At 54.5% G+C, this 114000-nt stretch overlaps 10 protein-coding genes across 24 annotated transcripts; 7 read left to right on the forward strand and 3 right to left on the reverse strand.

The window, feature by feature from the left end:
• Positions 1-4464: 4464 nt before the first annotated feature.
• POLR3K (RNA polymerase III subunit K) lies at positions 4465-7770 on the reverse strand. Its single transcript, XM_036827373.1, has 3 exons — positions 7599-7770; positions 6446-6533; positions 4465-5243 (listed from the first exon to the last, which is right to left on the reverse strand). Exons 1-3 carry the CDS (start codon positions 7707-7709, stop codon positions 5116-5118), a joined length of 327 nt encoding a protein of 108 aa, XP_036683268.1. The 5' UTR covers positions 7710-7770; the 3' UTR covers positions 4465-5115.
• Positions 7771-7932: 162 nt separating this feature from the next.
• Positions 7933-10766, forward strand: SNRNP25 (small nuclear ribonucleoprotein U11/U12 subunit 25). Its single transcript, XM_036827374.1, has 5 exons — positions 7933-8174; positions 8953-9043; positions 9269-9374; positions 9988-10062; positions 10495-10766. The coding sequence occupies exons 1-5, from the start codon at positions 8133-8135 to the stop codon at positions 10550-10552; spliced, it is 372 nt and encodes a 123-aa protein (XP_036683269.1). The 5' UTR covers positions 7933-8132; the 3' UTR covers positions 10553-10766.
• Positions 10767-11231: 465 nt separating this feature from the next.
• Positions 11232-27532, reverse strand: RHBDF1 (rhomboid 5 homolog 1). Of its 6 annotated transcripts, XM_036827356.1 has the most exons (19): positions 27430-27532; positions 18722-18862; positions 18522-18652; positions 18149-18253; positions 17359-17572; positions 16709-16918; positions 16513-16635; positions 16283-16440; positions 15515-15772; positions 15303-15414; positions 15108-15182; positions 14866-15027; positions 13675-13775; positions 13451-13514; positions 12971-13065; positions 12680-12755; positions 12507-12607; positions 12246-12399; positions 11232-12041 (listed from the first exon to the last, which is right to left on the reverse strand). In XM_036827356.1, exons 2-19 carry the CDS (start codon positions 18836-18838, stop codon positions 11622-11624), a joined length of 2676 nt encoding a protein of 891 aa, XP_036683251.1. In that variant the 5' UTR covers positions 18839-18862; positions 27430-27532; the 3' UTR covers positions 11232-11621. The 6 variants fall into 6 exon arrangements, with proteins under 6 accessions (XP_036683251.1, XP_036683250.1, XP_036683249.1 ...); XM_036827355.1 differs by lacking the exon at positions 27430-27532 and adding an exon at positions 20506-20655 and having other exon boundaries at positions 18522-18862; XM_036827354.1 differs by having other exon boundaries at positions 11233-12041; positions 18522-18862.
• A 97-nt stretch (positions 27533-27629) lies between these two features.
• On the forward strand, positions 27630-40640 carry MPG (N-methylpurine DNA glycosylase). Of its 4 annotated transcripts, none has more exons than XM_036827369.1 (4): positions 27630-27768; positions 34707-34940; positions 37596-37800; positions 40196-40640. In XM_036827369.1, the coding sequence occupies exons 2-4, from the start codon at positions 34719-34721 to the stop codon at positions 40600-40602; spliced, it is 834 nt and encodes a 277-aa protein (XP_036683264.1). In that variant the 5' UTR covers positions 27630-27768; positions 34707-34718; the 3' UTR covers positions 40603-40640. The 4 variants fall into 4 exon arrangements, with proteins under 4 accessions (XP_036683264.1, XP_036683266.1, XP_036683263.1 ...); XM_036827371.1 differs by lacking the exon at positions 27630-27768 and adding an exon at positions 32537-32714; XM_036827368.1 differs by lacking the exon at positions 27630-27768 and adding an exon at positions 32537-32698.
• On the reverse strand, positions 40634-75840 carry NPRL3 (NPR3 like, GATOR1 complex subunit). Of its 7 annotated transcripts, XM_036827362.1 has the most exons (14): positions 75488-75617; positions 71105-71174; positions 65746-65875; positions 63884-64013; positions 62920-62994; positions 58162-58315; positions 56905-56986; positions 49647-49784; positions 48567-48723; positions 45529-45635; positions 44964-45093; positions 42855-43044; positions 41971-42163; positions 40636-41427 (listed from the first exon to the last, which is right to left on the reverse strand). In XM_036827362.1, exons 2-14 carry the CDS (start codon positions 71130-71132, stop codon positions 41262-41264), a joined length of 1680 nt encoding a protein of 559 aa, XP_036683257.1. In that variant the 5' UTR covers positions 71133-71174; positions 75488-75617; the 3' UTR covers positions 40636-41261. The 7 variants fall into 7 exon arrangements, with proteins under 7 accessions (XP_036683258.1, XP_036683260.1, XP_036683255.1 ...); XM_036827360.1 differs by lacking the exon at positions 65746-65875 and having other exon boundaries at positions 40635-41427; positions 75488-75840; XM_036827363.1 differs by lacking the exons at positions 62920-62994; positions 65746-65875 and having other exon boundaries at positions 40634-41427; positions 75488-75840.
• A 10591-nt stretch (positions 75841-86431) lies between these two features.
• Positions 86432-87776, forward strand: HBZ (hemoglobin subunit zeta). Its single transcript, XM_036824126.1, has 3 exons — positions 86432-86526; positions 87344-87548; positions 87648-87776. The coding sequence occupies exons 1-3, from the start codon at positions 86432-86434 to the stop codon at positions 87774-87776; spliced, it is 429 nt and encodes a 142-aa protein (XP_036680021.1).
• A 696-nt stretch (positions 87777-88472) lies between these two features.
• On the forward strand, positions 88473-89259 carry HBM (hemoglobin subunit mu). Its single transcript, XM_036824125.1, has 3 exons — positions 88473-88602; positions 88758-88962; positions 89073-89259. The coding sequence occupies exons 1-3, from the start codon at positions 88511-88513 to the stop codon at positions 89199-89201; spliced, it is 426 nt and encodes a 141-aa protein (XP_036680020.1). The 5' UTR covers positions 88473-88510; the 3' UTR covers positions 89202-89259.
• Positions 89260-90926: 1667 nt separating this feature from the next.
• Positions 90927-91740, forward strand: LOC118880515 (hemoglobin subunit alpha). Its single transcript, XM_036824124.1, has 3 exons — positions 90927-91079; positions 91186-91390; positions 91516-91740. Exons 1-3 carry the CDS (start codon positions 90985-90987, stop codon positions 91642-91644), a joined length of 429 nt encoding a protein of 142 aa, XP_036680019.1. The 5' UTR covers positions 90927-90984; the 3' UTR covers positions 91645-91740.
• Positions 91741-93849: 2109 nt separating this feature from the next.
• Positions 93850-94663, forward strand: LOC118881234 (hemoglobin subunit alpha). The gene is made up of 3 exons (XM_036825917.1): positions 93850-94002; positions 94109-94313; positions 94439-94663. Exons 1-3 carry the CDS (start codon positions 93908-93910, stop codon positions 94565-94567), a joined length of 429 nt encoding a protein of 142 aa, XP_036681812.1. The 5' UTR covers positions 93850-93907; the 3' UTR covers positions 94568-94663.
• A 1884-nt stretch (positions 94664-96547) lies between these two features.
• On the forward strand, positions 96548-97250 carry HBQ1 (hemoglobin subunit theta 1). Its single transcript, XM_036825983.1, has 3 exons — positions 96548-96681; positions 96772-96976; positions 97077-97250. The coding sequence occupies exons 1-3, from the start codon at positions 96587-96589 to the stop codon at positions 97203-97205; spliced, it is 429 nt and encodes a 142-aa protein (XP_036681878.1). The 5' UTR covers positions 96548-96586; the 3' UTR covers positions 97206-97250.
• The last annotated feature ends 16750 nt before the right edge of the window (positions 97251-114000 follow it).

Genomic DNA, 114000 nt, shown 5'->3' on the forward strand with positions numbered 1-114000 from the left:
GAGGCGCCGCTCAGGCGATCCGGGAGCGCTGGGGTGGGTGGCGGGGGTGTTAAACATAGAAGTACTGCAGTCTCAGTTCAGGAAGGAAATAAAAAAATGGGAGTCCCCTTTGACCTCAGAGAGAAAGCCCCTGTAAGAAGTTAGGCACAAGTCCCTCCAGACCACGTCGAAGCTCCAACAAATGCACATTTAATGGCCTCGTTCCTCACTCCGAGCTTTGCGGCCTCCTCGCTGCTCTGGCTCTTTTCAAAATCTTTCTAGGGAAGTACGTAAAAACCTACCTCACGCCTTTACTGGTGGTACAGGCCATGGTTTAATAATCCTGTTGATGGACATTTGGATTGTTGCCTACATACGCTATTTCAATTTAATTGTCATATATATATAACTGACGTTATCATATTAGTTTCAGGTGTATATATGCTACATGCTATTTTAAATGAAGGTAGGAGCTTCCCTGGTGGTGCACTGGTTAAGAATCCGCCTGCCAATGCAGGGGACACGGGTTCGAGCTGTGGTCTGGGAGGATCCCACATGCCACAGAGCAACTAAGCCCATGCGCCACAACTACTGAGCCTGCGCTCTAGAGCCCATGAGCCACAACTACTGAGCCTGGGCGCCTAGAGCCCATGCTCCGCAACAAGAGAAGCCACTGCAATGAGAAGCCTGTGCACCGTAACGAGGAGTAGCCCCCACTCACTGCAACTAGAGAAAGCCGGCGTGCTGCAACGAAGGCCCAATGCAGCCAAAAATAAATAAATAAATTTATTTTTAAAAAAAAGGTTAGGTGTGGAACTGCTGTGTCTAAGGTTGACTGTTGTAAAATACTGATAGATATTGCCAAGTGGCCCCCCAAAAATGCACCAACTTCTACTCCCACCAGATGTGTAAGAATGCCTGTAGCCCTCACCAACTGTATACATTATCAGTCTTTTAAATCTTTGTCAATCTGATAGGCAAAGACATTTCAACGTTGTCTTAATTTGCACTTCCTTGATTATCAGTGAAGATAAGCATCTTTTCATATACTTATTGGCTATGTGTTCTTTGGGGTACCAAATAAGGTCACATTTCAGTGTGTCCCTGTGCCTACGTTTAGGTGTGAGTGTGCATGTCTGTATTCTGTGCATCAAAACATCTGAGGCAAGGTCTAGAGACCCCAGAGCTGGTTTCCAGTTTCTCTGGAGTCTGAGAAACCAGGACCCATGGAGAGATGGAATCAAAGGCTCAAGCCCGTGAAACACCTTAAGAATGACCAGGGACATAATCATACTTCTTTCTAATATTTAAATTTCAATTAGCTTGGCCCCTATCTTACCTATTATAAGCAGGTACTTTTATACTCACTGGCGCCATCCCTTCCCTAGTATCCTTATCAAAAGAGCTTCCTTCTCTCTGTCAGGCTAGAACTTACTACCTTGAGACCAGCAGACCACACACCACCCACACCACAACCCCCAAGGAGAGACCACCAAGGCTACAAAGGTGGGTTATCATGGACACTTAGATGCGGGAAGAAGACCAGTGCCACTTTGTCCAGGAAGTGTTCTGATAGCACAACCTGACACTCCACCCCCTCCCATAACAAATGGAGATAAACAGAAAAACAACATCCATAGATGGAGGGAAAAAGACCATACAACCAGAGTCACCAAACACCTGTTGAAACCCAGCCCCTTGAAAGAAAGGAACAGCCAATAACAAACACCATTAGTCAGACATGTCCTAAGGATGTTATATGTGAAGCTACATAAATCCTCACAACCCTATGAGGTAGACCAGAGGTTAGCAAACTACAGCCCACAGGCCAAATCCACCCCACCCTTTCAAAAAAACCTGTGAGCTAAAAATAGTTTATACGGAGAATTCCCTGGCAGTCCAGTGGTTAGGAATCTGTGGGCAGTCCAGTGGTTAAGGCTTTCACTGCCGTGGGCCCAGGTTCAATCCCTTGTGGGAGACGTCCCTGGCAGTCCAGTGGTTAAGACTTCGTCTTCCAATGCAGGAGGTACAGGTTCGATCCCTGGTCGGGGAGCTAAGATCCCACATGCCTTGCGGCCAAAAAACCAAAACATAAAACAGAAGCAATATTGTAACAAATTCAATAAAGACTTTAAAAATGGTCCACATTGGGCTTTCCTGGTAGCACAGTGGTTAAGAATCCGCCTGCCAAGGCAGGGGACACGGGTTTGAGCCCTGGTCCAGGAAGATCCCACATGCCCCAGAGTAACTAAGCCCGTGCGCCACAACTACTGAGCCTGCACTCTAGAGCCTGGGAGCCACAACTACTGAAGCCCGCGCGCCTAGAGCCCGTGCTCCACAACAAGAGAAGCCACTGCAATGAGAAGCCCACGCACTTCAATGAAGAGTAGCCCCTGCTTGCTGCAACTAAAGAAAGCCCGTGCACAGCAAAGAAGACCCAAAAATAAAAAAATAAAATAAATAAATTTATTTAAAAAAAAAAATGGTCCACATCAAAAAAATCTTAAAAAAATGAAAAATAAATAAAGTCCCAATCCCTGGTCGGGGAAATGAGACCCTGCAAGCCGCACCTCAGAAATTAATTAATTAATTAATTAAAAGAGTTTATACATTTTTAAATGGTTGGGGGGAAAAAGCTTAAAGAATTATACGACATGTGGAACTACTATGAAATTCAGATGTCAGCATCCAGCTTCACTGGAAGACAGCCACACCACCCACTCATTGTTGTCTGCAGCTGCTCTCATGCACTGACAGCGAAGTACTGGTGACAGGGCTTCCAGCCCTTGCTCTGCCGGCTCACAACTCAGCAGTGACCTTAACAGCGTTTCAAGGGCCACCATACGGTTGTATCCATTTTCTTTTTTTTTTTGCTTATTATGAGTGCACACCCAGCATGTCAAAATAAGAAAAGTGGGCACTGAACGTCATGTTTTTAAGGCACAGGGCAGTGCAGATTATCCTGTCAGCAAACTGGATCGCAGAGCAGTGTTTATCACGCAACGATACTGCAATGGTCGACGTTGCCAGACCGAGCACTCGTCACTGGCAAGAGTCTCAACACAAAACAGAATTCCTGGACTTCCCTGGTGGCGCAGTGGTTAAGAATCCGCCTGCCAATGCAGAGGACACGGGTTTAAGCCCTGGTCCGGGAAGATCCCACATGCCGCGAAGCAACTAAGCCTGTGAGCCACAGCTACTGAGCCTGCGCTCTAGAGCCTGGGAGCCACAACTACTGAAGCCCGCGCGACTAGAGCCCGTGCTCTGCAACAAGAGAAGCCACTGCAATGAGAAGCCCGAGCACCGCAACGAAGAGTAGCCCCCGCTCGCTGCAACTAGAGAAAGCCTGTGCGCAGCAACGCAACACAGCCAGAAATAAATTAATTAATTAAAAAAAAAAAAAAGAGAGAAAGTGCTCATGGCCTGTGAGTCTGCACTGCATTATTTACCTGCAAATATGCTGAGGAAAACATCTGCATCCCTCACCACACTGCATCTACTGAATCCATCAGCAATGTCAACAGTGAACTTCCTCTGCTCTCATGGCCTGAACCAGTATGAGATGCACGTTTGCAATGCTGATGACAAGGAACACTAACTCTGAACCTCAATTACGCAAAATGGTATCCATTCCTTTCATCAGTGGACTTGCATTACAAAATATTGTAGGATTATATTTTGAATTTCTTTATAAGACTTTGTTTTCTTGTGTTCTCCTAGATTTTGACTCTTGACCCACAAAACCCAAAATACTTACTATCTGGCACTTTACAGGAAAAGTTGTAAACCCCTGAAATAGACTATTATTATCTCCATTTTACACAGGAGGAAATGGACTTGACAGGCAGGCAGGCTGACTTCAGAGGGCGCGACCTTCGCCACTGATCCACCCTACCCTGCTTCCAACAACAACCCAAAATGAGAATAGGCATCTGAGGAAATGTAACTAACTAACGGCACAGAAAGAAGACACTGACGATAACAGCCACAGGATAAAACCACATTTGCAAATCCAGCACAAACTGCTCTCAAACAGAAAAAATTGGACACAGTGAGCTCAGGACCTGGTCAACCATCACATGAACGATACAGATTAATAGTTTCTTGGAAAGATACCAAGTTTCAAAAAAGTAAAAATCTGTATCAAAGGCATAAATTTAAGTCCCATCATTCCATAAGTGAGACTTCATTATGAAGAGAAGAGATACAGGGAACTATATTCAATATCCTGTAATAAACCATAATGGAAAAGAATGTGAAAAAGAATACATGTACGTATAACTGAATCACTTTGCTGTACACCAGAAATTAACACAGCGTGGTAAGTCAACTATACTTCAATAAACTAAAAAAAGAGAGAGATCTGAAAAAGCAATTAAGTCTGAGCAAGAAACCAATCCATCAATAACCAAGATCCTGTCCCCTGCTAGCCCAGGGTGTCCTTTTTCTCTTTAGAGTAGACAGATGGACACAGAAAGTATAAAGTGTAAAAAAAAAAACATACTACCTATTAAGTTTATTGCAATCCTAGGAAAAAAGAATACAAATCATAAAGAAATAGAAATCCATGTTATTCACAATTTTGTAACTAGTTTGGCCCTAAGTATAGTAGTCAGTTTTGGAATCCTGTTTTGGGGTTTGATGTCTACTTCTTCAGGCATTTAAAACACCGAGAAGGTGATATTAGACTTTTAACTTTAATTAAATATTCAGAATAAATTTTGATTAAATAAGTTTGCAATTAACAGTTAAATACTGAGGGACATCTAATGTACTAAACTACTAAGTTTTACTTTATTAGTTGTGCAAACAATGTAAATATTTAAGAGTGTCGGCTGATGGTGAGAGAATGTCAACTGCCCAATAAATGTAAAAGATGCAGAACAGGACCTTAAACAGGATGCACTTAGTTATGGATACTCCTATCCACACACACAGCCTCCTGGACATTAATGAGTTAATCCACTGACTGGGAGATGGGCTACATCTCCTCAGCCCCTGGCCAGCCACCCTAAATGGGTTTGCTTTCCACCACACCAGCCAAGACCCTCAGGACACAGAGTTCACACTCGCAGCTGGGAATTCACCCTGGGGAATACGGTAAGCAGACGCTGACACAGCTGGGCCAGCCTGGCCCTAGTCCCGCCAGCGATGTCCACACTGAGCATTGCAGCACTTGTAGAAGGTGGTCATGGGCTCGTCTGCAGAGCGGGTCTGAAGCTGCATGAAATAGGCACGAGGGTGTTCGCATTTGGGACACGGCTCTGGCAATGAGAAAAAACAAACAAGTGACCCACGTTTACTTAAAAAAATGATGCTTGTGACCAACACACTTGTTAGAAGTAGGTGTTACGTGAAAGACAGCTCATCTGGAATCCCTTGCCCAGGATGTCCTGCCCCACGATTTAAGGTTACCAACAGCGTTATCATTCCCACTGCGCTCTCACACTGAGGGAACGAGACCTGTGATCTTGGAAACAGTCCTCCTCTCCCTGGGTCCCTCTTCTTCAAGTCTGGCTGAAGACTGGCTAGAAACACCACGTGAAAGGTGACACGGCTGCCGCCGTGTGCATTACAGGGTCCATGCCCTGCAGATTCCCCTAAAAAGTGCATCTCCACCACCTGGTAATGGACAGGTCCTCTCACCTTCCCAAAGGAAATCCCAACGCACGACCAATCCACTTCCCCGTGAATTTAGAGATCCGTCTCGGCAGAAGTTGTCCAGGCTGTTCTTATCAAGATCTCAACATACATCCCACGCCTTTTCAAAGTGTCCCAAGGCACGTATTTACTTTCACTGAGATTTCAATTTGAGAACCTTGCTTTTGATGGAAATGCCTTCAAACACTCTCAAACACCATTTTGGTACGTAATTCATCTCCTAATGACAAATTCTGCCAGTGCTGGATTTTTAACATAGCAGATCTGGATGTTCTCCAGGGGGAAAAAGACAGCAGTGATCATGTGCTAGCCCTTCCTCCTCTCAATACAGGTAATGTCTAGGGCTCTCCTTCCTTCTTTGGTCACATCTATCTCTACCAGAAATGAATCAAGACTTGGAATAAATATTTATTTTACTGACTGTTTAGTGCAGTTTAATACTCTGTATCATTAACTTTTAGAAATCTGTATGAGAACAAAATCCTTAAACTGGTTTTTTATTACTCCAATCACACCTGCTAAGTGCCTGCTATATGCCAAACGCTCATTTGTGCTCTCACAATCTATGACTATGGATTAGCCCAGACAAATCAAGGACCCCCTGAGACTCTAACTCAGGTCTGAAGGACTCCAAAGCTTGTGCCAATATTGTTTGCGTAACAAATACATTATAAGAGGAGAAAACACTTTCTAGTTTTAGAAGCCCATTTCACACAAGTACATCACAGACTCTGCCGCAGAGTGGCACAGCCAGCAGCCTCATCCTTACCCACAGCTCTGGAACAGAAAAGGTTTTCCCTCTCACCTGCAGTAGAGTCAACATTCTCCCACGCAGCTGCTCCACCGAGCACATCATCCACTTCTTTCAGCTTTGGATACTTCCGATTTGTTACCTAATAAGCAACAGCAGGTCTTCAGACTCTACAAGTAAGTGAACGGTACAAACCTGGGTCATCAAACCATACCCGCCCTCAAGTTTCTCCCCAGCCTTCGCTTCCTTCCTTCAACACAGACTGGAGGAATACTAAATGAAAGCAGAGTTCTGCTGTCACAGAGCAGGATGCTCCGTCAGAATTTAGAGGATCCGCGATTGGGATGTCCCCAAAATAAGTGAGAAGACCTCTGCAAGGATTGGATGAAGCAACAGAGCAGGAGGAAAAAAATAGCTTAGGTGTGACCCTCTTCTTTTCTCACACCTCTAAGGTACTTGGTAATCCAAGATAAGAGAACCAAATACAATTGAAGCCAAAAAGGAGTCCAGCCACTCTCCCCAGGCAGAGAGTTTTCTGTTTTCCAAGTTTTACCAGACGTCCTTGAAATGTCACCCTTTGCATAGTTTCAGACTCTAAACTCCCACAACACAGCTATACGGTAGAATACTATACAAACATTAAGAATGAGGTAGTACCAACGTGCTCTACTTCTAAAAATTAAAGGTGTTCTAAAAAGGAAAGATGCATTACCGAGGGAGAGTAACAAGTTATAATAAAGTTTGCATCACTCACGTAATGAACATCCAATACATTCCAGTTGTTCAGACTAGAACATAAGAGGGAACAAAACTGAAAAATCCCTGCCCTCCTACAGCTTATGCCCTAGTATTAATAAACAAATCGCATTAGTAAATTGCAAGGCGTATTGGAAGGCAAATGAGTCTTACGGAAAAAATAAAATTAGGGGAAGGAACATAAAATTTAGAAAGAGGCTGCAATTTTAAATAATCCTTTAAGCAAAGACACGAGCAACGACTGACATGGGTACCTAGGGAGAAGAGCGACCCGGGCGGAAAAGTCGTGCACAGGCTACGGGAGTAGTGCCCGTGCCGGGCGGGAGCGCCTCCGAGAGGCTGGCGTCGCGGGCAGAAGGCCCGCTGGACCCGAAATCCGAGAAGAGGATGAGCGGGGAAGGTTAGGGTCGGCCTCCGCGCTGTGCGCGCCGCGCGGCCGGCCGGGGCCCACCTTGCGGGTGACGTTGTGCACGTAGGGGCAGGTGTTGCAGGCGAAGCGGTGGCAGCGCTGCCCCTCCTCCACGATCAGCCCGTTCCCGCAGCCCGGGCAGAAAAGCAGCATCGCGGCGACTAGCCCGGGTCTCCCGGCAGCTCTCGCGGCCGTTCGGCGCCGGCGCTCCGACGCTCCGAACTCCCATTGGTCCCGGCCGCCTCCCCGCCCCAACCAGGCCACCAATAGTCACGCCGACTTCGCGCTCCCAGGGAGCACTGCGGCAGGCCGGGTCCCAGTAACTCACTTCTCATTGGTCCTCGAGGTAGCCCCGCCCCTCGACTCCCCGAAGGAGAGGCTGCGGTTGCGGTCCCCGCGCGTGCGCGCCGCACCACGGTCGCGCGGAGCGACCGTGCGGGCGGAGCCCTCGGGAGGCTAGGCAGCCTGGAGGAGGCGGGGACCGCGGCGCGGCGGGAGCCGCAGGAGGACGAGGAGGACGAGGAGGAGGCGCTGCCGCACTCCGAGGCGGTGGACGTGTTCCAGGAGGGTCTGGCCATGGTGGTACAGGACCCGCTGCTCTGCGACCTTCCGATCCAGGTGCGCGCGGGCCGGGGGCCGTCGGGGCGCGGACGGACCCCGGAGTGTCGATGGGGGCTGCGGCCAGAGGCCTTGGGAAGGCGTCTCCGGGCGTAAACGAGGGTCTAGGCTCCGGCCCGGCCTGGGGGCGAGCGAGGCTGTGGCCTCTGGCGCGGAATTTAAAGGGGCGCCAAAAACCCCCACTAGTTAGCACACATGACTTTTCACCAGTGTTTTTAAAACTCAGTTGGTTTACAAAAGCCTACGGCAAACAAAATAATATCATGTTCCAATAAAAGATCACTGTTACCGGTTTTTCCTTTCTCTTCAATCTTCAGTAAGTTTTGGCACTGTCTTGTTTTAAAATCCTTGTTATTTTGCCCATCGTGGAATTTTTAAATTAACTTCTGTTGTGTTAACGGTTGTATTGACATGTTTATCTTTACCGTTTTTTGGTGCCCCAGCCTTGCCTGAGGCCCTGGATCCTGATGATCAGGGGCTCTCAGGCTGGACAGTGGGGCCCACTGTTCCTCCTCCCACCCAGCACCTGGCCCAGAGGAGCCAGGGGCTGTTCCTCAAGGCGATTCATTCTCCTTGCCTGTTTCTCCTGAGCGTCCATACACTTCATAGAAAACGTGGATGAGACATGAGATTAAAGTGCTGAAAAACCGGGAAATCCTAACATATATGCAAGAATCTCCCAAAAATGTGGCACCACTTTTTGAAGACTATCAGCTGTTTTTCTTTGTTGTTTGGGGTGGTGAAGAGAGCTCCCATCTCCAGCCTTGGTCTTTTCTAGGTTACTTTGGAAGAGGTCAATTCCCAAATAGCACTAGAATACGGCCAAGCAATGACAGTCCGAGTGTGCAAGATGGATGGAGAAGTTATGCGTAAGTGCTGCCCTCCCCGTCAGGCCGTGCGGTCTGAACCTTCACGGGAGAACATGTTAGCAGGGCTGGTCAGTGGAAACTCAGGGCCGTGCCCAGGGGTGTTGGGGCAGCCACAAGCTCCCCCTGCCCAGCCTTGAGCCTCAGGAAGAAGCTTCTGGGTTCCTCTCCTGCCATCTGAGGCTGTGGCTGTGGACTCCCACCACGGATCTTCTCCCATTTGTGCAGCTGTGGTTGTAGTCCAGAACGCCACGGTCCTGGACCTGAAGAAGGCCATCCAGAGATACGTGCAGCTCAGGCAGGAGCGCGAAGGGGGCATTCAGCACATCAGCTGGTGAGTGCAGCCACAGCTCCTCCTTGCAGCCCTTCCTAGGAGCTGGACTTCACAGGAGCACTTGCTGGACGTGAGCCGTTTCATCACTTGGGCTCTGCTCCAGAGTGCGGCCTGGAGCAGCGAGCTCCCTGTCCCAAGTCTCGGCCAGGGCAGGTGCTTCTGTGCCACGAGCCCTGCCTCAGCTGCTCTTCACTGACATCACCCCACCCAGGCAGCTGGGTATCTTCACGTGAGGACACCTTAGGGCACTTCCGGTGTGTCCGGAGGTGGTTTCCCTGGTTACAGATGGTGCAGCTGCCAGCTCCTCGCCTGGGTGCTCTCAGCTCTGTCTCCTTCGGGATCAAGTGTCCCATTAACTGTGTCTTGGTACAGCCACCCGTTTCATTAGCAACGTGGGTCTGGCCCCCAGCCACCCCATGCATCCCTTTGAGAGCAGTGCGTCCTTGAACCTGCCTCAGGCCTGGTACACACAAGGTACAGGGAAAGAGCCCAGGGAGGAGGCTGGCGGCCTCAGGCCCCGCAGAGCTGAGCGCCTTGAGCCCTCCTTATGCACAGCTGCATCCCAGCTGCCCTGCTCACCCTGCTCGTGGTTGACTGAATTCCCAACTTGCAGGTCCTATGTGTGGAGGACGTACCACCTGACTTCTGCAGGAGAGAAGCTCGCAGAAGACCAGAAGAAGCTCCGAGAGTAAGTTCAGGCTACGCCTTGAGCTGCAGGGAAGTATCTGGTCTGTGGCCCTCTGATTCCCCATGCCCTGCCATAGGGCTGGGGTCCTCTCCAGAGGCTCGTAAGGGAAGGAGGGAATGTGTGAGACCAGGAGAGTCCCTGTTTGGACTGAGGCCCTCCTGCAAGGAGCCCCCTGGAGGCCTCCCTGCCAGGAGGACGGAAGACAGAGGAGCAGTGGAAGGGGCCCTGCCGCTCCTCACCAGCAGCGGTTCAGGGCTGCATAGAGCCAAGAGGAGAGAATTAAGAGTGTGCATGGCCCTTGCCACCTCCTCACCTTCCCAGACACCATGCTCTTCCCACCTGGTCTCTGTTATCCCTCACAAGCCTCAGGTGAGGAGTCACAGATGTGCCCTTCTGTAGATCGGACACTCTGTGCCTTTCTTTCTTTCTCAGTTATGGTATCCGGAATCGGGATGAGGTGTCCTTCCTCAAAAAGCTGAGACAAAAGTGAATCTCCAGACATGGAAAACCCTCTGTGCTGGTGGCCGAGCTCTTCCCCGAGAGGAGGAAGCCTTGGCCACTGGGCCCTTTTCCCAGAAGAGTGTTGAGATAGCCTAACCCCAGCTGGACCCGCCTGGACTCTCAACGTGAACCCCGATCCCATGGTGGATCCCACAGGGCTGTGGGCCTGGCCCTGTATACAGAATAAACCTATTTGCTTCTGAGTTTGGAAAGTCAAGCCACTGTACGGGGGCAGGCGGGACTGGCGCTGCCCCTCACAGTGAGGAGGCGAGGGCAGGGAACGTGCAGGCATGTCACATGGTCTGAACGCTGCACCTGAGCCCTTGGCCACCCCATTCCCCAAGCCATACACACCTGTCCCTGTAATCTCTGCAGCGAGGAGGTGAAAGCTGAGCGGCTGGCTCTCTGTTTCTGCTTGTGGGGAAACAAAGGCCTGTGTCTGAGCCCAGCCATGGACAGGGCCTCCCGCTTCAGCCTAAGGGCTCACCTACAGCAGTGCCTTCACCAGCTCCTGGAAAGGGTGGTGGCCCGGGGCTGGAATTGGAGCTGCCAGCTGGGCAGGGAGGGCTGGGGTGGGGCGCCTCTCAGTGTGGGTGGGGAAGTGTGACTGTGCATTCATAGGTCCTTGTCCCTTTGTCGCCTACCACTCCTATAGAACGGGGACAGGGTGTGTGCACTTGGCTGAGGACTTCCCTGGGAGGTACATCTGACACTGAGTTCCCTGTTTTGGGGACTTGTGAGTGGGAGGCCTGGGCACTGAAGGACCTCCCTCCACAGCCTCCAGCCAGAACCCAGAAAGGAGGAGGCAGCTCTGGTCAAGTTAGTGGCAGCTAAAACGCTCCCGGTCCATTTATTGGCCACATGAGGTGGTCGTCGAGAGGCTAGTTAGAGGGTAATCTCGGGAACTACTGTGATAAATGCCCGGAAGTACGAGGGGTTCAACAGCAGTGAACACAGCACAAGGGGTCTGTGCAAGGGGAGCAGGGCTCGCAGGCGGAGTCCCGAGCCTCAGGCCTGGCCCCGGCCCACAGGGCACACGGCGCCAGCACCCCGCCAGCTCAGTGGAGCTGAGCGTCCAGCTCGTACTTCTCACAGAACTTGTCAGTGAAGGGGATGCAGGTGAGGAACTCGCACCACTCACAGCGCACAGGGTAGAAGTAGAAGAGGACCACCAGGCCAGCCAGGAGGCCCAGGAAGACCACCTGAAAGATGATGATCTGGCAGCGCTTGCGGTACAGGTCGAACTTGCCAAAGCTGATGTAGGGCAAGAAGGCAAAGGAGAGGAAGAGGCCGCTGACGAAGCCCGAGATGTGGGCGAAGTTGTCGATCCAGGGCAGCAGCCCGAAGGTGAAGAGGAAGAGCACCACAGCCAGCAGCTTGAAGAAGGCACGCCAGGGCCGTGCCAGGATCTGCCAGCTCTGGAAGAGCTCCACGAAGAGGCAGGCCAGGATGCCGAACTGCGAGCCGGCGGGGCCCACCTGGGGGCGTGTGGGTGCCCGTGAGCTGGTGGGCCTGAGCAGGTCGCCCCGTCCCACCTCCCTCCGCCCAGAGCGAATCGGGACAGGAGCCAAGTGGAGCTGCTCCCGGGCGGGGCACTGTAGCAACTCGACTCTGTGCTGGAACCAGTTCGTGCTGGGCAGCAGGTGCACGTAGGAGGGCCCCACCCTGGGGGGCAGCCTTACCTCTGCCCGGTATGGCAGGAAAATGGCACTGGCCAGGTTACCAGTGACGCCACTCAGCAGGTAGATGATGGCTATGCGGTGCCAGCCTGCCAGCTTCTCCAGGTCCCGCAGGACAGTCATCTGGAAGCAGACGGACACCAGGCAGTGCAGGATCCTGTGGGGAGGGGGGCCATTCAGCAGGGAAGGCTCAGCAGCTACTCCTGGGGTCCCTGGGACCACCCACTCCACCCAACCCCGCTCAGCCCACATGGTGTCACTTGCCCAGCGTGCAAGAATAGGGACAGCCACAGGCGGTAGAACTGGTCGGGCACCTCGGGGTTGAGGAAGGGCAAGAGCCCACACACGTCGTCCATGCAGTGCACCTGTGCAGAGTGGCCTGTCAGCACCCGCCGTGGCTGCGGGGACGGGGAGGGACCCTCACCCCGGAGGCCTACCTGAGAGCAGAGTGTGGCCTCCTCGTGGAAGTAGCCCCTCATGAAGTCACAGTACTCCCGGGAGGTGATCTCACACCTGGAAGGTCAGGCCAGGGTTGGGAGGGCTTCCAGGCCCAGGTTTCGGCCCCACTTGCCCACCTTTGTTGGCCCTGGATAGGTCCAGCCCCTTCCTCACCCCACGCCCCTTGGTATCTTGGGTTATTTTGGGACTGGGGAGGGGAGGAGGGCACAGCCCCAGGGCAACACTTTGTGCCCAGGACCAGCTGCACATGCCCACACAGGCAGCCCTACCTGCCCTTGGTGCCAATGCAGCAGGGCCGGCCCGTGATGACACAGTCCATGTGCGGGTGGTTGGTGTGGTTCCCAGCGCTGTTTTTGGTGCAGATCTGTGTCACAAATGGGGGTGAGTTGGGTCAGGGTCTCCCCTAACCTTGGGCCCCACACTATGCTTGGTTGGGGCAAAGATGGACAGGCTCCTAGGGTGGGAAATAGGCTTCCCTTGACTTCAAGCAGGTTCTACACCCTAAGCCTCAGTTTGACCATCTATCAAATTGGAATAATGTCATTTGACCTCCCAAGGCTCCACGTGGGGTTCTGCTCAGAGAGGTCGGCTGTGGTGGACGGACAGGCTGGCTAACAGCCAGGGCCGAGCATCTGGAAGCACAGGGTGGTCCCACAATGGGGACCTCTGGCATCACTGATGGATGAGGTGTGGATGCCTCCCCCACACGATAAGGGCGACTCCCAAACAACCCCTCCACCCCGGCTCACCGGCCACTTGGTGATGTCATCTGGCCACTCATGAGGGTCCTCGGAGGAAGGCTCATCACACACCCTGCACGAGCCCAGGATGTGGTCAGTCCTTGCTTTGTGCCCTTGGCTTAGCCCCCTCCTGCCCGACTGGACAACAAGGAGAGCTATTATACCTCTCTCCACCCGCACTCCCAAGGGAGACGTGGACAAAGGAAGGTAAGGGAGGGGCCAGCAGGACTGACCTGGGGTCCTGGTGGCAGACAGAGCCAAACTGCCTCTTGTGGCCAGCAAGGTCTGGGGCGCTGGGATGGAAGGGCCACTTCACCCACACTGCCAGCGTGGACTGTGGGAGGACACGGGCTCAGCCCTGGTCAGAGCCCACCCTGTCCCGGTGCAGTTTCCAGATGGCGGGAATCAGAAGCACTGATTCTGAGCTCCTCCCTCTGGTTCTACACCGCCACCGCTCTGAACTTACACTCTGGAAATTGCTCGCATGTTGGGAGATGGTTATAAGGAATTCAACAGCATAGTTCCTATTAGCTTAAAAATAGAAACCACCAGTGTCCAAAATCAGAGAACTGGTACAAACTATGGCACCTCCACATAAGATGATAAAAACTTGGATAACGTTTTTAAAATTCAGGGACTTCCCTGGTGGTCCAGTGGTAATGAATCCGCCTTCCAATGCAGGGGACATGGGTTCAATCTCTGGTCGGGGAACTGGGATCCCACATGCCGCAGGGCAACTGAGCCCTCGCGCCATAACTACTGAGCTCGTGCTCCTCAATGAGAGAGCCCACGTGCCATAAACTCCAGAGCCCATGCACTCTGGAGCCCGTGCACCACGACTGGAGAAGAGAAAAAACCCACATTCCACAACTAGAGAGAAGCCCACTCGCCGCAACAAAGATCCCGCCTGCCGCAAATAAGACCCGATGCAGCCAAATAAATAAATATTCAAAAAAAGATTTTTTTTTAATTTAGTGGGAAAAGGCAATGCCATTTATAGAAACTTAAGACACGTGCACAAAAACAAGATGGACACGTGTGGGAAGAGCACACCCAAATTAAGGACACGTGTAATTCCCTGGCGGTCCAGTGGTTAGGACTTGGCGCTTTCAATGCCGGGCCTGGGTTCGATCCCTGGTCGGGGAACTAGGATCCCGCAAGCCTTGCAGCATGGCCATAAAAAAAAAAAAAAAAAAAAAAAAAAAATTAAGGACACAGGGTCTACAGGGTGAGCAGCAGGAGATGGAGGAGGTGTGGGATAAAAAGGAAAGAATGTGATGCAAGGGGCCTGGCACAGACGGACGGCATAATGTGCTGAGAACTAGGGGTTTAGGATAACCAACCGGCTCTATCTGAAGTCCCAAGATAACCACAAACACAAGGTGCAGACAAGGGTGCGAGCTGAGCTGCGGGCGGGCACTCACCGAGCACTCCTCTTCCGAGGTCTGCACGCAGCCAGACCGGTCGTTACGCACACAGCAGGCCGAGTGCTTCTCACGCTCGCGCGCAGCGTGGATGAAACTATGCACCTGCGGATCCTGGCGCATGCAGGGCGAGAACTTGGCACCCAGGTGAATGAGAGCCTCCTGTGGGGAAGAGGATGTGCAGCTGCGGCCGGGCCCTCCACCAGCCCAGGGGCCCCGCCCCCACCAGGCCCCGCCCTCACCGAGCTGGGCCCGATCCAGAAGTTCTCCTGCTGAACATACTTGACATTCTCATAGACCCCTCGGTTGCGCAGCACCTGGGAGGTTGGGGAGAAAGATCAGACGGATCTCAGCTGAGCCCTCTCCTCGGGTGGGAGGAGAATGGGTGGGAGGGAGCCCAGAGCCCAGGGTTCGCCAGGGAGGGCGCCAAGGCTCACCGAGTCTACGGTCTCGTGCTGTGAGAAGCCTACGGGCGCCACGCCATAGATGCACACGGCTAGAATGGTGACGAGCGAGTGCACAAAGGTGAGCCAGTAGGTGAAGAAGGGCCTGCGGGGCAAAGCGTCAGCAGAGGTGGCATCCCCAACCCGGAGCCCCCACGCCCACCTGGAGCCTTGCCTTCCCGAAGCCGCATCCCCTCCACGCCTACCTGTGGTCGTCCATGTCCTCAATCTGGCGTTTGACGTAGCTGTCGATTCGCTTGCGGTAAGTGCGGTTGGTTAGCCGGCCCACCATGCCCAGCCCATATGGCCGCTTCTCCCTGGCGAAGAACTTGCGCACCGGCATCGCGATGCGCTGGCCCCGCCGCTGACCCGCGGCGCTCACCACCTCCTGCCGCAGCCGCACCTTGGGCTGCGGGGCCGCTGCACCGCCCTCCTTCTGCTTGCGCCAGCCACGTTCCAGGGGCCTGGGGGAAGGGGTGCCATCACTCCCAGCCCCAGACCTCCCACCTGCCGCAGTCCATCCCCGGCGGGACACGGGCGAACACGGGCGACCCTCCTTGTCTGTCCTGCTCCCAACTAGCGGTGAAGACACTGTGTGGCAGGCTAATGTCAGCCCCCTCCTTACCAGTAAAAGCGTGATCCCCAGCCACTCCTGGCATGGCAGGGAGGTGGGTTCGGACCTACAGGAGGGTCCCTGCTAATCTGCGAGTGTTAACTACGTCACCTCCTCCTTCCCCCGAGATTCTCTCCAGCCTGTGGGCTCTGGGACTGTGATCCTGTTCCAGGCGTGGGCAGCCCAGACTCGAATGGTGCCCACCCCTGGGTTCCCCAAACACAGTTGCCAAGCTGGGTTCCCAGTCCACAAGATGACCCCCTCCCGGGGCCCTCTAGGGTCGTGCCTTTGGGGCCAGCTGCTCCTGAGAGCCGCAGGACCTGCCCCCCGGCCCCCTCGGAGCGCGCCGGGAGGCACTCACAACATCAGGTGGCTGCGCTCCAGCTCGCTGCGGGCCAGGGCCCCACCCGTGAGGTCCGCCTGCTCCGGGGCCCTCTCCCAGTCCTTGAGCGCTGCCTCCGACGGGGACTCGAACACCTCATCTGGGTACGTGGACAGCTCCTCGTGGAGGACACCTTCCTGAGCAAACACGCACGGTCAGCGTGGGAAGCATAGGCACCGGGGTCACGGGTGATGGTGCCAGGCTCTTACCCGGGCAAAGAAGGATGTGTCCAGCTCGTCGGGGAAGTCAGCCGTGTCCTCCTCCAGGAAGCTGGCAGGAGTGAAGCTTCGGCGCTGGAGCCGGCGCAGTGTGCCATCCCTAACCGAGCGGCCCTGCCAGCGAGGGGGTGAGGACGCAGCGTGGTGCTGGCTCAGCCCCTGCCCCCACCCCGGCCCCTGCACCCACCTTCACCAGCGCAGCGGCTGCCCGGAAGCTCATCTTGGCCACCGACTCGCGCTTGCGCCGCCGCGGGAGCCGGTTGAAACCCGAACGGGAGCTGGAGAAGGAGCAGAGGGAGGCGGCACCCGGCGTGACTGGCGTGTGCGGGGCACTCAGGCCGTCGGCGGCATCATCCGCCAAGCGGAAGGCCCGGCCCCGGGCCAGGGGATCTATGATCTGGAGGAGGGGAGGAGATGCAGGAGTCGGGGGCTGGGTCATTGCCAAGGGGGCTTCTTCCCCACCCCAGACCCCACCGTGGAGAACACAGCTGCTGCTCGTCCCACTCCCCAGTGGGTCCCTGGACAGCTGAGTGGGTACCACCCCACCCCACTGCACCAGAGGTGTCCCGTTCTCCGCCTGTATTTCCTTTACGCTGCTGTTCATCCTGGGATGCTCTCCCACGCATAGGCTGGCATGTGGTACAATCCCAGGACCCTGTCCTCTCCCCCAAGCCCCCCTTCCCAGAGAGTATCTTAGGTGCCTTTACGGGACCATCGACCACCCTCCCAGACCGTGAGCTCCAAGCAACCTCCTGTGCTTAGACTGGCTGTGTCCCCAGCCCCAGCTCAGGGCAGCAGAGCGAGGGAACTGTGGGAGGCAGCAGCGGGAGAGCATACCTTCTGCATGCCCAGCTGGCATGGCCCCACGTACAGAGGAGGGGGCGTCTCAGTGCTGGTCAGCGACACATTGTCCTGGCTGGGCAGGTCTAGCTCCCGGATGACCTGGGGCTTCAGCTTCCCGTAGCGCTGGCTGCAGTGACGGATGCTCTTGCGCTGCCACTTCTGGGTGCTGTCACTATCCTTGCTCACTCCAAACCAGTCAGCAGTGCCCCTGCCAGGGGAGGGACTCAGCAAGGGGAGGCCAGCTGTCCCCTCTCCCCAGCAGGGGCCTCAGAGGCACTCCACCTGGGCAGCATGCCCGCCCCAGGCCTCCGGACACTCCAGGGTCTGGGGTCCAGGTGGGCTGGGTCTGATTAAGAGGATAAGTGGGTTTCGGCCCTGGCCACCCTCTAAACAATTAGCCAGCTCCAAACTGCCACCAGCACCAGAGATGGCAGGCCTTGGTGAAATAGGTGAGTATTTCACACAGGCCCTCACGCCATCCCTGAGACGGGTATTTGTCGGGAGACACTGAGTCTGGAGACAGAGGTCAGAGTTCAGCCCTTAGCTCAGCCAGAGAAAGCGTGGCCCTGGGCAGCAGCTTGACCTTGGACACCACAGAACTCAGGCAGTGGGTGCCACACACCCAGGCAGGCTGCCCACAGTCCTTGGACGCGCACGCAAAAACACTGCCAGCACCTGCCGTCAGGAGCCCCGGGGGACACCAACCACGCTGGCAGCTCCCGGGAGGTCACAAGCCATGCACACACCAGCTGACGCCAACACACTCATGCCCTGCCCAAGGTACCTGAGCAGGGACCGAGAGAGAGACGAGCGCTGTGTGAGGGCCCTGCGGGCAGCAGGGGGGCCCAACAGGGGCAGAGTGTGGACACGCCCAAAGCGCACCTGTCGGCTGTTCGGGGGGGACCAGAGCATTGGGTGGGGGGGTGGGGAGAGAGAGAGGAGAGAGCAAGCGCTGGGCGGGGGGGCAGAGAAAGGCAGTAGGTGACAGCAGTCAGTCCCCAGAGCAGGAGGAGGACAGGGTGATGTGGGGACGGGATGGAGGAGAAAGCCCTTGCCCCACTCCCAGCCCCAGTGCCCGAAGGGGACCCTGTATGCCTGCCTCTGGCCCACTGGCCCAGCCCCCAGCCCGCCGCGGAGCAGCCAGGACAGCGAAGTACCTGCGGATGGTCTGTGTGATGGACATCTGGCGCTGCAGCCCCAGCCGCCGGGGCTCCTGGTGGGGTGAGGGAACGCGGGCGGGCTCGGCCGGCATGCTCACGCTCCGCAGGAACGCCTGGCGTCTCAGGGGCTGGGCAACGGGGACCCAGTGAGGCGGCTGGATGGGCTGCACCTGCAGCCCCCGCTGGCCAGGGCCTACCTGCAGGAAGCTGGACTCCTCTGCTGCCGGGGGCACCACGGCCGGGATATCCAGCTTCAGCCACGGCGGCTTCTTGCGCTGCAGGCTGCTGGTGCTGTCCCTGCGGGCCTCACCCATGGTTCCAGGCAGAGCTAGGGGGGCCTAGGGGGCGTGGTGTGTTATTCAATAACAGCGCTGACAGGCACTTCCCTGGCGGCCCAGTGGTTAGGACTCCACACTTTCACTGCCGGGGGCCCGGGTTCAATCCCTGGTCAGGGAACTAAGATGCTGCAAGCCGCACGGCACAGCCAAAAAACAGCACTGGCAGATCTCTGAGGGTTCACGCGGCCCAGACCCAGGAGGAGGAAGAAGCAGGGATAGCCTAACAGGCATGGGCACGGCTCCACTGCCAGAGTCCCAGCACGGGCTCAGCACCCACGCGCTCGGTTCCTGCCTCTGTTGTCCCGAAAGACACGGCTGGGCACGCACTAGGTCCTCAGACGACATGCATTCATGTGATGAATAGTTGAGGACCTACTATTAGCCACTCCTAGGTGCTTGGGACATCTTGGTGGAGAAGCAGGGAAACAGAAACACAAAAATCCCTGCACTCCTCAAGCTTAGAGTCCAGACAAACAATAAGCTTACACGTAGATACACTGTGCTAAAGGCTGCAACGTGTGACAGGGATAAAACAGCCCATTAGGACTTCCCTGGTGGCACAGTGGTTAAGAATCCGCCTGCCAATGCAGGGGACATGGGTTCGATCCCTGGTCCGGGAAGATTCCACATGCCACGGAGCAACTAAGCCCGTGTGCCACAACTACTGAGCCTGCGTGCCACAACTACTGAAGCCCGCACACCTAGAGCCCATGCTCCGCAATGAGAGAAGCCACCACAATGAGAGGCCCGCGCACAACGAAGAGTAGCCCCCACTCGCTGCAACCAGAGAAAGCCCGCGCACAGCAACGAAGACCCAACGCAACCAAAAATAAATTTTTTTTAAAAAGTTAATTTGAAAAAACCCAGAAAACAGCTCATTACAGTTGCCAGAGGAGCGATGCCTCTCTGTGCGGTGACATCTGAGCAAAGGCTTTCGATTTGATCTAGTGAGCAAGGTTAGGTGGCAGGGTGTTCCCCACACAGGGAATGGCCAGTGCAGAGGTATGAATAAGCACGAGGGCAGAAGCAAGCTGAGGGGCTGACCCAGTCTGTACACGGGGCAAATCTCAAGCCTATTGGACACAGACCTCAGTTTCTTAACCACCATGACAGCTGCTCCAGAGACAGAGGGCTCACTATGCCCACGACAGGGTGCGTGGTCCCTCCATCTCTCAGATGAGGGACCACCTGGCTTCCCAGGGGCCAAGGGCTCCTATAGCCAAGGGACCTCCTGGAAACCACCTGGTGAAAAGGCCTCTGTGACCACAAGGGGGCGCCACAGGCCCAGAAACAGCAGCAAAGCCCCACAGTGCTTGGAGACGCCTTGCTCCGTGCCACCTTAAGCATCTGAGACCCAGAGCAGAGAGGCCAGGGCTTGATTTGGGCCACCCCAGCCTGGCCATGTGACCATGAGGCAGTGGCCACATAAGCATGGCTCCTTGGCACTTAATTCCCCCTTTACAAAATGGCAGTTTCAGGGCATATCTGCTTCCCCGCCCCAGAGAAGGATCACAAGGCTTGGAAACAGGATATCCAAGACTAGAAGGGTTCCTAGCACAACGGGGACAAGGACAGCAGGAGCATGGTGGAGACTCCAAAATTCCTCAGCCTCTCAAAGAGCTTCAGACTCTGAAGATTCTGACCTGCGGGGTCTGTGACCCATCCACTGAGGTCGCTAGAAACAGCTTCTACTTTGGAGCCTCCCTCTCAACTGCCTGGAGAGATACAGAGAAAATACTTTACAAATAGGGAAACTGAGGCCTAGAAAGAGAGGCTTGTCTTGCCCAAGGCCACATATTCAGGCGGCATAACTAAGGACACAGTTGCTACTGGCCCTTTACAGATCAGGGAAGGTCCAGGGGTCCAGAACCCTGCTCAGTGCCACCCCACAGCTCCCTATGGACCTGGGAACGGCCAGGGATGTCGCTCATCCCCCCCCCACCCCCGGCCCCCCGACACAGACGCGGGATGGCTCAGAACACTGCTGTGCTGCTCACAAAACACGGAGAGCCCAGGATGCTGCTCCCAGCTCCTAGCGGCCCTCTGCCACCCAGGGATAGGCCCAGGACAACACTCACAGCTTCTATTGGCCCTATGACAATCGGGGACCGGCCCAGGACCCAGCACACAGGTCCTACTGGCCCTATATTGACCGGAGACCAGGCCAGGATGCAGCTGGCAGCTCCTACTGGTCCTGTACCAAATGGGGCTGAGCCTGAACACTAATCACGGTTCCCACTGGCCCTACCCCAACCAGGAACAGGCCCAGAAGGAGGCAGTCCTTCGGGGATGCCTTCTGACTCTTGGCCCATCCCTCACATTCCGACCTTTTCCCTGAGCTGACTATGCACCCAGGAGTCTTTCCATCAACACAGCTCCCAGGGCCAAGCCTCTCTCCCCTGCCCTCACCTGCTCTGGTCTCAGGAAAAGGGCTGAGGGCAGCATTTGTTCCCACATCCCTGGGAATCCCTTCCTGGCCCCGCCTACACTGAGCCCCACAAGCTGTGGTCAGATGGAGAGTCCCTGGAGGGGATGGAGGCAGCGTCTGACATGAGGGCATCCTGACTGAGAACTGGGTCCCTCTGGGACCTGAACCAGGAGACCAGCACTCAGCATCCAACTCGCACCACAACCCAGCCCAGCCCTGCACAGCTGTGGCTGACCAGGCCACAGGTCAGCATCCTGGGAGGGCAGCGTCTTCCTTGTCATCCACCAGCCCTCCCTTCACAGACCAAGGTGATTGTAAGCTCTCCCTGCTGGTAAGGAAATGACTGGGCAGGACAGCTCCGGGTCTCAAGCACTAATGGTGGAACCTCAGACAGCGTTAGGCGTATCGAGAAGGCAGAAGGTGCTGAGAGGCGCGCCCAGAACCTGCAGGGCTGGGACAGCACCCTGGGTGCACCCTCTGAGCCACGGCGGGCCGGGCCTGCCAGGTGGAGATCTGGGCGATCGGACCCCTCAGATGGTGCTGTGCCCATGGGGCCTTGTCAGGAAGGGGCCAGACAGGATGGGGACCCCCTTAGCATTTCAGATGGGAGAGGCTATGGTACCTTAAGTCTGTCCCTGCCACCCGACCACCCCATGCCTCACAGAGTTTCATACGCTCCTGGTGAAGCTATTGTGAGGTCCAGAGAGGCCAAGTGTGGACCCGGGATCACTGCTGGTACCAGGCAGGCTGGGTGCCAGGGACGAGCCCCTACAGGAGCCTCCCCACGCACGCCCAGCACCTCTAGGTGACAGAAGCTGGTTCTCCACTCAAGAGTGCCAGGAAGGGACTTCCCTGGTGGTCCAGTGGGTAGGGCTCCATGCTCCCAATGCAGGGGGCTCGGGTGCGTTCCCTGGTCAGGGAACTAGATCCCACATGCCGCAACTAAGATCCGCATGCTGCAACTAAGAAGTCTGCATGTCACAACTAAAGATCCTGCACAGCCTAAATAAATAAATAAATATTAAAAAAAAAAAAAAAGAGTGCCAGGAACCTTTGCCAGCTGACTGGCTCAGCACCACACACACACCTGCGACCCTCCCTGGCTCCCACTGTGCTCCCACAGCCTCTCCTCACACCTGGCTCTCCCAGTACACGCATTCTGCCCATGTGTTCAAGGACCCCCCGCCTCAGTCAGGCAGCCCCTCCCTGACAGGCCCTGGATTCCCCTGGCACGGCCGGGAGCACACCCACGTGTGTGCTGTCCGGTCCTGTCATGCCAGGTCCACAGTGCCTAGGACAGGCCTGCTCCAGAGCCACTGCTGAATGATCACTGGGCATTTCAGAGCACGAGCTAGCAGGGGCCCGTCCCCATGAAGTGGGGTGATGGCAAGTTCCCAAAGATGCCCCTTCACTTGGGTCTGGGAGGAGGAGCTACCACATGACCGGGTGGGAACAGAAAGAGCACAAGCAAGGAGGTGGGAAGGGGGTGGTGAGCACACACAGGAACCAGACACCCCCCCGACCCCCGCTGGCCTGGGCCCACCAGACACAGGAGCCGCTCCCCTCACGAGGGAGGCACCAGCTCCCTGCCTGGACACACAGACCTCCCAGTGGCCCTCACCCCACCAGATCCCTCCTGTGTTTGGGGCAGAAGCTGGAGGGTGCCCCATAACCCACACAGCTCCCTGCCCTCAGTGCTATGGGTTCCCGGCCTGACCCGCCCCTGTGTGCCCAATCCCCCAGCGCCCCCGCGGCAATCTGGGCATCAAGTGGGTGGGATTCACAAGCAGGGTCGGGGGTGGCTCCACAGTGGACCCTGAGGGTGTGGGGGAGGGTCGGGCCCAGACCGGACAAAGAGTCTGGGCCGGGAAGGGGCACAGCGCCCGCCCAGAGGAGACAGTGGCTCAGTGTCTGGGTCTCCCCCAGGGCGCACAGTGGGCTCTTGTTCCTAGACGGTCCCTGAGGGGGAATCCCAACAGCATCTCTGCTCTGCTGCCCCTCAGTGCAGGGAGAGACCACAGCCCAGGGAGGGCCTGCCTGCCGTCTGAGTCACTCTGGTGACATTCATGGCTGCCCACCCGGGGCCCAGACCCACCAGGAGACACCCAAACAGGCAACTAGAAGCGCAGCAGGGAGGCTGATGAAGCAAAAGCTAACTGTGAGGACGGAGCTCTGAGCAGCTCAGGAGTGTGGGGTGAGGCTGGAGGGGATGCAGAGGGAGGGCCCGCAGGGTACCGGGACCACCAGGGCTGCTTCAAGCGGGAGCGAGGGGAGTGGGAGCCGCTGCAGCCAGCAGGGTGGAGGGCTGTGGGGCAGCCCTGAGAAGCAGCCACGCCTGCTCTGGGGATGACAGGGGACCCTGGGCAGGGGTCCAGGAGGGTCCAGAAGCAGGAGCCAGTGCAGGCAGGCCAGTGTCGGGGAGCCTGGCCTGAGACACTGTGCACTGACCCAGCTCCCCTCTACCACCTGCAACCCTGAGAGAGCCTGAATTTTCCCCTCTGAAAATCAGGGGCCACAGCAGTGCTGGGCACACAGTAGGTGCTCGAGAAGCGGCAGCTGAATCAAAAAAAAAAAACAGGCTGGACCTAAAACGAATATAATATTGTAAGTCACCTATACTTCAACTAAAAAGAAAGAAACAAACAAACGAGCAGGCTGGTGCTGCCTACCGGCTGTGGGGAGCTCCCCAAGGAGGGCCCGGGAGCGCGTTCAACCAGAGCACAAGGTGTGGGAGGACCCAGGCGACACCCTTTGGGGAGGCCCAGTTTGGGAAGGTGTGGCCAAGAGGCAGGAGGAGACCGGGGAGAAGTTCTGGCCCACCCAGGCCTGGACAGGCTGTGGCCGGGATTAAGCTGGACCCTCTATTTCTGCACTTAGGCCTGCCCTGCACACTTGAGGGACAACACGGACCAGGGGCAGCTGGAGGTCAAGCAAGCGGCCCGGCCCCAGGACCAGACCCACCAAGCCTGGGGCCTAACCTGCCCAGGGGACCGCCGGCCACCCATGTCAGCTGGAGCAATTGGGCCCACCCCAGGACACCTGCCCAGACGTGTGCCCAGCTCACCTGAGCATGGTCCCGGGAGGCGCCAGCTCCTCTGACCTCCCCACGTGAGCCCTGACCTCTGACCCTCAGTGTCCTGTCTGACCCCTAGTCTGATGCCCGGCCCCAGGTCTCCCTTGGAAGGGGGGATCGCCAGCTGTCTGGCAGCCTAGAATTCAGTCCTCCACTACGTGCTACTATGTGGCAAAGCGAAAGTGAGCTGGCTGCCCTGTGCCTCTTGACCTCATCATCAGTAACCGGCACCTTGTCGGGAATGATCCTGGCCAGGCCCTCACCCTGCCCAGAGACCCCTCCACTTTTCTGTGGAAGATATGAGGTTCAGAAGGGAGCAGGGCAGACCTGACACCTGGCCAGTGGCTTGCTGGGTGCCCCGTGCTGTCCCCAAGAGGACACATCAGATCCCTACCCCCGCAAGGCGCCCATCACCAGCTGTCACCCCAGATGATAGGGATGCAGGGATCCAACAACAGAACCACAGGAGGCTCTCTGCACAGGAGGCCCTGAAGGTAACTGCCCTGGGAGGGTGGTGCAGGAAAGGGGGCACTGGCCCTGTGGACTGGGAGCTGCCCAAAGGCTCGGCAGACTATGACCCAGAGGGTCACTGGCCACCAGAATTAAAGCCTATGACCCGGCTGGGTCTGGCAGGGTGGATGCACCCTGGGGTCGGGGAGCCCCAGGCTCAGAAAGGTCAGAGGACCCATCCGTGCCACACAGCCAGCAGTGGGGTAGGGCAGGGGCTCAGCTATAGCAGCTTCTGGGTGGGACAATCTGGAATCTAGCTGGACCTTGGGAGGTAGGTGCAAGCCTGTCTCAAGCTACACAGTGGAAAGACCCACATCCCATCAACAGGCCTGGACAGAAGGCAGATGAGCAGCCTAATCACCAGTTAGAGGCCCCACAAGTGCCCCTGACCAACCCCCCACCCCCACACGAGCTCCCGGTGCCCACATACCCTCTGGCTTAGCAACCCTTCTCAGGACACATCAGCTGCTGGATAGTATCTGCAAGGCCGCGGGAGGGGACACCAAGCCCCTGAAGTCGATTATCGGAGCAGAAATGGCTTCAGTCAGCAGAAGCCTGGCACACCTGCCTCAAACCTGACTCTGGCTAGCCCCACTGACCTGTCACAACCCCTGCAGGGGTCCTCTGTGTCCATCTTACAGATCAGGAAACTGAGGCTCAGAGAGGCCAGTCACCACCTGTGGTCACCAAGCCTCCAGGGGGGTTCAAAGCCTGGGGCCATGTCTGCTCAGGAGCCGGGGAGGTAGCCACAGCCCCCCAGGGGAGGGGTAGACCATCTGGGCTCCTCAGGCTGGGGAGGGCTAACAGGCCCCTCTGGGCCACCACTCCACCCCACCTCCACCCAGAGCATCTCAGCTCAGGGAGGAAGGAGTCACCCTCAAACGCACCTAACCCAGAAAACAGGCAGAAGCTAAGGAATCTGATCCTTGGGCTGAAAGTCGATCCTGTCACAGACACCGATGACATGGAGGGACTGGAGCTGGGGAGGTGCGGGCGGGGGGAGCCCCTCACATCTGGGGAGAGGAGCTACAGGAGGTGCCCTGAGCAGCAGCTTGAGTCTGGAGGCCCTGAGGGTGGGCCCAGGAAGGCAGGCAAGGCCTGCGTGACTCCCTCTGAACCAAGGGCTCCCCTAGAATTCAAGCTCCCAAGGGCAGTGGTTTGCCGGCCGGCCCACTGACGCTGGACGGGGATGCTGTCACTGCAGTGCTCCAGCTCTGGTGCTCTCAGTCAGCTCTCTGTGCAATGGGCGGAGGTTGCTTGGAGGGTTTGGGAAGCAGCCTGGGGCCTAGCACATTCCATCCAGGGCCACTCAACTCTTATGCCCCACTAGTAGCCCCTGCTAGTAGCCCCTGCTTTTCTCAAGGAAAAGGACCCAGCTTGCCCAGAATAACCCCTGGTTGCAGGGAACTCAGCCTCAGGGACTCCTTGGGCCCCCGCCATCTGCTGGGTGGCCCAGCTTCCTCCCAACCTCTGGGTGGGGGCTAAGGGGGCTGGGGCTGGCTCCACAGGGGTGGGGAGAACCCAGCATCTGGCTGGGCCAAACCTGAAAAGCCAGTTTCATCCTTGAATCTTCTCTGCCAGGAAGTCCCCAGGTGGGGGTGGGGGGGCCTTTCCCAGCACAGGGCTAGGGCCTCCAGACCCAGACCTCACCCACCCACACAGACACACTGCACACGCCACCCCAAACCGCACACACAGAAGAAGGAACTCTGCTCAGGACCATCTGGCTCCCCTGCCCATTTCCCACCCAGCCCCACAGACATGCCCCCGGCAGGGCAGACAGCCAGGCCCTCCTCCAGTGCCCTGAGCACCTGGGGTCCAGCAATCTCCCCAGCAGGCCTGCTTTGAGGCACCGTGTAGTGGCCACAGGCTCAGCCCTGGCCTGCTCCTCTTGGCCACTGAGCACAGGGTAGGGAAAGTGCCCGGCAGCTTCCAGTGTTTAAAGCCGGGGAGATTGGGTTGTGAAGCGGAAGGTGGGGTCACTCCCTCCTCGCACCGCCCGCCCCCCAGCTCCACAGCTACTGCTATTATTGCTGAAATTATTCCCATCCCCAGGGAACACGGCTGGGACAGGGATGATCCGGAGAAGTCCCACCCTCTGAGCTGGAGTTTCGACTTGGAGACACCACCCACTGGTGGTGGCCGGGAAGGAAAGCGTAAGGGGGGGAGGGTACAGCTCAGAGGCGCCTGGGGACACCCCGGACTCCGAGCCCTCCCGCTCCCAGGACCCTCAGCTGTCGGGCGGGGGATGGAGCCGAGACGTCCGGCCGGGTCAGGCCGCCGGGGCGCGCTAATCCGGCCACGGGCTATTTTTGCGGCGCGCCGGGTTAGGAATCCGGGGCTGGGCCGCCTCCTCGGGCGGCTCGGGAAACTCCGGGAAGGAAAGTCCGGCCGCCTCGGGCGGAGAGTCGCCCGAAGCCGGGACGCAGCCAGACTCCGGCCGCTCCGAGCGGCTTCGGCCGTGGAGGGGTGGGGACGAGCCCCGCGCGCGGCGGACGCAGCCCCGGAACCCACCCGGCCCGCGCTCCGCGCCCCCCACCCCGCGCGCTCACTCACCGCCGCCGCCGGCACCGGGGCCTCGGGGGTCCTGAGGGCTTCGGGGAGGGGCTGCCGCCGCCGGCCCGAGGGCACCCGCGCCGAGTCCCCGCCCGCCCGCCCGGGAATGCCATGGAGCGAGGGGCGTGCGCGCCGGGGGCGGGCCCGGCCGGAGGGGGCGGCCGCGCTGACTCAAGGCTCAGGAATGCGCGCGGCCCGCCCGGCCCGAGTCACCTCCTCCGGGAGGGCGGCGGGGACACCTGCGGCTGGGGGTCGAAAGCGCCTTGGTCGGGGAGGGAGGACCTGGTGGCCCAGCTGGACCGAACCTGATGGTCAGCCTCAGCCACTCCCGAACTCCGAGTGAGTCCTGACCTTTTTCTGCCTTGACTTGTGCTTGAAAAGTGGGCGGGGGGCGCTGTGGCGGAGGGGGAGGGGTGAGGCGGCCCTGGATCTACCGTAAACCGAACCGCCAGCCTCCTCCGAAGGCCGCGCTGCCCAGTCTCTCACCCTAAGCCGCACGGCAGCCTCACTCGCACACACATGCCCCTGCGTTCATGCACTTACACACACGCTCTGTACCCACTCACACTCATGCTCGCCCACGTGTTCCTTTACCCACACCTGTTTACACAGACTCAAATACACACACCTCCGCATACACACACTGTAACACTTCCATGCTCACTCTCACCCATTTACACACGTGCACACAACCACTGATGCACACTCAGTCGCACTCACACCAAAAGCAGGATCAGAGCAGTGACCTCCTCCCGGGGCCCCTGTGCTCCCCACCCGCTGAAGCCCTGCTCCCCCAACAGGCACTCCCAGGCCAGGCTGGAACCCCTGGAGCAGAGGCGCAGAGGCGGCAGCACCATTTCCGGCGACCACTCTGTGCTCCTCCCTCTTTCAGGGCTCACCCACCAGCCCTGTGGGCCCATCCCTGCACTCCCTGAGTCGAACACAAAATGGCCCATCTGCTCTAGGCTGAGGCTGCTGGCGGGAGTTTTCCAGCATTCCTCTCCCTCTCTCCTGACATTGCAGGAGTCAGTGGGGCACAATCACCAGAGAAAGACCCGGGAATGGGGGAGGGGGTGCCAATAGCAGGGCAGGGCTGACCAGGAGCTGTGAGTGGTGGAGGGGCACAGACTTCCCCCGCAGGGAGCAGAACTGGGACCATGGGTGTCTTAAGGACACTTCCGCTGGGAGCCAGAATACTGAGGCACATGAGGCCCAGCCCCTCCAGCTTTGGAGGGCCCACAAGTGTGTCTTCACAGGCCCTTTGCTGGTCTGGGACCAGGAGGGAGTGGTCCTCTCTGAACAGAGGTGCTGCCACGGTCAGGTCAGCAAGCTATGCCCAGGGTACGACCGCAGACAAAGCCCTGGTCCTTGGCTACACAGAAAGTAGACAACTTGAGGTGGCAGCCAACTCACAGTTGGCCTTGGAGCCTGGGAAAGGGACAGAATCCTCCGACTGTCTCCTCGTCCACACCACAGGACAGAGTGGTGCCTGCACACTCTGGGTCATTTACGAACTCAGGTGTATCAACACAATTCCTAGGTAGAGGGAGACAATGGAAGCTTTGGAGGGGCTACAAGAGGACTCCTTCACTGGGGGTTGGGGTGGTGACTACAAGTGCCTTGGGGACACAAGGCAAGAAGAAGGCTGAAGGCTGCACAGTGCCGATGCTCAGGGCTCCGGCTGCCTGCACTGCCACCCCTCCCATGCCAGGCTCTCACCCACAGAAAGGACAGTCTCTCCATGCCTGGCATTCTCGACCCCCCCCCCCAGGAATAAGCATGCCCCGTCCACCTGGACGCTCAGCCTGGGCCGGCAGGGCCAGCGGCAGTGGTGTCATCTCTGGAGTCCAGGGCCTGGGCTCACCTCCAAAGCTTGCCATGGCCAGGCATCCAGTGCTGCCAGGTCTCGTGCAGTGGGTGCTGCGGGGTACCCAGGCCCCCTCCATGACCCAGACACTCATTCCCAGCTGCCAGGAGCACAGCCATAGCTGGCTCACAGCTGAGAAAGGTGCCCATCCCCCAGTCCCCCCACCTCAACCCCCGCCCCACCAGGAGTCACCTTCAGTGAATGAGAGCTGCCTTGCCCCAAGTAACACCCCCTCCCCAGAGAGGGTGGTCTATGTGTCCAGTCACAGCTATGTGGCTTCCCCCTGGTTCATTCGTTCGGGTTACCTCCAAAGGACCCTCTCAGCTCCAGTGGGACCCCCAGCAGCCTCTGTTGCAAACCCTTGCCCCTCACAGATGTGGCTCCCAAGTACACCCTGGCAGGCAAACCCAGGAATCCCCAGGTTCTCAGCCCACCGAGCCTCCTGAGCGAGGACCCGGGTATCAGAAGGACAGTATGAGCAGAGGCCTGGACCCAGTCCACAGGGACACGTGTGTGCACACACATGTGCTGTGCCTCACACCTGGCCCACTGCCCTGTGTTCTGGTGGAGGAGGCCCTGACATGGAAACCCAGCTCCCTGCCCCTCTTTTTCCTTTTCCCAGGCCCTGGAAATAGAAATCAGCTGCAATTGCCCAGTATGTGTGCAGGTGACTGGGGATGGGCAAGTGTCTGGAGCACCCCCTGACTACACTTCACTCTAGGACCTGAGGGGGTGGCAGTCCTGACCACTGAGAGGAATCCCCACCAGCCACTCTGGAATCAGCTCAGCAAGCCAGCCTGAGCTTTGGGGGGCCTGAATGGGCCCGGGACCAGCCCCTGGCTATTTGGGGAAGAGGTAGAAGTGGGCCAGACCAGCCAGGGCCTGAAGTCACTGTCTATTTGAGGCAGCTGCCCCTCCCCACGTCTTGGGGCCTGGCAAGGGGGCCCTTAAGTACCTGGCCCCAGGGCCCGGCAGCACTGGCAGCACAGCCCCGGGAAGGGAAGATGCAGCCCACAGCTGCTCGCTCTGCCCAAGGAGCCTCCGAGCCCCCAGGACCCATCAGCTGCGCAGGGCCCCAGAGGCCGCCCTGCTGAGATGGCACCCCCCAGAAGGTGCTGCCCCTTTCACGGTGTTAGCTGCCCCTACATAGAGAGAAGAACAGTGAACAGTGTGCTGGGTAGGAACAGTGCTGGCCTCTGTGGCTGCTGGAGCCGTCGTCCTTTCTCTCAAGGCTCCAGGGTCTGACGGCTCCTCCGGGGGCCATGGCTGGCCTGGCAGGGCACAGAGCAACTCACCCCAGTACTGGCCCCTTTCAAAGCATTGAGGGTGTCCTCACCTTCATCCTCCACTGACATCCTCCAAAGAGCCTCTCCCAGCCCAGAAGCAGGGCACTCTGGGGATGAGAAGAGAAGGCCCCAGGCCCCTCCTCCCACCGAGACCACCTTCTTACCCCCAGCCTGCCTGCCCTGTAGGCCACAGTGGGAATGCTCAGCCCACCACCTCCAGCCTGTGGTGGAGCCTCAGACCACAAACCAGGAAGTGGGGGGGTGGGGGGAAGGGGGGCAGAGGTTGTGCAAGGCCCTGCACTCAGGCTGGAACATCTGGAGAAGGGGTTGCTGGCTCCAGCCCTGCCTCCTCCTCCTGGGCTGTCCTCCAAGCCTCTCTTTCCTCATCTTCAAGTTGGGAAAAAGACGCCCCTCTGGGAATGCGTGGACTCCCCATGATTTCTACAAGGACCATGCACTATTTGTGAAATCAAAATGAAAATGAATACAAAACCGCACCCACCCTGCCCCTGCCCCCACCAGGGGGACTGGCCCAACTGTAGCCTCAGTTTCCCTCCCAGAGCGGGGAGAGGGGGAAGGGAGGAGGGAAGGGAGGCTGGGCACACAGGAAGGCAGGAGGGGGAGTCATTGTTCAGGCAGAATGGCTGCAGTGGGTAAGGAGGAAAGAAAGGGGTGAGAGTCACATCCAGGCCCGCCTCACAAGCACTCATTGACGACACACTGCCCACCCCCGGAAGGAAGCGGCACAAAGTGCCACAGACAGCTGGGTGGCTTCCAGCAGGCGGCTGAAAGGCTGCTGCTCCTCCCTCCGCAGGAAGTCCTGGTTGGGGCCCTGGGGGGAGCGGGGAGTACAGCTGGGCCTGGGCCTGGGCTGGAGTTGAGCTCCTGGGCTGGTCCACGGAGGAGGAGGAGGAGTTGGAGACCAGGATTCTCCCAGCTGGACTTGCCCTGAGACCAGGTGCCACACTCGCTCATCCCAGGGCCCCAGTCACGTGGCCCGTCCAGCACCTCCCCCCGCACACACACACCATCCTTTGCCCAACTGTTCTCCAAGGCCCCACGGGTACCCCTCACAGGGCCAGGGTGACACAAGTCAGACAGCTCAGGACATGGTCCAGGGCAGGGGCGTTCCCCCTGCTGCCCCAAAGGGCAGTGGCATACCTCACACTGCCCCCAGCCACTGCCCTGCAGGAGGGGTGTTCGCGGGTCCCCACAGCCCTCCTGCTGGCCTCAGCCTCTTCAGGAGGCTGGCCATGCTCCAGCAGGCCCACCCCCGGACTTGGGCGGGCTCCTCTCAGCATCCTTCTGTGGTGGGAAGGGTGGGGGCCCCACTGCAGACACAGAATCCCAGGACCCATCCATATTGTGATGGCAGTGGTGGTGCTTCCAGAAAGGCCTGGGTCCAATTCCAGGACAAAGTCTTCCTGGCCCACTCCCCCGCCCTATCTGTCCCCTCCACCCAAATGCTCGGCAGGTATGGAGCAAGTAATGCCCCTCCGCAGTCCCAAGGACCAGGGGCTCCGACACCACCTCCCTCACGCACGCTCCACGCGCACCCCACCGAACCATCTGGTGCACCCCCAAACCACTACACCCCCAGCCAGAGCCCCTCTAGGGCCCAGTCAAGGTTCACAGGGACCAAGCCTCTTTCTTGGTGGTCTGACCACCAGCTGGAGGTCACCAGGTGGAGTGAGCGCTGCGGCTGCGGCGGGACCAGGATGCAAGTGGGGCGGGGGGCATGTCACTGGGAGGGGCGCGGAGCGGAGGGCTCCCCTCCACCCCAGTTGCCTGCTCCCCCTCCTCACACCACAACTGCCCCAGCAGCCCCGGGCCTTTGTCCCGGATGGGAGGTAGGGCGCCGGGCAGAGGCGATGGCGGGGAACTCCGGTCGCTAGCCCGGCCCCTCCCCCGGGGCGGATCCGCGCCTGCGCCCGCCCCCTCCCCCCGCCGGGCTTCCGTCCTTCTCAGCGCAGGCGCCGGCTCCAGCCCCGGGCCGGGCGGCGCTTCCGGGTGGGCGCGTGGGTGTGCTCCGTGCCGGGCTGGGCTCCGAGCAGGCGGGTACCAGCTTCGAGAGCCCTGACGGAACCGCCGGCTACCCGCGCGCCGCGGGGCCCAGGTGAGTGCGCGCCCAGGTGAGCGTGCTCCTCGCCGGGCGCACGGCCTTAGGACTGGCTCGGGGGCGGACCCCCCCGGAGTCGCACCGCCACCGCAGTGAGCCCTGAGTGGGAGCCAGTAATGTGCGCACGGGCCGCCCCTCGGCGTCTGCAGTTCCCAGCCGAGCGCCTGACGGCGGGGTTGGGCCGGCTTGGCTGCTCCACTTGCCAAAAACAAAGCCGAGGCCCGGCCCGAGGTCGCCAGTGAGGTCTGGGAGGAGCGCCCGCCACCGGTTTCCTGGTTACGTGCTGGGCGCTCGGCCTGGCTCAGATGCCCCCTGCCCCGAGCCCGCCTGCCGCAGAAATGACCATAGGGTTGGCTCGAGGGGCCACTTCCCCACACTCCTCCCTTCAGTGTCTGTCCCAGACGGATAAACGCTCTCCCTTTATTTACTAACTCATTGTTTGCCCAGGTTTTGATGGAGGGCTGGCGGGTCCCTTGGGTGCCCCCATCTAGGCTGCTGTTTTCTGCCCTCCACTGGCTGGGCCCAGCCTGGGAAGAGACCCTTGTCCCCAGGTTTTGCGTTTCTTCCTAACACTGGGGAGCGCTCGCTGTACCCAGACAAGTGCTTACCCGGCTTCTCATTTTATTCTCAGAACCATCTTGTGTGACAATGTTGGTTCCCTTTCTGCAGATGAAACAGAGGCACAGACACCTTAGGTCACTTTCTGGGGCAGCGGTCACTCTTGGGTGCAACGGCAGGGTCACCCCACTCTTCAGCCTGAGGCTCTGAGGCAGGTTCAAATCCTAGGTCTGCAGAGGGGGAGCCAAGGCCTCTCTGAGCCTCAGTCCCAGGGCATCTGCATGAGCCCCCCCTACCGCGCAGGGTGGGTCAGGGCAGAGACCCAGCGCCACCCCAGAGCCTCGGGGCAGGCCGGGGGCCAAATTTGGGCGGAGAACAGGGGCCGCAGCGTCCTGGAGTCAGCCTGTGGTGGGTGTTGGCAGATGCGCCTGGCTGCAGACAGGGTCATATCAACATCCATTCTCAGCAGGCTCCGGCTCCGGACAGCATAGAATGTCAGCACTTACGTTAAAAATAATGGGTCTGTCACATGCCAGGGAGGTACGGGAATCAGCCCCTGAGGAGGGTGTTTCCAGGCCCCAGTGCTCCCCTGCTGCTCCTTTCCTTGGAGAGCAGCTGGTCCCAGAACGGCCAAGCGCATGTGGTCAGGTTTCCCAGGCCCTGTGGCAGCAGGTGGGAGGCAGACAGTGCTCCGGTCTTGGCAGATCCTCCTCATTCCTCGCACCTCACTTTTGCCTCACTTTTCCTTATTCTGACATCCTGGGTCATGAGACAGAGGATAGCTGGGGACTCATTGGGGGTCACACCCTGAGCGCTTGGGATGGGGCCAAGTAGACGATCTGCCTGGTGCTCACCCATGTGCATGTGCCAGGCCTTCTGGGCCATTCTAGGAGGGGTCTGGCACAGTGGGAGCCCTGCCAGCATTGGGGAGGGGTGTGGATGACACAGTGACCCACAATCCGTTCCTCGACCAGGCCCCACTGAGGTCACAGGTGTTTTAAAATTCCTGGTTAGGGGCAGGTGCAAAGGGCAGGGTTCCAGAAAGAAGCTCAGAAGTTCATTTGGAGACCACGTGATGAGTGGCAATCAGAGGGTAGTAGCCCTCCTGTCCCAGGCTTGGGTGCCACTGTCCCCTCCCCAGGCCCCTGCAGCCCTTTGCCACTCCTGCTTGTGGATGGCACGTGCAGCAGAGTGGCTACCTTGTCACTGCCGCCACCAGCCTGCCTTCACGTGCCGTCATTTCCCAAGTCCTCCTGGGTCCCAGCGCAGGGCTGAGCATGCCAGGTATGGCTCAGGTATGGCATTCTGTTTGCACAGGCTGGTTGCCCCTTTTTTGCACATGAGGAGATAGGCAGGCAGTTGAATGAGTCCTTGAGCTCCTGACTTCACTGCACAACCATCTATCCTCTCCTTTTCAGACCCTTTATCTTGTCCTTTCCCATTTCAGCTTTCCTGAAGAATGGGGCAAAAAAAGCAGCGACTGTTGGAGGCCAAGCGGCATCAGAGCCCGCCAGGTGCGACCCGGACAGCTTCCCCCAAGGAGCCCCGCTTGGGGCCACCCATGACCCTCGGCCCCCAGCGCAGCATCTATTTCTCAAGCCTAAAGGGCCGCCCTGCTCGCCTGGGATCAGAGTTTTTCGACCAGCCCGCAGTCCCCCTGGCACGGGCATTTCTGGGACAGGTAATGGAAATGTAGCGGCGTGGCCTCTGCTGAAGGGTCATCACTGTGCAGTGTCTGTGGGCCCAGCCCTCTCCCCACTGGGCTCACGTCCCTGACTTGGCTCTGCGTGGCCTCATGCAGGCAGCCGCTTTGCCCACATTTGCTCCTGGGTAGCTTCACCTCAGTCATCTGGGGCAGCGTCTGGGTCCGGGGTCAGCTGGGAAGAATGCCGAGGTTGTTAGGGGTGCCTGCCTGCTCTGGGCAGTGAGGACGGGGCAGCTACAACATTAGCCTTCCCCCTGGGGCTGTGGGAGCATTACCCCTGGTTCACCTGGGATTGCCCTCAGGGCAAGTTTCTTACAAGGACCACGGTCAGTGCTGGCCCCTCTGTCTGTGAGGGGCTGCTTTTGCCTGCCCCGTCCCCTGACACAGTCAGTGCCCCTGCTGGAGCTTGTCTATGTGTGTAGCAGCTTTAGACACATGGCAGCTGAGGCCATGGCCTACGGGCTGCCCAGCATCAGGATTGTCTAGATGAAGGACAGCCTCCTTCTCCCCACAGTGGCTCACAGTGCCAGAGCTGGCTTCCCAGCAGCCCCTGCAGCTCCAAGTTCTGGGGTGGGAAACAGGACCGCCCAGGGCCCTTGGGGGTGGAGCCCGTCACCATGCGGTGTGTACATGGCATGTGCTGCAGCAGCAGAGTTTTGGCCACATCCGTCTGGAGTACCATCTGGCTAGGCCTGGCTTTCTGGTCTTCCTGGAGGTTCCATGGCTACCCTGGGTCCTTTAGTGAGCCTACTTTTAGGTTAAAGTGGCCAAGGAGAGTCAGTTTCTGTGGCTAATACAAAATTGGTGCCAGGAACAGATCCTAAAATGTGAGCTAGTGGAGTGTGACCTAAAGTGTGACCTCATCGAGAAGGGACCAAAGTCTGTTCCCATGAGGATGCTTTCAGCTGCAAGGGCCAGAAGGTCCTTGTAAAAGCACCTTAAGTCAGGAGAGGTTATGATCTCACGTAAAAGGGCACATGGGGCAGGTGGGCCCAGCATCAGGTCGAGGGCCTAAGGGCCTCAGTGTGTCACCGTCTCCCCCTAGGCTCCCCTAGGCTCGCATCACGCCTGTTTGAGCCTGAGGGTAGACAGGGCGATGACCAGCAGAGAAGGGAGGGTCTCACCCTGTATGTGCCTTTGGTTAGGGAGGAGAGCCTTTTTCATTACCTCCCAGTGGATGTCCTCACAGACCTCTTGACCAGACTTGGGTCATGCACTCATCCTTAAGCAGGTCACTGCAAGGAGCAATGAGTTGCCATGACAACCCAGACCACTCTTGTGTCACCCTCTCGGCTGAGAAGGGTCTTGCCTCTCTCGGGACCCTCCACCAGCAAGGAGGAGATGCTTATGATGGGGGTGAGGGGCAGCCACCATCTGCTATCTGGAAATGATATCAGTGAAATTCAGGACAGGAAAGAAGACAGTGAGGAAAGGGCTGTGGGAGGCTCCTCCCCAGGCCCCATGGAGGTGTCAGGCTGACAGGGAATGCTCCCTCTCATCCCCTGGGAAGGTGGGAGGGAGGCCTCACCTGAGGTGCTCTGGCCAAGCCCACCTGTGCACACATACGGGGATTTATGGGCTTTGTCTCCAGGAAGGCCTCCTCTAACCCTTACCCCCGAGTCCAGCCTCCAGCACACCCCTCCCTGCCCCCACGACACTGACCCTGGCCGCAGACACATTGAGCTCCGTGGGCTAAGGCATGGTGGCCTGGCCATCCAACTGGCCTAAGGCTCTGGCCTAAGGACAAGGCAGGTGCTAGGGACAGCCCTGGTGAGGTGGCTGGCCCTGGAAACTCCACAGTGAACCCTGGTTGAGTCAGACCTGGGGCTCCGGACACGGGCATGACTGCTGGCCATTCCTGGGGCCGTACCATGGTGACGCGTGGCGAAGGGCAGAGGGGCTCCAGGCGGGGGAGGACTCAGCTCCTGGGGTACTCAGTGCTCCGCAGGCCCTGCCTGGCTTTCCTGTGGCCTACTCTGTTCTCCTAGGTGCTCTGCTGGCCTGAGAGCACCCACCCCTCTGGGGACAGCCCCTGACAACTGCCCCCTGCCCTGTCCTCGGCTGGCCCCTCTGTCCCCTCCTGGACCCACCCTGCCCAGGGTGCTGTCCGAGGCAACCGTCGCCAGGCTCGCCTTCCTGGCCTGCTGCCTGTGCTGACCCACTCCTTGTGGAGCTCGTTACCCCCAGGCCAGGCCTGGGGCACTGCGGGGCAGCTGGTCCTGCTGCTTTCAGAGTTGGCTGGGTGGGGGCTGAGTGTGATGGTCCTTTGCAGTTAGTCCAGGGGGAGGGGGCTCCACAGGCTCTGGAATCCCAGGCGGGCCCTGTGCCCTTCACACTGCTCGGCCCCAGGCTAAGCTTTAAGTCCAAGGGAACCCTGCTGAGAGGAAGTGCAAGAATTCACTAGTGCTGGTGCCCAGCCCAGCCCTGCCCGGCCTGAGATGGCTGCACGCTGTGGACAGGGCACTTGGTGAGCAGGGCCTGTGGTCCAGTGGTCCAGCAGGATGGAGGGGATGGTGGGGAAGAGCCGGCTGTACCTGGGTGTCCTATACCTATACACCCTGAGCTGGGAGATGAGTCCAGGCTGTGGACTGTCAGGGTGGAGTGAACCCAGCTCCTTCCTACGCTGAGCAGGTCTTGGTCCGACGGCTGGATGATGGCACAGAGCTCCGTGGCCGCGTCGTGGAGACTGAGGCATACTTGGGGCCAGAGGATGAAGCTGCCCATTCGAGGGGTGGCCGACAGACCCCCCGCAACCGCAGCATGTTCATGAAGCCAGGGACGCTGTATGTGTACCTCATCTATGGCATGTACTTCTGCATGAATGTCTCCAGCCAAGGTGAGTGGTGCTGGGGCTTGGGGAAGCAGGAGGCCTGGGCAGAGCCCCCTCAGCTGGCAGACCCTGGGAGGACCAGGTTGGCTAGGTGATTGAGCAAGGGGTTCCCTTGCTAGGCTAGGCGGGGGTTTCAGGAGCTTTGGCTGCACGGATGGTGGTTAGAGGTGCCAGGGGCCCCACAGAATAGAGGTCACGGGTTGACTTGAACACAGAGCACGTGGGTTCACGAGCCCACCGCTGGCCCCAGAGCTCAGTGCTGGTGTCACTGCCGGCCCAGAGAGGACTCGGGAGGGGCTGATGTGGGGAAACAAGAGTGAGATTGATTTGGGGTGAGCTGGGCTCAGGCAGGAGCCTCGCCAGGCAGCCAGTTATGGGGTCTGGGTCAGTTCTCAACTGGGGATGATACTGCCACCCTGGGGAACATTAGGCAATGTCTGGAGACGTTTTTGGTCATCACATCTGTGGGGATCTCCTGGCCTCTAGTGGGTGGAGGCCAGGGAGGATGCTCAACAGTTCACAATGCACAGGATGGCCAACTCCACAAATCATGGCCCCAAAGGTCAGTGGTGCCGATGGGAGAGATGCTGGTCTAAAGCTCCCGGGAGGGTCCATGCACCTTGGGGGACCCACTGGGTCTTCCGTGGGTAGGCAGCTGTGTTTTCTGAGTGGTCTCTGCTGGGAAGGAAGCGCCCAGCACCGTCTTGCCAGAGCCGCCGCTGAGCAGTAGTGGCGGGGGTGAGGGGTGGGTGGTGGTCTGCCCAACCCACTCTGGCTAGCCAGTGCTAGCGTCCATCTGCCGAGCCTCCCGCCGCCGTCGCAAGATGAATGAAGGCTCGAGGACAGTAAGGGGCTGCCGGTCACACACGTGGAAGGATTCCACTGACGTGTGAGTTGTGATTGCCCAGAATGGACAGCTGGGGATGCCTGATGCCAGAGCCACAGGGCCAGAGGACACAGGGAATCCACGACTGGCCTTGTGCCCAGCAGAAGGCAGGTGCTGTGTGAAACTGAGTGACAGGGACTGCCCCTGAGGGCCCTGTTACCAGGCGCAGAGCTTATTCCGGTCGCTGAGCTTTTCTTTGGCGTTAGAACCAACCCCTCACGTGAGAGGAGACTGCACTTGGACAAGGGGCTGCAGTCAGTGAGGAAAGGGAGGAGCCCAAGTTTCTGCAGGTACAGTGGACAGAGCAGATGTGGGAGGTGGTGTGTTACTTTCTGGTTACATGACCAGGATGCCCCAGGGACGTCGAGGTTAGGGGAGCAGAAAACCACATGGGTACAGACAGGGCCAAGGGTCATCCAGGTGGAGTGAGGGAGAGGGGCAGCCGAGACCGTCCTTGCCTGTGGGGTGGAGGCCGTGCAGAGACCAGACTTGGGACTGCGCGGTTGGTGCAGGCAGACGGGGTTGGCGAGGGGTGATGGGGAGGCCTGGTGCGACGAGGTGGGGATGTCCTGCTTGTCAGGAGTCTGGACTCAGGTGCGTCCCAGGAGATGGGTCAGCTACTCCTCCAGACCTGTCTGCAGGTGGTACCCAACTACGCTCAGGATGGAACCAGAGGGAGCTTTGAGGCCAGTGAGGGGAGTGGCCCAGGAATCACAGAGGGACTAAAACTCAAGGCTTTAGGTGCCCTTGGGCACATCCTGAAGTGCTTTGAAAGCTGGCTGGTTAAGGGGCATCTGGTCGCACACCCCCCCACACTTGCTGGCTGTGCAAGAGGCCAGCTCCTGGGTGCTGATGGGAAGGCCTGTGTGGCTGAGGCCTGAGAGAGGGACTGGCCTGGCCACACCTCAGGCTGAGCCCCTCAAGACACCCAGCTAGCGGGTGGGCTGAGAGGGGAGCAGGTGTCCCAGGACAGTGGCCTTGCTGGAGGGTCAGGGCGCCTCTGTCCAGGGCGCAGGAAGTAATCACTGTCTCAGCCAGGAATCCAAGGGGGTCTGGACAGATGTGTCTTCTCGAGGGAATCCCTGGGCCTGGGTGTCTGTTTGCCGTCCCACAAGTGGCCTGGTTGGGGAGGGGACCCCACAGAGGTGGGGGGCTATATCCAGTACCTCCTGCTCTGTCAGTTTCCGCACTGGGTCCTGGGGTGGGGCTCACCTGCGTCCTGTGCACACTGGTGGCTGCTCCAAGCCAGGCTTCCAGCTTCCCCAACAGCCAGTGGGGGAGATGGTTGGGGGACCCTGGGGTTTTCTTTGCTGACCTCACAGAGGGAGCCAGGGAGCTCCATGTGTCCCCAGCTGGTGCCCATAGGAGGCACAGGTGCCTTGTGGGTGCAGGTGTGCAGGAGGGGGAGGCAGGCAGAGGGTCTGGACGGTGAGTGAGCACAGGTGTCACCCAAGCAGCTTTGGTCGGGTCTTGGGTAGCGGGGCAACAGCTTGGGAGGCTCCATCTCTTCCACAGGGGACGGGGCGTGTGTCCTGCTACGAGCGGTGGAGCCCCTGGGGGGCCTGGAGGCCATGCGGCAGCTTCGCCACACCCTCCGCAAAGGCGCTGCCGGACGAGCCCTCAAAGACCTTGAGCTCTGCAATGGTCCCTCCAAGCTATGCCAGGCCCTGGCCATCGACAAGAGCTTCGACCAGCGGGACCTGGCCACAGACGAGGCTGTGTGGCTGGAGCGGGGCCCCCTGGGGCCCAGTGAGCCAGCTGTGGTGGCAGCAGCCCGAGTGGGCATAGGCCACGCAGGAGAGTGGGCCCTGAAGCCCCTGCGCTTCTATGTGCAGGGCAGCCCCTGGGTCAGTGTGGTAGACAGAGCGGCCGAGCGGGACGCACAGGCCAGAGCAAAGGCCAGCCGGGATGAGGATTTTTAATTGTTTAAAAATGAAATAAATGCTGTGTTTATAGAAAACAGTGTCACTTGTGTCTTGGCCAGAGTCCCCATCGGTGGCCAGCTCGTCTCTGTGGGAGGACCCGGGGCCAGCAGGTAGACTTCCTCCTCAGGCCTGAGGCAACCGTGTGTGGGGAGCACCGGTGCACCAGACACCCCCCCAAGGGAAAGCTAAGACAGCTGCAGGACACCATTAGCCCAGGTCCTCGTGCCTCAGATGGCACGGGGGTGACCACTTGGCCATGGCCTCCTGGTGGCTAACACAGGACTGTGGTGGGGGGAGGGGCTGGGCCAGGCACCGGCAAGCTGGGGGAAGGGTGCCTGCTGGTGGCCGGTGCTGGCCATACAGTCCAGGCCAGGCCCTCGGACCTGAAGCTCTGGACGGCCCAGGCCTGGGGAACACGGGAGGCGGGGCGGGGCTCTGAGAGAAACACAACACGGGCCGAGTTGGTGTGGGCAGCCTGCAAGCCTCACTCATAGAGGCAAGAGTCCTGGACGCTCTCCCAGCTCGAGCCTCACCTTCTCAGCTCAGAGCCCCTGAGGCTGTTTCCAGGACTGGAGGCGGGTGAGGATGTGGAGAGCAGGGGCCCCGTGGGGAGGGAAGGAGCCTGGGGTGGGGGAGGCTCCTTCCGGTGCCCCAGCTCAGGTGAGCAGGGCCTGGAAGACAGTGATGACTGGATCCTCGTGGGTGGTCACCACCAGGACACTGCGGAACTTGTCCACGAGCGCGAGCAGCTGGGAGCGCCGCGTGTTCTCGTTGTACATGATCTCCTCCAGGTGGTGGCGGCCGCGGAAGTAGTGCAGGAGCCTGGGGGGTGGGGGGAGGGTATGAGCACAACTACGGAGCTGGCGGGGGGGGGGGGGGTCCTCGGGCCCCTGCCCCGAGCAGTGCCCTGGACCCGCTGCCCACCGTGGCCCCTGAAATATCACCCTGCTTCAGTGCCCTGACGGAGGTGAGGGCAGTGCAGGGTCAGCTGGCAGCTTCTCTGCTTCATGCTGCTGTGGCTCTTGGGGCACCTCGGCTGGGGGCTCAGTCCCTGACAACCTGACGCTCCCAGAACACCATACACCCAGCGCACCCAACTCAGGGTTGGGTGTGACAAGTCTGTGTCACCTATGGTGTGGAGACCAAGGGCCCCACCCGATCCCCATGAGGACAAGAACTTGCTGCTGCTTCCCAAGACGTGACAAGAAACACCCAGGAAGTACAGGAGAGACCCCTACATGCAGGTGCCAGGTGGGGACGGCTGTGTACTGCAGATGCCACCTCAACCAGTGAGGGCTGTTTGCCATCGGGATTTAAGCTGAGATCCACTTTCTGTCCTGACCCTAGATGTGGCCCCTGCTCCACCTGGCAAACATGCGGAGGTCCTCGGGGTTCTGTGCCGCGGGCACGCTGAGGATGGCTGCCCGTTCATGCTCGGACAGGCTGGCCAGCAGGTTCTCCGTCATCCTCCTGTTGAGTGGCGAGTCCCCACTGGGGAGCAGCTCTGCACTGGAGTTGTCCATGCTGGGGCTGGTGAGGGTCATGTCATCACTGCTGGCTGAGGACGGGCACAGTCAGGGAGCGGCTACCCCTAGCCCGAGTCACCTGCGCCCACCTGGGAATTAACTGCTGTGCCCTTGGGGAGCAGCCCCTCACCCCAAGGCCAGCCTAGTCATCCAACCCCTCCCACCCACTCAGAGGACAGGAGCCCTGGGCAGGCAGGTCCCGCACTGAGCCTGACGTCCAAGGCCCCGCCTTAGCCTGGGGAGGTGCCTCCCCCTAAGCCTTCCAGCCCCTCGTCTTCCCCAAGCCAGGGACCTGGGGCTCGGGGCTGCCGCCTTAGGGGGCACACCGTGGCCAAAACAGCTCCTTCAAAAAGGGACTATGACAGTCACTGTCTCCTCATAGGCCCTGAGCACGGAGGTTTCAGCCGTCCTCCGAGGGATGGGGTGCGGTCTGCTCTGACCCCAGGCTGGGCCAGGATGCTCCTGACTCAGCAAGGTAGAGCCTCGTCCTCAGGGAGGCGGGCGAGGGGGCCAGGGAGAGCTGCCCAGCTGGGCGAAGTGACATCCTCGGGGACACAGCTCCCCACGGGCACTGTGTGTGCACGTTTTCGAGTGCAGCCCTGTGAAGGTGCCGTGGTCATTCCCTGCGGTGCCCAAATTGGGCCTCCTGGCCGCCTGCCTCTTCCAAGGGCGCCCAACGTGCTCACCCCCCACCAGACAGATGCCCTGGGCAGGGGGTCCTACTTGGGGAGCCAAAGCTGAGGGCGTTGGGCGTGCTGAGGCTGCGGCCACCAACCCTGGTGGTGAGGGGCACGTCATCCTCCCGGGGGCGGGGCTCGTCCTCACTGGGCGAGGCCATCAGGCAAACGTAGGTGTGCAGCTGGACCAGGAGCCTGTGCTGCAGCATCCACACCACCATCTGGATGAGCTGCGTCTGCAGGACGGGCAGGCCTGAGACATGACCCCCAGGTCACCCCGGAGGGTCAGGGTGAGGCCCCACACCTCAAGAGAGGGAGCGCCCAGCTGCCACCCGCTCTGCAACCCCAACTCCCGTCCAGGGGAGGCAGCGGGGCCACACCTGCCCTTGCTCCATCACATGCCCGGGCTGCCCACGGCTGTCCTTTCTTGCCCAGAGCTGAGGAGCAGGACCTGTGACACGGAGGACCTGCTCTGCCTCCTCTTCCCCAGCCCACTGGCCTCTGTGAGGACCCTGGACACTGTTCAGAAAGAGGCTGCTGGCAGCTGCCCTGACAGCAGAAAAGTCCTCCCCTTGGGTCAACCTGAAAGCCTGCCCGGGGACAGGGAAGCCTGTGCAGGTGGTGCTCCAGCAGCCGTAAGTGGGGGCGTGTGTGCACATGGTGCCCACGTCCTCAGACCCACACACCCGCCTGCTCATCCCTGGGGGTCCCTTGCTGGGAGGGGCTGGCTGACCGGGCATGGAAATAGGGGCATATGTGACCCAGTCACACCAAAGAAAATTGAAAAGGATTGTAAAATAATTAAATTATAAGGGACTTCCCTGGTGGTCCACTGGTTAAGACTCCTTGCTCCCAATGCAGGGGGCCCGGGTTCGATCCCTGGTCAGGGAACTAAGATCCTACATGCCACAACTAAGCCTGCGCGCCACAACAAAGACCCAGCGCACCCAAAATAAATAAATAAATAAATTTAAATAAATAAATAAATAAAAACTATATTAAATTAAGAGACTTCATCAGCACTTGAGCACATTCTGGGCCTGAAATAGTAGGTATGGAAGGCAGGTGGCCTCACCCTGGGACTGAGCAGAACCAGAACTGGCTCTATCTGGGCCCCTCGGGCTCGGCCTAGAAAAGCCACCCGCCATCCGGACCATCGGGAAGTTTCCGCTGGGGAGGGGAGAGGGTGAACATGCAAAGTGTGTCTTTTATTCAGCTGGCACGACCTGGCACAGTTCCTGGAAACCAAAGGTGCCGTGAAAGACGGCATTCAGAACAGTCACGCTTGGCATCTAAATGAGCGAACCAACAGGGTCTCCTCCTCATTCACAACTTGAGTTTGCTTAAGCTTTTAAGGACTGTTTTTGCCTAACAGACCTGGCACTTATTAAAACAAATACTTTACTTTTGAAGACAAAGCCTTGAGAACACCCAGACCCATCTCCAACACCTGTCCCACCTGGCCCTGCCCAGAGCCCCAGAGCCCCAGAGCCCCAGGTTTGCAGTGGAGGGGAGGAGGCAAAGCCTCTCGGATCCAGGCTACACTCAACCCTGCCACAAACGCAGAACTCACCAGTTCGCTCCACACGTCTCACCCCTCCCTGGTGGCCAGCCCACCACACCCAGCACCCCTGCCTGCCTCTCGCCCTGACCAAGACCCAGGACCCCTTGGATGAGGAGATTCTGGGGACCAGTGAGCCCAGGACTTATACCCACAGACCCTGTGGCTACCTGGACCATGGCAGGCAGGGGAGGGAGTAGGAGTGTAGGGACCAGGCTCAGTGAAAGCAAAATCCCCTCTGCGTCCCCCAACTATGGGATCCCCAGGCCCAGAAGGGGGCACCAAGTGGCTCTGTCCTCCCAGGAGAGGTCACCGATCTCCTGCCAATTGGGCCTCTTAACGGCGTTCTAACCCTAAGAAGTGCCCACCATGGGCAGGGGGGCTCCATGGGGGGAGGGACTTGCAATGCCCAAGTGTCTGCAGGCGGCCTAGCCAGGGACCCGGCTTCTGGTCACCCTGGCAGGGCAGGTACCACCTACACAGCAAGCACCTCCCCACAAACCAAGGCTAAAAGCACGGCAGCACTGAGAGCCTGGGATCAGGGACTGACGCCAGGTGGGTGGTTCCTGGGCTCCCTGAGCTCCTGAGACTCACCTCCTGCACAGCGGGGGCCAAGGGGTTCCTAAATTCTGACAAGGAGACTGGCAAGGAGAACTTAGCGAGGACAGATGGCAGGTCGTGAGATGGAAACTGGCGTGAGAACTGCTCAGCCAGCGGAGAGTACCTGGGGACAGGGGATGAGGGTCCGTGAGCTCAGCAGACTTCCCCACCATTCAGGCGTCTGCACCCTTACCATGAGCCTGTGGTGGGCAGGAGGGGGCGCAGCCTGGTGGGTGGGCCAGGATGGGTGCAATGATAGAACCCAGATGCTTTCCCCACACCACAGCCCCTATGAGCCCCCAGGTCAAGGCCAAGGCTCCCAACCTCCCACCAGGTGCCCCATGCAGCACCCACTGGCCGGCAGGTACGGGCAGGCGCAGACCCTTCCTGGAGGCCATAGGTGCTGGAAGAGCACAGGCCAGGGGTGCCATGCAGGGCTGGACCAGGCCAGAACTGGAACGTGGGCCCAGCTGACCTGGGGAGCACCACCTGGCCGGCCCTGCCAGCCACACCCCTGCCCACTCGGGGGCCCTGGGCTCTGGCAGCCAGGGGGACTCACAGACACACACTGGCGTTGGGAGAAAGCATGTAGACGTTGTTCTCACACAGCGGGTAGATGATGATGGCCTTGCCCCAGTACACCAGGTGCGCCGCAAGCTGGAAAACCTGTGGGCAGAGGGCCGGGAGAGCAGTGCTGGGGAGGCCAACCCACGCAGCCCCCTGGCTCATGGCCTCAAGCCTCTCCATCACTGGTCCCTGAGCCGTTCTGGCTGGCACCAGCACAGGGACGCTGGGGCACCCGAGATGAGGCCAGTCCAGCTGATCAAGGGGCCTGGCTGCACATCCCAGCAGAGGCCAGCCCACAGCCCAACAGGCGCCCAGCACGGGGACGGGGCTCCACGTGACAGTGGATGTGGGTCACTGCACCTGCCCCCACTCCACACACTCATCCCTGGAGAACATCCCACTGTCCTGCTGCCCTGGACTCTCAAGACATCAGGATGGGCCACACACAGACCATGATGCCAGGACAGGGAGCCAGGGTGAGACCACGGCAACGGGCACCGCTCATCCTGCAGCACCACGGCCAAGTGCCTCTGAGGGTGCATGCATACCTGTGACAGTGCCGGGGACACCTCTACCTCGTCTCGGCAAACAGGGCCTCCAGTGCCACAGCCAACTCGAACACAGAGGAAATTTCAGTTCCATCGCTGACCCTCTTCTTTCTCAGCCCAAGTCCCAGTGCTGATGGCTCTAAAGGACACAGGCCCCCTTCCCTCCATCTCTGCCACCACCCTCGCCCAATGGGCTCCACCTCCCACCTCTCCCTGCAGCCAGAGCGCCCTCTGCAGGCCACAAGTCTGAAATCAGGATCACCCGGCTGGAGTCAAGCTGTCGGCTGGGAGACTCTGTTCTTTGCTTCCAAGCTGCTGTGACCACACGTCTCATCTCTGCCTCATGGTCACATCCGAGCCTCCCTCTAACAAGGGCCCACCCAGGTCATCCAGGATCATCACCCTGTCTCAAGGGCGTTATTCCCATCTGCAAAGTCCCACATAAGGAAGGTCACACTCACAGGTCCCAGGGATTAGGTCCACGGGGCCACTGCTCACCCAATCACAAGTAAGGTGTGATCCTAATTTTGTTATTCAAAGATTATGTGTTAATATGTATATAAAAAGCTTGGGGCTTCCCTGGTGGCGCAGTGGTTGAGAGTCTGCCTGCTAATGCAGGAGACACGGGTTCGCGCCCTGGCCTGGGAGGATCCCACATGCCGCGGAGCGGCTGGGCCCGTAAGCCACAACTGCTGAGCCTGCGCGTCTGGAGCCTGTGCTCCGCAACAAGAGAGGCCGCGATGGTGAGAGGCCCGTGCACCGCGATGAGGAGTGGCCCCCGCTTGCCACAGCTAGAGGGAGCCCTAGCACAGAAACGAAGACCCAACATAGCAATCAATCAATCAATAAATAAATCTTTAAAAAAAAAAAAAAAAAAGCTTGGAGGAATCTAGGTTACCACTAGGATATGGGATTATGGGGACTTTCTCTTTTTCTGTTTATAATTTGTATGATATTTGAATTTTTATAAGAATATATTAATTTCATCATGACAAAAAACCCTCAAAATACTTGTAGAGCTTTTTTGCCTAGAATGGAACATGAGTGATTTTAAATCATCTGGTGACATTCACACCTGCGCTCGAGGTTCCAGCTGGGCTCGCTGGCCTGCCTCCCCACGGTGCCTCCGCTAGGTGGTTTGCGGCAGGAAGCAGCAGTCCCAGAGGCTGGTAAGGTCCACCACCAGGGCTGGGCCCCAGGGGGCATCTGCACGACCACACCAGCGGCAAACCCTGATTTGCACCGGGTTCAGTGGGGAGGGGCATGGAAGGAAACAGCAAGGGGACCCCATGGCAAGGCCGGGGAGAGGCGAAGGGGACATCATCAGAGCTTTGTCTGTGTCTTGGGGAACTGTGAGGCACAGCGTCCAAACAGGCTCCATGATGGGCAGCCTCAGGGGACAGTGAGGGTCACCCCCTCAGAGCTGCACACCCACAGGCATCTGCTGATCAGCCAGTACTGGTCAGAACACAAACTCCGCGGTACACACACAACAGCTAGCGCGTTAAATGTTCTGTGTCTCGTGGGTGCTAAGAAGGCAGTCCAGGAGCCCATGTGAAACACCAAGGCAGAGTCCGATAAACACTTTCAGACGGGGTGGACAAAGTCATGGGGTAGAGACAGGGGAAGGGCTTATTCTGGACGACAGAATCCAGAAAGGCTGCTTCGGGGAAAAATGGCCTGAGAGTCAGGCCTGGTAGACAAGCTCCCCTAACGTGCTAAGCAGCAAAGGCCAAGGGCTCCCTGGAGGTGCCTCGCAGAGGCCTAGGTGGGCCTGCCTCATGGTGCTCCACCCTTGGCCTTTGTAGGAGCCGCTGGTCCCTGGGCCAGGCCCTGCTGCCCCCTGGCGGTCACACAGTGCCCCGTTCCAGACCCTGAGTCCACCCTCAGGCTGTTGCTTGGAAGGCCCCCTGCCCCTGGCCTCCAACTTCTCCCTGTGCTCTTCCTTGGCCCCAGCCCCTGCCCAGGTTCAAACCAGATCCACGGGCAGGGCGGAGGGGCCCTCATCTGATCAGAAAGGGCAGCTCATGAGCACGTGGCTCAGCAAGGAGGTGGCACCGTGCACAGAACACAGGCCTGTGTGCCCGCGGGGCGTGGCGGGGGGAATCAAGGCCACTGGGTTTGGTGCTGGCTCTGCATGGCTCCCACATGGGCTAAGGCACCCTGCGTGCCCCTGCTTCAACCCTGCAAGTCCCCAGCCCTGGCTCTGGTCCTGTGCAGCCCCATCACCTGGCACCACGACGGCCTCACTCTTCTGCCGCAGTTTCACTGCTCCCTCCCTCCACAGAGGAGGAAGTCAATCCCGAGGCCCTGATACCAGGTCGGACTCCAGATCCACCCATCACCACAGCAGGCCATGCAGCAGCCCTCGGCGGGACAGAGGCCCTCAGGAGGCGGCTTGAGGTGCCAGCTGTGATGCGTCCAGCCCCTCCCTGCTGCCCATCCTGCCCACCCAGGGTGTCTCCCCAAGCCCCCAGGGTACCTGCAGCAAGGCCAGGTCTGCGTCCTGGGCCAGCTGCTGCAGGTTCTTCACAGCAGACGTGGTCTTGATCACACGCACCAGGGCTGGGGAGCAGTCGATCGGGAGCTCGCCCAGCAGGGACTTCTCGTCGCTGAGCAGCAGCAGGGCGTGGTACGGGCTGTGGGGCAGAGACACGGGTCAGCACAACCAGCGAGCCCCAGGCCCCTGCCCTGGGTGTGCACCTGCAGAGAAGAGGCCGGGGAGGAAGCGGAAGACAGCGCTCTGCCCTGAGGCCTTTAAAAACCTGCAAGGATCACCCACAGCAAAATCTAAGGAAGGCCTAACGGGTGACCTGGCCCCATCCCACCACCTCTGGGATTGCCCAGCAAACGTTCGTTCAAAAACCAGTGAATCTTTCCTAAGGAAAAAGTCCCAAATACAGGAAAAGCAAAATCCCCACTGCAGACTATGAACAGAACTACCTAGAAATACGCTTAGCAAGGAAGCCCGGGGCGGCGCACAGGCCTGGGGAGGAAGGAGGGACCAGGCAGTGCTTTGCTTTCTGTTGTCTCAACATTTTCTGTTATGTACCCAGATTTCTTTTTCTGGTTAAAAAACATTTAAGGAAACAAAGGACTTGGTGGAGGAGGGGGAGGCAGAAGATTGGGCTCAGCGCTTTCCTTGAAGGAAATCAGTGACATGAAGAAACAGATCTCACAAGTTCTGATCTGAGCAGGAGGTCCGGTGAGTACCACCATGAAGACACAACGCCTCCGGTGGTCGGCTCCCGGGCCCCGCCATGATGCTCAGCCCCCCAGCCCTGCCCAGGCCCTCGTCTGGGACCGCAGCACAGCGCCCCGCTTGGCCAGGCAGTGGGGGCCCGTGAGAGCCCTGAGAGGGCCCGTGGGGAACCTGGGGTGGTCATCCCTAGACAAAACTGGACACAAAAGCGTGTGTTTTTACTCTGTAAACAGCAGCGTCCTACCTGCCAATTTCTGTGGCAGGAAGGGGAAAAGACGATTCTTGGAACCAAGTACTTGGTAAACCTCAGGACACAGGAGAGCAGGGCCCCGGCAGGGTGTGCGTGGGGCTGGCACTCACCGGATGGCCTTCAGGCTCCGCTCGATGGCCTCGGGGGGGATGAGGCTCGTGGCCGCGTAGTGGATCTTATGGGGCAGGCAGAAGCTCACCTCCAGCCAGCTGTTGACGTGGAGCCGCACCACGCCAGATGTGCACAGGCTGCAGAGAGCGGGCCATCAGCCACCCACACAGCAGCTCCCAGCCGTGCACACAAGCCACACAGACCCCCCTGAGGGCGTCTCCTCCCGGCACACGGAGTAAACTGCAGGGGGAGACTTCCAGAGCAAGAAAGCATCTTGTCCCAGACCTCAGTATGTGTAAGAGAAGAAAAAGTATTAGGAACACCCACAGAAACTGTATTCCTGGCCAGCCCTGGAATCTGTAGTCCAGCCAGAGGGCCAGGGCTCCCGTCTCGGTCCCACAGGTTCAATGCGCTAGGAGTATCCTGAGGCTGCCTCTGCACACCTGATGGAAGGCTCCATCACAGTGGGCTGCCAAGCAGGGCAGGGCCTGTCACCAAAAGGGAGAGGTGAGCGGGAGAGGACGGTCCTGCCAGGGAGGGGCCCATCCCCCTGCAGACACCAGCAGCCCCAGGGGCTCCACGGCCACCGCCCACGCCAGCCTCAGCTCAAACCTTCGGCTTCCCTCGTCTCCGTGATGGAACTTTGGTTCTTTCAAGCCCTGGCCTTGCTCAGGCCAGACATGGCAACTCTTGTGTCTGACCCTCATTTCTCACGTCCCACCTCAAACCATCTGTCAATCCTATCTGCTTCATGGCAGGGACAAAGTCCAGACCTTCTCCGCTCCGGCCCCCTCTGTCCGCCCTCCCCACTCAGACCCCCAGGGCTCCCACGTAAGCAGTCCCAACCAAGACCCCAGAGTGCCAGAGCCCTGTGGGACCTGCCCATTCTTCTCCGACCCTGTCTCCTCCCCGCCTCCCATGGGTCCAGCAGAATAGGCTGCCCTGCGGCTCTCCAGGCCCGTGTAATTGCCCTGGGCCACACACTCTCCCCCAGGTGCCCCGGGGTTCCTTTCCCCCTTTTCAGATCTCAGCTCAAGCGCCACCTTCTCAGTGGGTCAACCATGACAGGCCCCACAGGCCGCTCACAGTTCCCGTGTCCTGTGCACCGGACAGCAGCACGACCTGCCGTCTGCTGGTCAGTGTTGCTTCCCAACCAGAATTCAGTCACAGGGTGCACTGCTCACCGCACAGCCGGTAATGGTGGGGTACGCGGGGGCACTGAGGGCATTTCCTGAATGGAGGAAGGAAAAGGCCCGAGGAACATTTGTCCGCTCTGGGGGGACCACCTCTCTGGAAGCCCCTGCCAGGAGAACAGTCTCTTAGTGGCGCCGTGCAGGGGGACCACACACAAAGCTGGGGCCACGGCTCCGTGGCATGGCACCTGGTGTGGACGCGGGGGGAGCGACTGCTGGAGCAGAGGGCAAGGGGGTCTGTGCCCAGCCGAGGTCCGCCTGCCCTGCCCGGGGTGCCCTCCCCGTCACACTCCAGCCCCACTCTGCTGGCCCTGCTGGCGCCCAGGTCTCAGGGCTCTCAGGCACACAGATGCAGGGTGCTGGGAGGCGGCCCCGTGGCCCCCGCCCTGCGCCCACAGGCCGTTCTTACAGTCTCTCCCCACAGCTCCGCCCAGACAGACGGCAGAATCCATGGTCTGCAGTTTCAAATGTAAAAATAAGCCTTCATTGTCTCCAGCAGGGAATGGGCAACGGGCAGAGGACCGTGGGAAGAACAAAGAGCACGTCTGTGACCTCAACTGCCCCAGGACTCCTGCCAACACCAGCGTCTGCTCCCTCTGTCTGTCCTGCCACCAGGGCGTCAGGAGAACCAGGCCCCCAGGAGCCCCCCTCAAGGGATGGTCTTAGGCTCTGAGCTGCAGGGGTGGGGCTGCAGGCTGTGGCTGAGTCTGGAGGGCAAAGGTTTGGCCATTGCTGATGCCACAGCCCCTCAGGGTGAAACCCTGGCACGAGTTTGGTGACTGTCACGATTTGGGGAAGAGACCCCGGGTCCTTCCCCAGGTCCCAGTGGAGAACACCGCTCTTGGCTTCTTCCAGAAGGAAGCAAGTACACCTGAGCAGACGGAGACTCCTAGAGCCTCCCCACTCCTTGGCCAAGGGCCTTTGTGGGCTGGACGGCTCACGTCAAACCCTGACAAACAGCATCTTCCGGGATCAAAAGTCACACGAAGAGACTCGCCCAGGGGACCCAGGGTAGTGGCTCCACTTGACTGGGCAACATTTATGCTCTCAGCATCTGTGTATGAGGGAAGCAGGCAGGGGAAACCGGGCGCCAGCTCCTCCTCCATTCACTTCACCCCTGCTCGGAAAGGCTGGTGGATTCAAAATCAAGGCCTTCCTGTCTCTGAGCTCCCCTCTAGGACACGGCTCAAAGTGCCTGCTGGAATGAATGCCACAGAGTCAGAAGTAAACACTGAGAGGCCTCTCATTTCAGAGGTAGCCGTGTGGGCTCCTCCAGGAGTCCAGGGATGCCGCGTGCAGGTCGCCGAGCCACGTGGCACGTGCAGAGGCCCCAAGCACTGGTTTGGGCTCCTGGGGCACAATTTACAGCCCTGCACTTGGGGGCTCCCACTCAGCGGTGCCAAGAAAGACATGGGGAATCGTAAGCAAACTGTGTGAACACGAGAAGCTGGAGAGAGCGGTAAGAAAAGGATGGGGGGAGGGTGCAGGGGTGTGTACGGGCTGGGAGGGTCTCAGGACAGGCCTCATGGAGACTCAGCTGCAAGTGCCGAATCTGGGTACCAGGGAAACGAACAGTCAAGGCCTGTGCAGCCTCTCCACCATGTCACTGTCCCCAGAGCCCTGGCCACACAGTCTGAGCACACGCTGGCATGGGGTCCTCTTCTCTGGGGGGAGACATGCCCTCTCTGGGCCCCTAGTTTCCACGTGGACTTTACTCCGTGTTCCCAACACTGGCGACCTCCTCCCGTGGGGCACTTGGCACTGAGGCTGGTGCCTCTTTACAAACAAACGGAGCTCTGTAGCGTGCAGACCCTAAGCGCCACCTCCAGCAACACCCGAGGGCCAGCAGCAGGCCCAGGCGAACCCCGGGACACCCTGGAACAAGCCAGGAGGGAGGGCGCCACGCTGGGAATGCCCTATAAACCCCACCGTCATCAAGAGGTGAGCCCGGAGCTGTGCTGAGGTCTGTCAGGAGGAAAGAGAAACGTTTGCCCTTGTTTCTCAAGTGCGTGCAGTTTTAAGACAAGACTAGCAGAGTAGAAGTTGGGCCCGAAAAGGGTCCTGGGAAGCTCTCACTTCTATTTGCCGGCAGTTAACGGTTGGGTCTGGGAACACTGAGGAAAAACACTGTCCCTGTGTGAGGCTTATCCGGCCCCTCACACAGCTCCGAGACGCCGCCCCGCCTGCGACTTGAGATAGATGCTCCTCCAGAGCCCGAGTCCTGAGGCGGCCACACCGGCCTTCCAACAAGCTCTTATCTTTCACACCCCAGACGACTGTGCACCAGCTCATTTCATCAGCTCACACCTCAGCATCCAAGAGAGAATTTCAATTCCTAACCTAACGTCCTCCTCTAGCCTCGGACCGGTCACCCTTCTTCCTGCCCCAGGCCAGAGGCCTTCGAAGCCAGCCCTGCACCCTCTGGTCCCAAACACAACATGCAGTGGGACGAAACTGCACATGACCCACGAGGTCTGGGTGGGCTCCAAAAGGCCAACCTTGAAATGTTAAAGTTTAAGTTAAGTGCGTTTCATGGCAACAGGGACTGAAGTTCCCAGGACACTTGCGGACGCGTCTGTGGGCCCACCCCTGCTCTGGGTGGGCAGCAGTGAGGCAGCATTCCCAGCGCACACAGCACCACCCGCAGGCCCGGGCCTGGGTGGCTTCCCCAGGCTCCCAGCCTCCCGGGCCCACCACAGGCCCTGTCAGCTCTGAGAACTCTTCAACAAACACTTCTTCGAGCCCCACGGAATCCACATCAAGGGGACTCCTGTTTACTCATCCCTTCAACCACATGCCGAGCACGAGGGCTGTGTCACAGAAAGCGAGGGGACATCCCTGACCTCGCGGGGTGCTGTCACTCAAGGCACCAAGCTGCACGGGGAGACACAGGTGCTGGGCAAGTTGAGGCGGCCACAGACGCGTAGGTCCCGGGGCACAGGACCGCCAGGCCACACCACAAACCCGGATTTTAATTAAAGCAGCCAATCCAGAGCCATTCCTTTGCAAGGTCCCACCCCAACCCCTAACCTCAACCAGTTCTCACAGCTTCCAGCCTCTCACTTCTGCTCTGAGAACGCCCTTCCCAGGGGTCAGCCAGCAAGTCTCCACCAAGAAAGAGCTGCATGTTCCCCGCCACCTGCTTAGCTCCAAGGTGCAGTCCACCCTGCAGGAGCGGAGCGGGCCAGGCCAGACCCTCGAGGCCAACGCAGACCTGGTGGGTCAGAGGGAAGGCCACAGACCAGGGGGCTCCTGGGAAGTCTCAGAGCCGCTGCTGTTGCCAGGCGGGGACAGGGGACGGGGAGGACACCGATGCCCCTGGGACTCCTGCGGGAGAAGCACCGCCGGTTTCCCTGGGGCCGGACCCAGGAGCCTGTTTCCAGACCCCACTTGGTCAGAGTGGGGTCTGGAAACAGGAAGGATGGGGTGGGGTTTCACCTGGAGGAAACTGACACACCTGGGTTCTGGAAGGAAGCTAAGTGCTGAATGGTGGACCCTGGCAGCTGTTTTCGCAGCAAACGCTGACTCCTGTCCTTGGAACTAGTGCCACTAGAGGGTGCTGGGCTGCCCCAAGCCCCAGCTCGGCTGGCCCAGCAGGTCACCAAGGAAGCAGCCAACTCTCCAGGGCCTCATTCCCTCCAACTTTCCAACACAATTCAAACCTAAGAAATCACAGCTCATTATTCACTTAGAAACAAAAAGTGTGGTTCTGGTTTGCTTTTTATTGTAATTCCACATTAGCGTGAATTTAGCTTGTAGTCTAATCCTACTTGAGGCATGCAAACTCCCACTCAGAAAATGGCAACAGTTTCCAAGGAAGGGGTTTCTCATACCAGCCCACCCAGACCAGAGGGCAGCAATTCTCTTACTGCAGGAAAAACTTCCATGTGATCATGTGGATAAAAAGAGACAGGGTCAGACTACAAGACCAGAAATCTGTTCTGGGTCAAGACCAAGGCTTCGCCAAGAGGTCTCCAGAGCAGGAGGGACCAGAAACCAAGGCAATCAAGCAGCAAGGGGCGTTTCATGCTGCTCTGATTTCCCCCAATGCCCAGAGGTCACCGAAATAAAGAAATGGAAACTCCAGCCCAGACGCACACCCCAAAGGACAGCTCTCCCTCCCACATAAAGGGGCCTGTGCCCCCAACAGATCATGGGTGAGGGGGGAAAACTTCCCTGGCGGTCCAGTGGTTAGGACTCTACGCTTTCACCGCAGAGGGCGCAGGTTCAACCCCTAGTCGGGGAACTAAGATCTCCCAAGCTGTGCAGCTGGGCCAAAAAAGAAAAAAAAAACAAAAAACAAAACAGGTGAGGGGTCGGAGCAGAGCGCTCACAGAAAAGGAAACAGGGATGTTCCACATGTGAAGTCGTGCACACCTGCGTTCAGATAAAGCTGCCCTGAGACCCCATCCTCCACCCATCACAGTGGGCAGAACCCAAAAGCTCACAAGACCCTGTGCTGGCAAAGCTCAGGTGCTGCTGATGGGAATGCAGACTGAGCCACAGAAGGAAGTGCCTCCAAATGACATGCACACCTGACCTATTCAGCCCGGCAATTCTACTTTTAGGAATTTATCTCATGGATGCACAGGCACTCGCACAAAATAACACGCATATAGTTGAGCAGCACGTCTTTCAGCAGCAAAAGCTGCAGCCAATGATGCCCCAGGGAGGGGGCAGGCAGCTGTACAGCAAGAAGTCAGTCCCTATTTACCAACAGACAGAAGCCTGTCGGTAAGCTACACGTTAAAGTGAGGAGGTAAAGGGCAAACCGTGCACTCAGCGCGCTCTGGCTGCGAAAGGGTTCGCCGTATGTGCTTTAGCACCTTGCGACAGGGCGTACAACACTCGGCTGCCTGATGCAATGCACCCTGCCACCAGGAAGGAAACCTGGCAAGGGTGCAACGGGAAAGAAACTCTGTGCTCTGACTTTCAGACTCAAAGGACAGGTGACCTTTTCAAAGGCTTAAGTTAAAAAAAAGGAAAATTACCAAAAGGTCATAGTGATTATCACTGGGTATGGGATTATAGATGATTTTTATTTCCTTTATATTTTTTTATATTTCCTAAATGTCTATAATAAACACATATCATTGGTGAAATCAGAAAAAAATACTAACATTAAAAAAAAAGAAAGGGACTTCCCTGGTGGTCCAGTGGCTAAGACTCCGCGCTCCCACTGCAGGGGGCCCAGGTTCAATCCCTGATCAGGGAACTAGATCCCGCACGCCACAACTAAAGATCCCGCACACCGCAACTAAAGATCCCGCACGCTGCAACGAAGATCCCCGATGGTGCTGTGGCCCCAGCTCTCAGATCAGGTCCACCTCCAGCAGGGAATGTGGGTCCACTGGACGGAGCGAAGCCCCGAGAAAGCCGGGGCGGGGGAGGTGGGGGAGCAGAGGAGAATGTGGGGAAGTTGGGGGTGGTGGAGAGGAGGGAGGCCTGCACCTGCACACTATCTGTCCAGCAACATGCCTAGTGCTGCGAGGTCCCCTCAGCCCTGAGAGGCCCCTGGTGAGCCAACTGGCCAGGTGCACTTGGGCAGACGGCCCCCCACCCCCATTCCCCATCCCATCCCCACTGCAGACCCAGGGCCAGGGAGCAGTGGTCAGAGCCACACGGATGCTCTTTAAAAAGAAGAGAAGTGCCTTGCTGGTCCACATTTAAGAGAGTTGGTGCTGAGCCACTAATATGAGCAGTGTCTCCAACGCCTGCTGCCCTCACACACTCAGGGTCCCAAACCCCCACGACCCTGGTGCGGGGGGAGCAGAGCCAACCCCAGCCCCAGCCTCTGAGCCTCAGTCTCCTCGTGGGTGAGGTGGTGACAGTGACCACGCCTAACGAAGGTGGGCCTGGAACTTGGCACGGTGTTGCATTCAGTCAGCGTCACCGTGCATTTCAGGTCCCATGCTCAGCTTTCTTCAGGTTCATTTTCTGGCTAAAGACAAGTGTGAAGGTGACCGTCCCAGTGGGGCTCCTCCCCAGCCTCCCTCCATCTCAGGCACAGCAGGGAAACGGCACCAGCCTGGGGAGGCCCATGGGAAGCAGGCCACCGTCTCACCTGTCGTAAGCGTCCTTGAGGTCCCTGGCCAGCTTGCACTTGGGCAGGATGTGATGGAACGGGGACTGAGGCCCATCATTTGCTGCAAGAATTGTAACACAGAGGACTCGACTCAGAGTCTGCACAGCGAGGAGCTTGCACAGGCCAGAAGACAAGCTTAACCTAAAAAGAATTTTAAGTGGCTGTAAACCAAACATCAGGAAATTCCCCACTGGTGTGCTCAACCGTCTTTATACGGGATGTCTGGATTTACCCTTCACCAGTGGCCCAACCTGACCCTGTAGCCACAGCCCTACAGGAAGAAACCCTTCTGCAGCTACCCTGCAGGCTCCCCGCAGGCCGCCAGAGCCACCCCGACCTCAGACCAAGCACTCCCTGCCTCACCCCACTCCTTCCTCCACACACTTACACTAGTGCAATTTATTTTCAGGATCCAAAGTCTCTTGTTAATCTTTTCTCATAAATGTCTAACAAAAAATATATGTACTTAAATTGAACTTTTAAAAATTTCCTGTGAAAAAGTCACAGATTCTAAAGAGAATGTTTAAAAAACAAAACTTCTGGATTGTTATTAGCTAGTACGTAACTGGGCAAAACAAATATATTACACATTTTGACAACTAACTGTCAAACATCAAAAGCTAATTTTTACTGAAAAAATGCACCCGAGTGACACAGTTCATGTACACTTCTACTTATTGCTAAAATTAGCCCAGGTTCACTGGCAAATCTGTTCCTAGTTTTCTCTTCTGTTATAGAGGTGCTGACCTGAGAAGACGGAGGTGAACAGTGTGTGACAGGTGGGCATCTCTCTGGTCTAAAATGTTGACAGTACACCAAAGCCTCATGGGGATCTATTAGCAGACATTACTTTTAATAACTGGTCAACTGACAACTCAGTTGGGTCCCCCTTCAATTTAGGTGAAAGCAAAGAACTGGCCCCCCCTCAGCCAGCTCAATCTTCCTGCTGCCCCTCTGAATGCCCCCTGCTTCAGGGGAGTGTCCAGCGGGACCAGGGCGGGACAGGCGGTGCCTGACCTGCAGGAAGAGCCACCATGCAGGGGTCTGGGGGGAGGGGAACGTTTGGGGCTGGGAAGTCACTCCCGGAACATCAGTTCAGGAATCTGGGTCTAGCTGTGTCCCTTGGGGGTCTTCCTGTGCACCCAGGGCATGCCCAGCCCACCATACAGACCATTAGTTTCCAGATTGGCCCACCCAGTGGGGTCCCTGCCCAGAGAGGCCACCCGCAGCCCTCACCGTCGGCCATGGCAGACACCTCGTCCTGCAGCGCCAGGATCAGCTTGGCCTCCCGCGTGAGGTACTGGCAGCGGCGCTCCTCGTGCTGCAGCACGGTGGCAATGCGGCGGGAGAGGTTGTGCAGACAGTTTATCACCGATGGGTCAGCGTTGGCCTGCAGGAGAGAGGCCACAGCCAACTCGATCGTAGCACACGCACTCGGGGAGGACACGCAGCAACACTCAGAGCCCCTCTCTGGGCGCCACCACTGTCCCCAGTCCCGGGTGCCCTCTAGGGCCTGTCCCAGCAACGTGGGCATGGAACAGCCACCTGGACGGCAGCACAGATGGCTGCGTGGGGGTCCCCGGTGTGGAGGGAGGGGGAACACAGGCATCTCTAACAAGCAGAGAGAGGTGCCCATGCCCAGGGCCCCAGGCCAGGGCCATCCAGGAAGGCAGAGGACGTTCAGGCATCCACTCTGGGCATGACAGGGGCAGCCCAGTGGCGCAATGGAAGGCACAGATCCCATCAGCCACCTGCTGTGCAACTCTGGGTCACAGGCTCCCATCTGAGAAAGAAGAACAGTGGCCCCTCTCTGAGCAATCAGTCAACATGTCAGGTGCTCAGAACAGAGCAGAACCCCTGGCAGTGTCTGCAGTCACCAATGTGCCGCTGAGTGCTAGTGGACAGGACCGGCTGTGTGAGAATTTGGTCACACGGCTCATGTTACAATAAGGACACAGTGTGAGAAACAGAAGCACCAGGCCCACTGTTCAGTGAAGACCTGTCCTCAGGGTAAGCAGCTCTTCCTGAGACCCTGGCTAACAGAGAAGCCAGGAGGCGCCAGGCCACCCCCTTCCCTCCACACCCTATCAGGGGCTGGGACCTATCAGGGCCACAGCCAGGCCAGGCGGGCGCATCCACCCAGGCCAAGGGTGGGGCAGGCAGCTGTGGGGTCTGTGAAGATGGTCCACGGAGCAGATAACCAGCCCACCGTGACTCAGCGCTCCAGGAGGCCGCCAGAACAGCTGAGTCATCCCGCGGGTGGAGGTGGGAGGAGGGGGAGGAGTGGTGCCCACGATTAGAACCTCTGGTCGCCCCCGCTCCCGGTTATCTACAGGCAGGGCCCTGCGGTGAGTGTCCACAGCCAGGCTCCTGGGCCAGATCCTGACCTGACTCAGTAAACCCCTTCACCACCTGGAGCTGGAGACACTTTCTGAGCTCCTAGCAGACCCATGTTCGCAAACAGAGCACACCCCAGGCAGCACACCTGTGCGGGGACAGGGCTGAGGGCTGACTCCACGCCGGGCCCACCTACAGGCAGCAGCCCTGCCCCATGCCCAGGACAGCCCCTCAAGTGTCCCCGCAAGGTCATAGAACGGAGGGTCTGGGGTATAGGGTGTACACAACTGCCTCAGAACAAAATGTTCTGCTTTAGATTTTAGAGAAATCTGTGTAAAATTCCTCCCCGCAGCAAAGCAGAGAGAGGAGAATGACCTGGGCGCGTGGTTACTCCCTTGAAGTAGCCCAGTCACACCTGAGGGCCTGACCCTCCATCACGCTCCTACTGGCTGGGGCACAACGGTGTCACAAGTCAGGCGTCCGGGGCCGCACGCTCACACTCCGGGATGAGCGAGGATGGAGCGTGCCTGGGTGTCCCCACCGGCTGCACAGGCCAGGCTCGGCTCAGGGTGCCCACAGAACCTGGGCTACGTGGGGCCACAGTGAGAAAGCGACCACCCAGGCCGTGCCAGCCCTGAATGGAGCTCTGAGAAACACCCACTCTCCCCGCATGCGACATGAAGCAACAATGAAGTGTATGTAGGGACTTGCCTGCGAGACTTTCTCACCCTGAAACTTGTACCCAAATCCAGTCAGGCCTTCAGAGCTAACGTTCAGCTTGCGGAAAACACACGGACATGCAGCAAGCCTGACTGCGCACTGAGATGGGTCCGACCGTGGACCCTTCACGGGACAAAGGAGGGGAGAGTCAGAGACCTGGAGACACAACCCCCAAGCTTGTGTGGGCTGGCTTCTGGTTTTCACCCCGGTTCAGACAGGTCAACGGGAAAAAACGCTGTGGCAACTAGGGCGCGTTTCCATGGACCAGGTAGTAGTTGATACCAACTTACGGTGAGTTCTGTCAGGTATGGTATAAAATAGCTGTCCCCCCTTTTCCAGAGACGCCTTCTGAAGTATGTGGGGGTGAGCAGACATGAGGTCTGAGACTTGTCTTGAAATGCCTGAGCGATGGGGTTGGGGGCAGATGGAGCCAGGGTGCAAGGCAGCAGCTGTGGCATCTCAGAGACAGGTGTGCAAGGACCATCAATCTATTGTCACTAGCTCAGGGTTTGTTTAAAACTTTTCAAAGTAAAAAGGGTGCACATTTTTTTTTTAGCGTGCACATTTTTAAACGACTACAGAAAAGAAGAAAAAAACTGGTCCACCCTTTACGCTATTTTAAATTCCTCCCACTGTTCACCTCACGGCCTCTGTGCTCTGAAATCCTACACTGCCCTGTTCCCACTGCTTTAACCTGGCAGTGAGCCACCCACCCGCTCCAGGGTCTGGCCTCGCCCCCATTTCTCATCTTCAGTGGCCACAGGACGTTCCAGTGTGTAAAACCACCACCCTGTCTAATCATTCCCCAACTACTGGATACCAGGATTATTTCCAGCCTACTTATTATAAAAATCTTCATACAACTTTAAAATCTGCCTGTTTTCTTGACTGCCATGTCCATGGGTGTCATACACTCCGCTATCACACCCTGCTCCCCAGAGATGAGGGCTTGCCAGCAACGTCCAGGGTGGGGCCAAGGCTGCTTCTCATGGCCCACCCCACAGGGCTATCAGTGCTGACAGGGGGACAGCACTGGTCATGGATTTGGTTTGCCTGTCTTTAACTTGAGTTCTCTTTGTGGATGTTTGTATTACATAACGATATAAGTAATAAAGGGACACTGAAAATGCAAACACTATGGAAGTGCACGAAGCAGAAAGTAAGAGTCTCCTCTCGGAACCTTGAGCCCCAGGGATAGCCACCAGGAACAGTTGACTTTGTTTTAACTTGCAGCTCTTTATTTATCAACAAGGTGGGCCAGTTTTAAGAATTAAGCTCCCTTCAGAAAGGAGAAAGTTCCATTTAGGAGCTTTTCCCTAGCATTATTTTGATTCTGAACTCTTCAGTGAGACCTGTGGTCTCCACAACAGAAAAGCCTCAGTGGGAAAAACACTCTGAGACTAAGACGGCACCTGATAGGACAGGTTCCCTCCTGCTCAGGCTCCCCCCCCACCACACCAAAGGGTACAGAGCACATTGCTCCTTGTCACCAAGATCTAGCCACTTTCTCACTGACACTTCTGTACAAAAGCCATCGTGCAGCTCACATGTGCCCAGCCAGAAAGAACTACTGAATTCTTTGGTGAAAACTGATAGTGGGATATTTCTGAGGAATGCCATTATTTAACAGTACGGAATATACACATTTCCTAAATTTCAAAGTCCCTTCGTAATACCAGCCAGTCCTTACCCAGGGGTGCTTTTTATATTTATTTAGATCCCTTGTATTTTGACAGCTTTATTGAAAAGAAATTCCCTGTAACTAGTGAAAACACAACTTCAGACAGTGCTGGGAACTGCCATAAGAAATAATTACGCTTAATTATAAAACAACAGAAAATAACAAGTGTTGACAAGGATGTAGAGAAATTGGAACCCTCGTACATGGCTGGTGGGGATGTAAAATGGTGCAGCTGCTGTGGGAAACAGCCTGGCAGCTCCTCAAAAGGTTAAATATAGAGTCACCACGTGACCCAGCAACTCCACTCCTAGCTATCGACCCCAAGGGAAAGGAAAATCTGTCCACACAAAACTTGTACACAAATGTCCTTAAGAGCATTGTTCTTATAGCCAAAAGGTGGAAACAATCCAAAAGTTCACCAGTAGATAAACAGATGAAGTACAGTCTATCGTACAATGGAATATGATTGGGCCATAAAAAGGAATAAAGTACTGATATACATTATAACATGGATGATTCAATTAAAAGATTATTTTAAAAAAAAACTAAAAATAATTTTTAAAAACCCACAAGGACCTGCTATATATCCCTACTGTATAGCAGTAGAGATATGTATGTATATATAGATATATATGTATATTCTTTTTCAGATTCTTTTCCATTATAGATTATTACAAGATACTGAAGATAGTTCGTATACCTAACTGAATCACTTTGCTGTACACCTGAAATATTGTAAATCAACCACACTTCAATTAAAAAAAAAATTATAAAAAAATGGATGAATCTCAAAATCATTATGTTAAGTGAAAGAAGTCAGACACCAAAGGTTGCATATTGTAGGATCCCTTTTATATGAAACATGCAGAACAGGTAAATCCACAGAAAGAGAAAACACATTGGTTGTTTCTGGGGGCTGGGGGAGGGGAGAGAATGAGGAATAACTGGTATCCTTTTGGGGCAACGAAAACTGGATAGTGGTGATGGTTACACAACATTGCTACCAGATGCCACCAAAATGTCTCTTTAAAATGGTAAATTTGATGTTATGTATATTTTACTTAAAAAAAAAAAAGAGGGAAACAATGAAGTTAGACTCTTCCAGCACCCCACGAGGGCCAGTGCCGTGCCCACAGCGGTCTGAGCTCTAAATCAACAACACGGTCACCAGAAATGAGCTCTGCCCTCCCACCCCCTCACCACTGTCCTCCCCACCCCACCTCCCTGATCTGCTCTTCAGCCATTTATACACTCACCCTCAGTGCAAATACCACGTTAAAAAGAATCATGGTGGGAGCCTCCCTCTTCGGGGATGGATCTGTTTTGGAGACCTGTGAAAGAGGCACAGTTCTAGTGAATGAGAGCCACCACTTCCCAAGAAAAGCACTTAGAGCTATTACTTCAGGCAGGGAAAGTGTTCCAGAATACAGCAGAACCAGAGAAAAACAGAGACTTAGGTGTCTGATAAGTGACCAGCGCCCTTGCACAGGCAAGTGCTGGCTGCATGGACAGACAGTCGCAGTGGAGAAAGGAGCAGGAAGGTGCTGAGACCCAAAGTGACGAGACTGTCCCAGTCACCTCGACTGAGCTGAGGTGCCCAGAGGAGAAAAGGTGGAGAGGTGCTCAAGTGGATGGAGTGCTCCCTGCCCAGACCCTCCTTTCCCCACGCCAACCCCCGTGCCCACTTGAGTCCTCCCAGGCAGGACAAGTACTCAGGACAATGCTCCCACCCAGGAGAGACAGGGCTGCCACCCAGCCAGCCCAGGGCCCAAACACCAAGCTGCCTACAAGTGTTGCCACCAGAGGGCAGAGGAGTCCCTGGGCCGTCTCAATCAGGCCTGTCAGAGAGGGTATGGCACAACAGTAAGAGCTAAATTAATAACAATACTGGCTATGATATCACTTAATAAGTAAGAAGAAATGCTTGTACTACTTTATATAAAGTTCAAGAATCTGACAAACGCTGCTGATCTCATTCTCTTGGCCTCCCCCCAGAAACCGGCATCGTATCTACAAAGTAGAAGGCCACAGTCAGGAGAAAGGCTGGATGCAAACAGCAAAAGCTAAGGGCAGGGGCTGAGACACCAGGGCAAGGATGCCTGTGTCCTTCTCGGCCAGACCCTCAGGGCCCAGGAGGAGGTGCAGCTAGGCAAGCACCTGATGGGGTCTGCTGCACGGGGCTGCCTTCTACAGGCCTGCGTCAGCCCAGGGAGGGTGTACCTGGCCCAGCGCGTGCTGCAGCAGCGTCGGGTGCCCAACAAAACGCACGTTATCGATCTTCAGTTCAAACTTCTGCCCACACATTTCAGACTTGGTTGCCAAAATTGTTGCCAGAATGACATCTGAAAACCTTAAAATTAAAAAAAAGGTAGAGTGGGAAAGAGTTAACCAAGTGCCACAGCACCAAGCCTGCTGCCCCAGGGGTGGGGGGCAGCTGCGCGCAGGGTGGCTCTGCCCCCACCACTGACCTGGAAGCTTCTGACAGTCTCCCTTCTTTTTTTTGGACGTTGGAGATTTTTCCTTTATTTTTTATTTATTTATTTTTTGATGTAGACCATTTTTAAAGTCTTTATTGAATTTGTTACAATATTACTTCTGTTTTATGTTTTTGGTTTTTTGGCCCCAAGGCATGTGGGATCTTAGCTCCCCGACAAGGGATCGAACCCGCACCCCCTGCATTGGAAGGCGAAGTCTTAACCACTGGACCGCCAGGAAGTCCCTATTTTTAAATTTATTTTTGGCTGCATTGGGTCTTCGTTGCTGGGCGTGGGCTTTCTCTAGTTGCGGTGAGTGGGGGCCACTCCTCGTTACAGTGCGTGGGCTTCTCATTGCGGTGGCCTCTCCTGTTGCGGAGCACCGCCCTAGGTGCGCAGCCTTCAGTAGTTGCAGCACGCGGGCTCAGCAGCTGTGGCACGTGGGCCCTAGAGCGCAAGCTCAGTAGTTGTGGTTCACGGGCTTAGTTGCTCCGCGGCATATGGGATCTTCCCGGACCAGGGACCGAACACATGTCCCCCGCATTGGCAGGCGGACTGTCAACAACTGCGCCACCAGGGAAGTCCCCCGACAGTCTCCCTTCTGAAGCAATCCCCAAGACTAGGGTCGCAAAGTCACCAGAACTACAAGGCGGAAGGTGCGTGCTGCCACCCTGGGCCCTGCCCGCCTGGGAGGGCAGGAGGAACAAGGCACCTGCCCGGAGAGGAGGAAGCTGCGGGAGCCTGCGCGGCTTGTCAGGCTGGGGGCCTCCCCCACCGGCCCAGGTGTGCTGGGCTGCTCCCCTCAGCCCCGGGACCCCACCCCTCAGCGCTGTGCGAAGGCCGAGAGGAAGCACGAATTGCAGCGTATGGATCACTCTCCTCACAGCTTGGCTGCCCGTCCCTTCCCTTACCCTCAACACTTAAACCTTCCAGTTTTTTTTTTGTTGTTGTTGTTTTTTTTTAACATTGCTTTTTTAATTTTATTTTATTTATTTATTTATTTAGTTAGTTAGTTATGGCTGTGTTGGATCTTCGTTTCTGTGCGAGGGCTTCCTCTAGTTGTGGCAAGCGGGGGCCACTCTTCATCGCGGTGCGTGGGCCTCTCACTATCGCGGCCTCTCTTGTTGTGGAGCACAGGCTCCAGACGCGCAGGCTCAGTAATTGTGGCTCACGGGCCCATTTGCTCCACGGCATGTGGGATCTTCCCAGACCAGGGCTCGAACCCGTGTCCCCTGCATTGGCAGGCAGATTCTCAACCACTGCGCCACCAGGGAAGCCCACCTTCCAGTTTTTATTAGGGAAGAAAGGTTCCAGATGCACTAGATGTGCACACCCACTGACTGACATGGACGGAGGGATGGACAGGGCTGGACACCACGGAGGAGGAATGACTGGGTGCAGGTAAGAGCAGATTTGGATATGATCCCTGTAAAACTGCCCCTTTTCCAGGCTCTTCTGCACCTTTAGGTCTCCTTCCTGCCCGGGCCGGTGGGGGCGGGGGTGGGGGCGGATCAGATAAGGGAGAGTCACTGCAGGGAGGAGAGGACAGTGCAGACTCTTATCTCAGAGCCCAGGCTCGGGGCCTCCACTCTGGAAACCGTGTCTAACCTGGAGCCAGAAGGCAGACAAGTCCTGTGCTCATTTCTCCACCTGGGGAAAGCATCTCCATCACGCAGGTCAGGTCGGAGGACAGGTTGTGCTGGGAGGGGCTCCAGCCTCCCTGGGGCCGCATTCTGTCCTAAAGAGCCCATCAAGGACAAACACTCAGCGTTGAGTCCTGGGCCTTCCAGAGGAGCTGTGGTGAACGGGCACCACACCAGATACTTCTCTCCAGGAGGCCCTTGCTCTGGGGGAAGGGAAGCACTTCACACCAGAACCCTCGCCTTCAGAGAAGGGAAGGGTGCTGCACACTGCTGCAACTCCAAAACAGCAAACACCTCCGGGATAAACGGATCTAGGAGAGGGGCCACTCGCTCCCGGCTCCTCACACACTGCAGGGCTCACCAACCGAAGCAGGAGTGACTCGGAGCCAGCTGCAGCAAGGGCCTGGCTACGCTCGACCAGCACCGAGCAAGACAAAGCACGGGACTTCCCAACCCTCTCCCCGCCAGCGGGTGGGGAGCCTGGGGTGGGGTCACGCTGGTGTCCAGCCTTCCTCCAGGACTGACGTGGTCTTTTAGGTGTCCTAAGTCGCCCTGTGGCCCCCAAACAAACCAGATGCAGAGGGTCTGTCAGAATGGGCTGCCGTTCCACTTGCACAGTCTGGGCTGCGGTCAGACCTTCCGACACCAATACCATCAAAGACATTCTGGGACACGCGGCCCCCACAGCCGGAGCTCTTGGCCTCCCCTGTGGGTGTCTCGCCCTGGAATACTGCTCTCTGGAGTGATTAAACCAGAGATGGAATATTCCAGTGTCTTAGACCGGAATCGTTACATGCTTTCTTCAAAAGCCCCCAATGGCTCACTCTGCCCTGGAAGCTGCGTCTGGGGGCCCGGTTAGGGTGACGGAGGGCCCAGGGTGGTGGAACCTAACAAACACTGCTGCCCTAGCGCCTGACCCAGTGCCAACACTACCCGCCCTATCTGAACAAACACCTCCCTCTACTCTGCCACCCACTGACTCAGGACACACCAATTAACAGATAGAAAAAACAACCTCCCGCCACCCCAGAGACTTCACTTTTTACCGTGATATCCAAAAATCTCTACCGAAAACCTCTGCTCTGCCATGAAGAGCCTCAGATGGGCCTGAGCCCTGACCCTCAGCCACCATTCCAGGAACCTAAGTTAGCCGGGCTGTGGGATGGGGCCTGAGATTCAGAGGCAAGAAGTGGTGGCCAAGTTCACAACTATAAATGTCCAAATCCAAAGGCCAAACAGAAAGCGCTTTCCCCACTTGGGCCCAGAGAGGCTGGGGTCTGCGAAGGCAGCCAACCAGAAAGCCAGGTGCTGCTCAAGTTAAAAGCCACACTGCCCTAAGTGGCCACTCAGGGAGGTCCCTCTGCTGTTTGGCCACTCTGCTTGTCTGAGCAAGTCTGGTTCACAGAGAAATCCACTCACCAGAGCTTAATATTACACACTGATGACAGAAAAAACACTTGAGTGGCTTTATACTTTATACAGCATCTGCTGACATAACATGCACAAAGACAGAGTTATGTCCCTCATGACATAACTGCCATAAATAGCAAATTGAAACAAAAACAAGTGTCAATGTTTGTTTGTTTGTTTGTTTTGGCCGTGCCACATGCCTTGTGGGATCTTAGTTCCCTGAGCAGGGAATTGAGCCTGGGCCCTGGTAGTGAAAGCACCAAGTCCTAACCACTGGACTGCCAGGGAATTCCCTCAATATTTGTTTGTTGTTTCCAAAATTTAGAAAAATACTTTTCCCTTGTTTTGATGGTGAAAGGCCTGGTAAATATATTGTAACACAATAAAATCGCTGCTACAAAAACTAACATTCCTGTAATAATTTAGAGATTAAGAAAGAAAACACATTTAGAAAGATGAATCAGCCCAGCTGGAAGACAAGCCAAGACCTTCCATTCCTGCTAAGACACTTGGGAACAGGGCTTGTTCTCTGACCTGGCCAAAAAAAGACGGGACAGCACGGAAGAGAGCTCGACTCTGCCCCCTCCCATTCTGGGGGCTCCCAGATGCTCTGTGCACCTCCAACACCCAGGGGGTACACCCTGTCGGGGATGGGAGGGCCCCACTGTATCCTTGCCTCCCAGTAAAGTGTCATATAAACCCCATGGGAACATTTTTGCCTCTAATGGGCACACACAACAGCATCCAAGCCCAAGCATCACATGGAACACTCAGCCCTTGGCAGAGACCCCCACTAAGCCCCTCTGATAAATGAAGGCAAGGAGCAATGATCAAGGGTCTCTCTGGGGGGCAGCAGGTGGGTGAGACAAGCAAACCTGCTCCTGCTTGCCAACCACCCTCCCAGGGCACTGTGTCTGCCTGGAGGAGGGGGCATTTGTGTGCATGCCTAGTCCCAGAAGTCCCTGGTGCCAGCCAACCCTGTCTTGGCACTCAGGTACAGAGAACCAGCTAACTAAGTCCAGGGGGAGAAAGGGCAGGGGCTGTGGAAAGCCTGGGCACTCACGGGGCACAGGGCAGTGAGCCTGTGTGCCCGTCAGTCCTTCTCCAACACTGAGGGAAATCAGGAGTCCAGCACAACCACAGGAGAAGGCGGCAGGAACTGAGACAGAAGGACGGTGGAGAACCCTTGGCCTTACCCTGCAGCCAACCGCCCATCGCCTGGAGGACACGGCTCGCTGAGATGGGAACAGGACCATCGAGACCAAACAAGAACACACCGACTCTAAAAATCATGAAGAGTTACGAGGTCGTGATCAACACAGTGCTAAGGTCTGGCAGAAGTACCACCACTTACATTAACTACTGAGGTCAAGGTTAAGCCACTTTGCCACACAAGCAAGAACAGACACTCCCCACGTGGAAGACGTACTGCACAGTCTTTCCACCAACGCTGCAATCCTCACGTGTGAACCCAGGCCAGGCAAGAATGAGTCAGTTCCCAGAAGCAAGAGCAAGGCCAGAGGACCCCGGTCAGAGCCCAGCACCACACGCGCTAGCTAGACGCCTGGGCACAAGTGTTCAATCTTCTGACCAAACCGTCTCAACAAGATCAAATGAGGTCCCACAGGTGGAAGCCTCACGAAAACCGCAGAGCGCTGATGAGTATCTCAGCCCCGATTCCTGAGGTCCTGTGGCCACCTGCAGAGCTGACCTCCCTGACAGGAAGACCACACCTTTTCTAAGCTTGACCTTCAGGCTGTAGAAAACACAGACAATAACCATTTTCTTCTCTCCCCAGTGAATTCTAGAAAAGGGTTAAAAAAATTGTGACGGTCAATTCGTGTACCCTGAAACACATCATGATGATAATTCATCTTATAAAATTAGCCCGTGCTCTAAGGCAGTGCAGCCAACAGAGCTTTCTACACGATGGAAAGACAGTAAACCTGTGCCTTCCAACACAGTGGCAGCTGGTCACGTGTGGCCACTGAGCACCTGAAATGTGGTCAGTGCAACTGAGGAACTCAATTTCTTTCTTTCTTTCTTTTCTGGCCTCACTGCACGGCTTGCGGGATCTTAGTTCCCCAACCAGGGATCGAACCCACGCCCTCAGCAGTGAGAGCGCAGAGTCCTAACCACTGGACTGCCAGGGAAGTCCCAGTTTCTAATTTTATTTAATTTCAGTCCACCTCATTTTAAACGGCCACCCGGGCCAGGGAGGACAGCCCTGGGCAGCACAGCTCTGCGTCCTCCCTCCCCTGAGGCCGGCCATCACCACACGCAGAGGCGACCCATCAGCCCTATTAATGTGCCTCTGACCTGGCAAACTGACAAGCAGGAACGTTCCACCGGTTGCAGAAGAAAAAGCACCTCTGAAAATGACAACTAAGGAAAATGGAGAATGGATGTGAGGCACCGTCACTGCGTGGCTCCGGGAAGATGTCTGGGCTGGGACAGGGCCCCCCCCGGTGCCAGGGCAAGAGCAGGAGCTTGGCAGGTCTGTAGGACAAAATGCAGCTGGGCCCCTGGGGGTACTGACCTGCACCTCTGCAGGTGTGGGGTGGGGAGTGGGATCACCAGGTGCTACAATGTGTTGAAATGACCAAATAGACGCATTCTTCAGTTTAATGAACGTCTAAAGAGACCAGCTTGTTCTCCTTAGGGAACAATGATGTCTGGGGTCCCGAAAGACCCACAGTGTCTTATTCCCTTCCCCTGGTTTCCCCTCTCCATTATGCTAAATACAGAATGAATTCCCCAGAAAACATCCTCATGGTCATTTTATTACAAGCCTCTGAAAAGTAACTGCAGCAATTAGGTGTTGCCGGTCCTCCTTACAGACTGTTCCAAGAACTCTTTCTGAGCCTTCAGGAGCCCGAGCCTCACGTCACGGAGCAGGCAGGTGGCCAGCCCTGCTCTGAACTCTCCATGACACAGGTCGGGGACAAAATGCATTCAGGGGGTGTGCAGGGGCAAAAGCTTTCTATGTGCCTCACAAACAAGAGTTTGTTCCCTGTTGCCATCTTTAAAGGACATGACATCCACAGGCCTCTAAGTCAAGCAGGATGACCCACGGGATATCCAGCAGCACCCCCCACCACTGGTCCCTCTTCCAGAACCCACTCCCCTCAGAGATAGTCACTGGTCATGCCAGAGACCCCTGACATCCTTACACAAAGGGATACAAACCACTCTTGGAAGTACACAGCGCTATGGCAGGCATGGTGCCGTGTCAGAGAACTGAGGGAAACCGTACTAACACACTGCATGGCGAGGGCCCAGCGTGGGGACCTCAGCGACTTTCCCACAGACATTACCTCACGCAGGACTGGCAATTTACAATCTTTTCTTCTTCATCTGGGCCTGAGTTACCATTCATTAAGCTTTAAAATGAACATAAGAAGGCAGAAGTGGTCATTTCTCAAGGTTGCCACCCAGAAAGCACTTCCCAGAGAGAAGAGGGGTAGCATGCACAGGAAAGAACAGGACCTGCCTTTCATCCGGGCCCTAAAAAGCAAGGGTCACAACAGCCCTGGCTCTCAGGCCACCTCACCACCTGGACAGGCTGTGCTGCACCTAAGCACCTACATTTGACCTCTGGACACGTGCTTGACGACTAGGGTCTGAGGACAGCACCGGGATCTGCCGTCCTGCACGTTCCTCTCATGGGAGATAAACGTCCTGCAGCGACACGGCCTCATCTGTTCTCCAACCTGCCCTACCAACCACACAGCGCACAGCAGGACCATGAAACTGAATTATGCAGAAAGCCAGAGACTGGCAACACAATCCCCACCTGTGTCTGCCTGAAACACCCACCAAGTGGAAAAGAGAACACGGGGTTTCTCAGGGGAGAAAACATCTGGGTCAACGGGAGGACCAGTCCTGCCACGGAGTGACTGCAGAGCCCGTACCTGGAGTCGCCGTCCTGGTCCTCGGCATGCTCTCTGGTGCTGTTGACAGCGTATCTGCTACGAGGCTTACCTGAGTGAAGGTAAAAAGGGGAGAACAGCTAAGAAAACAGGATCCATCCACATACAGTAAGGTTGTTGAACCATTAAAAGTGATGGATTCTGCTCTTGGATTGGAAAAATTAATATTGTTAAAATGGCCATACTACTCAAAGCAATCTACAGATTTAATGCAATCTCTATCAAATTACCCATGATATTTTTCACAGAACTAGAACATATAATCCTAAAATTTATATGGAACCATAAAAGACCCAGAATTGCCAAAGCAATCCTGAGAAAAAAGAACGGAGCTGGAGGCATAACCCTCCCAGACTTCAGACAATACTACAAAGCTACAGTAATCAAAACAGTGTGGTACTGGGACTTCCCTGGCGGTCCAGTGGTTAAGACTCTGTGCTTCCACTGCAGGGGGCGTGGGTTCAATCCCTGGTCGGGGAACTCAGATCCCGCATGTCACATGGCGCGGCCACAAAAAAAAAGTTTTAAATTATAGTTTCCAATAAGTTGTGATAACATGGGAAATGCTCTTGCTACTATGTTAAGTTAAAAAAAAAAAAAGGGATTATATATATATGCGTGCAGGCGCACACACACGCTCTCAGTGTATGCTGGCAACTAGGTTGGAAAAAGCAAAGGCAAAAGAAAGAATTTTTAAATGTCCATACAGCAATATCCTTCATATACAAAAACAACAATATCTTACCCAAATAATAACGTTTAAAGACTTAAGGACATTTATCACAGGCAAGTTTTTCATGTACAAGAGGCCCAAGAAAAAAACATATATGCTAACAAGGGTGATGAGAATGAAAAGAGGACAGACTATGTTCCTGAATGAGAAGATTCAACATAAAGATCCCATTCTCCCCGTTTAATCACCATGTTTAATGTGACCCCCAAAACAACAGCAATGGCTTGGGAGTGGGGCCTAACACAGTCACTACTAATGTTTACCAGGAAAGCAAGCAGAAACGCCAGGATGATGCTGAAGAAGAAAAGTGATGATAAATGACTAATCCTACCTGATGGTATAACACAGTATAAAGTTACAATAATTCATCTGTGTGGAACCCACACATAGATAGATAGATTACTGGGAGAGGTAAGAAAAGTCAGAAAACAAACTCAAATAAACATGGGAATTTAGTATGCCATGAAGGCAGCAAAACTAATCAGGAGAGCAACGTGAATCAGTCCATAAAATGATGCTGGGACTAGGCAGACACACGGAAGAGAAAATTATACTGACTCTGAGCCAACCCCTCTCCAGCCATGTGTGGGCCGCATGTTCCCACATCCTTCCTCATCCATCACAGCGCCCGCTCCACAGGGCTCCAGGAGGCAAATGGGGGCACACACACAACTCTCAGCAAGTGCCCAGAAAATACCAGCTCCAGGGAGGAGCCTTCACCTTACACCAAAAGAAACACATTTTAAAAACAAGAAGATAAACATTCCATGGGAAAACAAGAGAGACTCCTTTTGTTAATAATCTTGGGATGGGCTTCCCCGGTGGCGCAGTGGTTGAGAATCTGCCTGCTAATGCAGGGGACATGGGTTCGAGCCCTGGTCTGGGAAGATCCCACATGCCGCAGAGCAGCTGGGCCCGTGAGCCACAATTACTGAGCCTGCGCGTCTGGAGCCTGTGCTCCGCAACAAGAGAGACCGCGATAGTGAGAGGCCCGCGCACCGCGATGAAGAGTGGCCCCCGCTCGCCGCAACTAGAGAAAGTCCTCGCACAGAAACGAAGACCCAACACAGCCATAAATAAATAAATAAATTAAAAAAAAAAAAAAAAAAATCTTGGAGAGCAGAAGGCCTTTCTATGTGTAACAAAACTCAGAAACCACGAAAGAACAGACTGAAAACTTGACTCCATAAAAATCAAAACTCAGAGGCTAACTGGCTAAATATGTACAGCTTTGTCAAAAAGGTGTATCTTTATCCTAAATATATAAAAAACTCCTTCAAATCTGTAAAGAAAAAAAATCAAGCAATCCAAGAGGAAATTAGGCAAAGGTTATGAATAGGTGGTTCACTAAAAAGGAAATCCAAATGGCTTTGAAAACAAGAAAACATGATCACTCTCAGCTGGAAGGCAAATGCCCATAAAAACTACTTTCAGATACACTTTTTCACCTATCTCATTAACAAACATAGAAAAATCCGATCTATTAAAAATACAGGGCTTCCCTGGTGGCGCAGTGGTTGAGAATCTGCCTGCCAATGCAGGGGACACAGTTTCGAGCCCTGGTCTGGGAAGATCCCACACGCCACGGAGCAACTGGGCCCGTGAGCCACAATTACTGAGCCTGCGCATCTGGAGCCTGTGCTCCGCAACAAGAGAGGCCGCGATAGTTAGAGGCCTGCGCACTGCGATGAAGAGTGGTCCCCGCTTGCCGCAACTAGAGAAAGCCCTCGCACAGAAACGAAGACCCAACACAGCCATAAATAAATTAAAAAAATAAAAATTAAAAAAAATTTTTAAAAAAATACATAGCGGAGGGGCTTCCCTGGTGGCACAGTGGGTGGGAATCCGCCTGCCAGTGCAGGGGACACGGGTTCGAGCCCTGGCCCAGGAGGATCCCACATGCCGCGGAGCAACTAAGCCCGTGCGCCACAATTACTGAGCCTGCGCTCTGGAGCCCACGAGCCACAACTACTGAAGCCTGCGTGCCTAGAGCCCGTGCTCCGCAACAAGAGAAGCCACCACAATGAGAGGCCCATGCACCGCAGCGAAGAGTAGCCCCTGCTCGCCACAGCTAGAGAAAAGCCCGCGTGCAGCAACAAAAGACCCAACGCAGCCAAAAATAAAATAAATTAAAAAGAAATACATAGCGGATTATCCCTTGGATACAAACACCCCATTTCTGTGAATCGATCATATATTCTGCAGAATGAAAATATATATCCATAAAGGACATTCACACTGTATTAGCAAAAGATTGGAAACAACTTAAATGCCCATCAACAGAAGACTGGATGACTAAATCACAGCAAGTTCCTCCCATGATTCTGATAATTCTGAATCTATAATCCAAGATGTAAAGTGAAAATGAAAACAGGGCAGAACAGTGTGAATCGTGTGCTCACTTGTGTTTAGAAAATAAAACAATGCATGTATATGCTTGTATTTACACAGAAGGTTTCGGAAAGATGCACAAGAAAATGGTAACAGCACGTGACCCTACAAGGGGATGTGGTGGCTGGGATCGATGAAAGAACTTTCATTTCATAATCTAAATCCGTTTGTACCTTTAAAACTTTGTACCATAGTAACAAACTTAAAAGCAATTTTTAGGGCTTCCCTGGTGGTGCAGTGGTTAAGAATCTGCCTGCCACTGCAAGGGACACGGGTTCGAGCCCTGGTCCAGGAAGATCCCACATGCCACGGAGCAACTAAGCCCTCACGCTGCAACTACTGAGCCTGCGCTCTAGAGCCCACGAGCAACAACTACTGGGCCCGCGTGCCACAACTACTTAAGTCCACGTGCCTAGAGACCATGCTCCACAACAAGAGAAGCCACCACAATGAGAAGCCCACGCGCCGCAACGAAGAGCAGCCCCCGCTCGCCATGAATAGAGAAAGCCGGCGTGCAGCAACGAAGACCCAACACAGCCAAAAATAAAATAAATGAAATAAATAAATTTATTTTTTTTTAAAAGTAATTTTTAAAATCACATAAATTACAAATTGAACATTCATGATAGTGAAAAACTGCAAGTAAGCTACACTTCCATCCATAGGGAAAGGGCATGTTCTTACCAGGCAGCTGTGTACAACCAAAAACGGAGGTTATCTGTTTACTAGGTTGGAAAATGCTCCAAGGCAGATGGTCCAATGGAAAAAAGAGCGACTGAGAACAATACATCTATGTGAGAGGGAGAAAAACCCAAAGCAATAAACTATTTTTCTATGGAGGTATATTTGGTGTCTATCTACAGGAGGAACAGTTATGAACATGGTAAGTGGTTATCCCTGCAAGCGGGGGAGGAGCAGCAGAACTGGGGGGAAGCGGTCAAAGAAAACTTCCGATGTACCTGTATTTCCTACTTTATCCAAGCTGAATACATTCATACGGTGCTTTAGCTCTTTTAAAAGGCCAGAGACACCGATGAAACGTTAGCAGGAGTGGCTTTGGCATGCTAAAACTATGAGTGATTTTTTTTTTTTTCCCTGCTTCTTTTTACTTTTCTATCCTTCCCCAACACTCTTGTGATGAGAAGGCACCGCCTGTACGATAAGGAGAAGGAAAAAGGAAACGACATCTCCGCTAACGGCGAGGGAGGCGGCGCCAGGCCCTCCGCCCGGCGCCCACTTACTTGTCTGGGACGCCGGGTGCTCCTGGCTCCTCTGGAAGGGGTACCTGAACAGCAGCTTATTGCCCCGGCTCCCCGAGCTCACCAGAATCACGCTGATGGGGCTGGTGTTGTCCCCCATCCCGCCGGGGGCCTGGGGAGGGGTCGGGCCGGGGCCAAGGCCGGGACGGGGAGGTGGGGACCCCCAGGAGGACGGGCCGGGGACGCGGGACAGAGGGCTCTGAGGACTGGTTGGGGGCGGGGGGCGAGGGGAGCCAGGCCGACGCCGCCCGCGCGACAGTGACGCAACCCAGGCGCCCCCTAACGCGGCCGGCGACGCTCACGAGACTCGCGCGACAGCACAGGGCAAACGCGCAGAAGATGCCTACGCGCAGACCGAAGGAGTTTGCGCAGGCGTAGGCTGCCGTGTGCGCAGGCGCGAGGCAGTCTCTGGGCGCTGTGCTCGCGCGCATGCGGGGGGCGGCATTTTTCTGGAGTGGGGAGAAGAACCAGCGGGAACGCTAGCGGGAGGGTGCGGCCGGCTTAGCCGTCCGGTTCAAGGAATCTTTCTCTAAATGTTGCTTTCTTCGTTATAAAAGGAACACTTGCTTTGGGCAGAAAGTTCTTTTTTAGAAACATAAAGTACTAAAAATAAAAAAGTAGAAAAAAAAGATTACTTCAGTGGATCACGGACCTAAATGTAAGAGCTGACCCTGTAAAACTCTTAGGAGAAAACACGGGGGTAAGTCCTCGTGACCTGGGGCTAGGCAGAGGTTTCTTAAATACGACACCAAGTGCACGAGCGACCAAAGAAGAAGTTAATTGGCCTGAATAGAGTTGCGAAATTTTGTGCTTCAAAGGACAAGACCAACAAAGTTAAAAGAGCGCTCACGAACCGTGAGAAAATGTTTGCAAGTCATATATCTGATGAGGGAATTGTATCCAGAATATATATATATTAAACTTTTACAACTCTACAAGAAAAAGACAAGTAGCCAACTGAGAAGTGGGCAAAAGACGTGAATAGATATTTCCCCAAGGAATATAGACAAGTAGCCTGGAAGTACGTGAAAAGATGCTCAAACGTCATTCCTCGTTAGAGAAACGCAAATCAGAACCAGAAAGAGAACACATCACACCCACTAGGATGGCTATAATCCAAAAGAAAAATGACAAGTGTTGGTGAAATTGGTATCTTGAGACACTGCTGGTGGGAATGTAAAATGGTGCAGCTACTGTGGAAGACAGCCTAGCAGTTCTTCAAAAGTTTAAACATAGAGTTCCGATATGACCCAGCAATTCCATTCCTTAGTATATACCCAATAAAATTAAAACATACATCCACTCAAAAACTTGTACTGTGTTCATAGCACCACTATTCATAATAGCCAAAAAGTGCAAATAACCCAACTGTCCTCCAACTGATGAATGGGTGAATCCAATAAGGTATAATCCATGCAATGGAATAGTATTCAGTCATAAAAAGGAACAAAATACCAATACATGAGTGAACCTTGAAAAAATAGATACTGTATGATTCCATTTATATAATTGTCCAGAATAGGCAAATCCTTAGAGACAGAAAGTAGATTAGGTTGTCTGGGGCCGGGGTAGTTGGGGGGTGTGGCTGCTAATGGGGATGGGGTTTCCTTTGGGTGATGAAAATGTTCTAAAATTGTGGTGATGGTCACATAACTCTGAATATACTAAAACCCGCTGAATTTCACACTTTAAATGGGTGGAATGTATGATATGTGAATTCTATCTCAGAATACAGCTGTTTTTAAAAAGTAAAAAAAAAAAATCACCCCACCCACTCCATCCCAGTCTTCCCCCAGAGATTACTGTAGTGAAGAGTCTACTGCAACTGTTTCCGAATCTTTTCAAGCACATCAGATGCATGAGAAAGTAACCAATGGGCTAAGGAATGAGATTTTCATTGCCAAAGTAACCTCTTGCACTGAGATGACACAAACGTGTATTTTGCAGGGCAGATTCATGGGTTGAATCTGCCAGGATAACAGGTACATGCATTTGAAGTGTCTCAGACGTTGCCCACCAACATATTGCCCTGCCCAGGGCTACATAGCATGGACTTTATTTTTTCCCAAAATTTCAAAAAAAAAGGAAATAGTGTCTTACGTTGCATTTTTTTATTACTGAGGAGCAGAACTAACTGTATCACTTGATTATTTGCCAGAGCCTAAGAATTGCCTTCATGTTTCCTTTTGGGTTGTTTGTCCTTCTTTGATGTATTTTTATTTCGTGAGGGTTAGTTACCCTCTGTTACAGATTCTGCAAGCCTTTTTCCCACTCTAGAATATATTGATTCTATGTACCATCAAAAGTTTTCTGAGTTCTCCCCCCAGTTCCCATGAATGTCCCCAGAATGGAAACAAGGGCACAGGAGCAGGATGTGAGGCTGGGAGAGCTGGGTCGATGGGCTAGCTGTGGTAATGGGGGCCTCCCCACAGGGGTGCTGGGACTCTGCGGGTGCCCAGACATAAGAACCAGGACTCCGACTCAGGCCTCCTTCCTCCGACTTCCCTGGACATGCTGCTGCCCATTGGATGGTCCTATGGCCCCAGAACCTGGCTGTCCTTAGGCTGGGGGAAGGCCCAGACATGGAGAAACCACTATTCCTCAATTACCCCCTTAGGGCCCGCTCCCTGCTAGCAACCTTCACAAAAGCATCCATTGTTTATTTTTCTGGCTGTGTGGCTAATGTCTTTTCATTGTAACAAGCACTGGAATCAATGAATGGTGATGGGAGCTCACCAGGATCCCTGCTCCCGGAGGTCCCGGATACAGGATACAACCCTTCCCAAGGCCCAGGTGCAGGGCTGTCGAGGGCTGGACTGGAGAAAGCGGGGTCCGAATCCCACATCACCCTCACTGGCAGCATCTCAGTCCATGTCTGTCTGTCTGTCTGCCTCACTGGGCTGTTAGGGAAGCCAGGGCTCACGGTCACTCCCTGGCCAATCCAGCCTGGTGCCGGCAGCCAGAGGGACCGAGGGTAGGCTGGCCCTACTTTGGGCCTCAGGTTCCCCACCAGTAACAGCAGTGGGAACAAATGGTCTCCTGAACAATGACGTGCCCAGGCCCAGCCTCTGCTCACTGCAGGGTATGTCCTCAGACTCTTCCCTGCCAGCACCCCACACCTCTAAGTCCTCATTTTAAATTTAGATAACTCTCTTTAGTAACCTGCTTTTTGGAAGGTAAGTGGATTCTTGGAAACTGAAACTCTTGACCTTTCCTCCCAGCCTGGGTTCTCCCCCTACTCCCCGGGGCAGGGCCAGGAGGCTCCTTGGACGGCCAGGCCTTATCAGTCCGGCCACTTGGTCTGGGCCTGATAGAGCCACCACTGCCAGAGGGCCAGGCGGGGCTCACAGACCCTATCTCAGACCCACCTTGACATCTCCACCATCTCTGCCCAGAAAGAATCATTCACCTACAATAGGAACCACGATAATCTTGAATTCATGCTGCCGTGTCTCAAGGTCACATGGTGACAGCTCATCCCTCCTAAGAGTGAGGTGGAGGCTATTCTAACCCCCACCCGAGGTTAAACCAGGGAAACTGGGGCTCACAAGTTACCTGACCCTGCCCAGGGTCACCCAGGGGCTGCTTTCTGGTGAGGGTATGCAGATCCCTCTTCGGTCTTCTGCTGAGACCAGGGCCCTCTGAACTCAGCCCCAGCTACACAAGCTCAGAACAAGCCTGGGGCTTGGAATTCGGCCCAGAGGCCAGCAGGTTTCAGCACCCTGAAGTCCTGCACAGGCTCGGGCCCCTCTTGTTTTCGGCGGGGAATGCAAGGCCTAGAGACAGAAGACCTTGCCCACAACAAACCTTGGTCTCCTCTGCCCACTGGGGCTGGTCCCCCTCCACTGAAACTGAACGTGTTTCGTAACCTTCCCGAGCCTCTGTTTCCTTATCTTAAAACATGTCATGATAGTAAGATAAAACTTCTCTCACAGAGCTGTGAGGGTCAAATACCCAACATGAAGAGTATCGGTCTATGCCCAGGACTTAGAAATCACTTGGTAAATGTTAGCTAGGGCCACACAACAGACCTCACCTCACACCACACAAAATCAGTCCAAGGTGGACTGTTGCCCGGCTCAAAGGACCAAACAGTAAAGTTCTTAGAAAAGTAATACAGAAGGTTCACTTCACTGAAGCCTTCAGTCCAACGCTTATTCCACTCTTTTAAAAAATTGAGGTAAAATTTGCACAACGCAAAATTAACCATTTGAAAGTGAACAGTTAATTCAGTGGCATTTCGTATATTCGTAATGGATGCAACCATCATCACTAACTAGTTCCAGAATATTTTCATCATTCCCCATCCTCCCCATTGCCCTCCCCCCAGACCCTGGCATCCACTCATCCACTTTCTGTCTCTTTGGATTTGCCTGTTCTGGATGCTTCATATAAGTAGAATCACACAATATGTGTGGCCTTTCACATCTGGCCTCTTTCACTTAGTATAATGTTCTCAAGGTTCATCCATGTCAGGGTGTGTTGGTACTTCATTTTTATGGCTGAATAATATCTCATTGTATGGAAGTATCATGATTTGTTGATCCATTCCTCCACTGATGGACATTTGGGTTGTTTCCACCTTTTGGCTGTTGGGTATAGAAAGGTACAACATTTTTAAACCCAATTTTAAAAATCACTACATTTTATTGCATTAAAATTATAAACTTCCGTTCAAAAACAGTGCTAAGAGACTGCAGGCAAGGTACAGACCTGGGGGATATAAGACACATGAAACTGACAAAGAACTTATATCCAGAATATTTTTTAAATTCCTGTAAATCAATAAGACTGGCAACACAAGAGAAAAATGGCCATGACTTGGAAACTTCAAAAAAGAGGAAATCCAAAGGACAGCAAATATGTGAACAGGGGCCCAAGCTCATCAGTGTTAGGTAAGTGCAAATTAAGACCACATGAGAAACTAATACCCACCCACCAGAATAGCTAAAATTTGAGACCAGGAGACCTACCACAGCAAACGTTTGTAAGGATGTGGAGAAAGAGGAACTCAACCATCACTAGGGGAATGCAAGGTGGTACAGCTGCTCCAGAAAGCGGTATGGCATTAATTAGTGAAGCTGAGAATTCCCATGCCCTAGACGCAGCAGCCCCACTCCTAGGAATATATCTGACAGAATGTTCACTGCAGCATCATTCACAACAACCAAGAACTAAACAACCCAATTGTCCATTCCCCAGTACCCTGCGTAACTTTATGATATATTCCTACAAGGAAATACAACACAGAGATGACAATGAACACCCACAGCATCTCTGGCACGTCACAAACATGGGTGACAGAAGACACTGTACTGTTTCATGTACCTGAAGGCCAAAATCAGGCAAAACCAACTAAAGTGCTTAAGGACACATGTCTGGGTAGTAAAAAGTTATTGAAGGACTTCCCTGGTGGCGCAGTGGTTAAGAATCCACCTGCCAATGCAGGGGACACAGGTTCGAGCCCTGGTCCAGGAAGATCTCACGTGCCGCAGAGCCACAACTACTGAGCCTGTGCTCTAGAGCCCGCGAGCCACAACTACTGAAGCTCGCGAGCCTAGAGTCTGTACTCCTCAACAAGAGAAGCCACCACAGTGAGAAGCCCACACACTGCAACAAAGACCCAACGCAGCCAAAACTAACTAACTAAATAAATAAAATTTTTAAAAAGTTATTGAAAAGCAAGAAGGTAAGTCAGGGTAGGGGTCACCTTTGGGGAGGATTGGGGTGCTGAGATGTGCCTTATAATAATTAATTAGGCTATGACATAATTCATTAGGCTATGATGTAATCTTGTGCTATATTTTACAATGAAAAAAGTAAAAAAAGAAAAGGACCCCTGCCCACACCAATGCTTTGCAGGGCTTGGTCGTTTCAGGAACAAAGTGGCTTCCTGTGGCTCCCTCTCCTATGGAGGCCAAGGATGGGGGGAAGTGCTGCCAGGAGAGTAACAGGAGGCCCTGAGGCCGGAGAGGAGGGGAGGACCGGCCCCATAGTGGGAGGCCTAGAGTCCACACTCATTACCTCCCGCACTGGCTCCTGGCCACAGACCCCAGACGCTGCAGCTGGGGGGCTTCTCCCAGACACATCCCTCACTGAGACCCCACTGTGCCTCCCCCTCTGGCAGACCTAATACCTTCGCCTGGCAGGCCCGCTCCAGCCTCACCCAGGACCTCCAGACTCCCTCCCTCTGCGTGAGCTTCCACCTGGCGCTCAGCCTCCTCTGTCTCCCTCGCTCAGTCTGTTTTCTCTGCCAGTCTGTCCATCTGTCTCTGTCTGTCTCCCTGCTGACACCTCTCCTTTCTAGGAGCTGAAGCCTCAGGATCAGCCTTACATACCCTTATGGAAGGCCCATATGCTGGCGGTGGCCCTGGAGTTTCCTTCTGAACCAAGCAACAGCCAGAGGTGACTGGGGAGGGCCGGGCTCATCCCATTCTGGAACGAACCCAGAGAGGCAAAACCGCACTCCCTGTGAACACCTGGGGCCCTGGAGTCAGCGCTGCCAGGAGAGGTAGCAACAAGCCTAAGGCCAGTGGAGGGTGAGCGCCTCCCTGGGAGAGGGCGACCCTGTCACAGTAGAAGAGGGGGACAGCTGTGAAATGTAAGTAGGGAGAGACCTGGAAGGGGCTTCCATGAAGGCAGACTCGACCTCCAGGCCACAGACAGGCACCAACAGCCCGGGTGAGATCCCCGCCCTGTCTGCTCAGCAGTGGGGAGGCATCCACTGGACTCAGCTCCTGCACTCAAACCTCCACACTCCCATCAAGCCCGGCTTGGGCGTAGAAGAGACCAACATCATGGCACAATAACGTGCCAAGCACAGTGTCTGGCATACAGAAGGTGCTCGATCCTTGCTTATTCTTGTACACGTTTTCCCATCAGAGGGCTTGTCTGAGCCTCACAATTTTCTCTAAGAATAGTTCGGCAACATATCTGTGATCAGAACTTTCCACGCGGGAAACGTTTACCCATTCTGTAAAAAGTCTAATAGGCTTTTGTGCAGATAACTCTTTGACTAACTCCAAAATTCATATGGAAAGGCAAAGGAACCAGAATCACTAAAACCATTTTGGAAAAGAATAATGAGGGAGGAATGACATCACCCAGTCTTTTAACACCTTTATTTAGATAAAATTCACATACCATATATTCCACCCATTTAAAGTGTGCAATTCAATGGGTTTTAGTATATTCAGAGAGTTATGCAGCCATCAGCACAATTTTAGAACGTTTTCATCACCCCAAAAGGAACCCCATCCGCATTAGCAGTCACACCCCCCAACTACCCCGGCCCCAGACAACCTAATCTACTTTCTGTCTCTAAGGATTTGCCTGTCCTTGACATTTATATAAATGGAATCATACAATATGTATTTTTAATTTTTTTTGTCCGTGGTGGGTCTTCGTTGCTGCATTCGGGCTTTCTCTAGTTGCAGCAAGTGGAGGCTACTCTTCGTTGTGGTGCACGGGCTTCTCATTGCGGTGGCTTCTCTTGTTGTGGAGCACAGGCTCTAGGCCTGCGGGCTTCAGTAGTTGCAGCACTCAGGCTCAGTAGTTGCAGTACACGGGCCCTAGAGAACGTGGGCTTCAGTAGTTGTGGCATGTGGGCTCAGCAGTTGCGGCATGTGGGCTTTAGGGTGTGTGGGCTTCAGTAGTTGTGGCTCGTGGGCTCTAGAGCACAGGCTCAGGAGTTGTGGCACAGGGGCTTAGCTCCACGGCATGTGGGCTCTTCCCAGACCAGGGATCAAACCTGTGTCCCCTGCATTGGCAGGTGGATTCTTAACCACTGTGCCACTAGGGAAGTCCCACAATATGTATTTTTTCAAGGTTCATTTATGTATCAGTACTTTGTTCCTTTTTATGACAGAATACTATTCCATTGCATAGATTATACCATGTTTGATTCACCCATTCATCAGTTGAAGGACATTTGGGTTTTTTGCACTTTGTGACTATTATAAATAGTGGTGCTATGAACACAGTACAAGTTTTTGAGTGGATGTATGTTTTCATTTTATTGGGTATATACCAAGAAATGGAATTGCTGGGTCACGTGGTGACTCTATGTTTAACCTTTTGAGGAACTGCCAGGCTGTCTTCCACAGTAGCTGCACCATTTTACATTCCCATCAGCAGTGTCTAAAGATTCCAATTTCACCACCTCCTCACCAACACTTGTCATTTGTCTTTTAAATATAGCCATTCTAATAGGCGTAGGTAAGGTTAGGGCTAGAGTTCAGGGTTAGGGGTTTTGATTATAGTGAGTGTGCTCTTTTTGGTTTTGATTTGCATTTCCCTAATGAGTAACGATGCTGAGCATCTCTTATTGCTTATTGGCTTATTGGACATCTGTATGTCTTCTTTAGAGTAATGTCTATTAAAGTTCTTTGCCCAGTTTTCAATTAGTTTTTTGTCTCTATTTTTGAGTTGTAAGATTTTTTTTCATTGTGGATCAGTCCCTTAACAGATGTATGATTTGCAAATGTTTTCTCCCATTCTTGGGACAGGATCTAATTTTAAGACCGAACATAAAGTTTACAGTAATAAACACAGTGTGATTTTGGTGAAGGATAGATACATAGATCAATGGAACAAAATAGAGAGTACAGAAATAGACCTGCAGAAATATGTCGAATTAATCTTTTACAAATGAATTAGAGAAGGCAATTCAATAGAGAAAGTATAGTGTTTTCAACAAAAGGTGTTGGAAAAATTGAACACTCATAGGCAAAGAAAAAAAAACCCGGACATAAACCTCACACTTCATACAAAAATTATCTCAAAATGGATCATGGATCTAAGTGTAAAATATAAACTATGAAACATTTAGAAGAAACCATAGATAAAAGTCTTTGTGACCTGGGATTAGGCAAAGAATTCTCAGGCATGACTCTAAAAACATGAATCTTAAGAGAAAAACTTGATAAATTATACTTCATCAAAAATAAAACTTTGGCTCCGCAAATGACACTATTAAGAGGATGAAGTGACAAGCTACAGACTAGGAGAAAATATTTGCAAATTGCATATCTGACAAAGGATTGCATCCAGAATATATACAGAACTCTCAAAATTCAACAATAAGAAAACAAACAACCCAATTTAAAAATGGTCAAAAGACCAGAAGAGATATTTCACCAAAGAGAATATATGGGACTTCCCTGGTGGTGCAGTGGTTAAGAATCCGCCTGCCAATGCAGGGGACACAGGTTCGAGCCCTGGTCCGGGAAGATCCCACATGCAGCGGAGCAACTAAGCCCATGCGCCACAACTACTGAGCCTGCACTCTAGAGCCTGCGAGCCACAACTACTGAAGCCTGCGTGCCTAGAGCCCGTGCTCCACAACAAGAGAAGCCACCACAATGAGAAGCCCGTGCACTGCAATGAAGAGTAGCCCCCGCTCACCACAACAAGAGAAAGCCTGCGCACAGCAGCGAAGACCCAGCGCAGCCAAAAATTAATTAATTAATTAATTAATTAAAAAGAGACTACATGGATGGCAAATAAGCACGTGAAAAGACGCTCCACATCACTGGCCATCAGGGAAACGCAAATTGAAGCCACAATGATATATTGTCTCACAACCGTCAGAACTACTAACATGTAAAGATGCTGACAAAGATGCACGGAAACTAGGACTTCCCTTCATTGCTGAGTGGAATGCAAAATGGTAAAGCCACTCTGGAAAACAGTTTAGTGGTTTCTTACAAAGTTAAACATACACTTAGCGCATGAACCAACAATCCTACTCCTAGATATGGTATCATCCCAGAGAAATAAAAACTTATGTTCACATAAAGACCTACACAAGAACGTTCATAGCAGCTTTATTTGTAATAGCCCCAAACTGGAAAATGCCCACATGTTTGAGTGGGAGAATGAATGAATATTAGTACCGTGGAGTACTACTCTGCAATAAAAGGAAGCCAACTACTGATACAGGCAATAACATGCACGGATCTCAAGGGTATTACTCTAAGTAAAAGAAGCCAGTCCTACAAGATGACATGCCGCATGGTTCCATTTATAGGATATTCTTGAAAAAGACAGAATTATAGTGGTTGTCAGGGTTTAGAGGACAGAGGAGGGTGAGACTGCAAAGGGGCAGCCTGTGGGAGTTTTGGGGCTGATAGAGCTGTTGTGTGTCCTGACTGTGGTGGGGTTACACAAATCTACACACGTGTCAAAATTCACAGAGCAGTACATTAAAAAATCAGCTGTATTGTATGTTGAAATAAAATTAAAAGGCATATTTGCCTCATTATGTTGAAATTATAACATGGTGAGCAACAGAGCAGTCCCCAAAAGCACATGACATTAGGATTCTCCTACTGACTGGCCACCTCCTCCAGCTTTTCAGGAACAGGACCAGTCAGCACCTCTCTCCTCAGGGCCCACTTGGCAAAACCATTGCTTTCTTGGAGGAAACCCAGGGATCCTAGAGCCAGTGTCTGGGGGGGGGGGAGGGGGGGGTGCGGGGGAGGGTGCTGGCACGTGGGTCCAGCCACAGGACCCACCGAGGAGCAATGCAGGCAGCACGGGCACAGGCCAGCCGAGGAGGGTGTGTGGGCACTGCTCCTCTGGCTTCTCCCATTTTGTGATTCTGAAACGGACAAGGGCAGTGCGGCACTGGGCTGCCTGGGCCCCTATCTCCCCTGGAGTCTGGTCAGGTTGCAGCCAACGCCCCCTCTAAGGCCCAGCAAGGGCAGCCGGAGTGATAGCCCCTCACCCCACCAGGCCCACCGGGCCCTGACTGCCCACTGTCACTGGATCTGATAAGAGACCCACCCCCACGGCCCCCTCCCCTCTCCCAGCGATGACCACAGCCTGGCCCCCACCCTGGCTCCACGTATATAAGGGGACCCTGGGGGCTGAGCACCACGGACGCCAGTTCTCAGCACGCCCAGCTCCCACTCAGCCGCCACCATGTCTCTGACCAGGGCTGAGAGGACCATCGTCGTGTCCATGTGGGGCAAGATCTCCACACAGGCAGACATCATCGGTACCGAGGCCCTGGAGAGGTGAGCGCCAGGTGGGAGGGATGGAGCCTGGTAGGGGACAGTGTGGGTCAGTGAGGACAGGGATCAGTAGGGAGGGGTCAGGGAGGATGGGTCAGCGAGGAGGGTCAGTGAGGAGGGGACAGTGAGGAGGGTCAGTGAGGAAGGGTCGGTGAGGAGGGGTCAGTGTGGAGGGGACACTGAGGATGGTCAGTGAGGAGGGGACCGTGAGGAGGTGACACTGAGGATGGTCAGTGAGGAGGGGTCAGTGAGGGGTCAGTGAGGAGGGGACAGTGATGAGGGGACACTGAGGATGGTCAGTGAGGAGGGGACCGTGAGGAGGTGACACTGAGGATGGTCAGTGAGGAGGGGTCAGTGAGGAGGGGACCGTGAGGAGGTGACACTGAGGATGGTCACTGAGGAGGGGACAGTGAGGAGGTGACACTGAGGAGGGGACAGTGAGGAGGGGACATATGCAGGTTCAGTAAGCATGAGCAGCGGTGAGGCGGGTGCACGGTGGTCAGCGGGCAGGAAGAGGAGGGGAATGGGGAGGGTGATGAGGGTCGATTGTGTCTCTCCCTCCGCGCCCAGCACCCAGGTCTCCACAATCATTGCTGATTGAATGAGTGAGTGAAGGAAGGGACGAATGACTGGAGGAGGGGCGGTGAGGATGAGGTGGGCCGGGCCATACTGGAGCCGGGGCAACAGCTGAAGTCCGCAATACCGATCCTGTCTGTCTTTAAAATGTTCATATTGGCGTCAAGCTGCATTTTTTGCCCTAATATTTACGTTTTAACTCCCGCGTGCAAACGTGACGTGTCCCGGCCCGCCCCGCCCGCAGGCTCTTCTCCAGCTACCCCCAGACCAAGACCTACTTCCCGCACTTCGACCTGCATGCGGGCTCCGCGCAGCTGCGCGCGCACGGCTCCAAGGTGGTGGCCGCCGTGGGCGACGCGGTCAAGAGCATCGACAACGTGGCGGGCGCCCTCTCCAAGCTGAGCGAGCTGCACGCCTACGTGCTGCGCGTGGACCCGGTCAACTTCAAGGTGGGCGCGGGGCGGGGCGCGGGGCGGGCGGGGTCCGGGGGCGGGGCTGGGTGCCCTCCGCTCGCACCGCGCCCGCCCTGAGCCGCCCTGTCGCCCCAGCTGCTGTCCCACTGCCTGCTGGTCACGGTGGCCTCGCACTTCCCTGCCGACTTCACGGCCGACGCGCACGCCGCCTGGGACAAGTTCCTGTCCATTGTGTCCCGCGTCCTGACCGAGAAGTACCGCTGAGGATGCCTCCCGACCCCCAGGGCAGGCTTCGAGCCCTCCCCTTCCCCTGCACCCTCTTACGATTCCACCCGGGACCCCCAATAAATGGATGAGGATGGAGGGAGCCTGGTCGTGCGTCTCAGTATTGGGGGAAGCGGAGGAGAATGAAGGGAGGGAATGGGGGCTTCGCAGGAACACGGCCGACCCTAGTGTCACCCCGGGCCTGGAGGTCACTCCAAGGGTGCTTTGGGGGCGGTCCTTGGTCCTGAGGACCCCAGAGTCGCGACCGGAGGGAGCAGAACAGCCCAGGACCGCCCACGCCGTTTTCTCGGGTCAGACCTAAGTTTGTGCCTCTTTCCCGCCTCCCAAATCACCTAGTCTGTCGCTTCAGTCAGCATATTGTGTGTATATGTAGGGTATGTGTAGGGACTCAGGGGCCTTTCCTCAAAGCTTGTTGTCACAGCTCACGCACTGAGAGGACCCTTGATACCTCCTGGCCCTCCGAGCTCTTTCTGCCAATCCCTCCATCGGCTCCCTGTGGAATAATTGTAGATCCCCCTAAAGTCTGCTGCCAAGGCACAAACACACGGCGTGATTCAGTTCCTCCGCGGTGACAGGGACCTGGGTTGGCAACCAGGGTCCCCAGGATCGCGCCGCGCTCCTGAAGATAAGGGCGGGCAGGGCGCCGGGGGCAGGGCCGCTATAAGGAGGCCGGGACTGCGGGCGCGGCCCCCAGAGCACGCCACGCCAACGCCATGCTCAGCGCCCAAGAGCGCGCCCACGTAGCACAGGTCTGGGACCTGATCGCCGGCCATGAGGCGCCCTTCGGGGCGGAGCTTCTGCTCAGGTGGGTTGGGGCTGGGTCTCCAGAACCGCAGCGAGGCGGAGACTGGGGTGTTGAGCCTGAGTCGGGAGTGGGGCGGGCCTGACCGGGGTTTCGCGGGGTCTGGGCGGCGCAGACGCTGGAGGGACCGCCCTCCCTCCTCACCCTTGCTCTCGCAGACTCTTCACGGTGTACCCCAGCACCAAAGCCTACTTTAAGCACCTGGGCGACCGCCCTGACGAGGTGCAGCTGCTGAGCCACGGACAACGCGTGCTCGAGGCGGTGGGAGTGGCCGTCCGGCACATGGACAACCTGCGCGCGGCCCTGAGTCCGCTTGCCGAGCTGCACGCACATGTGCTGCGCGTGGACCCCACCAACTTCCCAGTGAGCCACCCCGGGACGCAGCAGGGTTCGCGCGCGCAGCCGAGGTGGGGAGGCATTCGGCAAGGAATTGGCGAGGACAGAGCTCTTCTCACCAGCCTTTTCTCCCGCAGCTGCTGACCCAGTGTTTCCAGGTGGTGCTGGCCTCCCACCTGCAGGGCGAGTTCACGGTGGAGATGCAGGCGGTGTGGGATAAGTTCCTGACGGGCCTGGCGGTAGTGCTGACAGAGAAGTACCGCTGAGTTCTGTGCCCCAGGTCTAGGTCTGCGCATGTCAATAAACAAGCCTCAAAAGGCTGGACCCCGCGCAGGTGTGGTCTTTGGGGAGCGGGCGGACTGACGTCACAGTTGCCGGGCAGAGAAGCTCCGGGTCCTGAGGGGAGCCTCGCGGAATCTTAGGGCAGGATCCCCAGCCTTTGCTGACAATGGAACCAGGGGCACAGGAACGGGACCTTGGGCACTCAACAAACCCTGAACAAGGACAGTTCCCGGTCTGACAGTCTGGGGGTCCGGGCTGGGTGTGTACACCCAGAGGCTTGCACAGAACAGTTGCCCTCCCGGGGCAGGGGAATGTGGTGGGGCCGAGCGCGTGCTCGGATGGGGGAAGGGTCTTCAGCTTCATCTCGCATCTGACACCCGTGCGGTGCCATACCATTCGCAAAGCACGTCCTCAGTCACACACTCATTCATCTCTGTCCCTACCTCGCTCCGGGAACTGCAAGCCTCAATCTTCGCCTCTTTAACAGACAGGCAGGGCACTGAGGCCTAGGGGGCAAGTTTCTGGCCCGAGGTCAAACAGACTTTGTGGCCCAGGGCTCCACGGACCCTCATCTCTGTCCTTTCCCATCTTCTCCCCTACCTCCAGCGCTCACTCTGTAGTTGCCTTGCCCTGGTCCGAGTTAGTCCCTTCCTCTGAATCTCCTGGGGCAGGGAGTGGGGGTAGGAAGGAAGACCTCTACGGCCACAACCCGTGTCACATCAACATGAGGTGCAATACTAGGCTTGTCCCTAAGCGAGCTGAGCCTAATGCATCCGATGGAAAATCCCCAACCTCGCTGGGTCTTGAAATAATTTAGAAGATCCTAATGTAGGGTGGGTGCCTGGCAGGCCCACGGCCACCCAAACCCCACCCCAGCTCCAGCCGCCCCGCTCAGTCTCTGGGGTCCCTGGGCCATGGCGCCCCACCTTACACACACACACACACACACACACACACACACACACACGTGCCCTGTCAATCTGTCTTCCCTCTGCAGCACTGGTGCAGGGATCTTAGTGCTCCATTTAGATAGAGCCTCTGCGAATGCAGGAGCCTGACCCTAGGAGCTCTCCAAACTCTGAATGAGAATGGTTCCCTGGCTGACAATCTCACATCTGTGCAGGGCCGGGAAGTGGGGGACCAAGTCCAAAGCAGGGGCTGGGGAGGGGCTGCTGGATGCTAAGCCCTGACCCTGGCTGGGTGGAATGCCCCCGCCGTCCATGACAACACCTGCTAACCCGCGCTGCCCCAGGGCCTGCCCACCATTGTGGGTACGCTGCTTAAAGGACTCCCCCCCTGTTACATCCTGCACCCACATTATTTACATGGGCAGTTTACAGCTCTTCATCCTGGAGAAAAGTTTAGTGTGAAAGCAGCTTGTTTCACTTCGGAAAAGATTGTGCTCCTCTCCAAGACTGGCAAATAGACACCTCGAGGCTACCCCAGCTGGGGACAAACTCGGGTGCCAGTGGGTTTGGGTGGCTCGGAAACATGTGTGAGCTCCCAGACCCACAGGAGCGGGAAAAGAGAGGGCCCTAGAGAGCTGGATCTAGGCAGCTCTAGGCAGGACTGGGTGGGGCCCACTTGGGACTCCAGCACTCCTGCACCCTCTGGAGACCAAGCTTTCCAGGCTGGCACCTCCTGGCCCCGCGCCAGCCAATGAGGGCGGCGCGATCGGGCGTGTCCCTCGCGCCCCAGGCATAAAGGCTCGCGCACTCCGAGCCCTGCACGCTTCTGGTCCTGACCCAGACTCAGAGAGAACCCACCATGGTGCTGTCTCCCACCGACAAGAGCAACGTCAAGGCCACCTGGGCTAAGATTGGCAACCACGGTGCAGAGTATGGCGCAGAGGCCTTGGAGAGGTGAGCAGCCCACCTGCCTGGCTGGGACCAGGGCCGGTCGCCCCATCGCGTCCTGGTCCTGGGCCGACCGGCCTAAGCCCGGCTCTCCCGCCTCTTCTCCACTCAGGATGTTCATGAACTTCCCCAGCACCAAGACCTACTTCCCCCACTTCGACCTGGGACACGACTCCGCCCAGGTCAAGGGCCACGGCAAGAAGGTGGCCGACGCGCTGACCAAAGCCGTTGGCCACATGGACAACCTGCTCGATGCCTTGTCTGATCTGAGTGACCTGCACGCCCACAAGCTGCGTGTGGACCCGGTCAACTTCAAGGTGAGCTCGCGGGCCAGGCCGGGAGAGATCTGAGCTAGGAAGGCAGAGAGTGCGGTGGGGCTCCAGAGGTGGAGCACGGCGGTGCCCCCCAACCCCACGCCCCCTGACACCCCCTCTCTCCGCAGCTCCTGAGCCACTGCCTGCTGGTGACCCTGGCTCTCCACCTCCCCGCCGAGTTCACCCCCTCGGTCCATGCCTCCCTGGACAAGTTCTTGGCCAGTGTGAGCACCGTGCTGACCTCCAAATACCGTTAAGCTGGAGCCTCCGCGATCCCTACCCTGGCCTGGGGCCCTCTGGAGCTCTGGGCACCCTCACTTCCCAATCTTTGAATAAAGTCTGAGTGGGCTGCAGCCTCTGTAGCCTTGGTTCTCTGTGTCCACGAACCGTACCGGGGTCGGGGTGGTTCCCAGCAGCGAGGAGTGGGAGTGCGGACGAGGGACGGGAGCTAAGGCTGAGGCCTCCCAGAATCTGCTGAACCAAGTGAACCAAGCTCTGACTTGCAAGGGCTCTCCCCGAGGTGGGGAGTCCTAAAATGGCCACCCTGTTTTGCAGTTTCTCTGATCCCCCTTAAAGATAGTTAGATCCAAGCAAACAAACCACACAAATAGGCTTTTCCTGGTGCAAATGTAGGAGCTGGACAACCTCCCTGAATTTCCACTTCCTTCCTACCAGAGGGAAGGTGAGTTGGAACAGGGGTCGAAGGCCCAGGCACCCTTCCTGGGGTCACAGTAACTCCCTGCGGTGGTGTGGAGGGAGGCGGGAAGTCAGGGAAGAAGAGGGGCCTCGAGCTGTCTGCAGCCTTGAGCAGAGTTCCTCTCTCCCTTGTCCCTGTAGTCCCAGATACACCTGAATAGCTGACTGTGCACCCAGCCCTGTGATCCCAGCTCATCATGCACCCCACCCCCAACCTCTAGCCCCAGGCTCCTGGGGTCTCCCGGCAGTTCTGCCTTGGTGCTGTGAGCAACCTTCACAAAGGCCCCCATCCCACGCGCCAGTGCCCCGGACTCCACGCTGAAACCTTGCACACCCTACCCACCCTGTAGCTCTTAGGGACCCTATCAGCACCTCCAGCCCAGCCCTCATCTTCAGGGCAACACCCAGCGCTGGATAAAAGTTTGGGGAGGGTGGTGGGGCCCCTGCTCACCACTTTCTTTCTGGACAAGGACCTCTTTGAACAGCTGGGGAGTGGCTTCCCCCTCTCCACCACGCACTCTTCCTCTGCCCCACAGTCCAATTCACTTTCATTTAAATATAGAAAAACACTGAAGAATTAAATTAAAATCCACCCATGGTTTTTTTCACACACACGCGCACACCCTCTTTGTGTGATTCAAAGGAGGGAGAGAGTCCCTCTGTCCTGTCCACCTAACCCCCGCAGAAAGAGCCAAGGCTCACAGTTTGGGACTGAGCCCACTGGCTCCTATCCTGCGCTGAGGGGACACAGCTACGTCTACAACTGTACTTTTTTTTGGTCAAAAATACCATTCTACCTTAGGCATTTTCTTCTTCAACCAGCTCTTCTCACTGAACTGTGTCTCCTCTACCTGTCTTCTGGCCAATTCATTCAGCTCTGTCTCACTTCATATATTTGTTGGTCATTTTGATATTTCCATTAATTTCCTGTTAAAATCCTCTGTCAACTGTTCTCATAAGTCATTTGTCTTTTCCTTATATCTTTGTGGGAGGTCTTCCCATATTATGAATGTAAGACATCAGCTGAGAAATGTTCCTCAAATCTTGCCTTAAAAGGGCCGGGGTGGGGACTTCCCTGGCGGTTCAGTGGTTAAGACGCTGCACTTCCACTGCAGGGTGCACGGATTCGATCCCTGGTCGAGGGACTAAGATCCCGCATGCCCCGCGGCTCGTTCCCCCCCCCAAAAAAAGAAAAGGCTGGGGTGCAGCAACTACCACCCTGGAAGAAGAAACTTGAACCCGGAGCCCCCCAGCCGGAGGGATTCCAGGAGAGATTTGTTGAGGACATGTGAGCGATGCGCACACGTCTTGTGTGCGTCCGTCTCTGGCCTGAACTAGACGCACTGAATCGCCCATTCATTCACTGATTCTGCCCAAATTTAAAATGCCTAGCGTGTGCCAAGCCTAAGTCCAGGGTGGGTGGGACGGGATGACCTACTCCCTTCCATCCCTCGGGGGTTCTAAAGGGTGGAAGAGCGGGCATCCACCCCGCTCCACAAACCGGCCCCCGCCAGCTGGGACCAGGATATCACTTCCGGGGAAGGTGGACGCAGCGGGCGGGAAGCAGCCGGTGGGAGGGAGAACACCCTGGCCAGAGTCTCCAGGTCCCTCCACAAACTGGGAGCGAAGAACCCACCGCTCAGCCAGGTGCAGACCTTGCGCCGCGCGCCCCCTGCTGTCCAGGTCCAAAGGCGCATCCCGGCCCCGCGCCAGCCAATGAGGGCGGCGCGATCGGGCGTGTCCCTCGCGCCCCAGGCATAAAGGCTCGCGCACTCCGAGCCCTGCACGCTTCTGGTCCTGACCCAGACTCAGAGAGAACCCACCATGGTGCTGTCTCCCACCGACAAGAGCAACGTCAAGGCCACCTGGGCTAAGATTGGCAACCACGGTGCAGAGTATGGCGCAGAGGCCTTGGAGAGGTGAGCAGCCCACCTGCCTGGCTGGGACCAGGGCCGGTCGCCCCATCGCGTCCTGGTCCTGGGCCGACCGGCCTAAGCCCGGCTCTCCCGCCTCTTCTCCACTCAGGATGTTCATGAACTTCCCCAGCACCAAGACCTACTTCCCCCACTTCGACCTGGGACACGACTCCGCCCAGGTCAAGGGCCACGGCAAGAAGGTGGCCGACGCGCTGACCAAAGCCGTTGGCCACATGGACAACCTGCTCGATGCCTTGTCTGATCTGAGTGACCTGCACGCCCACAAGCTGCGTGTGGACCCGGTCAACTTCAAGGTGAGCTCGCGGGCCAGGCCGGGAGAGATCTGAGCTAGGAAGGCAGAGAGTGCGGTGGGGCTCCAGAGGTGGAGCACGGCGGTGCCCCCCAACCCCACGCCCCCTGACACCCCCTCTCTCCGCAGCTCCTGAGCCACTGCCTGCTGGTGACCCTGGCTCTCCACCTCCCCGCCGAGTTCACCCCCTCGGTCCATGCCTCCCTGGACAAGTTCTTGGCCAGTGTGAGCACCGTGCTGACCTCCAAATACCGTTAAGCTGGAGCCTCCGCGATCCCTACCCTGGCCTGGGGCCCTCTGGAGCTCTGGGCACCCTCACTTCCCAATCTTTGAATAAAGTCTGAGTGGGCTGCAGCCTCTGTAGCTTCAGTTCTCTGTGTCCACGAACCATACCAGGGGTCAGAGTGGTTCTCTTTGCCTTGGACCAAGCAACTCTCCGAGGCAGGTGAAGAGAGGGAAGGGGAAAACAGTACAGAAGAGTGGGTTGGAGCCAGTCCCACTGCCACTGCCCGGGATTCCCTGGGCAGCCCTCACCCTCACCCTGGAGTGACTTGCTGAGTACATCCGCCCTTTACCGAATTAATTCTAGAGACTTGCATATTCATCGCGGGTTTGCTCAAATAATGGGTTTGTTTCCTGTCTTTACATTTTATGGCACACACACTTGTGCTGAGAGTTGGTGGACCTCCAGCCTAGGACCTTGGAGCTCTCCCAGGGCTCTTCCCAGAGTTGGGTGGTGGGGAGAACACAGAGATCACACTTCTTCAGAGGCTCACTGAGTGCCCCCTCCCCATCAAGTGCCTCCCAAGTACATGCACAGTCTAGAGGAAATTGGGGTGAGCAGTGCCATTGCAGAGCCAGGCAATTTCCTGGATATGCCCCTTTCACCTGGTACACCCCCCAGGACACTCACAGGGTCTAAAGGCCTGATTTGGGGGGCCCAGCTCAGGATCCACTGCATCACCCTGAGGCCCACTGACTCCCCCCAGTGCAGCAGTGGAGAAGAGAGCCCGGGGTGGGGGTGGGGGTGGGGCGCCTGCACTCCGATGTGCTTCCTTCCCATGGAGAATGCCCCTAGTGCCCCTAGCGTCCAGTCCTGGTAGTCGTCCAGCCCTGAGCCCCCGACTGAGAGCAGTGTCCTTTCTTCCCTGGGCCCAAGTGTCATCCTCAGAAAATGCGATGGCGGGTTCCCTGACTCAGTGTGTCATGCTTTTAGCACAGCTGGTGGCACAGTATGAGCTCTGTAAGAGGCAGTCTTCCTTATTTTATTATTAGGAAAAATGAGGGCCTGGGCTAAAAGTGGAAACAACCCAGATGTCCATCAGCAGATGAGTGGACAAACAAAATGTGATCTATCTATCCATAAAATGGAATGTTATCCGTCCATAAAAAGCAACGAAGTGTCAATACACGCTACAACATGGATAAACCTCGGAAACATGCTAAGTGAAAGAAGCCAGACACAAAAGACCATATATTGCATGATTCTATTCACATGAAATGTCCAGAATAGGCAAATGCACAGAGACAGAAAGACTGGTAATGGCCAGGGGCTGGAGGGCAGGGGTTATGGACTGACTGCTAATGGGGACAGAGTTTCTATTTGGGACCATGAAAACGTTCTGGAACTGGACAGTGGTGATGGTTGCACACACTGTGAATGTAATTAAAGACACTGAATTGTACACCTTAAAATAGCTAAGACAGTAAAATTTATGTTATATGAATTTCAACGCAATTAAAAATAAAAAAAGGATGTATAGTGATGCCTGGCACAGCATGAGTGCTGCATAGGTGTTAGCTATTATTTTGGGATATATCCCAGGCACCCAATATAAATGCTCATTGTCAGAAAGGGGCGTCAGTTATGAACCAGGCACAACCTTGGAAAGAAGAAATTGTTACCTTCCTTATATACCATAAATGAGAAAATAGACTCAGAAAGGTGTCATAATAGACTCGGGAGGGAGGTAGAATAAGCTGACGTTCAATGCCAAAATCCATGCTAAAATTCAGGGCTACCTAATATTAATGATACATACTAAATATTAGTTTCCATAGAGTAAACCTTCAAAAATAGGGGCCTCAGAGTCCAGGGCGACTAGGAAGGCCCCAGGTCGGAGCAGACGCTCCGTGGAGCGGTCCGGGCCCCTGGGGCCAGATTCTGCGACCAGAGGCACGGCGAACCCCGGAGGCCAAGGGGACCGCGGGCAGATACGCGCAGGCGCAACCCGGGCTTCATCAAGGCGCCGAGCGCGCGGCCGGCCGGGTTCCACGATGGTGCTGGAGGCGGCGGACCAGGCTGCGGTGCGCGCGCTGTGGCTGAAGCTGGGTAGCAACGTCGGCGTCTACACGACCGAGGCCCTGGAGAGGTGCGCACAGGCCCCGAGCTCCCCTGCCTTCAGCCCGCTCGGGAAAGCGTCCTCCTTCCTCCCCAGCCTGACTCGCCGTTCCTCCCGCAGGACCTTCCTGGCCTTCCCTTCCACCAAGACCTACTTCCTCCACCTGGACCTGAGCCCCGGCTCCGCCCAGGTCAGAGCGCACGGCCAGAAAGTGGCCGACGCGCTGACCCTCGCCGTGGACCACCTGGACGACCTGCCCGGCGCCCTGTCGGCTCTGCGCGAGCTGCACGCGCACAAGCTGCGCGTGGACCCCGTCAAGTTCAAGGTGAGCTCGCCGGCGGGGCCTGACCCCTGTCGCCGGGGGAGGGGGCTCCCGTCAGGGAAGGGGTGTGCACCCGCGTGGGAACGACTCCCTCTTTCCGCAGCTGCTGGTCCACTGCCTGCTGGTGACCCTCGCCCGGCACTACCCCGGAGACTTCAGCCCCTCCCTGCAGGCCTCGCTGGACAAGTTTCTGAGCCACGTGATCTCGGCGCTGGTCCCCAACTGTCACTAAATTGGGAGGGTGGTCGCGTGGGGCTCGTATTTGAGTAAAGTCCGCGGACAAAGCCTCACGTGCGCGCGTGTTCTCTCTAGGGGAGCGCGCCCTGGGCCTGACGAGGGGCGGGGGCGCCCCTCCCAAAGGAAGTAGGGGTCTGAGGAAGCCCGAGTCTCACTCCCAATTGTCAGATCCCAGCGCGGACGCCCCCCGAACCCCGGCAGCCTGAGGCAAGTCTGGACAGCGGGTCCCAAATCCCAAGTGGTAAACCCCGACTCGCCATGCCCTTGGGCGCGGCCACTTAGCGGTGCAGACCCGGGGCTTCGGCCGCTCGGGAAGGGGTGGCAGGTGGCGGTCATAGGCACAAGCTGGCGAGGCCGGACCCTCCTCCGGGCTGCCCACTTCGGACACCTCAGATCCACCTAGAACCGCGCAGCACAGCCTGGGAGAAAATTAGAGACCGGCGCCCCTGCCGGCGCGGACCGGAACTCCGCCTCCGGAACGTGCTGGGGACTTTGGGTAACCGGTAGGCTTGGGGTCAAAGGCGCCTTTGCCAGACTCTGGACCTGGTGGAAGGAGGTGGCTCCTGCAGCGGACAGGGCGGACCAGGGAGCCGTCAGAGAGCCCTGCCCACATGCCACACTTCTCAGGAGGCAGACCTCAGAGCGCCTTCCTTTAAAAAATTCGGAGAACAACTCCACTTGCTGCACCTGCCTGTGCATCCCAGTGGGCCCAGCACATCCATTATTCCTTCACTCCCCACTTGACACATGGGGAAACTGTGTGAACAAATGGAGGGCATGGGAGTCCCATCCAAGAATACATGTGTGACATGCACAGACAGGAGTCCCCTCTTATCCTGAGGGATATATTCCAAGACCCCCAGTGGATGCCTGAAACCTCAGTACCGAACCTGAAGCATGCTATGTTTTTTCCCATATGTACACACCTACAATAAATTTAATTTATAATTAGGTACAGTAAGAGAGTAACTGCAATAACTAATAAGACAATAACAATGTACTGTAATAAAAGCTATGTGAATGTGGTCTTTCAAAATATCTTGCTGTGCAAATGTGATACCTTTTCCATCTCAATACCAGAGCAGTTACCACGCACTGTGGCTGTAACTTTTGCAGTTTGAAGTGAGACAGCAAAACAGCATGAATTTTTTTCCTTCTTCACAATTTCACAGATAGAAGATTCGTTATTACCATAGATCTTAGCAACCTCAGCATACGATTTTTTTCTTTCCTTATTAAGTCTGGAACTTTTAGCTTTAAAAAAAAAATTAATTTATTTTTGGCTGTGTTGGCTCTTCGTTCCTGTGTGAGGGCTTTCTCTAGTTGCAGAGAGCGGGGGCTACTCTTCGTTGCGTTGCGCAAGCTTCTCATTGCGGTGGCTTCTCTTGTCGCGGAGCACGGGCTCTAGGCATGCGGGCTTCAGTAGCTGTGGCTCGTCGGCTCTAGAGCGCAGGCTCAGTAGCTGTAGCATGCACAGGCTTAGTTGCTCTGCAGCATGTGGGATCTTCCCCGCCCAAAGCTAGAACCCATGTCCCCTGCATTGGCAGGCAGATTCTTAACCACTGCGCCACCAGGGAAGCCCTAGCTTTTCATTTAAAGGAAGCACGTGAGGTCTTCTCTTTGGCACATCACTCCTCTTGTGCTTTGAGGCCATTATTAAGTAAAATAAGGATCACTTTGAACACAAGCACTGAGATGCTGGGACAGTCTATCTGATAACAGAGAGGGCTATTCAGTGACAAATGGGTGGTACACACTGGACAAAGGGATGGTTCACATCCCAGGCGAGATGCAGTGCGACACTGGAGATTTCATCACAATACTAGAATGCACATTTTAAAACTTATGAATTATTTCTGGAATTTTCCATTTAACATTTCTGGACTTGGGTGGACTGTGGATAACTGAAAGCATGGAAAGTGAAACAGTGGATAAGAAGGGAATAGAGGGCTTCCCTGGCAGCACAGTGGTTAAGAATCCGCCTGCCAATGCAGGGGACACGGGTTCGAGCCCTGGTCTGGGAAGATCCCACATGCCTCGGAGCAACTAAGCCCGTGCGCCACAACTACTGAGCCTGTGCTCTAGAGCCCGCAAACCACAACTACTGAGCCCACGTGCCACAACTACTGAAGTCCACGCACCTAGAGCCCGTGCTCCGCAATGAGAAGCCGCCACAATGAGAAGCCCTCGCACTGCAACAAAGAGTAGCCCCTGCTCACTGCAACTAGAGAAAGCCCGTGTGCAGCAACGAAGACCCAACACGCAAAAAATTAATTAATTAATTTAAAAAAAATAAAAAGAAGGGAATAGACATACCACACACACACACACACGCAGACACACACACACACAGGTGCAAACACCCACAGGCAGAACAGCCCCACAGAGACATGTGACAAGGTAGCATGTAATGTAAGCCTTCCAGGTCCTTCTAGGCACATGTGCAGAGATTTTCTTTTTTTTCTTTTGGCCGTGCAGTGCAGCAGGTGGGATCTTAGTTCCCCAACCAGGGATCGAACTCACGCTTCCTGCCTCCTGCCGTGGAAGAACAGAGTCTTAACCACTGGACCACCAGGGAAGTTCCTTGGAGAGATTTTCTTAAGAAATGGTATCCTCAAAGTGTCACTGGAAAAAATGGACACACTGGATGATATAAAGAGCAAAAACTTGGTATGGGAGGAAAAGACACCATAAACAAATTTAAAAGAGGAACTGGGAGAAAAATATTTGCCACAAATAGCAAAGGGTTATTATCTTTTTCTTTACAAGATCCAAATTCTTCTTTCCCACCCCCTCTACATTTTTTTTTTTTTTTAAAACACCAGTCAACCCAATAGAAAAATAAGCCAAAGGACAAACAGGCAACTCATAGTGTACCAACGACCAAGAGACATTTGCAAAGATGCATAAAGACATGCAAATTAAAATGCTCATTAACAAGACACCTGTCATGGAAATATTTAAAAAGACAAGATCCAATACACTCCTGGTGGAAGTTTTAGTATAACCTTTTGGGAGGTAATTCAGATGTATACAGTTGTGGGCTGGTAAACATTTAAATAACTGGCACTCAGGAAGAACGGAATGGGAACTGATTTGTAGCATTTGCCAATTTCCGTGGTATAACTACTGCCATCATGGTTGATTCAGGCTATCACACAGGTTATCACTGAATGGGAAATTAGGAAGAGATATATAGGGACTTCCCTGGCGGACCAGTGGTTAAGACTCTGTGCTTCCACTGCAGCGGGGTGCCGGTTCAATCCCTGGTCGAGGAACTAAGATCCCGCATGCTGCATGGCTCGGCAAAAAAAAAAAAAGAGTGATTCGGTTTCACCTTTTTTTAAAAAAAAAAAGAAAAAAAGGAAGTGACGTATAGTAGCTGCCATTGTGTCGTATTTCCACTGTCCAGATACAAGAGACGTAAGCATAGATGACAGTAAACTGTAGTAACATAATTAGGAAGTAATTGGCTTTCAGTATTTATTACCTGTTTTTCACATGACCTATTTAGTTGTAAATTACTATAACTTAATTTTTAATAGTGGTTGTGTTTAACAACAAGCTCTCAAAATTCCTACAACTTAACCTGAGCCAACTTAACCTGTGCAGGCTCCAGCAGACCGCTGGCTGTATCCTTTATTTTTTAAAAAATATTAAATTTCTTTTGGACTTCCCTGGTGGCGCAGTGGTTAAGAATCCGCCTGCCAATGCAGGGGACACGGGTTCAAGCCCTGGTCCGGGAAGATCGCACATGCCGCAGAGCAACTAAGCCCATGCGCCACAACTACTGAGCCTGCGCTCTAGAGCCTGCGAGCCATAACTGTGAGCCCATGTGCCGCAACTACTGAAGGCCATGCGCCTAGAGTTCATGCCCCACAAAAAGAGAAGCCACCGCAATGAGAAGCCCGCACACTGCAACAGAGAGTAGCCCCGACTCACCACAACTAGAGAAAGCCCACGCACAGCAACAAAGACCGAACACAGCCAAAAATAAATAAATAAATAAATAAATTTATATTAAAAAAATATATATTAAATTTCTTTTATTTCTTCACCTAGGAATAATTCTACATCAAATATCAGTATATAGGGACTTCCCTGGTGGTTCAGTGGTAAAGAATCCACCTTCCAATGCAGGGGACGCGGGTTTGATCCCTGGGCGGGGAACTAAGATCCCACATGCCATGGGGCAACTAAGCCCACATGCTGCAACTACCGAGCTCACACGTGCCTCAATTAGAGAAGAGAAAACCGTCACACCACTAGAGAGAAGCCTGCACGCTACAACGAAAGATCCCGCATGCCTCAATGAAGATCCCGTGTGCCGCAACTAAGACCTGACACAGAAAAAAAAAAAATCAGCATATAATTTATCATTATCACAAAAAGTTATTCTGGAATAAGAGGGAAAAACAATCTCAAAATTCACCCATCATCAGGATGTTCCAATGACCAAATCAACCTCATGTTCACCTTGTTCATCTACAGAACTCATTAATATAACCAAATTTGCCTCACAACTACATATATATATATTTTTTGGTAGGCCCTTCTTGGTTATCTATCTATATTTATTTATTTATTTTTGGCTGTGTTGGGTTTTTGCTGCTGTGCACAGGGTTTCTCTAGTTGTGGCGAGCAGGGGCTACTCTTCGCTGCGGTGCGCGGGCTTCTCATTGTGGTGGCTTCTCCTGTTGTGGAGCACGGGCTCTAGGTGTGCAGGCTTCAGTAGTTGTGGCACTCGGGCTCTGGAGTGCAGGCTCAGTAGTTGTGGCACACGGGATTAGTTGCTCCACGGCATGTGGGATCTTCCCGGACCAAGGATTGAACCCGTGTCCTCTGCATTGGAAGGCAAAGTCTTAACCACTGGACCACCAGGGAAGTCTCAGCAGGCAGATGCTTAACCACTGCGCCACCAGGGAAGTCCCGGTTATCTATTTTAAATATAGCACTGTGTACATGTCAATCCAAAACTCCCAATCTATCCCCCCACCACCAATCTTACCACTGGTAACCATGTTCTCTAAGTCTGTGAGTCTGCCTCTGTTCTGTAAGTTTATTTGTATCATTTTTTTTTTTAAGATTCCACACATAAGCAATATCGTATGACATTTGTCTTTCTCTGATTTACTTCACTTAGTATGATAATCTCCAGGTCCATCCATGTTGTTGCTAATGGCATTATTTCATTCTTTTTAATGGCTGAGTAATATTCCATTGTATATAGGTACCACATCTTCTTTAACCATTCATCTGTTGATGGACATTTAGGTTGCTTCCATGTCTTGGCTATTGTGAATTGTGCTGCTATGAACACTAGGGTGCATGTATACTTTCGAACCAAGTTTTTCTCCAGATATATGGCCAGGAGTGGGACTGCTGGATCATACGGTAGCTCTATTTTTAGTTTTTTAAGGAACCTCCATAGCGGCTGCACCATCTTACATTCCCACCAACAGTGTAAAGTTCCCTTCTCTCCACACCCTCTCTGGGATTTATTGTTTGTAGATTTTTTGGTGATGGCCATTCTGACTGGTGTGAAGGGATATCTCATTGTAGTTTTCATTTGCATTTCTACAATAATTAGCGATTTTGAACACCTTTTCATGTGCCTCTTGGCCATCTGTATGGCCAAGAGCAATGTCTATTTAAGTCTTCTGTCCATTTTTTGATTGGGTTGTTTGTTTTTATGGTATTGAACCACATGAGCTGTTTGTAAATTAGAAGACTAATCCTTTGTCGGTCTAATTACTCCCAAACTCATTCTATGAGGCCACCATCATCCTGATACGAAAATCAGACAAAGATACCACGAAAAAAGAAAATTACAGGCCAATATCACTGATGAACATAGACGCAAAAATCCTCAACAAAATATTCGCAATCCAAATCCAACAATACATTGAAAGGATCATACACCATGATCAAGTGGGGTTTATCCCAGGGATGCAAGGATTTTTCAGTATCCACAAATCAATCAGTATAATACACCACATCAACAAACTGAAGAATAAAAACCATATGATCAACTCACTAGATGCAGAAGAAGCTTTTGATAAAATTCAACACCCATTTATGATAAAAACTCTCCAGAAAGTGGGCAAAGAAGGAACACACCTCAACATAATAAAGGCCATTTATGACAAACCCACAGCTAACATCATACTCAACAGTGAAAAGCTGAAAGCATTTCCTCTAAGATCAGGAACAAGACAAGCAGGATGTCCACTCTCACCACTTTTATTCAACATAGTTTTGCAAGTCCTAGCCACGGCAACCAGAGAAGAAAAAGAAATAAAAGGAATCCCAACTGGAAGAGAAGAAGTAAAATTGTTATTGTTTGCAGGAGACATGATACTATACATAGAAAATTCTAAAGATGCCACCAGAAAACTACTAGAGCTCATCGATGAATTCGGTAAAGTGGCAGGATACAAAATCAATACACAGAAATCTGTTGCATTCCTATACACTAACAACAAAAGATCAGAAAGAGAGTTAAAGAAACAATCCATTTACCATCACATCAAAAAGAATAAAATACCCAGGAATAAACCCTACCTAAGGAGACAAGACCTGTACTCTGGAAACTATAAGACACTGATGAAAGAAATCGAAGATGACGCAAACAGATGGAAAGATATACCATGTTCCTGGACTGGAAGAATCAATATTGTCAAAATGAATATACTACCCAAGGCAATCTACTATCAAATTACCAATGGCATTTTTTACAGAACTAGAAGAAAGAAATCTTAAAATTTGTATGGAGACACTAAAGACCCCAAATAGCCAAAGCAATCTTGAGAAAGAAAAACAGAGCTGGAGGAATCAGGCTCCCTGACTTCAGACTATCCTACAAAGCTACAGTCATCAAAACAGTATGGTACCAGCACAAAAAGAAGTATAGATCAATGGAACAGGACAGAAAGCCCAAGAGAAACCCACCCACCTAGGGGCACCTAATCTATGACAAAGGAGGCAAGAATATAAAATGGAGAAAAGACAGTCTCTTCAGTAAGTGGTGCTGGGAAAACTGGACAGCTACATGTCAAAGAATGAAGTTAGAACACTCTCTAACACTATATGCAAAAATGAACTCAAAATGGATTAAAGACCTAAACGTAAGGCTAGATACTATAAAACTATTAGAGAAAAACATAGGCAGAACACTGACATAAATTGCAGCAATATCTTTTTCAATCCATCTCCCAGAGTAATGGAAATAAAAACAAAAATAAACAAATGGGACCTAATTAAACTCAAAAGCTTTCACAAAGCAAAGAAAACCATAAACAAAACGAAAAGACAACCCACGGAATGAGAGAAAATATCTGCAAATGATGGTTGTATCCTTTAAATCCAAAAAGTGTAAATTCTCTAGGCCTACAGTCCTGATTCTGGGATTTATCCTGCAGAAAACAGGCACACACACGAAGATGTATGCACAGTGACGTTCTTTGCAGATCTGTTTATCAGAGCAGAGAAATAAAAAGAAAATAAGAAAAAAATATGGTGCACAACCAACACATTCATCAATAGGAGAAAAGTTTAAAAATTACGGTAGATGACACCATAAAACTCCTAGAAGTAGATGACACCATAAAACTCCTAGAAGAGAACAAAGGCAAAACATTCTCTGACATAAATCACGCCAATGTTTTCTTAGGTCAGTCTCCCAAGGCAATAGAAATAAAGGGAAAAATAAACAAATGGGACCTAATCAAACTTACAAGCTTTTGTACAGCAAAGGAAACCATAAACAAAACGAACAGACAACCTAGGGACCAGAAGAAAATATTTGCAAATGATGTGACTAACAACAGCTTAATTTCCAAAATGTACAAACAGCTCATACAACTCAATAACTAAAAAACTAACAACCCAATCAAAAAATAGGCAAAAGACCTAAAAAGACATTTCTCCAAAGAAGACATACAGATGGCCAACAGGCACATGAAAAGATACTCAAAATCTCTAATTAGAGAAATGCAAATCAAAACTACAATGAGGTATCACCTCACACCAGTTAGAATGGCCATCATAAAAACGTCTACAAATAACATGGGAATTCCCTGGCGGTGAGGTGGTTAGTACTCGGTGCTTTCACTGCTGTGGCCCGGGTTCAATCCCTGGTCAGGGATCATCCCAAGAGCCGCGCGGTGAGGAGAAAAAAAAAAAAAAAGCCTATAGATAACAAATGCTGGAGAGGATGTGGAGAAAAGGAAACCCTCTCACACTGTTGGTGGGAATGTAAATTGGTGCAGCCACTGTGGAAAACAGTCTAGAGGTTCCTAAAAAAACTAAAAATAGAGTTTCCATATGAACCAGCAATCCCGCTCCTGGGCATATATGTGGACAATACTATAATTCAAAAAGATAAATGCACCCCAACGTTCATAGCAGCACTATTTACAACAGGCGAGACACGGAAACAACCTAAATGTCCATCAACAGAGGAATGGATAAAGAAGATGTGGTACATATATACAATGGAATATTACTCAACTATAAAAAAGAATGAAATAATGCCATTTGCAGCAACCTGGATGGACCTAGAGATTATTATACTAAGTAAATCAGAAAGAGAAAGACAAATACCATATAATATCACTTCTATGTGGATTCAAAAATATGACACAAATAACTTATATGTGAAAGAAAAACAGACTCACAGACATAGAAAACAAACTTATAGTTACCAAAGGGGAAAGCAGGGATGGGGGAGGGATGGATTGGGAGTTTGGGGTTAGTAATTGCAAACTATTATATATAGAATGGATAAACAATAAGGACCTACTGCATAGCACAAGGAATTACATTCAATATCCTGTTAAACCATAATGGAAAAGAATATGAAAAAAATGTATACGTACACATAACTAAGTCACTTTGTCGTACAGTAGAAATTAACGCGTAAGTCAACTATACTTCAATAAAGTAAATTTTTAAAAAAATTATGGTAGAGGCACACAGGGAGGTCAGCCTCTGGGCACAGACAGTGAACAATGCCAAGACGTTCATGGAACAAAATACGCAGCAGGTCACTGTAGAGAATAAATCCAGGTTCATATTGACATAATCACAACAAAACTGAAAACAACACACACTAAGTGATGACAGCAGTTTATGGGTGTGGGACTAGGGAGGCAGAGAAGTCAGTATACCTGATCTAATCTCAGAAAAGGAAAGCGGTGGGGGTATGAGTGATTATTCATTTATGTATATGTGTTTCGCCCTTTCACAATTAATTTGCAGAAAACCTTGCCCTGAGCATTTGTAGCAAAAATTCTATGCACAAACATAATTATTTCCTTGGGGGATTTTTATAGAAGTGGAATTTCTGGTATGCCCATTGCTATGGCTTTTTGATAAAATTTCCAAAACTGCCCTCCTGAGTTTCGTGAGCAAGAGGCGGAAGCCTGCACCCCCAACCCCGCAGCCCTCATTCAGCTCGTTACTTGTGAAGGTGAACGCTGCTTGCTCCATCTTGACCTCTCTGTAGAATCACCCACTTTCCCAGGGTGGTGTTTGTTCTTTTGTCAGGTCTGTGGACCTGACGCCTTTGCCCATTTTTTTCTGTCTTTCTTGGGGGGGAGTCTCTCCTCGAAATATACCCAACCCTTCCTTCAGGCCTCTGGGCCCTGTCATGCTCCAAGGCTTTGCCTGCTCTGTGCTGCCATTTCCCACCTGGCAAGAAAAGAGGCTACAGCTTCATTTATGACAATTTAAAATGCTGGATAAGATGCCTTCCATCTTCTCAATAGCACAAAGGGCAAGCAAGATGATAAGGAATTTTCAGACCAAAAACCAAGTAAACGTGAGAACTCAGAGAGGTGTCACAGCACCTATACCACCTGGGTTCTGATGTACTTGCCGAAACTAGCAAACTTGAGCTGGGATTTTTTTTCCTCACGGCCTCATAGGTTAAAAGGGTAAGTATAAGGTGACATACCCAAAAGGTGACTCTTCCCCATAAACCTGGGGCCCTAAAAGGATACCCCACTGGGTATCCTTTCCCCAAACACAGGGACTAGGAAAAACGAACAAAGAAAGAAAAAAAAACAAAAAGCAAAAACAAAAAAACCTTATGTTCAGCAGAAAAGGGAAAACAACTCCCTGATAAATTGAAATCACATGCCGATACCTGTGGCTTTGCAGACCAAGTTCATATCACCAGAGAGGTCCTCCCCTTACCAAAATCTCCAGGCTGTGGATTTTGTGTAAAATGATCCTGGACTCCCTCATAGACCCCAGGCACCTGGCAAATAAATCCTCCCTAGAAGCAAGCACTTCACCATAGGCCACAAACGGCCAGGACTAGCAAACTCACCAGGCACAGGGGGAAAGAAGACACCGTGCGTGAAAGCCAGCAGATACGTGAGTCAGCAGAATGAACCCGCCAAAGTGTCAAGATTCAATTACAACTTTGCTTGTTCAGAAAATTAAAGATTTCAAATATCTGCAGGGAGCCATAAAATATAATAAGTCACACAGCACATGTGAAAAAGAACTTTTAGAAATGAAAAATATAACCATCAACAATAAAAATGCAATGGATAACCTTAACAGACAAAACACAGTCATAGAATTAGTGAACTTAAAAATTAAGTCAGAATCAATTATCAAGACCGTAAGACCCTGCACAACGCCAAGCAGGAGCTCTTCCTTTTTTTAAATTTTTAATATTTATTTGGCTGCACCGGGTCTTCGTTGCAGCACACAGGCTCTTAGTTGTGGCATGCAGGATCTAGTTCCCTGACCAGGGATAGAACCCATGCCCCCTGCACTGGGGAGCTCAGAGTCTTAACCGCTGGACCACCAGGGAAGTAGCTTCCCAGGTCTTCCTTTAATATCATGCCCCTGGTGCCTCACTTGCCCCACCCTGTCCTGACTCTACTGAAGGATATATTTCAGGAGAAGTCTGAGCTGTAAGAAGAGTGAATAACAAAAACACTGGTAAATACTAATGCTGATTGTATGTAAAGTTATAATGTCTATGGAGTTAAGAAAACAAAAAAACCACCAGAAAGCCCTACACAGACACGAAACACCCGCCGATACTAAGCAAGAAGGGGTTCAGAGCCCTCAAGTCCTCTTTTAAGTCCTTGTATCATCTGTCATGCAAACAATGTTTTCATTAACTTTAGACTGTTTCCTGTTGCTGGTGTAACAACAACTCAGTGACTTAAAACGCAAGTTTATATCAATTAAATCTATCTGGTCAATTGTGTAAAAAAAAAAACAAAAACAAAAAAAACAAAAAAAACGCAAGTTTATTCTCTTACAGTTCTAGAGAGCAGACACCCAAAATCAGTTTCTCTATCCTGAAATCAAGATGTCCACAGGCCATGCCCTCTCGGGAGGCTTTGGGGGAAAATCCTCTCCTCATCTTTTCAGCTTCTAGAGTTGCATTCCTTGGTTCTTGGACACTTCCTCCAGCTTTAAAGCCAGGAGCACCCGGCCTTCTTTGGTGGCCAAATCTCCGTCTGTCTCCCATTTGTGATTGCATTAGGCCCATCTGGATAATCCAGAATCATCTCCATCTCAGAATCTTTCACTTAATCACATCTTCAAAATCCTCTTGCCATATAAAGGAATATTCACAGGTCCCAGGGATTAGGACCGCTATATATTTGGAGGCTATCATTCAGCCAACCACAACACATCAAGTATGCATGCTGTAAATTCTAGGGGAAGAATAGAAAGAATAGAAATAAAGCATACGACTTCCAAACTAACAGAGTGAAAAACACTGTTAAAATAAAACAATCCCCCCAAAAAGGGGCAAAAATGGAGAGAAAGAGAATGGGTATGACAAATGGAAAGCCCCCCACAAAAGACAGTGTCAACAAAACCAAGAACATTGTTAACTACACCGACTAAGTGACTTAACTGATCCAAAGAAAGGATAAAGATCTGACAAAAGACTTTCAGACAAAAGACACAAATACAGTAAAAAGAAGTGTCACTAATAATAATGGTGGGGACAGACTCTAGACTGGAGCCCGTAACCCCACCTCTTGGTGTTCTCCCCCTGTGTTGTCACCTCCCTTTGAGTGTGGCTTTGCTTTTTGTTTATTTAAAATTTATTTTATTGGAGTATAGTTGATTTACAACGTTGTGTTAGTTTCTGGTGTACAGCAAAGTGACTCAGTTATACATACATATAATAGTTTGCATTTACTAACCCCAAACTCCCAACCCATCCCTCCCCCAAGCTTTTTATTTTTAATATGGTGAAATACACATAACATTTACCATTTCAACCATTTTAAAGTGTACAATTCAGTGGTGCTTAGTACATTCACAATGGTGTGCAATCATCACCTCTATCTAGTTCCAGAACTTTCTCATCCTCTGAAAGGAAACCCTGTGTCCATTACCAGTCACCCTCCACACCTCTCCCCCGTCAGCCCCTGAAAGTCACTCACCTACTGTCTGTGTGGATTTACTGATCCTGGACTTTTCATGGAAACAGATACAGTACGTGGTCTTTTGTGTCCGGCTTGTTACCCAGCATAAGGTTTTCAAGGCTCATTCATGTTAGACATGCATCAGAATTCCAGTCCCTTTTAGGCCGAGCAATATCTCATTGTAGGAACAGACAATCTGGGTTTTGTTTGCCCCTGTATCTGTTACATTTGGGTTGTTTCCACCTTCTGGCTACCGTGAATACCATAAACACGCGTGTACAAGGATTTCTGAGTCTCTTTCAGCTCTCCCAAGTGTGTCTCAAGGAGTGGACCTCTGCTGGGCTCTGTGGTAACTGTTCCCCACACCCTCACCAGCACTTGCTGTCTCCATGTCTCTCTAGCCCGCACTCCCCCAGCCCCACCCCGCGACCACTTGTCTTGTTTTTAACCCACAGGATTTGGGGTGGGAATGGGAAGGCACTCCCAGGGCTGAGGTGCTGCCTGTCTTGCTAGGAGACCCTCTCCCTCACCCGTTGCCCTGAGCCACCCTGTGGAGGGCCTCCTGCCAAGGCTGGAAAGCCGCTGACTGCTGCCACGACCAGGTGAGCTGGGGAGGACCCTTCCCCAGTACAGCCTCAGATGAGACCCCATGACTGCAGCTCTGGGAACCCTGATGCTCAGAAGCGGTGGGACAATAAATGTGTGTTGCTTGTGGTAAAGAGAGCGGAGACCTCTGACAGGGATTGTGGGGGAAGATGGGGGCTCCCAGGAGCTGGAGATGTCCTAACTCTGGACCCGGGTGCACATGCAGGGCCTGCTCCTCATTCTCTAAACAAAGTGTTTTGTACTTTCTTCTGTACAGAGCCTAGGCCTGGCCCGGGGCTGACTGGCCTGGATTCCCAGGCAGGCTGGACTTCGGTGGGGCTCCAAAGGAGGCACTAGCAGCTTCAGAAGGAGGCCCAGGACAATACAATACTGTATTGTAATATTTCACATTATTATGTAATTATAAGCATCATACTATATATACAAGGATACTGTGTTATATGTTTGAAGTTGCTGAGTAGAGGTTAAAAGTTCTCACAAGAAAAAAATCATGTCGCAATATATACATGTATCAAATCATTATGTTGTACACCTGAAACATAACAACATTTGTCAATTACATCTCAATAAAAATTTTAAAATGAAGGTGGTCGGGCTCCAGGAGGGGGAAGTCCCCTCGGCTGGCCGCGCGCGACTTCTCTCCTGGACAGTGAGGACGGTGCTCCTCGCACAACCTCCTCGGGAGGGCACCCCCCACCCCACAGGCACTGGGCAAGGAAGTCAGGCAGGCCAGGCTGCGGGGATGACACGGGGAAGGGAGCCAGCCATGGAGGGCCGGGAGCAGGTGCCCCAGGGAGGGGAAGATGGAAGAGCAGAAGAGACCGGAAAGCGCCAGAGAGCTGTGGGTGCTCAGGACATGCAGGGACCACAGAGACCCCTCGGGCTTTCCCAGTGGACTCCCAGGTGCCCTGGGGCAGGGGGTGGAGGGCCACCTCCGACCAGGGATCACTGGCACTTGGTGGCAGACGTGTAGGTCCTCAAGCAGCCATCAGCTTCGTTGCCTGTGACCCCACGCCCAGGGCCACGTGGCACCAAAGCCTCCCGTGCTGGAGCGTGCCCAGGGGTGTGGGAGAAGGAGGAAGGGTTGTCTGAGGGCCGGGCTTAGGGCCTGTGCAGTGGACATAAAGGAATACACTGCGCCAGCAACTGTGGACAGGACTCAACCCTCTTTTCCTCAGGTCCAAAGAGAACAAGTGTTATCTTCCTCACGTGCCCTGGTGGCAAGAGTTTGAAGCCCTGCTCTAAGGAGTCGGACAGCAGCTCAGTTCACGTCCCAGGAGAGATGCCACTGAGGGTTTGCAGCTGGTGGCCCAGCTGTCGGGGACCCCTCCTGCTGCCCCCAGTCCAGCTCTCAGTGTGTTCCGGACCAGCAGCACCAGCAGCCCAAGGAAACTGTTACATTCTTGGTACCAATACAGGCTACAGGGTGGATGAACCCTCCAACACCATGCTCAGTACTAAGAGGTGCTAGTCACAGGTCACATTGTGTGATTCCAGAGACAGAAAGTAGATTAGTGGTTGTTCAGGGCTGGGGCCAGAGGGAAGGGGGAGTAACTGCTAATGGGTACAGGGTTTGGGGTGATAAAAATGTTCTAAAGCTACACAGTAATAAACTAGACAGCACAACATTGTGAATATACAAAAACCACTATACCATACACTTTAAAGTGGTTAAAATGTTGAACTTCATGGTAGGAGAGTTTATCTCAATCAAAAAAATCTACCTGCAAATACTAAAAAAGGTCTACATTTTTGGACCCCTCCCTAGACCAAGAGAAAGTCTGCAGGGGGTGGGGCCAAGCCACCTGTTTTAACAAGTCCTCTAGATGACAACGACATGCAATAAAGTTCAAAAACCACTTAGCTGACCCAGTCTCCCCAGAGCAGGACCACGTGCACGTTCTAAGCCCCACTGTGGCCCCCACCCCATTCCCAGGCAGGGGGCCCACCAGAGGCACTGCTTGTGCACACCCCCTCCCCAAATCACACAAAACATGGCTGGACACGGCCCCCCAGCCCCCAGGCCCAACCAAGAGCACCCAGCTACATCCTGGGAGGATATCCCTGTATCCACATGATGCAGCGAGGGCCTGGGAGCTGCCCTGGATGCAATGGGCTCCCACGCAGCAGCAGGGCCAGCACAGATCCTCCAGCCCTCCCTTCCCTAGACTGTAGCTCTGGGCCTGGCTAGAGACCCCCAGAAAGAGAGGGGAGAGCAGCCGAAAGAGCCCTGCCCCCTGGCTGCCCTGCCCCGCCGACAGCCTGGGGCCTCTGTGCACTTAGGAGACTCCACAACCTACACAAGGTGCTACCACCATGCCACACCCCACCCCCGCCAGTGGCCAGAAGCATGGTGTGTGTGGGGGAGTCCTTGAGAACCTGATGACAGGGAGGGGCTGAGGGCACCATAGAGCCCTGGGGCTGACCCCAGGGGCCTAGGGCCCACCATGACCATGGGCCCCGGAAGCATCTGCACCTATTGGCTGGGCCGACCCAACTCTCTGCTAGGACTGCAATCACCTCCCTACCTGCATCCCTGCTCTTCCCTGTTAAATAAGTGATTCCCCACATCAGTATTTTAACAAGGCGTGAGGGGGCTTGGGTAGGTGGCCCCCTCTGGCTCCAGTCCCCTTCTCTCAGCACCCTCTGGGTCCTCCACCCACCTACCAGGCCCTGTGCTGGGACCCACCCAGGGTGCGCTGTGGCGTCCTCAGAGCAGCCCCAGTGTCCTGGGTTGTGCCCCAACCAGTCTGACCTCTTCCTCTGCCCACCCAGAGCAGAGGGCCACAGCCGGTCTGCTGCACTCCTGCGCCCAGGAGTTGGGCCAACACGGAGAACCCAAGGCTCAGGGGTCGGGGGAGCTGGGCTCTCCGGCCCTGTGATGTGCCAGGGGCAGGCGGGTGCCTCCAGCACTGACGCTGGAAGAGCTAGGCAGCAAGGGCTGCCACCGCCTGGTCCTGGACTGACTGGTGAGCATCCAGGTGTAAGGGGAGCAGAAGCCGCCCTCCAGGCCCTCCCGGGCATCTTGACCCCAGCGCCACCTGCTTTCTGGCTGGGACCCCAGGCCTCCAAAGTCCAGGGACACCATCTGCCCCCTGGCTCTTCAAAACCACCCCTCCACGGACGGTGGCCACCACAGTGATTACCACTCAACTGTAGACTCACAAATGGTTACGGTGGTAAATGTATGTGTACTGCACGACAATGAAAACAGGACAAAACCCCAAAACATCCCTTCCGGAGGTGACGAATGGAGGTGTGAGGAGTTGTGCAGCCCTGCCCCTGGCTTCCCGCTCAGTCCAGCCCCCGCTGTCACAGGCCAGGCTGCACCGTGGAGTCGGGAACCCATGACCACAGCCCTCACCCCCTCTGCCTCTCCCCTCCCAAGGAGCACCTTTACACCCCCACCCCCTGTCCCCGACCCAGGCTTTCTGCCAACTTGTATCCACTTCCCACCTGGGAGGGCACACCTCCACCCACCTACCAGACAGATACGCACCCCTGGCTTCCCAGTGGTCTCCCACTGTGAGCAGGGTTATGTTCCAGGATGTTCTGGCCCAGCCAGAAGCTCCCTCCAAAAATACCCCCACAAAAGTGAAAACAAGAAAAGAGCTCCCAGTTATACTTTTACGAAGGGCTCACTTTAGCAATACGTGCAAAAGGGCTGAGGGAGAGTGGGTAACACCACCAGCCCCCCCAAGGGTGAGTCAAACCACACCTGACCCCAAAGTCAGCACGCCCTCCTCTGAGGACCTCGTGGCTGTC

Source organism: Balaenoptera musculus, chromosome 15 (assembly GCF_009873245.2).
Source record: "Balaenoptera musculus isolate JJ_BM4_2016_0621 chromosome 15, mBalMus1.pri.v3, whole genome shotgun sequence".
Taxonomy (NCBI): domain Eukaryota; kingdom Metazoa; phylum Chordata; class Mammalia; order Artiodactyla; family Balaenopteridae; genus Balaenoptera; species Balaenoptera musculus.

Bases quoted from the DNA above. Each gene is read 5' to 3' on its own strand.
- POLR3K (XM_036827373.1), bottom strand. From the start codon at position 7,709: ATGCTGCTTTTCTGCCCGGGCTGCGGGAACGGGCTGATCGTGGAGGAG. The intron at 6,534-7,598 runs GTGGGCCCCGGC...GTTGCTTATTAG, and splicing joins TGCACAACGTCACCCGCAAG to GTAACAAATCGGAAGTATCC. The intron at 5,244-6,445 runs GTGAGAGGGAAA...TCTCATTGCCAG, and splicing joins GAATGTTGACTCTACTGCAG to AGCCGTGTCCCAAATGCGAA.
- SNRNP25 (XM_036827374.1), top strand. From the start codon at position 8,133: ATGGTGGTACAGGACCCGCTGCTCTGCGACCTTCCGATCCAG. The intron at 9,044-9,268 runs GTAAGTGCTGCC...CCATTTGTGCAG, and splicing joins GATGGATGGAGAAGTTATGC to CTGTGGTTGTAGTCCAGAAC. The intron at 10,063-10,494 runs GTAAGTTCAGGC...TTTCTTTCTCAG, and splicing joins GACCAGAAGAAGCTCCGAGA to TTATGGTATCCGGAATCGGG.
- RHBDF1 (XM_036827355.1), bottom strand. From the start codon at position 18,838: ATGGGTGAGGCCCGCAGGGACAGCACCAGCAGCCTGCAGCGCAAGAAG. The intron at 16,636-16,708 runs GTGGGTGCAGGG...CCTCGCTGGCAG, and splicing joins CAGCCGCTGCGCTGGTGAAG to GGCCGCTCGGTTAGGGATGG. The intron at 15,028-15,107 runs GTGAGGGCGGGG...TCTTCCCCACAG, and splicing joins TCTGGATCGGGCCCAGCTCG to GAGGCTCTCATTCACCTGGG.
- MPG (XM_036827369.1), top strand. From the start codon at position 34,719: ATGGGGCAAAAAAAGCAGCGACTGTTGGAGGCCAAGCGGCATCAGAGC. The intron at 34,941-37,595 runs GTAATGGAAATG...TACGCTGAGCAG, and splicing joins CACGGGCATTTCTGGGACAG to GTCTTGGTCCGACGGCTGGA. The intron at 37,801-40,195 runs GTGAGTGGTGCT...TCTCTTCCACAG, and splicing joins CATGAATGTCTCCAGCCAAG to GGGACGGGGCGTGTGTCCTG.
- NPRL3 (XM_036827360.1), bottom strand. From the start codon at position 75,605: ATGGGGGACAACACCAGCCCCATCAGCGTGATTCTGGTGAGCTCGGGG. The intron at 56,987-58,161 runs GTGAGGGCTGCG...CAATTCTTGCAG, and splicing joins GGTGTCTGCCATGGCCGACG to CAAATGATGGGCCTCAGTCC. The intron at 48,724-49,646 runs GTGAGTGCCAGC...TCTGCCCCACAG, and splicing joins CGGAGCCTGAAGGCCATCCG to CCCGTACCACGCCCTGCTGC.
- HBZ (XM_036824126.1), top strand. From the start codon at position 86,432: ATGTCTCTGACCAGGGCTGAGAGGACCATCGTCGTGTCCATGTGGGGC. The intron at 86,527-87,343 runs GTGAGCGCCAGG...CCCCGCCCGCAG, and splicing joins GGTACCGAGGCCCTGGAGAG to GCTCTTCTCCAGCTACCCCC. The intron at 87,549-87,647 runs GTGGGCGCGGGG...CTGTCGCCCCAG, and splicing joins TGGACCCGGTCAACTTCAAG to CTGCTGTCCCACTGCCTGCT.
- HBM (XM_036824125.1), top strand. From the start codon at position 88,511: ATGCTCAGCGCCCAAGAGCGCGCCCACGTAGCACAGGTCTGGGACCTG. The intron at 88,603-88,757 runs GTGGGTTGGGGC...TTGCTCTCGCAG, and splicing joins GGGGCGGAGCTTCTGCTCAG to ACTCTTCACGGTGTACCCCA. The intron at 88,963-89,072 runs GTGAGCCACCCC...TTTCTCCCGCAG, and splicing joins TGGACCCCACCAACTTCCCA to CTGCTGACCCAGTGTTTCCA.
- LOC118880515 (XM_036824124.1), top strand. From the start codon at position 90,985: ATGGTGCTGTCTCCCACCGACAAGAGCAACGTCAAGGCCACCTGGGCT. The intron at 91,080-91,185 runs GTGAGCAGCCCA...TTCTCCACTCAG, and splicing joins GGCGCAGAGGCCTTGGAGAG to GATGTTCATGAACTTCCCCA. The intron at 91,391-91,515 runs GTGAGCTCGCGG...CTCTCTCCGCAG, and splicing joins TGGACCCGGTCAACTTCAAG to CTCCTGAGCCACTGCCTGCT.
- LOC118881234 (XM_036825917.1), top strand. From the start codon at position 93,908: ATGGTGCTGTCTCCCACCGACAAGAGCAACGTCAAGGCCACCTGGGCT. The intron at 94,003-94,108 runs GTGAGCAGCCCA...TTCTCCACTCAG, and splicing joins GGCGCAGAGGCCTTGGAGAG to GATGTTCATGAACTTCCCCA. The intron at 94,314-94,438 runs GTGAGCTCGCGG...CTCTCTCCGCAG, and splicing joins TGGACCCGGTCAACTTCAAG to CTCCTGAGCCACTGCCTGCT.
- HBQ1 (XM_036825983.1), top strand. From the start codon at position 96,587: ATGGTGCTGGAGGCGGCGGACCAGGCTGCGGTGCGCGCGCTGTGGCTG. The intron at 96,682-96,771 runs GTGCGCACAGGC...TTCCTCCCGCAG, and splicing joins ACGACCGAGGCCCTGGAGAG to GACCTTCCTGGCCTTCCCTT. The intron at 96,977-97,076 runs GTGAGCTCGCCG...CTCTTTCCGCAG, and splicing joins TGGACCCCGTCAAGTTCAAG to CTGCTGGTCCACTGCCTGCT.